The 120806-nt window shown below is 40.7% G+C and overlaps 10 protein-coding genes across 14 annotated transcripts in view; 8 read left to right on the top strand and 2 right to left on the bottom strand.

Annotated features, from left to right (window-relative positions):
• pglyrp5 (peptidoglycan recognition protein 5) overlaps positions 1-1029 on the top strand; it is a 2322-nt gene extending 1293 nt beyond the window's left edge. Inside the window, exon 4 of the mRNA XM_063494158.1 lies at positions 171-1029. Within this exon, the coding sequence (XP_063350228.1) occupies positions 171-346 (176 nt within the window). The 3' untranslated portion in view covers positions 347-1029. The remainder of the gene's footprint in view (positions 1-170) is intronic.
• A 4045-nt stretch (positions 1030-5074) lies between these two features.
• On the top strand, positions 5075-6271 carry foxg1c (forkhead box G1c). Its single transcript, XM_063494133.1, has one exon. The coding sequence runs from the start codon at positions 5075-5077 to the stop codon at positions 6269-6271; it is 1197 nt and encodes a 398-aa protein (XP_063350203.1).
• A 4234-nt stretch (positions 6272-10505) lies between these two features.
• Positions 10506-12796, top strand: snrpd2 (small nuclear ribonucleoprotein D2 polypeptide). The gene is made up of 3 exons (XM_063493567.1): positions 10506-10612; positions 11479-11658; positions 12383-12796. Coding segments are annotated over exons 1-3 (357 nt in total). The 5' UTR covers positions 10506-10610; the 3' UTR covers positions 12558-12796.
• Positions 12797-23084: 10288 nt separating this feature from the next.
• Positions 23085-56253, top strand: vaspb (vasodilator stimulated phosphoprotein b). Of its 2 annotated transcripts, XM_063493459.1 has the most exons (14): positions 23085-23549; positions 43240-43411; positions 46355-46535; positions 47993-48059; positions 49356-49468; positions 50533-50810; positions 51023-51159; positions 51328-51379; positions 51919-51946; positions 52053-52092; positions 52293-52349; positions 52956-53025; positions 54610-54667; positions 54754-56253. In XM_063493459.1, exons 1-14 carry the CDS (start codon positions 23545-23547, stop codon positions 54786-54788), a joined length of 1293 nt encoding a protein of 430 aa, XP_063349529.1. In that variant the 5' UTR covers positions 23085-23544; the 3' UTR covers positions 54789-56253. The 2 variants fall into 2 exon arrangements, with proteins under 2 accessions (XP_063349529.1, XP_063349530.1); XM_063493460.1 differs by lacking the exon at positions 52293-52349.
• Positions 56254-57082: 829 nt separating this feature from the next.
• On the top strand, positions 57083-83628 carry LOC134641260 (clathrin heavy chain 1-like). 4 transcript variants are annotated; one of them, XM_063493597.1, is made up of 34 exons: positions 57083-57439; positions 59696-59903; positions 65210-65478; positions 65718-65879; positions 66039-66152; positions 66271-66444; positions 68957-69154; positions 69375-69575; positions 69857-70009; positions 70147-70269; positions 70461-70598; positions 70809-70973; positions 71063-71243; positions 71330-71493; positions 71570-71695; positions 71834-71976; positions 72126-72360; positions 72467-72589; positions 72741-72886; positions 73068-73251; positions 73393-73585; positions 73744-73901; positions 74028-74192; positions 74317-74424; positions 74731-74898; positions 75281-75430; positions 75555-75686; positions 75782-75892; positions 76068-76238; positions 76378-76599; positions 79132-79152; positions 81794-81831; positions 81925-82000; positions 82116-82225. In XM_063493597.1, exons 1-33 carry the CDS (start codon positions 57398-57400, stop codon positions 81953-81955), a joined length of 4917 nt encoding a protein of 1638 aa, XP_063349667.1. In that variant the 5' UTR covers positions 57083-57397; the 3' UTR covers positions 81956-82000; positions 82116-82225. The 4 variants fall into 4 exon arrangements, 3 of the variants coding, with proteins under 3 accessions (XP_063349667.1, XP_063349665.1, XP_063349666.1); XR_010095517.1 differs by lacking the exon at positions 82116-82225 and having other exon boundaries at positions 80065-81831; XM_063493595.1 differs by lacking the exon at positions 81794-81831 and having other exon boundaries at positions 57084-57439; positions 82116-83628.
• Positions 83629-84216: 588 nt separating this feature from the next.
• LOC134641642 (cilia- and flagella-associated protein 45-like) lies at positions 84217-88310 on the bottom strand. Its single transcript, XM_063494132.1, has 12 exons — positions 88272-88310; positions 87791-87901; positions 87508-87614; positions 87181-87325; positions 86915-87085; positions 86098-86276; positions 85796-85925; positions 85563-85709; positions 85350-85463; positions 85054-85247; positions 84756-84980; positions 84217-84380 (listed from the first exon to the last, which is right to left on the bottom strand). The coding sequence occupies exons 1-12, from the start codon at positions 88308-88310 to the stop codon at positions 84314-84316; spliced, it is 1629 nt and encodes a 542-aa protein (XP_063350202.1). The 3' UTR covers positions 84217-84313.
• Positions 88311-89187: 877 nt separating this feature from the next.
• On the top strand, positions 89188-93134 carry slc37a4a (solute carrier family 37 member 4a). The gene is made up of 9 exons (XM_063493048.1): positions 89188-89301; positions 89499-90129; positions 90261-90493; positions 90974-91217; positions 91581-91739; positions 91820-91905; positions 92206-92319; positions 92417-92555; positions 92652-93134. The coding sequence occupies exons 2-9, from the start codon at positions 89982-89984 to the stop codon at positions 92816-92818; spliced, it is 1290 nt and encodes a 429-aa protein (XP_063349118.1). The 5' UTR covers positions 89188-89301; positions 89499-89981; the 3' UTR covers positions 92819-93134.
• Positions 93135-93228: 94 nt separating this feature from the next.
• trappc4 (trafficking protein particle complex subunit 4) lies at positions 93229-95318 on the bottom strand. The gene is made up of 5 exons (XM_063493049.1): positions 95109-95318; positions 94684-94858; positions 94091-94194; positions 93731-93857; positions 93229-93640 (listed from the first exon to the last, which is right to left on the bottom strand). The coding sequence occupies exons 1-5, from the start codon at positions 95281-95283 to the stop codon at positions 93562-93564; spliced, it is 660 nt and encodes a 219-aa protein (XP_063349119.1). The 5' UTR covers positions 95284-95318; the 3' UTR covers positions 93229-93561.
• A 189-nt stretch (positions 95319-95507) lies between these two features.
• On the top strand, positions 95508-97988 carry rps25 (ribosomal protein S25). Its single transcript, XM_063493419.1, has 5 exons — positions 95508-95581; positions 96142-96231; positions 96353-96536; positions 97740-97838; positions 97923-97988. The coding sequence occupies exons 1-4, from the start codon at positions 95579-95581 to the stop codon at positions 97832-97834; spliced, it is 372 nt and encodes a 123-aa protein (XP_063349489.1). The 5' UTR covers positions 95508-95578; the 3' UTR covers positions 97835-97838; positions 97923-97988.
• A 4885-nt stretch (positions 97989-102873) lies between these two features.
• On the top strand, positions 102874-120060 carry sgcg (sarcoglycan, gamma). The gene is made up of 8 exons (XM_063494199.1): positions 102874-103076; positions 110067-110268; positions 110724-110828; positions 114110-114197; positions 115022-115141; positions 117294-117366; positions 117538-117661; positions 118565-120060. The coding sequence occupies exons 2-8, from the start codon at positions 110074-110076 to the stop codon at positions 118730-118732; spliced, it is 873 nt and encodes a 290-aa protein (XP_063350269.1). The 5' UTR covers positions 102874-103076; positions 110067-110073; the 3' UTR covers positions 118733-120060.
• Positions 120061-120806: the final 746 nt, after the last annotated feature.

Genomic DNA, 120806 nt, shown 5'->3' with positions numbered 1-120806 from the left:
GCTGGGCCTGTGTGTGCAATACAAACAATCTTTATTTAGTAACCGCACCTTGTACGATAGGAAAAGATCATAAAAGCAGGGTAATTTTAATACAACAAGCACACACACACATTGGATATTGCACATTATTCTCCATATAATGATAAAGCTACTTCTTGTTTTCATTGCAGATGAGACGCCGAGTGAAAAAGCAGTCGTTGCGGTGAAACAGCTGCTGCAGTCTGGAGTTTCCGCAGGATTTCTACAGCCTGGGTTTGACCTGTATGGACACAGAGATCTGGGAAACACAGAGTGTCCAGGAGAAAAGCTTTACGCCGCACTGCCACGACTGAGGAGCACGTCATGAACCTCGCAGACGATTTGTCAGTGTTTTGAGGGGAAATTGCACCCCTTCCTGAAATTGCACACAGACCCCATCACCAGCTTCTGTGAAGTAAACAAGGTGTTAGGAGGAAGAAGCTTTCTAGATCCGACACTAATGCTCAGGTTTCTTTTTTCCTCGTCACATTATTTGCACATTATTATATTTTTTATCTGTTAGCAGGAAGCGTCTGTTTTCACAGCCTGTCAGAGCTGTCTTTTACAGCAGAGGGAGCCGTTGCATGGGATGAGAATAACGCAGGTTTTATCTGTTTAGAAGTGCAATTGGAAACCACGATACATGAATAAACAGTTGAATGTTGTGTGAAAGTTTACATTTTTATTTGAATATGTTGATTTAATGTATAATCTTTTTTTTTATTTCTTTAAAAAATACATTTGCTTGAATTAAACTGTTACCGTGTTGTGCTTAATGTTTTTAGAGAGGTGGAAAAAATATCACCAGTGATATTTAAGATCTTGGTAGCATTATCAAGCGTGCATGTCATTGTGTTTGTAATCGTGATAGCTCGAAATGTTTTGAATGAATTCTCATCAAACTTTGCATGGGTGTAGAGTAGGGTCATGTTAACAGTGCATTAAAATTTGGATTGCATCCACCGAAGTCTTCAAGGTCGACTCAAAGATTTATTGGTTAAGAATTGACAAAAAGCCTTATAATTTAAAAACTATGATTCTTATAATTGCTGTGTGTTGTCAACATATAGAAAGCACCGTAAAGATTTAAAATATTGTGTCACATTTGTTGCATCTTCTTCGAGATCAGCAGACTAATCTGAAGATCAAAGTAAAAGAAAATTCTATATAGAGCTATTTAAAACTGTGTTCTTACAGCCATTATTAGTGCTGACAACATATATGCATATAGGGAATAATATATGGGGATTCTAAGTTATTGTGGACCTCTGACCTCTTCTTCAAGGTCAAATTTTTATAAAATGTCTTGCATCTTTAAAATTGTACTTAAAATTCTGCTGCCTTTGTATTGGCAACAATCAGGAAATAATTCAGGTGTATGGGGATTCGAAATATCACATTATAGTTTGTACCCAAATGTCGTGTCACATTTGACCTCAGACTTTTAAATGTGTTTTATATTTAAAAAGAGAATCAAGACAAAGAGAATGAGCTTCCTAGTTAGTTAGAAATATATTGTAATTTCCTATTATATAATAAGTTATTCATGTCCAGTTATTTACAAATCAGTACCTATTATCCATTATCTACTGCTTCTACTTTGTTTCTATAATCAAAGTAAACATCTGTCATGTTTCTCTTGACTATTTTTTTCTTAAAGGATGTTTAAAAAGAACAAAGAAAATAAAAAGAATATATACGAAACACAATATTGTTCCCTTAAAAGTAAAAAAAAACACAAACTGAGCTGTCTTAGCAGAGGTTTGCAGTCTCAGAGTGCTTCTTTTTATTACTCGATTCATTGTTTGATTTTTTTACTTATGCGAGGCATTTTCTCTTTTTCTCTATCACAAACACAACACAGGGTTAAGGGGGGTTTTTTAGTATGTAGTTAGAAGAGTTAATGATAATGATGTTATCACAATATCTGTAAGAAATTCCAAGAAGTACCAATGCTACCCGTCTAAGCTATCTTTCAGTTTGCTTATTGAGTGTTTTGTTTCATTTTTGGCAAACAGATTAAAGTTAAAATAACAGTTGCAGAAGCCCGTGAGACTTTCTGTAGCCATAACTGTGCAAAAAGAACAGCTACACCTCAAGGTAATGTAAACTAAAGGTGAACAAGACCAAACATCTGCCACTCAGGTGAAATAATCCCTTGCAAGAGGCAGAAAAAAGACAGTTTGTGTGCGAAACCACCGGCTCACAAAAATAGAATATGTGTATTATTAAAATAACATAGTGTTTTGGCACAGTTAGCTATGCTGGCATATCGCAGCAACATTTATTAAACAGCAGAATAATTATTAAGTATATTATTGAACAACAAACAATCTTTACAAGTCCTGTTTTCTCATGCAAACGTCCTTCAAATATCTCTGCAAAAAACACTGTAAACAACACAAGATATGGAATGAAGGGCATTGTAAGTGTTGAAACAACAAGGCGTGCTTTCTGCAGTGCCAGAAACATTCCCAACAAGTGCTCACTTGTGCAGCACACAGATTATGGAGGAGGGCCCTATCAAACAGGCTAAATGGCAAAGGTATCAGACTGTATGACTAATCCCTGTCTTCATGACTAATATATAGTAGACTTTATTGTTGTGAATGATCAGTGTAACTGAACAAGATGCTAGGGCACAGCTACAGTGAAAGTTCAATGTGTTCAGACAGGGAAGGGAAGTGCTGTGTAAGTTCTAATAGATTCATCAAATTAAATGGATTTCTTTCTTCTGTGAGAAGAATTTGAAACAATAATCCAACCAAGAAGCATGTATATTATTCTTTTATTATTATTACCTTGTCATTGTCGGAACAGATATTAGATATCGCTGCACTGGCTATACATGAATCTTTTTAAACGTTTGTCGAGCAATAAACTTAATAAACTAAGTCAAAGTAAAGCAAAGGCATTGAGTTTGTGTGTCACCCCTTTCAAGTGGTGAAAAAACAGATATTAGATATTAAATCATAAAACCTGATATGAATTTACAATCTCTGTGTGTGTATGTGATGACCTTTTGTTCACTCCTGCTGCTGTTTGTAGAATAGAAAATAACACAAGGCTATAACTCATCGCCCCTTAGGCCCTGCTTCACTTTCTTGTGGTTGAAGGAGTGCCCACATCACTCAGGAACCTCACATGAACTTATCGTTTGTACCGGTGTGATATGGAGACGTGAAGGCCTTTCAGACAATAAAACAAGCAGCTTTGTTCACCTCAAGGAAAAACTCATATCCCTGTCTTACATTCATTTACACCAGATCTATTTCATCTCCTTTCTAATGGAAAGGCATCATAGCAGAAACAGTTATTGGCAGTATTTATTGACAGTCACATATTTAGAGTGATGAAAAGCAATCTGACTTCTGCTTGGAGAGCAGAGCACGATGTAAAATATAATGATGTGGTTTTCTTTAAATGATGTATTCCTCCTTAAGTAGTTAAAGCAACATGCAAGTAGGGCACGTGAACTTGATGTATTGTGCCAAAGTAAGCAGGCTCAGCTTAATTCCAACTTAAATGCATTTAAACCAGGATGGTGTAGGTGCCTTAAAAAGAAGTGAACTCTGAAAATGAGTTTATGAGCAGCCTAATGAATTTATATCATTAGGAGTGCTTGTACACACTATTAACATTACATGTTTCGTCATTTCCATACCCCACAGGCTTCATTGCTACAGGACACTGCTTTAATTAGGTGCTATTTCAACAACAGCCTAGGTCATTAACGGGGCTGGAACTCATTCGTTGCCACCGGAGTCTCAGTCATGGTGGCCTGTTGCTAGCTGAACTTTAACACTGTTCTCAGCGACATGAACACTCCAAAGCATGTCCACCAAAAAATCAAAGCCTGGACACGTCATGTCTGAAATGACCACTGCATTATTACTAAAATAATCATTTCAAGTGAAACCTTAACGTGTCGACAAATTTATTTGCTTTCTTCATCAGTGGACAACTGTCCAAACTAAGAAAAATCAAGGTTAGCATTAAGTAGCAAGTAACCTACGCAGAGAGAAAACTCACTGTGAGTAATTATTAGATTTAAGAGAAGCATAGATTAAGTTAAATACACTGTTTAATTTGAAGTAAGGAGGCAGCTTTCAGTTACAGAGAATCTCTAGCTACTGTTTGTTTAATTTTACCAAATTTTTGCCCAGAAATAATAAAAAATTTTGCATCATAAATGCATGCTGCTCAGACCTGGTTTAAATTACGAAATAACTTGTAAGTGTAATAATCTGGCCCTTCATTCTGCGTTTTAGCCTGCTCGTCTTTAGCCCGTTATATACAGGATCATTCCGGCTCTACAGCGTCTTCATTCTCTTGATCGGCATTTTGCCAAATTGGCTCCTATGATGTCGATTAAGGTGCGCAAAGAGAGAAAGCAGAGAAGAAGAAAAACGAGAGAGAAAGATGAGGCCAGCCCAGGGGGTGAAGCGCGTGTGAGAGTGTTGAATTTCATGAGTCACGGAAGTGTTATAATTGCACCCCAGAGTTCACTGATCAGTCACATAGATTGACAGCACATCCATGTCATCCCGGGTTCAAGTCAGCCTTGGCACAGTGTGTTTGGTATCATGGCACATCCTTTCATTCTCAAATTATTATAGATTTTTCTTTGGAGGGTTTTGATAGGTGCTTATGGGGGGGGGGGGGGGGGGGGGAAGCATCACACGAGTCATATTTTAGTGTGTTGATTTGATTTTATGGATAAAAGGCGTTTAAATCTTCACTGGAATAAATGAATTATCTTTTTACTAAAATAGACCCACTTGACTCAAAGTACGGACACATGCGCACAACACGTCCCAGGATGATTCTCTTTTATGCGCAGTTACAAAGTAAACACCAACTCGAGTCGTTTTGGAGGTAACGAGTCCTGAGCTGCTGTGATCATGCGCATTTGTTGTCACGCTGTCTGGCCCGTGCGTCTTTGGCTCTTTACCACTTTGAGTCGACGCATCTTTGCTCTGTGTGTTCAGCGGTGCGCTCTCCTGCGATCTCCGGACAGCTTCGAGAATTTCGAGAGTGTTTTTTAACCTTTGGGATGGAGATTGAGGATGTGAAAACTTCAAGCCGATTATTCCACAAGTCTTCATTCAGCATCAGCAGCCTGTTGTGGAGACGAGAAGGAGTGATGGGTGACCAGGAGTCTCCTTCTCAGTCCCAGAAAGTGCGCTCTAGCCAGCTTGCAAAAGCCAGCCATGATCAAAACTTTGAAAAGTCAAAAGAATGCGCCAAAGTGGAAACCAAAGCGGGGACTGTAACTGGGAGACGAGAAGGAAATAAGGAAGAATCGAGGAAAACCGGTGGGGCAGAAGAAAGCGTCAAACCTGAGAAACCTCCTTTTAGTTACAACGCGCTCATCATGATGGCGATCCGCCAAAGTCCCGAACGACGGCTCACGCTCAACGGCATCTATGAGTTCATCATGGAAAACTTTCCGTACTACCGGCAAAACAGACAAGGGTGGCAAAATTCAATCAGGCACAACCTGAGCCTAAACAAGTGTTTCGTGAAAGTGCCGCGCCACTACGACGATCCCGGCAAAGGCAACTACTGGATGCTGGACCCCTGCAGCGAGGACGTCTTCATAGGTGGCACATCGGGAAAACTACGGCGCAGAGCCGCAGCTGGCTCCAGGGCCAAGCTCGGGCTGAAGAGAGGAGGCGGTCGTGTGATGCCCTCGGGCGCTGCAACCAGCGTCACTCTGGCCGCAGCCAGTTCGTTTTACTGGCCGGTTCCGCCGTTTCTACCTCTCCAAGCGCCGGTGCGCACCCACCTTGGCGCGGGGACTTATCTGAGCGCGCACCCTCGCTTCTCCAACCACGCCACGTCGGTGGTCTCACAGCGGGCCCGACTGAGCGCAAACGCTGCGGACGCTGACCGGTTCGTGCAGACGCACCAGGAGATGTCTTACATCGGACTCAGTTGCGCGCAGTCCCGTCGCCACCAGATTGGCGCCGCGTGCACCGCCTTCTCCGCCTCCATCCCCGCGTGCACGCTGCCGCTGACAGACCCGTGCTCTTTTAACATGATCTCCGGACAAGCCAGCTACTTTTACTCTCACCACATACCGTGCGCCGCTACGTTTAGTCAAGAGGAGTGCGCCACCTCCAAGACACCAGCGGCGACGTTTTTACCTAAGAACGGTCACTCAGACCTCGGAGGATGCTGCGGTGACTTTTCAAATTACTGCCCTCAAGTCAGCCCGAGCCCGTCGTCTTGGAATATAGAGAAATAGATACAGTCCCGACATCCAGTGTGTGAGATTTGAAACATTGCTGTAGATAGTTTGCTAATTGTTGGAAACAAAAGGCAAAGCCAAAGAATCCCGATGAATGATAAAAATCCTGCAATATTTACCCAAATGTCTGCGTCACAGTGGATGTCTCTAAGTAAAAAAAAGCGTTAACAGACTTGGATTATTTCTCAGAGTTGCAAAGTTTAAATGACCAAAAAAATAAATGACGCGTGAACTTTAAGTCTTAAAATACTTCCTCTGACAAACACATTTCCGAAAATGAGCAAAAAAATTGTGTATTTGCGTATAATGTGAATCCTAGGTTATGCGCGGATATGCGCAGATCTTTCTTTTTTTATGCAATTAACGTCCACCGAGTTTGCATCTGTTTCTGAAATTGTACTAGAAAAATATTATCCTTTGTTAACTTTCCTCATCAATGATTTCCCACATGTGTGTTTATTGGTATCAAAAAGTGAAGGGTTTTTGGGCGCATGTCACCAGTTTGGGTTGAAGGGAGGTGAGAAGAAAACACGATTTTAAACATGAAATAAAATCGAAAAGTATAAAACTCTTGACGAAGGGATTTGCTTTCTCCAGCATGGTATCCAACACATTAAAATATTACTTTGGAAAGGTTCCAGCTTAGTTTTAAACGAACGGGTGGAACCGGGTTTTTTTGTTGTTGTTGTTGTTGTTTGTTTGTTTTGTTTTGGTTTGGTTTGGTTTTTTTGGTTTTTTAGTCCAGGGACTTTTTAAATTATGAGTTTTCAGATTGGGTGAAAATGCGATGTGAAAATTATACTTAAACTGCTCATTTGCTGCACTTATTGTCTTCGATTTCGTTAATGTTTCAACCATATATATATTACATTCCCATTTTAATGACCTTACATGTAATTAAACGATAAATAATGCATTTTTAATTGTGTTTTCTTTTTACCTCATTAAAAGCTACTGTTGTTGATTGTTCTTATTTGGCTGTGTTATTAAATGTTTCACCCTGGAGATTTGAGCCACACAATAAGAACTATATATAGACTGGATTGAGTGTTTTAAGGAAAGGTTGTGAGGCACAGGGGCCTCTGTGTGGGTATGCTCTGAGCCATTCTTTTTTTGTTTATGAACAGTCCCACTAAAAAGGTTTCTCGAGGAGATATCGTGTGGAAAAGGTTGTGATGTAACCTCAACAGGTAGACATGGCATTTCCAGTCGCGCAGATCTTATTGATCTGTCTTGTGTTTCAACCTGCGCTGACATCACTGCCTGTTAAACTTTCCCTCACCTCTCCTCGCCGCTGCCCCCTGGAGATATAAATTAATAGATGTATGTGGATGCAGATTAGAGCAGATGTCTCTTTTAAACAAAGGGTTCTTTATCAAAAACATAAAGAGAAAGAAAGAAAAAACCTCAGCCCGCCACCTTTCCAAAGCCAGTCACATCCACAGTCACCTGTGGTTAAAGCAGACCGGGCTGGATCAGGTAACTTCACTGTTGCCAAACTCACCGTCTAGATAGATACAAAAGATAATATTTACACTTTGGCATGAAGGACTGTGGTGTGCAGAGGAGCAAGGGGGGAGCTTAGCTGTGAAGCAACAAGCTTTTGGTGCAAAGTAGAGTTTTGTATCCTGAGGCAAGAGTAAGAAGATACTGTTTGCTGTTAGTGTAATAAATAACATGTTTAGTTTGACAGCTCTACTAATAACCATAGAGCTATAATTCACCCTGCTACAATAAGGTTTCGCTGGTTTTTGGTGTGCAGGAAGCTGCAGAAATGTAGAAATCAGGATGGCCTTTTCAAAATCAACCAAAAGTTTTTTTGTTGTTTTTTTTTAAAAAACCTCTTTAGTTATCATCTCTTTCTGCTAAAATTTCAGTTTTCAGATACATTTTTTTAAATGTACAACAAAATGTAAAGTGGGAACACCTCTGTTTGTTCTGTTTGATTTGAGTGAGGAGGAAAGGGTCTTTGAACACCTTCACATATCTGCATTTGTTCTTCCGTTAAAATTAGGTTGGAATTCAGTTGCTGAGCATGAAGCAGTCCATGCCAGACCTTTGACTTCTCCCTCCACATCATTTCTGTTTGGAGAAACAGAGCAGCTCTTTAAAGCCACTGAATATTCTGCATCAGTATGTCTCAAAGTGCACCTGTTTGACGATCAGCATCAGTATCATCCTTTGCCAGCTTGTTTCTCCCATGCTGCAAAAGTTTCAGGCTCTGTTTAAGCTCCAACATTTTCTGTCAAAAAGAAACCTTGTTACCACAAGCTACCACAAATTCTTCTTCTTATTATTATTATTATAAATCAAACAGATTTAACAGATTTTTGTTGTGCACTGAAAAAGAGCTTAAAAAACACTTATGGGTAAGGGTGGCTATCACTCTGTTCCTGGCATGTCCTTGTTCAGTGTAAGGTGTTGTATAGGTTCAGTTTCACTCACATTAGACACTCTAAATCCTTTCCAAATGTAGAGTCAATCTGTCATACCCACACCTCTTTGGCACACGCTTTCTGGAGGTGTCCTAACGTGTTCACATGTTTGAACTCAATCTACAAAGTGCTGTCAGATATTTTTTTCAGACTAGTAATTCAGTCTGACTCTTTCACCATATTTGGGATTTTGGGTGAGAATAATAACCTTCCTGTAAATGAAGTCAAAATAACAAAAGTTGCCACCTTGTGCTGCTTGAGGGAGGTGATATAAACTTGAGATATTAAGATTTACAGTATGTCCACAATATGTTTTAATAAATCTGAGGGAATTGTAAATCCTTTAAAATCCTGTTCACTTTCTTGTACGTCTATCGATCCATTTTCTTAGAAACACAATCCAATTAAATGAATCTTACAGTTACTTTGTGCATCTGCATGTCTGTTAAAGTGTATGTTTTGCTAATTTTTTGTTCTCACTGTTCTGTCTGTTTTGAAAGCCAATAAAATTTAGGTTAACAAAAAGGAAAGTTTACTTTTTCTACTTAGCTGTTTCACATATTTTCTTCTTGTCTTTTTGGTTAGTTACTGAGTATTTGCCTGCTCTCTTAACTGACCAAAGTCTTTCCAGGCTCCCACAGTTCTGTTTCATGTATATGAGCTCATTTTACACCACAGTTTAGGATGCAAGACTTTTGGCTGAGCTAGGTGTGCTCCATAAAGATGTACCCCAGCAGCGCTCGTAATCGATCCCAGTCAATCACACTCCCCTCCCTCAGCAGCACACAGGCTGCCATTATCTGCAGCAAGTGCTTTCGACAGGTAGATCTGCCACCACTGAAACAAGGTGGGTGGGTTGGACACCTATAGGCGTCTGTCTGTCTCTTGCCAGAAAGCCAATCTCCCTCTCTCAGACATAGACGTGCTCTTTTTACTCGTTCTTGTTGTACCGAAGAGCAAAACAATGACTTAACTGTTTGAGTCTGCATATCAGTTTGACTGCTCTCTGATTTATTTCCTTTATCCTATAACATCTTCTTAAGAACTCTGAGTTATATTGAGTCCCATGGCGTTAATATTATTTTTATTTTATTTTTAATTATTATTAGAGCATGTTGTTTCAGTATTCTTTGCAGAAAAAAACATAAAATTACCACAGTGTAAAATTGCTCTATTCCCTATAATAAGTAAAATAATAAGTAAAATTATGCTTTCAAACTGAAATACAATTTGAGCATGCTTACATAAGAATTTATCCTGTATTTAATATGTTAACAGCGATGTCAATTTTGTATGTATATACCATATTTTACTACGCATAATCTCATGGGCTTACCATAAAAGTTAAAACCATTGAAAGCTTTATCAACTAATAGAAAGATTTATAGTTTATCCTGTACTCAACTGGGAGCCAATGAAGCAACTTCGGCACTGGAGTAATATGTTTAAATCTTCATGTATGTGTGAGGACTCTTATCAAACTATATGATTACCAAACCTGATTATCCAAAAAAAATGTTCTGTCTCTGATTTTCTGGACTAACAACAAATATTTCTGTCTTACCTCTTAAAATTCAGCAATTAATGTGTCATTAGTTTGTGAACAGGATAGATCACCGGAGTAGAATAATAAAATCATATCTAGTCAGCTTTTAGAAGCAGTCTATTGAATAAAATGTAAAATATAATGCAATTGATGATGGAAACGGTTTGTTTCAGATGGACTTTTTTGTACCGTTCAGTGAGCCTGTCGTAACCCGGTAGTTGTAGCGGCGTTTTTGAAGCGCCTTCTAATAGACCCGGAAGTAGTTTGATCCACGCGAGCCCAACGGAATCGTTGCAGAGCGAGCTGAAAACGACCGAATTGTTGCAGAGTGAGCTGAAAAGGACCTAAAGAAACCATGTAAGTGTTTGTGATGATCAGCTGCTGTTGTGAGAGACCCGTTATTCTTTCAGACACTGAAATCCGCTAACAGCGAGCATTTAAAAGGCTAACATTGTTAGCCTTTCTGCTACCCGGGCCGGTTAGCTTGATGCTTTTTAGACGCTTTCGGAGCTCTGCCTTTTCATAACTACCTGTGTTACAGATTTGTTGTAGTTAAATCAAAAGTAGTTCGTACATCTGGTCTTCCTTGTTGTAAAGTTTCAAAATACTGATTTCGAAATCAGACTATAGCGTAAATGCTAGTTTGCTAAATGCTAACAAGAAACAAAGTGTGTGAGCGTGCGTTTTCATGCTGGTAACTAATTGCGACCTGTGGCAGTCTAGTGACGTAAAAATTATTTTTTTTAAATAGTTTAAAGCATAAAAGTCCCCAAACATGTCCCAAAATATGACTCACTGAAGCTTTTAAATGGCTAGGTTTAAGCTTCAGTGTGTTGCGTGTGCTGTCTGATAAATGCATCTCTGTCCCCAATACCTATTTTTTTTACAGGTGTAGTGAGGTACTTTACTTTGTGTACTGTGTACAGTTTAAGTTTTCCACATAACCTTTTTCAGTAAGTAGTCACACAACAAATAATGAATGAATATTTGCAAAATTCCATAATAAAAAAATATAACATCAAAATGTATATTCAGGCTATCTGTACCTGAGCTGTGAGCTGTGTCAATGCACAAATTTCCCTGTTGTGGGATCAATAACGTCTTGTCTTAATAACAGAAAAACCTCCAATAGTGCTACTTGACTACTTCATATATGCCATTGTCATTGTCACACTCATTTATTAGGATACTGTTATGATGTTGTCTCATTGTTTCATTTGCAGGAGCCTCTTAACAAAGCCCAAGTCAGAGATGACCCCTGAAGAGCTTCAGAAGCGAGAGGAGGAGGAGTTCAACACCGGCCCCCTCTCAGTCCTCACCCAGTCAGTGAAGAACAACACGCAGGTCCTCATAAACTGTCGCAACAATAAGAAGCTGCTCGGAAGAGTCAAGGCTTTTGACAGGTACTGAATCAGACACTTATTTAGTATTTAACATTCTTGAGGGTATAATGTGAGACTTACTTGTTTATATCAGTGTGTTTTTATCGTGTTTCTTTTGTCTGTTTTCTTACATTTAAGCCTTTATTTCATTATTATTGCTAGCCAATGGTGATAACATGCTATCGCGTCACTTTGGTCCCTTTTTAGTATTTACTCGTTTCTTATTTTTCTCCATTGGAGTCACATTTAGCACCTTTAATTTATTATTAAATATTGCCCTCTCTCAAAGGTAAAAATAACCAAACACATTTAGTTTGTTATTCTTGTATAATGTAGCTGGAACATCATAATCCTCAGGCACATTTGATCATTTTAATTAGCTGGTTTACACACCTAATGAGTGAAAGATGCGCCGGCTCAATCCCGGAGGAAATGCCAACTCCTATTGGCGTTGCGTTAGAAAGATCTGTTATAGAAATAGAAACAGGCAGAACTACCCACTGGGATAACCCATTGTGAATGAGGTAGCAGGTAAAAAGTACTTTTTGGTTAGTTTTTTCCATTATAGGTGTGATATTTATTTATTATTTCTTCTGATACTAACTGCAAAAGATTTTTTAAAAAAAATATCACAGAACATGTAAATGCATATGTATGAGTACCTGAGTAAAATCACAGGTATTTTATTTATGTATGCATTTATTTTCTCTAAATTACTAACATTACATCACCACCGGCATTTCAGGCATTGCAACATGGTCTTGGAGAACGTGAAGGAGATGTGGACAGAAGTTCCGAAGAGCGGAAAGGGAAAGAAGAAGTCGAAGCCCGTAAATAAGGACCGCTACATTTCTAAAATGTTCCTCAGGGGGGATTCTGTCATCGTGGTGCTGAGAAATCCTCTGATCACAGGAAAATGAACTCTCTGAACCGCTCATGTATTCTTTTTTTTTTTTTTTCTTACACTTCCTCAAGGCAGTCGATTGTAGTTGCTGTAACCTTATTTTTTTTGATTTTGCTGTTGGATCACTGAATTCACTATTAAGACAGAAAACGTGTCATCAAAAAGATGTTTCTCCCAATTTGACGGTCATTTAAAATGTTAGGCATGAAAGTGACCATTTTTTTTCTTTGTCTGTGGAGCTTTTCTGTCTTTTTCATTTTCATAATAAAAGTGATGAAGAGATGAAAACATTGTGCAGATATTTCTATAGCATTTAGACTGTATGTAGTTTACATTACACAAATGTAGACTAGTCTTTATATTATTAATTTCTCTGACAAAAAAATGGTTTTATGTTTTCAGATTGTCTGTTTATCCCATTCTCAAGAATTCAATATTTCAGCTTCATCACATTTGGTACATCTATTTATGTTCACTTGGGCTAAAAATCAACATCCCTGACCTCAAAAAACATTTTGGCTCCAACTAAAGAATTAATTTAATAATCACTGCATGGTTTCACACAAACATCTGACTTGGTCTTTAACTTTACCAGTAATTCAAATGATCATGCGATAAACTTGAATAACCATAACATTTAAAGTGACATAACGTCTCACCAAAAAAGAAAAGGAACTTTGCTTATTATTCAGGGCCAGAACTCACAAACAGACAGGATTTGTTCTGCCACAAAAAGGTGACTTTAATCTTTGCCTCCCACTTGAAGTCCCTAAAAGTCCTTTTTACGTATCAGTTTGGACAGATGTTACTATAAAGTTCAACTTCACTAATCGACGAGCGCATACACTCATGAGGTTGTACTTGGTGGTATTTTGTAGCGCTCATTCAGTTCAGTCATTGAAAAGTTATTTCTCCTTGCCAGTCTCCCCCTCCTCTTCTCCTCCTCATCCTCCTCCTTCCACTGTCACCCTTTCACTCTCCCCTGACAGCATCTAAGGTGTCGGGCTTGATTTCAGTCAGCAGCGCTCAATAAGCAACAAACTGCCGTTTAAAGGCCCACTGCATTATTGATGAGACCAGATGTGCTGACTGTCACTTCACACCCTCATCTCTCTCCATTTCGAGCCGTTCCCTCTCTGCCGCTCGGCCCCTCCTGACCACTTTGTTAATTGTCTTAATAGCTCGACAGCTAGTGTCGCCTTACTTCTCCCTACCAGTTGGCATCTAACCTCTGCTCTGTGGTGCTCTCATATTCAGTGGTTACGTAGATGAAATGCTTGTTTGTGTATTTTATAGTTTTCTGTGAAGGGTGGGCGGGCGGGTCGTTGAGAATTGCATGCCTCTGATTTCTGAATCATTCCTCTTGTTTTATCTGATGGAACCTCATGAAAAAATTGCTAAATATGTTTACAGAAGTATCCTGAATTTTCTGCTGTCATCCTAACATCTTGACCTCTGTTTTATAATTTATGTCACATTACACTCTCGCTGTTAACCCTGCGCCTATCAGCCCAGCACCTGTGGAGTATCTGTGTGAGGGCAACAAGTCGTCACTGATTTACAGCTCTCAGGTGAAGCCTGCTGGGTGAGTCAACGGGAGTCGGGCTTAGCACTTTATGTGAAATGTAGTGAACTTCTGTGACTGCTCTGATAGCTATTGCACTAATGCTTCTGGCAAATCCAAGTTTGAGATCATGTTGCGGAGGCCGGAAAATAGACGAGTTGTTTCATAGTCAGCCCAAGGGCACACAGCAGCTGTTCAGGGCCCCGCGGCAACCAGGAAGCCCCCAAAAGATCTGCTCCTTTTTCTGTAGTTCAGATTTACCCATGTTGTAGATCGAGTAGTAAGCCATCCAAAACATAGCTTATGATAGGGACACTTTCACTTAGAAATCAGTTTGATGTGAGAGTCGGTAATCCACGCATCAAACATGACAGATAATGCAAGTGGCAAGGGATTTTTTATTTTTCCCTTGTTGTTATCTTACCATATTTAAATCCACAAAAAAAAAGATGTTAAGCATGAAAATAAATAAATCAGCTCATTTTCATTCACCCTCATTTATTTTTTTGTGGGCCAAATCTAATGGTTAACAGGGTGAAACTGGAAGCATTATATCAATTTTTATTAACGTAATGAATAAAGGATTACTACGACGGTTACAGCAGCAACCCAGAACAGTGACCCTTCTGTTTAAGCTGAGAATCTGAGTGAAAGACCTCATTCATACAGACTAAATCCATGGCTCTGTGCTATATGCTTCACTTCCACCAGTTTAATTATGCTCCTTGTCAAATATACAAGGTTTTAAAATGTATATGCTTGACAACACCCTTGAAAACAAATATTTCAGCTCTATTTTAGCCTGGTGCTAGTAATGTGACGACAAATAGGGTCACGGCAAGAACAATCAGTGTTGCCCTTTTGCACAAAGCAATCTGATCACCTTTGTAGTGCGATCCAAAGAGCCGCCTCTTTACATTAAAATGAAATTTGACTGAATTTGACCAGGACTCCTGAGCAAGAAGATGACAAACAGTTATGAAATATGAGCTTTCCGGTGTTACCCGGGCATTCCAGTACAGGAGTCCAGTTTCACCTTCAAATTAAGGTGGTGTGATTACCTTCCCTGACAACTTAGCATTGCAAGATTATAATCAATTAGACAATATATTGAGCATTGGGCACTTTTTAAGTATCCCCACTGACCAAGAATGCCAATCATAACACTTAACGGCCGCTCCTTTCTAAATGTAAGTAGCATTCCTTAGGTCAGTTCTTCAGATGTAAGTGTTAATTTCAGACATGATACCATAACTAGAGACAACTTACAAGAGCCTTGAACTAAGGACTCCATGCACACTTACAATCTGTACCTCTACACTGAGATGTTAATTGTGTTGTATGTACTTTTTGTAATACCAACAGAAGCTAACAACAATAATGAGTGAAATCAATATTATAAACAGTTGAAAAGCCACAATCGCGAAATACATCATTCTTTTTTGGTAACTATTTTGAACTCTGTTCATTCTGTTCCACTAATTTCCTTTAGATATTATTTCCTTTATGACTTTCATGTAAAGGTGAGGGGTCAGTTTCAGCATCAAACAGAATGAAGCTTCGTTGCAGGGGCGCTCCCACTGAGGCAGCGGGCCCTGGATAGGAGCAGATCACCACTCGGTCTCCTTAGACTTAGTCTGTGATCGTTGTTGTTGGGGGTTTTTTAGGCACATTAAGAGATTGTCACTTTTGCTATAAAAAAGAAAACCCCTCACTTTATATATACATTTACCTCCCTTCCCAAGGGTGTTTCCAGGATTTTATCTTGAACTTTAAAGGTAAATGTTTTGCACAGTGGGAAAAAAGTACTTAGACTATTTCCTTACCTAAAAGTTAAAACCCTTAAGTAGATTAAACCTGCATTTGATTATATAATGTTCCAGCTGTTGATTTTAATAACTTACATATTGCCAGTCAGCTTGATCTAAAGTCATTTAACTTATCTGCAAAATAATTAGTGAATAAAGCTTTAAAATAAAAGGTACATGGTATTATATTTTCATCCAAAATATAATGGCGTAAAAGCGAAAAGTAGTATTGCATAGAAATACTAAAACTAATACTAATACTAAAGTTACTACAGTTACATTAAACTTGTACTTCAGTAAGTGTAAGTAAGTGTTCCTGGTCCTATCCATGATCTCATCCAATGGTATTGTGCATTGTAAGACATGTACCTGAGCCTTACCTGGGTTAGTGACACTCATAAAGTATTTTTTTTTTTAAAAATTTAAACATAAAGTAGAAAAAGACGAAGTGTCTTACTATGTCTTGTGTTCTTAGGTGAACATATAAAACACATGGTGACAACATATTTGCCTGCTATTGTATTCCAGGTATGAACACCAGTCTTAAATAATGTTTTGTTGATGGCCAGGACTAATGCTGTCTTTAAAGCTGGTATGGAAATTCTCTAAAGGTGAATTAGTGAGCTGTACGGTGGCCCTGAGCATTCAAGTGCACTTCAGCAAAAAGCACCATTTTTGCTACTGTAACTTTGCACTGTCCACTTTCTGCTGTAACAAAACAAATTTCGCACGTGTAGGACTAATAAAGTTTATCTTATCTTATCTCATCTTATGAGGGGCGCTGGCCACCCCACAAAATCTGAGAGACGACCAACTAGAAAGACAGTGTAATAACTTTAATGAACGCGAGCACAGGAGAGAGGAAGACACCCTACAATGAGTTGAAACATTATTATTTAAAACTGATTATTATAGATTTCAAAATCTTATTTGGTTTTCATATGTGCCCATTTTCTGTGATAACTTTATTAGCAAGAAATTACTTAGACATATAATTCTTTTCTTTCTCTAATTCTGGAGGCGCTCCTGACCCAAACAAAACACTTCAGTCACGTTCGTCGCTCTTGCGTCAAGGTAGTGTCCCCCTTAGTGAGGTTGAAAAGGTCAAAGTCTAAGGCACACATAATTTTTTTTATTAAAACCTTTATTGACCAGTTGAGCGTTCAGACACGGACAAATTTCATTTCACTTCATTTCATGCTATCGGTTAAGGTTAAAAGTACTATTTCAGTACCGGTTTGCGCTTATTTGGCTGTAGCTAAATGAGAAGTAAGCACCTGCCTGGGCGCCTTAGTGTCACCCCCGGAACCTGAAGGTAGTCTATAGATTATAGAAAACCAAGTTCAGAGTCTCCCTTTTATTTACTGTGACAAACACGGGCGACCTATCACAAAGTGTAAATCTAAAGCTTGTTTAGGATCAAATAGCATCTCTCAACAATGAAACTCAACTGCAGCATCGTGGGACAAAGCCCTGTCACATAGCCGGTGGGTCTATTTGGAGATACCTCGGATAAAGACAACTTTAGGGACCTGATTTGTCGGGTATCATCGTGCATTTGTCTCGGATTACTTACACTCGTGTCAAAGACACTTCAAGAAGTCTCTTTCCCTCCAGATTTTGGGGAGGGTGAGCGATCCGTGAGCAGGAAGGCAGATGTTTTATTCAGTAGGTAAGCGATAAGAGGGGGGAAGTGTGATTATGATAGCGATCGGCCAAGCATCGATAGGCAACCATCCGAGGAACGCGACACCCTGCAGCGCATCGATCGGGCTCCGGTAACCGGAGCCGCCGCCGCAGTTTGTTTTCAAGCAGAGCCACGATCCGGGTGTCATAGCCGCCAGGCCAGGTGGAGAGGGATAGGGAGGGAATGAGAAGGAGAGTATCAGCTCCGTAAATACATAAACACTGCCTTCACTCATCTCTTAAGTGAGGAATGACAGTAAGTGCTGGGACACATAGAGCGGCAGCCAAAACAGCGGGGATCAGGTGTATCTCTCTGCTGCATGTAGATCCGGAGCTGTTTACAAACATGCTCTACTGTACCTGAGTAAAGTTGGTATAGATATGTTAACCCTGCAACAGTGGACATCTGAACACAGTAATGCTATAAATGAAATATATATATAGGATTATAGTATTATTAAACACAATACTATAAATGAAAATACACTAAAAATACTGCAAATATAAATACAGTAAAATAAACTACAGTAACTTCCTGGCGTACAGTTGCCAGCAAAGTTACTGTAAATTTAATTCACAGTAGGTGCTGCAATTTTATTTATAAAACATTTAGGCTACTGTAAGTTTAATTACAGAAAAGTATTGTGCATTAAATTTACAGTAACTTTGCAGTTAACTTCATTAGCTTTTCTGTAAGTAAAATTACAGCAAATTACTATCAAATCGACTTACAGCAACTTTACTGTAAATGCAGTTACAAAAAAATGTTTACAGTCAAATTACTGTAAACACTTTTTATAGTAAATTACTGGCACCCAGCTGCCAGTAATTTACTGTAAATTCTGCAGCAACCTGTTTACATTCTGATCATGTTTTATAATGAAAGTACTATTTTCATTTTAATGAGACATTCATTCTGACAAAAAAGCACATTCATCCTTATTTTCCCTGCGGTCCAGCTATTTGTAGCTCTAAGTATTTTTTTTTTTTAAATAATTGTTATTAAATACATGCATATATATTTAAACGCACTAATTTTATTTTATATCACATTAAATGTTTAATTAAGTTTTACCTATAGTGTGAAACTTCACAACCCCAACAATCTAACATTTCCTCTACAAGTTTTGCTTGTGAATTCAAACTACTCTGATCTCCTGTCAGTGCCAAATATCTTTAGCTGTAGAAACACAACTCATGGTGTAATAGCTAGCTTGAATTGTACGTTCTTCATTTTTCTGAAGTTCCTACAATATGAAAACTAATCGGTTTGTTTGTTTTGGTCAAAATGTTTTGAATTAAATTAGGTTTGTGTATTTTTCTGCTTCAGATATGTGAGGATGTGGCAGTATAACCCAATAAACAGGATGTTCTCTGCACTCCTTTAGGTGGCGTTACCTGATGGTCATGTAGGAAGGTTTTCTTGACATTGCAGGAACATTCACTTTTGCTAAAAAATTACAGTTTGGAGGACTTTACAGAAATCTTTCCTGGACTTTCAGTGTCACCATTCGGGTTAATACTCACTGCTCTTGCCTGTTGCCATGTATTATTTCAGTTAGGCAGGCACGGCAGGCCGATACAGATGCATGATTATTTCAGATAACTTACAATTTGAAGGATGGACAATGTGGATATGTTATTTCTTCCAGGGTTCACAGTGGTGATTATCCATGTCCCCTCACAGATGGGTTTGAATTCACCAAACTGGCCAGCTGGGCCTCCCTGCAGGTTCTTCAGCTTCCTTCCACAGGCCAAAGACATGTAAGATTAGCTGGTGACTTTATATTGCCTAGAGGTATGAATGTGAGTGGTCTGTCTCTCCATGCCAGCCCTGTAATAGATGTTAGCTGGATGTTATTGTTGTTTATTTAACTGTTTATTTGACTACATTAAAGAATACCTAACTCTTTATAGTCTTGTAATTCTTCAACGCACATGTCTCAGGGCGTTTAATGGATGTGACACCATCTGTAGATGCAGATGTCATTCATCCCTGCTGTCTTTGAGTTCTTAGACTTTTTGTGATTCCTTTAAAGGAAGAATTGTCCAAGTTAAACTCTGGAGAGGGAAGACTAGCTTCACACTGATTGCACAATATGATAAAAAATACAGGGGCCCCACGCTGACAGTCTAGTTTTTCCAGCACACTGACTGTGAGATGGTTAATACAGACAGGCCAAACAGCTTTACCTGGATGTAATTTGTTAGGCTTGTATTGCCATCTAGTGGGTCGCAGAGATAATACACAGAGGCCTTGTTTGGATTGTTTTAAGTTCCCTTTCACTTACACTGCACCCTCAAGACTGACACATTCATGTGTGGTACAAATAACACAATGATACAAGCCAGAAATCCTTTTTGTTTTGACTCTTTCATTTTGATCTCCAGTATTTGCTGTCACGGTCCTCTTGAACTTTAATTAAATGTTGCACAATGCTCTGTTTTTAAGATTGCAAAACAAGTTCCAAATTAAGAACGGTTTCATTTTGTGTCCTTCGCTTTAAAGATTGTAGTCTGGCATTCATTACCATTGTATAATGCCTCCCACTTTGCCCTGTGAGGAGTACAGGGCCTACATTTCAGGACATGCCATTTGGACTCTCTTTAAAATCCTTCTGCTGCCCTTTGCTTAGCTGGCCTCCAGCCCAGACCTCTTAGTGAACACTTGTGTCTCACTCCCATTTGCAGATTTCACCCTCCTCCAGTCACATTCCCTGTCAGAGAGCGATGGAAGGAGATTTTAAGACACTTCAACAGCAACACTTACTCTCTGTACCACTGAATTTTCTTTATAATCCATTCAAACAGTGGGTCATCCCCTATGGTCCGTACTGTTAATCTTAATCCCTGTTAGGATAACTGTTGCCAACCTCAAGATCCAGGCTACCACTTTGTTTCCTTGCTCGAAGTTCAGTTGTGTAATTCTCTTTGTTTGTCTTCTATTCAACCAAGTGGGGAGGCTGAGGCTTTCAGACGCTGCCTCGGGACTGTATGCTTTACCAAGTCCTGGATCTCTGATGTAAGATGTAGTAGAAGTGCAGTCTGTTTACATAATAGCCTCACTCCAAACCCAGAGACAGTGAGATAAGTGAAATACAGCCAGGTTCACCATGCACACCCTCTTTTGTCTTCTGCTCTGTGTTTTTTCAGTAGCCTGTGACCCTTTTCTTCTTAAGCTTTCTCCAGCTCTGAACACCTATTGTTGCCCCTTTGCTCCAAGCCTTGGGGAGGCGTCTTTGCTGCTGTCCAGCAGGTTTTCTGTCAGACTGCCATCTGTGGGCTATGTTGACCAACTGACGTCAAGCTGTGGAAATAAAGCTGTGGTAAAGAGGAGGAGCAAATGAGAAACCCTAGAATTACAGCGTGACTGCTTCTGATTCTTTATGGGCTACTTTCTGGGAACACAAGCAGCTTTTTGAGTCTGAGAAACCGCAAATCACACAAACACTTTCACACATGTTGAAGCAGGAACTTGCACGGGAACTGTTAATATTTGTAAAATTCCACAAGATGCAGGGCGCTGTTTGAGCTTCAGAGAGCACGGTTAACAGAGGGCACGTGGCTAAGAAAGAAATCATACCAAAAAGTTGCTCAGAGCAGTCAGCTGGTATGCCTGAGCGCGTGCGTGTGTGTGCATAGTGAGACTAAAGGCATATTGACTTTCTGGATGTTTATACATACCATGCTGGCGTAATGCATTCCTTTCACATCCTCTCTTCCACTTCTGTTCCCATCAGGAAGTAGAAGAAGTGCTTTAACGATGTGTAATATCTCAGTGCTGAAAACTGGGCCACGTGAGCCATCAGACAGACATTTTTTTCCATTCATTGTGTTTTTTGACAACATAACGTAAGAGCGTTTAAAAGGTTAAGTGATTCAGCTTGGAATATTTATTTTAGCTTTGATTACTTTTTTAAATTCCAAAAGAATTACATATGAAATACCACAGAGAGACCCCAAAGCCACAGTAGCTATTTGAACTCTGAAGCCAGACAGCCAATAGGCTGAGGTGGAGAGCTTGGACATGATGCTGCCTTTATGTGGTATTGGAAAATAGAATTACATCGAATAATTTCTGCAAGACCCAGCTGGGGCTCAGGAGATAGAGCGTGTTGTCCAGTAATCTAATACTAATGCATCTGTCGAAGTGTGAATGTCAGGTTAAAGGTGCTTAAACATATAAAATAAATATGTTTTTGTAGTAAGAAACATGTGAGCATTCAAATAGAGAAAAAAAGCACTCTATAATGTATACCTGCCTATTTAGTTCACCTATGGTGCTGTGATGGTTCCTGCATGAGCCATATAACAACTGCCATTTATGAAAAAGTATTTATAATTAGTTAAGACCAGATAAGATCAAATCTTTGATTATGGACTTCACGAGCTAAAGGGAGTGGGCTCAAGTAGCTCTTGTTTTTCTTTAGATTTTTAATTCTTGAGCAATTTTTATATCTTTATGGCTTTCTGGGCATACAAGACAACAAGAAGAGCAAGAACTACTTGTGGAGTAAAATACATGCAGTCGTTCCTCAAGTTCTTATGTAAACATACTCACCCTTACCCTTTCTGTGATGTAAGTTGCAGGTGTGCTAAAAGACACAGCGTTAAAGGAAATGTTTGGTGTCATTATGAAAGAATACTAAACAGGTAAACGCTGGAAATAATTGTACTTAAGCAGAAAAAATATTGTCAGAAAAACATAGAGTAGCAAAAAGTAGTAGTAGTAAAGACTAGCATGCTGATACTGCTCATGGAGGTAAAGCTTGTGTAAAACAATGCTTGTCAAACAGTTCCAGTTTATATTACTTACTTTTATATATTTGTTACATTTCTTATAATATTTTTTTACATTTCAATCTCTATCTTTTGAGTGAGTAAACAACTAAAATTTTGAGATATATATAGTCAGTAATTTGAAAATTTCACATATGTAACTTGAAATGATGTGATAAAAACTGCAGATTTTGAGATGAAACGAACAATTTTTACTTATTTACATTGAAAATTTGAACGAATAAGTAGAAAATTCAAGTTAGGCTTCTCAACAAGTCAAGTTACTGAGAACATGAGTAACTTGACACATGTATTGTGATATGTTGAGCTAAACCCCCCAAATTTTAAGATGATAACTTGAACTTTCAAGTCACAATTTTGAATTTCAAAATTTCAAGTTGCTCACAAATAAGTCAAAACTTGTGAAGATAATAACCCCAAGTTTTGATACAATAGCTCAAATATATATATATATATATAGAGAGAGAGAGAGAGAGAGAGAGAGAGAGAGAGAGAGAGAGAGAGAGTTGGTTTTTTAGGTCGCAGAAACAAGAATAAAAGCTATTAAAAGCCAGGGAAAAACCCATCCTCCTAAATGTGAATTATACGGAGCGGACTTGAACGCACCATGGGATTGCAGCCTACTTTGAAGCCGGCGGGTTGGGCCACACTCCAATGAATTTACACAGTCCTACCGAGAGGGAACGAGAAAAGCCTGGCGCCTGCGTACGGCTTCGGTGTCCAGAAGCAGAGCGCTAAAGCAGCTGAAAGTGTGAGAGGAGAAGTTCAGTTTTTAGCATAGTCGCGCCGGTTCTCGTTTCACCTCTTTAAATGGTAGAAACCACTGTGGGATAGTGATTGGAGTTGACAAGCCCGCTTCACTACTGTATCCCCCCTCCTTCGTCTCCTTCTCCTCCTCCTCCCCTCCCGCTCAACACACACAACCAGGAAATCGTCGAGGTGTGCTTCTTTTATCCCGCTTGTGGCTACCCCATTCGCGGGTGTCGATGCGGTTTTCTTCCCCTCTTTTTTCCTAGGTTTTTTAAAAAAAATATATATATATATATATTATTTTTATTCCGCTGGTTTGACTCTTCAAGCCGGGCTTCACCTCTGAAGTCAGCCAAAGTTGCCTGCGAGGAGAGGATCTCCACTCTGGCCGAACAATGAGGTGGGTAAAGCGGCTCAAATCCCTTCATCTTCATTGTGTTTCCAGGCTACATTTTGTGTTTCGGCTAATACTTTTCCAAGTAGACGACCTTTATTCTGACGTGGTAGAGCATGCTCCACGGTGTTGTCCGCTCGCTTAATCGCTACAGCAGGTGTTCCCAACGCGTTCACTTCTATTTCTCATTCAGAAGCAACTCTTGCGTTTAGTTGTTTTGGTGTCCTTTCAACCACACATGATACTGTGTAGCAGAATTGCCTTAATGCTGAGAGTCCGGTCCCACCTGTTCAAGTGCTTTCAAGAAATACTGGCTGAGAGTTAACTTAGCAGGTCGGATGACAAGAAGATACTTTTTGTATCAGCTTTTTGAGACACTCATTAGTGACCATTTGTTTAGCTACCGTAAGATTTCCTCTGGCAGTGTCGTTTGTGTAATTAAAATCCCCAGAGCAATAAAACCTCCGCAGTGTAACCGAAGATCAGAGATCAGCTTAATATTTAGAGCATGAAAAGGGATTGCTCGCAGACAGCCACAGCAAGGTGTGTTTGTGCTCTTCCAGCTGCACAATAACCACCCTGGTCACCTTGCTGTTGTTTATTTCATGTCATGCAGTCCACAGACACACATTACACCAATTCTTGGTGGACACTTTTCCCCCCTCTGGCAGTTGAAGAGATATTTGCAGCAGGAACAAAATGGAAAGCTCATGTCCACAAATTCCACCGTCCTGTTACAGCCTGTGCAGTTGGCAATTACACGCTTTGAAGCCACCACTCCTGCCTGGCTGGAGCTTCTCTGGGCTCACCTTTTTTTTTTTTATATATACCCCCTTCTTCCTCTCCAACTCTTTCACATTTTAAACGGTTATGGAGCCCTTATGTCAACGAACACCTTTGGCACTTAGAAAGCCAAGGAGTTTAGAGTTAAATATGTGTGGTGGTGCAGGCTGATAACCTGAGTGACTAGTTTTTCTTTTCTTTTTTTTATCTCAAACCTATTGCGCTGCCCTTTCTGTAACAATATCTTTCAGCTCAGGCACATGGGTTGGTCCGGGTTTTGTATTTGTTGTGCACATATTTCTGCATGCTGACTTTGATTACAGCAGGAACGGGAGGTGACCGAGCTGCCTGAGATCCTGCCACAGGTTATGCATAAAACATACCCTTCTAATAAGGCCATTATTTAAGGTAACAGCAACAATAAGCAAAGATTACTGTTTACTTACTCGATGTAATGACATTCGGCCAACAAAGCATTACAAACTAGAACTTGCAAATCAACCAGCATTGGTGTGTCTCCTTTATATACCTACCTTGCTACTTTCTATGTGTAATATAATATTACCCCTCATATGATAAGATAATCACGCTGCTTTATTATCAGTAACCCCAGCCACACTTAAAAAAAAAAGTACTTCCCTATCCAAAAACCAGGTCAGCAAAGACGCAGTTAAAAACACACACACAGTGTGTAAGCAAAGAGCATTTTTTTGCCCATGTGCAGGTTGTGTCTTGCCCCTCAGAGAAGTTGGAAGGTTGCATGTGGCTTAATGAATGCAGTTGTCTAACTCTAAACAGATCATGCTTTGGCTAGCCCTCCATTGTGGCCCAAACAGTTCGCGTCACCTTGTATAATAGATAAAGGCTGGTATGCAGCCCCACTCATGTTCATTGTCACTTATCCCTGTGGAATGTAAATGTTGACACAGAAGTGCACCCCGTTGGTCAAAAGTTCAGGAACTGACCCAGTTGGTTAAGTAAAGCATCCCAACTTGGGGCTGCCTTTAAATGTGCAACCCGTAGAAACGCCCTGCTGTTCTTCTCATGAAGCATTAGCACCGTTTCCCGTTAGACCAGGGATGTTAAAGTCATTGTGGGCCACATACAGTCCAGTTTGATCTTATATGGGCTGGACCAGTGAAACTACATGATAAATGTGTGAAATTTAAAAACGGTTATAATGCACAGACTCTGCTGTAAGGATCAAATATAATTTGCTTTTACTGTGGACTCTCAGTAATAGGAACTTTCCTGGTATTTGTTTGCTTATCGCTTAGGTAATTATTTTGCTGTAGTATGAATGGTAATGGGTGTGGACAGTCTTTAATAGATAGGAAAAGCTGTAAAACCTATGAAAACAGAGTTAAGTTCAAAACATACGCGCGCCTTCACATTTCAAAAGCTTTCCAGTGGGCCAGATTTGAGTCTTTAGTGTTTGCCTAATGTCTGCACTCCAGTTGAGATTCAGTTGTCAACCCGTCACGGTGGACATGTTGCAGTCAAAGCACACTTTCATGGCGCCACTTCTACAGCACAAACAAAACAATACGGTGTTGTATGGCTCTAGATGTTTACTGGTAGCTTTGCCGTTGCTTTTTTAGCATGCAAGCCGCCTGTTTTGTTTGTTCCTGCACACGAACGCAAGTGTCAATGTGAAGCAGCAATTGGTCTTTAAATAAAATGACCTTAAAATGTCCTGACCTCTTAAACCCTGAGGGTTTTACTGAGGTTCCTTTCTCAAAGTGAGAAGTAAAATAAAGCTAACACTTGTGAGGCTTTTATCTGAGGTGTAAATATTATAGATGATGGTACTTTGTCAAAGTAAATGAGGATGGAACATAAATAAATTAGATTTTTTTCCTTGCTTTATTTTTTGTTGTTGTATTTTATAGCATATAACCCCTTTGAAAACATGCTGAGGTAGATAATTAACTCCAGAAATCCATGAATCAACATATGGATATTATCAGTGCAAAGACTGATGCTGCTGAAATGAAACTGAGCAAAGTTACAGAGGTTTTAGTGAAGACAGCGCCAGGCGTTTTGCAGTGTGACACATTTTGGCACAGTGGCTACTATGTTGTGCTTTTTAGATTAAATGTAGGGTTGCTGATGTCACTCCACATGATACAAGTTGCCTGTTTTGATTGGCAAGAACCTTTCCAAGAAGACAAGTCCTTGATGTAGATGTTGCAAACACATAGTTATGTGTTTCCAGTGGAAACGGTGTGACTGGTTGCACTGGTTTTTAATTTTTACATCAGTGGAAATGGGCCTTTTCTTCCTCTGAGCTCCACTGAACTGACTTTAAGGGTTGATCTGTTGGTGTGAATGCAAATTTCTTCAAGTTTTAAGTCACTATATTCAATGTTTCCTTATGTTTTTTGGGGGTTTTTTGTATCTGCACACAGTGAACAATCGCTGTACTGATTGCCCGCACTTGAAACTGTCTTAGGTTACTCAGAAAGTGCATCTATCTGCATGATGATTCACGTTATTATCGGAGAGGTGACTCCCGTCTCTCGCTGTGACTCACTGACTGAATCTTTAGCTAAAAAAACTTTGTCCCATGTGAGACTGGCAGTGTAGCTGCCTCAGGCTCAAGAAGTAACACACAAGGAGCGATCATAAACGCAGACAGGTGTAATGTGTCTGCTTAACACAATGTTTACAGTCTAATGGGTTTCCTGTGCCCTTTTTAGAAACGGTGCATGTGTGAAAGTGATGCCAAGCTCAATGTGTCTCTGTGCTCTTGCACAAGCTTATTATTGATCAGTCTTAAAAGCAGTGAACTGGCCTCCCTCCGCCAGCCCTTCTTCTGTGTCTCGAGAAATTTTCTTTTCCTTGTTCTGGCACTTACTTGGAAGGAATGCAGCTCTAACCGTGATTTATGTAGTTTTGCTGTTGTATCATCAGCCACAATTAAATGTTTAACCTCTTGACCCTCGTGTACTAAGAGGAGGCCAGTGGCTGTTATTTAGGCATTTAGCAACACGATTGCATACGGCCATGTAAGGATATCATGATGAAACTCTGGGGTTGCGACGTTATTGCCATGGCATTGTGTAATGTTCATGTAGGGATGCTAAATAGTTTTTTCTTTTTTTTTTCTCTTTTCATGTCTTCACTTGTTCTCCTAATTCCTTTGCGCAGTTGGATTTTTCTTTTCAAGGCTTATAACAGTGGCAGTTTACTTTTAACCCATGTGGAGTCTTTGCTGCACACAAACGCACAATTATAAGTGTGAGGTAAAGGATCAGTCTGCATTTTTATTTAGTTATTTATTTATTTTTGTTAGCTGACAGGAAAATTGCGATTTGCTTTCATTTGCAAACTGTGCTCAAATACTTCCTCCTTTCAAAAAAACCCCTGATTACACTTTCTTAATGTGAACATAAACGAAATGAGTTTTTTCCACCCGTAGACCTCCATGTATCCTCACTCAACCCTCCGCCCCAGAAGTAATTGGGGTGTGCTTGTGGGAATGGTTATCTGTAATAGATTAAGAATAATGTCTTTATTTCACACGTCATAAAGGCTCGCGCGTTGATCTGCGCGTTGAAAGACTTCTTGATGTGTTGCCGTATGGTCGGGGTGATGGTGTGTCGAAATGATCACAAAGCTTGCGTGCTTCGTCGCTGAGCTCCCTCCATTACTAAAACGGCCCCGTCTAGTCGCATTTTGTTTCCCAAAACACCCAATCACCGCTCACCCCCACCCTGAACCAATTTACCCCTCCTGCCACCTCTCGTACTCATAAATAGGCCATTATGCCGGCCAGCCTCTTGGATTAGGCACTTTGCTACAAGAGTTGCCCAACATACAAAATCCTCTATTGTATACTTGGTGACAGATCCAATTTCCTAGGTAGTAGTTCATATTGCTTGTCTATAATTATGCCTCTAGGTTATTGCTTTTTTTTTTTTTTAATTATTTTTAAACTCTATAATCACTTATCTGTAAGTTAACCATTGCTGGTGATTTTTCACCGTTATGAAATAGTTTTTCAGTGAGCTTTGTGTCATAAAACGTTATGAGTTCATACTTCTAAACCTGAGACTAAAGACAGCAAACAGAAACCCTAATGAGGCTGAGCTGTGTATCAACTTTTGATATATACAAAAATATACGTATAAGTCTAGGAATGTGGGATAGGTTGATAACCAGTTATACAAGCATATCTCATTAGTCGGTGTCGTTTGTAGGAGTCGTGTATCTGGACGTTATCTGTGTGATTTGTTAAGGTTTTATGTGGATTTGTTGGTTTACTCAGAGTTTAGTGGTTGGTCACATGATTAGGGGCTGTGTTACTGATTGTTAATATTAGGCAACCATTCACCTGGAGGGAAGTTGAATTATTTAATAACTCTGTGAGCCCTGTGATAAAATTTCACCAATAAGTTGGTTTATTAAGCATAAACATGGCTTGTTTTGCACAACCTCTTTCTTCTGTTTAGCCACAATCGAGATGCATCTTTCTTTCCTTCTACACAGCACTGGTACTACAATGAGTAATCCCTTGAGGTTATGCTTTAACTTTAGTTGATGAGGTTCACTGACTTGTTTTAAAAAAAAAAAAAAAAAGACTGAGAATGAAAGCGTTGGTATTCAAAGCCACAGGACTCGTTTTGAGATAAACAGTAATTTCACGTTGAGGAACGCAGAAACGTCTGTATGACACAAAGTCAGCGGTCAACACGGGAAAATGTTAACAATGAGGAAAATCTCAAATTTGTCCTAATGTTGTGTGCTTTGTGATGATAATTTGAGCTGTGTGTATTGGCTGCAGATGCCAACTGTTGAGAAGCGTATGCTCAACTAGAAGAAGGAAATGGGTGATTGCATGTGTGTTTTGCGACATTATTGTGCCTGTTTACATAACGATGACGAGGGAAATGCGAGTTAACAATTGCCACTACTAAGTATAAGTTCGTCTTTGAAGAAATCTGTATTACTGCCTCAGTGATGGGTAGTCTGGAGGTAAATAAACATAAACATAGCATCCTTGTAAATTTGTTTGGAGAAAGTGGATAAATCTTTTATTTTTATTTTTTTTATCAGTCTTTTTGAATAAAAATGCTCAGAATTTTTCTTGTGGCTTTGACGTTCACCTGACCGTTCAATCCAGTATGGAGAGACATACTCTCATTAATAACAGTGGCATGGTTGTTGGCCAAGTCACTCAGGTCTTACTGATAAAGCTATTGCTTTGTTTAATGTAAACAGGAAGTAGGAATTTTTTTTAGACCAAGTAAACATTAGGCATTGTGTCAGCCTGTATTGGTGTTTTGTAAGTTTTACGGTGTTTCGCTATAACTAATATAGACCTGCAACTGTCAGTTAGCCAGTGATCAGAAAACGCTGTTTGCCCTCCCGCAGCGTTTTTGTTCTCTCGTTACTTCTCCATAGGCCGGAGACTGTAAACACTAAGATGTTGCGTCTCCATCTACGACCTTGTTTAAGATAAGACATCTCAAAGCATTTTGAGCCGTTATGACCCTGGGGAGAAGTTTCTCTTCCAGGGCAGCAGGATTAGATTTCACATGTATGTAAATAATATCCTTAACTTAACTGTGTCAAGAATGAGGTCAGAATTGTGATGACAAACTTCCTGTGCGTTTGGATCTGTGCCATTTCTAACTGCAGATTTTAGCTTTTATCAGTATATACCTCTACTGCTTTGATACTTTCATTCTGTTTCCTAAATCTGTTCATGTAACTTTCCATGACAGGAAACAATTGTTAGGATTATTCCCTTTAGTTAATTTTCAGGAAAAAAAATTACAAATTGAAAAGTTCCTTGTTTTAGGAACTCAAAAAAGTGGAAATTAGACCTTGGAATGGAGGATCACTCTGATCACCACTTCTCTAAACTACAGAGCAGAACAACAACTGCAGTCCAGCTGATTTCACTGCCCTGCTTTTTATTCGTCACAAATTAAATATTTCCAGAGGAGAAACTCTAAACTGTAACGCGTGCTATAACACAGTATGTGCACAGTAGCTGTTGCACAGTGACTGAATGAAGCTAAAGACTCGACACAGCCTCTGGTCTCCTCTGCAGCGGCCCGGTCTAGTGACATCATACGAGCTGATGGAGAGCCTGCCGCTAACACTGGAGTGAAACCATAGATCACTTTGGGCAGAAAAGCTGCAGCGGTATATTGTATGGTCAGCAGTGCTAATGGGCATAAAGATGCAGTGGGTTCATCAGAGGGTCCACAGTTTAATGGAGCATAATGGACAACACTTGGTATAAAACAGCTTTATGTTGTCAGCCATTTTTAACATTCCCATCTTAGAGGTCCTCAGATTGTAAGTTCACTTATCAGGAATGATGGCGATTGCCGATTGACAGTTGTATTGGAAAGAACAGCCTCAGAGGAGACCCAGTTACATGCATCTGTTAAGCACTGGCTTATATAATTAGTAGGCACCATTTATACATTAACACTGGAGAGTTTGACCTGGGTTTGTCTGAAGCTTTGCAACAGAGAAGGTTTACTTAAAGTCAACTCATGTTTCACTTTTTCTGTTGAGGACTGAACTGCTTTCTGCATCGAACGTCTTTTCGCACATGACCGTGATGTGCATAATCTAGTCTAATGAGACAGTTTGTATTTTTTTTGTTGTGCTTGCTGTTCTGGTTGCACTGTGAAACTGAGTATTTCCCTTTCTGTATTTCTTCAGTGTGTTGAGTCCTGAATTGTAAAAGTTTGAGCTTTGCGTGTCTAAAAAGACTTTCCCTTAGTTAAAGGGTCACGTGTTAAAAATCTTTATTGCCTGGTGTTCAGGGCAATAAACATTCTGTTTTTTGTTTGTTTTGTGGTAACAGTGCAGAGGCAGAGCAATTGAAAACAACCGAAAAGAAAAAAGCTTGGCATGTCCAAAGTGAGGATAATCCAAGTAAGCATTTCTGGCAAGTAACATAAGGTCAAAAGCTATGGACGCAATGCCATTGAGAAGCAGGAAGTGTGACTTAGGTGTTGCCTCCTTCCTTTTTGCCCAAAGTTGACAAAAAGAGACATCTCCTCTTAATTTCAGAGGAAAGGAGCATTACAAGTCAGGGCGGCTGAGTAAAGAGTTTGGATCGGCAGGGGATTGTTCTCCTTCAGAGAGCGAGCCGTGCCTCCTTCTTGGCCTGAGTCGAGGAGGATATGCTCCAACCTGTAAAAGGAATTGAGCTCAGAGAGGAGGACAGAGGTGAGATGGTTCCAAATATGGGCATTAAAAGTGTGCCAGTCCTGTCCCCCACAGCGCACACGAACACACCACACGTGCAGGCCGCGCCACCTCTGAATCAGCGGGGATTCATATCCACTCTTGACGTCATTGGACAACAAAGTGAACGTTTTTGGCCAAAGAAGTTTTTCCACAGCGCCCGAGAGTGGATGCTCAGCAAAAGATGAGTCAGCAGGCAAAGAATGCTCAGGCGTTTGACTCCATTCAGACGAAGATACTGAGAAGAAGGATTTAAGAATAGTTTGATTCTAGATGTTTCTGTGTTGCTGATTCATGGAGGCGGAAAGCAGTAGCCTGCAGCATACCTGTATGTGTGTGTCTGTCTGTACCTTCAGCAGCATGCTAGGACTTGTGTGTGAAGAACCAGGCGTAAAAGGGTAAAAAACAGTGAAGCAAGAAGAGCAGTAGCAGAATAAGACTAAGAGGTTGCTTTCATTCTTCCCTATAAAAGCATTATCATAAACAAATGGGCAAATGAGTCTTTTAATCTTTTTAAAGGAGACTGATGGTAATGGCAGGACTTCGAAATGTAGCCGATTCCTTCCTTTAAAAGCGTAGTGCTATATTAAGTTTGTTCTGCTTTACTCTCCCTTTTTACAAACATGTCAAATAATCGTTGTTTCCTTCAAAATTCCTTCCCGTCTCTTACAAACGCAAAGATCATCACTCTAATCCTCAGAAACGGCCTCTCATTTTCGTTTGTGTTCCTCATCCACCCGATAAGCTGAAGATGCCACACCGGAGGGAAGTTTACTCGGACTGTGAACATCGAGCTACATATTAACATTTATGGCGCAGCTGTGTCTATCTCACGGCAGAAATTGGACTCTGCAGTTTGAAAGCTTATCTTGTAGGTCTGGGAGAGTCCCTAAGCACTTCTCACAGGATGTATCACATTAACTCAGAGGTTTGCTTCAGAGTCATGTGTGTCCAGCTGAACATCGCTGGCAGCCGCATATATGGGCCACGAGTGACGTGAGGTCAGTTTACGCTCAAATGGATAAGGCTGAGCATCAATGGTCTTTTGTGTGGGCTCGCCGTGTCCGAGTCAGCATCGGGGGTCAAGTCGTTGTGCGTAAGCCAAAAGCTCAGACTTCAGATTGCTTGAAAGTGGTTTTTTTGGGTTTTTTTTGTGTGTGTGTGTGTCTTCTAGTGCTCCCTCAATATATGATAATAACGCAAGCAAATGTCCTTAATTTGGACATCTCAGGCACATCTGTACAGCGTTACATTTTGCTTGTAAGATGTGGCCAATCAGAACTAAGTTGGCTTAAAACATAAGAGATACAAGGATTATTTTGACCTGGGAATCATGCAAAGTTAGTCTACAGTCCAAAACAAGAGGAACTTAATATGAGAGTAATAGTCTTTTTAAATCCCAGTTTTAGTAAAACTGGACTGTTTGTAATTGAGTGAGTTTAAAGAAACGATACAAGTTGCCCAGTTTCAGAATCTTTGATGCAGAAGGAGCATTCACGTGCCAACACATGATGGGTTTCCCCACGGTGCTCCTTCACCATTAACAGTTCCTCTTCTCACTTCTGTCTGCAGCTGTGTGCCCATCTGGGCCATGACTTTCCCACCGTTACCCATTGTAAAGCATTCAGGTGCTCTGGTGCGAAAGGGAAACTTTCACTCTTCATTTAGTAATGACTTCTCACCGTATATATACTGTACACGTAGCCATCCTACCACATTCTAATCTAATGAGATTTAGCGCACATGCTGGCTGTAAGTGGTGCTCTTCTGTTGCAAGCATTTAAATAGCTGCTTGCTTTTACAATATCATTTGTGAAACGCATTTTGTGTTCTTCTCAAAAAGGCCACAAGGAAGAAGGAGGAAGTGGGTTGGTTAAATGCAGACTTTATTTAGTGACTTAATGTCATCCTCTGTCTGGTTTCAATGTGACGTTTTATAGTGGGCAAAAAATAAAGAAGTGATGATTCACTGTTTACTCATCTAAGGTACAGCAAAGCCACCTGAGGGTTACTAATTTGTATGCGACACCTGTTTCTCATATATATTTTTTTGTGTGTGGGTTGTGTGTGAATCACCTCCCCAAAGCTGTACAAAAAAAGGTTTAAAAAAATGCAGCACAAAGTTGAATTAAAATTGTTGGTTCATATCTGGTCAAGTGTTCCGTGAGATACTCGGGCAATCTTGTCTTGTTTGCAGTCTGTACGCCACGGAGAAAGGCATTTATTCCTGAAGGCAAGCATGACTCAAAGATGAACATCATTAAAAAAGATTGTTGGCTGTAGTTGTTTGGGGAGGGAAATGAGCTTTTCATATTGTGGAATTATGAACTCCTGGAGGAGATGCCTGATGAATTAGAAGGGAATGTGTTCCAGGGATGGATGCAGAGACAGAAATGTGGTTCCCTACTTAGTGTCTAGACAAGACTATTTAATATATCCCCAAATCATGTACATATATAGCAAGAGATATTTCTGCAAGGATACCACCAAGTGGCATTAGCAGGCATATTTTATACCTACTGAAACAGTTGAAGGAATGACTGAGGAGCGTGGTAGGAGGGTCAGGTAAAGAGGAGGAGGAAGAGGGAAGAGAAGTTGCTACTGGGCCTGACTGTACTTGCTATTCGGAGAAAAGCTCTGAGAGCATAGCCTTATACAGATATTTCCAAGACGGCGTGTGCCCCAGCCGTGCACTGTGATTTCCTGTTAACCCCTAACTCACCAAGAAGACCAAACCACAGAGGGGATGAGGCACTCTCTCTGGATCCAACGAGAAGCGATGACGGACTCAGCCGTGTTGCAATAAATGAGCAATTTGCATATCAGTCGGGTGATCACTTCCTGTGGTGAAGTCCTTTCTTGCATTGAAGCTGTTGGCTCAAATCCTTCCCAGAGCAGCAGTCAGTGACCTATTTGCGCTTAAGAGAAAACCTCTTAAATCATCTGGTGACTTGGTTAGTTTGCCTACATTCAGTTTCACTAGATTGGTGGTCTTTGTTCAAGGAAGGACAGGAATAGGTTGTTTATGACCGCGCCTGTTGTGGTTTTATTCTAGTACTAAAAAGCAGTCCGATCAGACCCAGCTGCAAGCCGTCTGCACTGCAGCCTGTTATACTCAGCGGGCCGGGTCAGCACAGGTGGATGTGTTGGCAGCTTGACAGGTGGGGAGGGTGTGTGAAAGTCTGTCTTTATGCGCGTGTCTGCCACACATGCTTTTAGAGTCTCAGTGTCCGTAGTTCTATCAATAATGCAGCTGCTCACTCTCAGTCTCACTCTTGAGCCCTTGCTTTCTCTGCCATTAAATATGCATCAATTTCCCAGTCCTAAGTCTCTGTCCCCTCCCAGTTCCCATAAGCTGCCCTGCACTCCCAACAGCATGCTCACTGCTGATGAGTTGACTTAGTAAAACTAAAATGTTTGTAAAATCCATTCTTTGTCAACTGTTATTAAAACGTTATTTCCGTTATTAATTTGAGCTTTAAGCTGAAATTAAAACATGATACTGACGAGCTCAGAGTGATTGTCAGAGGTTTGCCAGCGTGTTGCCATCAGTCTGAATGAGGGGACTCGACTCCACTTGGCTCCCAGCTGTCAGCCAAGTGGAGTCGAGTCTGCCAACTTATTCCTATACAACAGGAAGGCTGCTGAGGACAAAAGTAATAATTAAATGGGAATTTGTCTATACTGACACCAACAGATGTCACCATATTTGAATTACTGTGCAAAGGTTTGGGGCAATACTTCCAAATGTTCACTTTAAAGTGCCATAACGATAATCCACAATACTGAAATCCACTGTTCCTGAAGTCACAACTATTAAAACTCACTGATGTTCTTTGTCATGCTGCACAAATTGCGTAAAAAGCAATAAGCGGCCTGCTTCCTGACAAAACACTACATTTCTTTTTTTTCTTTCTTTCTTTCTTTTTAAAGAGATGGAGGAGCCGGTTAAGCGGAGAATTCGATTTAAAACATCTGTGTTTGTACAATGCTAAAAAGTTTTTGCATGTCTGTATGTGGAGTGAGGTTGTGGAACAGATTGCTGAAGTTCATTACTCACTGTCTTCGACTTGGGTTTAAAATGTAGAACAAAATGATGGTTTTTGCAGGGTAGAAGGAGGAAGGACTTTGATTGGGTGCTCTTGTCCGCTATTCGCTCTTCACACACTGTGTGCATATAGCTGTATGTGTATGCACGTGTATGTATACATACTTTTTTTTTAATAATATCTCTTGGTCTGTTATTCGTGTTACCAAACTAAATATATGTAGAAAATTATAAGGAAGGATTTATGAAAGGATAAGACAGAAACGGGAAGTAAAAGTGATGATAAGTAGTTACTAAATAGTGGAGTATTTTGTTTGTTTGTTTTTTTCTCTTTGTGTTGTACTATCATGTTCAAAATAAGGTCTTATTTTCTTAGAATTATCTGTGAATTTGGCATTTTCATATGCATGTATTGTCTGAAATGCATAGCACACGCAGTTATCTTTTATTTATTCATTTTTTGTGCTTAAATTAAATTATTATAGTGGTGGGACAAAGATCACAATATTTGCCCCCTCTTAATTCATATGCTGGTTTCACATATCAGTGTTTAGATTAAAAATAGATTGGTGCTCTAAACGGAGAACAATCCTGCCATCATTTGGTTCCCCACCTTTTCAACTTGTGTCCCTACTCTTCATGGTAGTATCAAATGAAGCAACAGAAGAAGAAATACACAGAGGGGGGAGAAGAAATGCATTGAACACGATCTCTCTTCTTGGCCAGAAAAAAAACGCACACACATCACATATTTTGGTTATAATAACATAAATATGGTTTTTCTAATAAAGTTAATTTGAATTTGTTATATTGGGCCATACCAGGGACAAATGTCAGAATGGTGTTGGATAAAAATGTCTTTTTCCACTCATATAATATCTGTGAAAGTATTCACTAGATTTGAACAGCTTTAAATAATAATATGACTGTAATGTGAGAAAATAAATAAAATATCAGTCCTCTACCTGCAAACTTCTGGTTTCTACAGGCCTCCAGATCTGCTGTCAGAGGGATCAGACATCCAGATATTTTAGAGAAATGAGGCATCATTTTATGCTAACTTGAGTTACACTTGAGCCATAGTATGAGATATTTACCCTAAAAGAGCCGACGACCCTAGTGTAAGTAGTCTTCTGGATAATGGGATTTTAAAGTGGCCCATCAAAAACAATGCTGGAAAAATCAGGTGAGATGGGTTTTTTTTATGTTAATTTGATCAATTGTGATGGAGTAAGATGAAGATGAATATGTTTTCTTTATCGCCTACACATATGTCTTAATGTAACAGACGATTTAAATCAGAGACATGCTATATCACAGCATTGTTGTTATTGTAGTCAACATATTGTGAGTTACTCGGCCTGTAATGCATTATCAGTGCACTCCTGTTTCCATGTGGGTATTGTCCTTGCCAGCTTTACTTGCTGCAGTCACTACTTATGACCACACATGAGGGTGCTTAATATATGAGTATGTGAACAGAAGTAGACTAGTTTGCAGTGAGTTCATCTTGTGGTTTTGATGGATCCTAGATGCTTATCTGTATGTATCCCTGTATGAGAGTATCAGTGTTACCGTAGGTGACATATAATGACAGCATCTCATCGTAATTCCCGTGCCAACTTTGTGATTCCCACCCCCAGGCACTTCATGACCTATCTATGCCCCTCTAATGCACATCCTTGTTACTTAATGACTGATGTACATGCAGATATGATAGAACTGCATCTTTAGTCTCTGAAACACAAGACATGCTGCAAAAATGTCTTTTTAGAACTTTTAACCTGTTTCAAAATATCTGAAGTTGTTAACTGATGTTTGCAAACCTTAGAGGAAGAAAAATATGCACAGTTGCAGTGACTGACTTGAACCCAGTATTTTAAGAAGGGGTTTCTGTTGTTTTTTTTTTTTCCCAGACAGAGAACACCTACACAAATGTCTACAGGGCTACAGGTAGCACAGACAACAAAAAGTCACTCTGGAAAGAGTGACCCAACATTTAATATCAGCGCAGTTATTGTAAGACATGTGCCAAATAGCACAATAACAGGAAGGCATTTTGAAGTTTGACAGCAAACCTGAAGCTGCGTGGCTACGTCGTGAAGTCACTTATACACACGCAGCCTCATGTTTAACTTACACGCTGTTTGCACCAGACATCCTCCTGTTTCGGGATATTTGCAGGCCTAAAAATTCAAGTTGTTCCTGGTTGGAGTCCACAATCCCAGACACTTAATCACTCATGAAATCCTAATGCTTGGCTCCTTACTATCCTTTTTTTTCCTTTTTTGTTTTTGCCGTTCTTTAGTAAATATGGACTGAATTTTTATGAAGTTGTATAATGTATAATATATAATAAGGTATATAATATATATGGGCTTTTTTTTTTTTTTTTTTTTTTTTTCCTCCTCCGTGTGTGCATGCATGCATCCATTGTTCAGGCTGGATGAGTCCTTATTAGGCATTGCTGGCAACAGGAAGTGGGCTGGGCTTTGGTGCTGTGTCACAGGAAGTAGCAGATTGTATCACGGGTGGGACAGATGGAGGGAGAGGTGGAAGAGATGGATTAGGGGACTATAGGGAGACCATGCAGGGAAAATAAGGAGAGGAGGGGGAGGGATCGTAAAACCTTTGTTGTTCTGCATCTGCACAACGCCTCTACTCACCATTTACCGACACTTTGGTTTCTTCTGTTTTGCTGTGCTTCAAGCTGAGACACGCATGCGCATTAACATGCATATATTAAGATTTACAGTTAAATGAATGAATACAGACTTTACAGTGTTTAGTGGTATTTATTTAAATGTTACGCCATTACTGTGGTCCAATATTATCAGCATACACAAGGAAAAAGCAAATATGTGTGTAGAGAAGGAATATTTGTTTATTCTAAGATCTCTGTTTTAAACACGTCTGCCCTACCCGAGTGCTCTACCTGAGTAAACATTGTTTTCTTTTTTTGTTTGTTTGTTTGTTTGTTTTTCTGTCTGCATAAACCTATTAATACCACTGATGTCACACGTGGCTGTTTTCTTTCAAAGTGTGATGAGGTGGAGGCTGATGGAAAGCAGGTGGAAGATTCCAGTGCCTCGTCTGTTTGGCAGAGCACGGCACAACTTCCCGTCTTTGTCGGCTTCCATTGTTGCGTTTTGTTTGGGATCAAACTAATCTGTTTATCCAAGCAGTTATCAACACCATACTGCATTTTTAGTTTGTTTTTGTTTTTTTCTTCTTCCCACGTGTAGGCTACTGATTTCTTTATATGTCACTTTGAAGACGTTAGACTTTGTGGCTATCGTTAATGTGGAATATTCTCCGGGTTTTTCTTCTGACATTGGCGGCTTTTTCACTCATTTTCAGTCCATTCCTTGTTCTTATTTTTGTTCTTTGTTCAGCCACTTAAGACTGATCTATGAATCATTCCAGCATAGAAACACCAAACTCAAAACATGAACCAGTTTTGTGTCTACAGATAACAGAGAACAAAGAACCAGTTGTAAAATATATCTTTAAGGCTCTTTGTTGCTAGCAGCCTGTTGCGAAAACACATAATGTGTTTATAATTCTTTAGTTTAATGTTTGAAAAAAATGCCACAATAACACAAAATAGTAATTTTGCTCCAGAAAGGCCCAAAGAGTTATTCACTAAAAAGTTGCTCAGCATGGTGTGCAGTATGTCATTAAAAAAATCTGAGGAAACTGAACAGGTGGAAGAAAAAGTTTTTGAAGGCTTGCCACTTCTATCTAAACAGTATCTGAAAGTCATGTCCTTTAAGAAATAGTAGGAAATCTAGCAGAGGCTGGACACGAGACCTCACATAACCCTTCAGTTGATCAGTCTACTGCCTCATTAGAAATGGTTTTGGTCAAGAACTCATTTTTAAAGAAGAGAAACTGGGAGGAATGGGTGGGGTTTACCAAATGACCCAAAAAGTTCAAATTGCCATAGGTAGGCATGGAGGAGGTCACGAGAGAAGTACTAGAGCAGGGGAGGCCAACTCCAGGCCTCGAGGGCCGGTGTCCTGCAGGTTTTAGATATCACCCTGGGTCAATACACCTGAATCAAATGATTAGTTCATTACCAGGCTTCTGGGGAACTTCAAGACATGTTGGGCGTTTCTCAATATGCGTACTTGCGTTCTCGTGTACTCGTGATACGTCATCAGTCGGAGACCAAGTACTGTTCCAATTCGAAGTACGCATCAAGCCGAGAACGCGAAAAAGTCCTGGATGTGTTCTCGCTCCGCCCGTTTTATCGAGCATGCATCGGTGTGGACTTGGTACAGCTAAATATCCCAGAATGCATTTCGTCCAAAACTCAACAGCGGACTCCCGGCACATCGTTTTCAACCCCCCCCCCCCCCCCCCGCTCGCGGTCTTCTCACCACTCAGGTTAAAGAAACCCCAGCAGCTGTCTATAGCAGTGGTTCCCAACCCCCGGGCCTCGGACCGGTACCGACCCATGAGTCGTTTGGTACCGGGCCGCGAGAGTTGAGGCTCAGGTGTGAAATGTATGGTTTTCAGGGTTTTTATCGGTTTTCAGCATTATTTTGTTATCGTTTTTATCATTAACTCGGTTTTCCTGGGTCTTTTCACGTGTGTTATGAATAAATCTTCTTTTTATCGGTACCGGCACTAGTTTTATTTTGTTGTATTTATCCGCGACACCTTATTGCCAGTCCGTGAAAATATTGTCGGGCATAAACCGGTCCGTGGCGCAAAAAAGGTTGGGGACCACTGGTCTATAGTATTGAGTGTCCACTAAAATAAAAATAAAAGCGTTCTAACATCTCACCTGCTTGTTTTTATTAAGGTATGTACACGTATGTACACGTACACTATTTTTATTATTAGAGGTTTCACTACTGAGGTTAAACATGATATATAAGTCACTTAGATCACTTCTAAATGTTAATGTTTGGTTTATTTCAGTGTTTTATTTGTCCCTGAGTAAACCGGTTTGGCTGTGATTAAAGTTAGGCTTCATAACATGTTACTCACAGTTACATTAAGAGGGGACGGCAGTAAAAACTCCGGACCTGTGACATCATCACGTACGCTGGTGTTCCAATTGTACAAATCGCGAGTCCGTGCTCACGTTCTCGTCGAGTACGTACTCGCGTACTTGAGAATTGAGAAACGGCCGTTGAGGAGGTAATTTAGCCATTTAAATCAGCTGCGATGGATCAAGGACACATCTAAAACCTGCAGGACACCGGCTCTCAGGGCCTTGATTTGGCCACCCCTGCACTACAGGCAGGCTCTGTCATGGTTGGATGGTTATAAATGTAGAAAAGTATTTTCACTTCATTTCATTTTTTTTATCCACCATGTAGTACCATCTAGAAAACCTCTAATTAGCACAGCTTCATTTTTCAGCATGACAATGATCCCAAACACACTGCCAGTGCGGTAAAAGCATATGTAGATAGTGATACATTGTGTGTTTTTCAATCAGCCATAAATTGACCTCCCCAGAACCCCGACCGCAACATTACTGAAGCAGTGTGGGATCATCTTGACAGAGAACAGAACAAAAGTCAGCCAACATCCAAAGAAGAGCTTTGAATCTCCTTCAAGAAGCCTGGAGAACTATTCCTGAAGACTAGTTAAATGAACAAAAGCTGCCTAAGAGATTTCAGGCTGTGCTGAAAAATAAGGGTTGTCATACCAAATACTGACTTCAAGATTATTAGACTTGTACAAACTTTTTTTTTTTTTTCCATTTATGTTTGTACTTATTTCCCATTTTCTAACAAAATAAAAAGAGTTTTTTAGACAGGAATGTACACTTCAGCTTCTTTGCAAATAAAGGTTAAGACTTCAGTGAATAAAGGACATTGTCGTTCCAGTTTAGTGTGTTTTCTGACACGTATGAAGCTCAAACAAAGCTGGTTATATTAGTGTAGTGGGTTTTTTGAAACCTAGGACACACTGAAATGTTCTTAATCTGGCATTGTGGGTTAGTCAGTATGAGACTAGGTTTGTCTTGAAAGACTGGCCCTCGTGACTAAAAACTTTGTTCTTCATTCATTTGTCTGCAGTTCTTCCTCATCTTTTCTCATTGGCCTCTCCTGTTCCTCCCGCAGTTCACGCTGAATGCCACATAAAACACACAGCCTTTATATAATATAAATTAATATTGGTTCTTCTTTGTCCTTATACAAAAAATGCAATGTAACTGAAATTTTAGTAGTTTGCTTAATTGTCCTTGATTCTCAGCAGTAACACAAATGCATGTTTCCAAATTTTTATTTTATTTTTTCATTTTTGCAAACATTTCAGGTTATTAATAGAACACGTTGCTAACGTAAACAAAACAAATGAAACACTGTTGCTGTGGACTGAGTTTCCTTTCTCCTCTTAAGGCATCTAGAGTATGTTAGGTACCCAGCTGTACCTTTAGAAGAACAAGTACCTCCACATTTTCAGGATGTTGGTATCGATTTGGTACTGAAGTATCTGTTTTTGTGACATCTCTAAAAACAACAGTCTAGTGTGTTTCTCCGATGACACTCTATAGTACAAACATGTTTGCAGCAGAGCTCACAAAGACCGTTTCATGCTTTTGTCGGCTGAGGTTGTCGTCGCTACTATAAAGCCCTGTGGTTTAATTTTTGTGGCTGTACTTTAATTTGGCTTTTGGGTCTTTTTAATTCTTTCTCGTCTTTGTGGCGGCATGTAGTGGGTGTTTTTGTTCAGGCTTGGAAGAGCAGAAATCAACTCTTAGTTGCCAGATGTCTATATTACAAAACAGGATTTCAGCTTATCTAGGTAACCCGGGGTTAACCCTGAAGTTTTCTGTAGTGTGAAGGTGGATCACTTCTTACTGGGGTGCATCACCATGGTAACGCACTCTGACCCTAACCTGCTCCGGAGCAGATTATGTTCTGGATTAGAGATCAACAGATATGAAATCACTGTGTACATGACAGTGTGTATATAACATCACCATTCCTGCAAGACCCCAGAGACCTGTATACGAAATAGGAGGGTCTGAAGTCTTTGCGTTTCTCTGACTGTCAGTAGGTTAGATTCTCAGATCCAGCTTTATTACTTTTTTTCCTCTGTTGGCCTCAGATTAATTTACAACAGTTTCATTGTTCCATCAGCATTAATTAGAACTAATTACATTAGGAAATTTTGCTGGCTTTTCTTCTTACCCTCAAAGAGGCTAAACTTTATTCATATATGAGCTCTTTCTTGTCTTGCTGGCCAAAACTTGCATGCATTCATACAGCACTTTTAATACTGAACACTGCTTTTCCTCTGGCACACACTCACCCTGCAGCACCTGTGTTGCTTTGATTCTGTCTTGTGTTTTAAATTTTTCTAGCATTACACTTTGCTATTCCTATGCTGCCAATACACTCTGTGTTCGTGATTAGCCAGATGCTGCTAGCGCCACTCCTTCCTGTGAACCTATTTGTAACTAGAACCCTGGGTTACTGAGTCGATAACCAATTTTGTGTGGCTATAAGGGCAAATGAAGTTAACAGAAAGATCCCTTTGAAATGCTGAACTCGTGGTATTACAAGCCTGAGTACTAGACAGAGAAAAGTAGATTATTTAGACTTTAAAGAGTCAACTAAGCTATGCTGTAAACTAATGTTGATGATTTCTTCTTTGTGCTCTGTTTTTCAGTGAATCAAGTATTTGCCAGGCTCGGGCCACTGTGATGATCTATGACGATGGCAATAAGAAGTGGCTTCCTGCGGGCACCGGACCCCAAACCTTCAGCAGGGTGCAGATCTATCACAACCCAAGCAACAATGCCTTTAGGATAGTGGGACGCAAGATGCAGACAGATCAGCAGGTACATCTGCCAGCTTTGGGCAGGCTTAGCATAGTGTCTGGCTTTGTGAGATGTGTGTAGTGTCTGTCATGTGGCCTGTGGGCGTCTGTGTTGTTTAAAGGTGTCTGAGTAGCAAGGGTGAGAATGCTGGGTTTTGTAAGTGCCTATTCACTGACATCATTGCAAGTGATACCCTAAACTGTATCTGTTTGTTATATGGAGAGTATTTACTGTAAGTATAGTTTTATTAGAAGCACTTGAGAGCATTTTTACGTCATCTACCACTGTGCTGTTTATGTCCCTCCCCCTAAACCCTCTGCCCATCGAAGAAGCCACAGGAAGGATAATAAATCACAACCAAACCTATTTTCTGTCCCCTTGTTTGGTTGCAGAGTAGTTTTAGACTCTACCTTATGTTGCAGTTATTTACACTCACTGGCCCCTTTATTGGGTACACCTGGCTAGTATACAAACACACACCCACACTCTTTTGCCTTCAGAACTACCATAATTCTTCATGACACAGATTCAACAAAGTGCTGGAAACATTCTTCAGATTTTTTTGGTCCATGCTAACTTGATGTCATCACACAGTTGCTTCAGATTTGTTGGATGCACATCCATGATGGGATTCATCTGTTCCACCACATCCCAAAGGTGCTCTACAAGACGGGATGGATCCAGTCTTTCATGTTGTTTATGCCACTGAGACCTAAGATCGGATCAGATGACATTTTTCCAATTTTCTGTTGTCCAATTTTAGTGAGACTGTGTGAACTGTAGCCTCAGTTTCCTGTTCTTAGCTGACAGAGGTGGCACCTGGTGCAGTCATCTGCTCTAACCCATCTGCTTCAATGGTTCAGAGATGCTTCTCTGCATACCTTGGTTGTAATAAATGGCTCTTTAGACAGGCTTCCTATCAGTTCAAAGCACTCTGGCTCTGCTCCTCTGACCTCTGACATCTTCTTGTAGAGAACTGCCCCTCACTGGACATTTTCTCTTTCAGACCATGCTTTGTAAACCCCATAAATGGTTGTGTGGGGAAAATCCCAGCAGATGAGCTTTCTGAAATACTCAGGCCAGTCTGTGTGGCACCAACTATCATGCCACATTTATAATCAGTTAAATCACCTTTCTTCCTCATTGTGATGCTTGGTTTGAACTTCAGCAGGTCGTCTTGACCATGTGTACATGCCTTAATGCACTGAGTTGCTGCCATGAGATTGGCTGATTAGATATTAACATTAATGAGCAGTTGAACACGTGTACTTAGTGGTTGGTCAGTGTATGGTCTAACTAGTTTCCTCATAGTTTCTCTCTGATGTCTGTCTGTGTATGTGTGTGTGTGTGTGTGTGTGTGTGCCTGTGAGAGAGAGACAGAAAGGGGGAGGGGTGGAGCAAGCATACTGGCTTCTGTGGGGAGCCACTGTATTAGAAACACCCCTATGAATTTTCATGATTTTTATATACACTGATGCAAATATGATCGCGTGAACTCTGTACCTAGCAGACAGAAGAAGTATTTACTTTTAGGCACAGAATGAATTAATGAAACCTGATGAAAGGTGGAGCAGGGAATCCGTTAAGTTAGCGTGTGGAGCACGATCACTGCTTCACACCGTTTGCAGCCGTTTATCCAAACACTTGCTGCTCTTAACTACACTAATAAACAGGCCCTGGGTTATCTTAGTTATCTTTAAGCCTGTGTTTTAATTCCTTTCAGTCCTTTTAATCTTACAGATTTTGCTGAGCTGAGCTTTGAATCGACTGTTGTCTTAAGCAAGAGCACTTCCACCACATTCATGCTTTTGATTACTGTCAGTTTGCGAGAGGTGCACACGAACTGCAAAGCTGTTTTTTGTGCATTGTCAGCATGCCTTTGGCATAACATGTAGGAAAGTCCTCCTTCAGTTTTGAGTGCTCAAAGCAGAGGATAATGACGGCGTATCTTTGTGGTTATCACCAGATTATGACTCCCCAGCTGATAAAGGTGAGTCGATTCCATGTTACAAAGCAGGGCAGCCTGACTTTGGGTGGGTCTGTTCTTGATACGCCCGTCTTAGTGTCTCTCTCTCCCCTTCTTTAAACATTCAGCACTCTGAAGTGTTCCCCAGAGACGTGTCTTAAAGTGGAAGATGTTTCCTGTGAGATAGTTAGCCCGTTCAGCCATTTCCTGTGACAATTTAGGACGTAGTTTGATACCCAGTAAGGACTCTATATTTGTGTCTGACGGAAACATCCAAGTGAGTTTAGGCTTGTGGTTAATGAGAGCAGCAGGAAGAAAATGAGAATGCAGGGTGGCTGTGTATTCTCTCTCTCTCCTTTTCATGTTCTCCTCTTTCTTTTTCTTTTTTCTTGTGCCTGTGGTGTCTTTAGAAGTGTCTTTGTGGTGTCACGCTTGTTTTATGCATCCTGGTGTGATTTAAGATGAGTTAAAAAGCACAAGTGGAACCTGTGGCATTAAGGCTTTTCATCATGCCACAGGTTTTACTTGATTCCTTTTATCCTGATTCGTGATGCAATTCTCTTTGCATCTACACCCTACCTTGCTATTTTTAAACAGGAAGACTGAAGTTTTATTTGTTTATTTTTAATGATGTCTGCAGTGGCAGATGAACTTGCTACCCTTACATTCAGTGCATGCTGTCCCCCCCCCCTGACAGGGTCTCCTATCCTCCCCTCTCCTCTGTGGAATCCAGAGGCTGTTAAACAAATAGTGAAATGGCATGTCAGCACATTCAAGCAAACACTCAAACCCAGAACATTTTTTCCCCCAGCTTCATAAGCTTCACACCACCTGGTGGTTGGAATCTGTACCAGCATAGTCCACAAACATTTAAGCAGATACAGTCATGTTATGCATAAGCAGGAATATTAGATTGTGTAGATTTTAGAAGTTGTTTTGGATATATAATTTATTTTTAAACGACTTTGTAACTCCTCTGCTCTCTTTCTTCTCCTCAGGTTGTTATAAACTGTCCAATCGTTAGAGGCCTCAAGTATAATCAGGCCACACCTAATTTTCACCAGTGGCGGGATGCCCGACAAGTTTGGGGACTCAACTTTGGCAGCAAGGAGGATGCTGCTTTATTTGCCAATGGCATGAGCCACGCTCTGGAGGTCCTCAACTCCATGGCAGATGCAGGTAAATTAGCATCTGTAGCTACTCCATGGACTTTGCTTATGACTCCTGCACGAATAAAAACGTCCCAAACTTACAACTTCCTGTTTTGTGGTAACGTATCAGTCAGTACATGGTAAACATTATACTAACACCACACAGAGGTTACATATGTGTTTCTTGTCAATCAGTTAGAGAAAACAGGCATGTGATTGAGCTGATACTAACACCGCCCTGGACCGCGTGAAACACTTTGCTAACAAGCTCCCTTCAAGTGATGAGTATGATTCTCAGTGATGTACAACAAACAGGGTAGCAGGGTAGATATAAAAAGGTCGAATAATGTAGCCTGATTACTAGTCCTGATACTCAGTTACTGCAGATACATTTCTCTCAGAACATTAAAGGAAGAGATTTCCCGAGAAGTGAATTTAAAAAGAAAAAAAGAGTCATCAAGACAAACAAATTGATGGGAGAATGGAAAATGAGACGTGCTGGGAAGGTCTCTCCTGTTGTCTGAGTGAAAAAATTATTTGTTTGGCCTCGTGCTGCTGTGCTGGCTACAAGTGTGCACAGAGTTGGTGGAAATGCATGAAAATTACTCACTCAGATCACATTTTGTCATTTAGACATAGACTTTATTAATTCCACACTGGGGGAATTCACATGTTACGGCAGCACAACGGTCAGAAGAAAAAGGGAACTGGAGGTGTACTGGATTTATTTATTTATTTTTAAATGAGGAAAAATTAAAAAAAAAAATGATACAAGAGTAATTTCTACTATTTACAAATGGTTGCTATATACAGTAAATATTTGTCATTGTCATATTTTTCATATGTGCATAAAGTGCAGTGGGAGTAAACTTTTATTTTTGTAGGTATCTATTGTGTGTAATGTACAGTCTGACCGCTGTTGGGATGAAGGACCTGCGATAGAGCTGCATCCTACACTGTAGCTTTAACAGTTGAACACATTATTTCTTAGACATCAGTCTGCACGTATCCATCCAATCCTGTTAAATAGAAAATAGTTTGAATATTTCCTCAGAAGGAATCCTGGTATTCATCGAACAGTCACATAATTAGAACTTTTGTTGTTTGTTTTTTTTTTTAAAAAAATGTGTTCATTTTTAACAGTTTCAGCACTTATTCATAGTCAGTGTTGTTCTTACCTCTGCTTATTTACAACAGCTGGCTATGTAAATGAATACTCTGTATATCCTGTGTCGCTGAGCCATGAAAAATACTTGATAAAATGTAGCATTGTAAATGCTTGATTAGTGGGCACCACCCATTTGATGTCCCTGTGTGTCATATCGTGGCTGTCCACACTGTCTGCAGACTTTGTACAGTATCAACAGCACAGATATAAAAAAGTGTGTACGTCTGTAAAAGCACAGATTGGATCAACTTGAGCGTGTCAGTAGTTATTGCTTCATAGTAATCATCACAAATGTTTTCTATTTTCTGTTTTGGCAGGTTATGCTACCCTCCCCCGCCCCGTGTCAAATGGGCCTTCTCCTGAAGAGCTTGAACAACAGCGGAGGTACCTTGAAGACTTTCTGCTAAATGCAGTCCGCCTTCTTCACTTTGCTAGTTGTAATCCACCGCTGGTCGCATTTTACTGCTTCTCCGGTTGCATATCTTCTGGGCTTGGTTCAGCTGATAACTCTGATTACATTTCCAGGTTTCAGCTTGGTCGTAAATGACTGTTTGTTTAATAATCAGATATTTTTTTTCTGATTCTTTTTTGTTTACCTCTTATGTGAGCTTACTGTACTGTGCAGCCATGTGAAGTGTATGTTTTCTAACTGATGCAAACAATCTCCTGGGTTCAGTTGCATAACAATCAATAGCAAGTCGAGCTGTTTTGGCTCTGCAGTAGTCCACTTGGCAGGGTTAGGGCACACACGCATATGCAGAGGATTTGATGGCATTAGCTTGACGCTGACGCTGTTAAAGCCTTAGTCAGCTCGTGTAGTTTAAAGGTTAAAAAGACAGTAAAGTGGATGCTGCTTACATTTTCCCGCCTTGTCTCCATCAGCCTGTCCCATCAGCGAGACCCTTGGACTTGCTTGGACTAAGCATTAACCTTTTAATCTTATTTACACTAAAAGGTGATAAAGAGCACAGTCTAGGAGGATTTTATAATCGGCATTGCTGCTTGCCTGGCTGTCTCATTATCCAGTGGCGTGCTGAGGCTCAGGGAGCTTTTAAAACCTTAAAAGTCCAACAGAGATGCAGGTGATTGTGGGTAATATTTGCAGGCATTCTCAGCAGCTGTAAACATCGATGATGTTCAGCAGTTGTTAAAAGAGGCAGAATAACAGACATGAATGCGATCGCTCCTCACCCTTTCCTTGGCTCGCTGCTTGACATCATGTGTTATTACGGGCATGTGTGTGGCTCTGCACTTTAGTGTGTGTACACTGTGTACAGTGTATGTGTGGTGTTCTGTAATCAACTGTTATGAGTGGCAGATGTGTTGGGGGAGAGGAGGGAGATGTAGCCAACCGAGGCAACTCACATTGGATCATTTTGACCAGCTGTGGACTTTTTAGTGATAGACTAATTAAAAGTGAAATTCACCTCATGTCCTTTCACCAAATTCTCTAGATTTTATAAAACTCTTTTTGCGTGTTTGTTTGAAATGTTAGAAGTTGTCCTGAAACAGCGGTTGGCGCATAAATAATTCAGATATCTACAGGACACTTGCACATGATTCGAGGCTTTCTGACTCTCAGACTTTAATTTAATTGTGGGCCAGTTTATTGTAATTACACTCAGTTTATTTTAAATGTGTTCACATACAGATGTAACAGATTTGTCTGTTTGTGCACAGGTTGGAGCAGCAGAGGTTGGAACAGCAGGAACGGGAGCGTCAGGAGAGAGAAAGACAGGAGCGGGAGCGGCAGGAAAGAGAGAGGCTGGAAAGAGAAAGACAAGCTGCTGCAGGTCAGGAAACACCTGCGCTGGTCAACATAACACCACTTGACATTAATACACTTCAGTTTTTTTCTGTTTCAACGTTATTCTCAGATAAATGTGCAGCACATGATCGCCCTGAAAGGAAAGCTGGAATTCATGCTGCGTACCAAAAACAACATGGGATTTTAAGACTGATACAGGGTCGTGTCAGACTCCCCCCCCCCCCCCCCCCCCCTTTCAGATACACAAACAGATTTCCCTAACATTTATTTTGTATAGTCTCTGTTACTTTTTTAAAATGTACTTTTTAAGTTGTTATGAATGTCGACTTTGACAAATGCTGTTATATCAGCTCTGGTGATATATCAGTCAGGCTCTAATACTCCCCATTTTATGTGATGTCCAAACAGAGGTTGTGACTTTTTCTTTCACTGGCTGAATTTTTGTTTTTTTTGTTTTTAAACGTCGATGGAAAATCTGAAGGCTGTCCCTAATTCTGAACCGGAATAATAAATGATTCATGCACAACACCGTCGAGAACTGTGCTCTCAGCATCGGTGCCGCATCTTTCTTGACATCAGACATCATATATTAGAATTGTCGATCAAGGTCTTGGAGTGTCTCCACAAGCAGTCACAGAGGGGGTGCAGCTGCACCGGGTACAAAAGCATGCTCCTGGATGCCCTCCAGATAAACTACGTGCTTATAGGATTGGGAAGCAGATAAGATGCTGCTGGTAATTCCAGTGTCCAGCAGAGTGAAAATTCAGCATTCAAATCACAATTAAATCAGACATGAAAAGTGGTTTGTCCAAGGCAGAAAAATATAAAACCACTAGACATGGAGCATCAATCAAGCTGTTTAAGTTAAATTGGACTTTTTAGATGCAGGAGCTGTTTTAGTGCTTTAGGTGCTGCCTCTATGCTCTGTTTATGCTTTTGACAGTTTTAGATGGAGAAGATCAGTCATGCCCTCTGTATCATACAGAAGCCATCTAAGCATTGTTTTGAATTTTGTTTACCTGCGTCATGCTCTCATTGGTGTGAATCTTCTCTGAATACTTTTCAAACTGATGGTCCTTCTCTGTCCAGTTCCTCCAGCCCCTCCAGCCCCTCCAGCTCCTCCACTGGCCACTGGAGGCCCTGCTCCTCCACCAGCTCCTCCTCCACCCCCTGGCCCTCCTCCAGCTCCTGCTCCTCCTCCAGCAGGTGGCATCCCCCCGCCTCCGGGACCACCTCCCACAGGACCTCCCCCGGCCCCACCCCTGCCCACTTCGGGTGGCGGAAATGACATTGGCGGTGGGGGAGGAGGGGCAGGAGGGGGCTTGGCGGCTGCCCTTGCAGGAGCTAAACTCCGCAAAGTATCCAAGGTGTGTGTGTGTGTGCCAGATTTGACTGTTACTTTGCAGCTGCTGTTAAAGGCCACATTAGCATACAATTGACCAATCACTCAGTCTATCATGTGCTTCTCTCATTATTCTAATTGGATATTCCGCTGTTGTACTGACACAATACTAAGAGTTATTTAGAGATGCAGATCTGTGACACCACCATCCATGCTTTTGCTATTTGCTCCCCTCAGCAGGATGATGGCCCGTCTGCACCTCCAGCTCCAGCTCCAGTTTCCAGAACTGAGTCCACCCGCAGCAGCAACGCATCCATTGGAGGAGGAGGAGGAGGCGGTTTGATGGGTGAAATGAGTGCCATCTTGGCACGGAGGTGGGTGACACCACAAGTTTGAAGCCACATAAGATTTTATATTAAGTAGTTACAATCTTCACTTGTCTTTTGATCAATAATCATTTATTACATACGTTATATTCAGTCAGCTCTTGCAAGTTTTTCTGCTTGATTATTAAACTTAGTATTTTTATTTTCCTTTATCAGGAGAAAAGCGGCAGACACTGGGGAGAAGCCACCTGTGAAACCACAAGATAATGTAAGGGTCGGCTTTTTGTCAAATTGTTTTTGTAATAATAATTTTATTCTTGGACTTTATTAAAGTAGCTTTGCATCCTTTATAGTTCAAATAACCCTTATTTATCTTACACTGAGCCTTGACTCAGCCCCATTGTTCATTCAATATATAAAACAAGCCATTACTACTAGCTACTGATATCCACGCTCTCACCTGTAAGCCAGCTTTGTCCTGATTGGTTGCCCCTCGTAAATAAAACATTTAAACAGCAGATGGGTGGGGTTTCTGCTCACATTGGCAGGTTATTAAACATTGCCAAGAGTAGAATAAATGGTTGAAGCCTGAGCTTTCGACTCGCACTTACAGATACGATGTCATTATTTGACACCAGTATCGTCGTAACATAACACTATAGACATGCCAGAAAGTAAGGAGAAGCATAATCGGTTCTCTTTATGTAACACAACAAGTGTTTTTACATGTAACCAACCACTCAAGGCTGAGGATGACTCACTGTTAAGAGAAGTCTCCATGTTTTTTTTTTTCCCTCCTCTCTACAGGATGAGTCAGAGTCTCCAAGTCAAAGTGGTGAGAACTGAACAGTTTTGTCTGTAGCATGCCACCTACGTTCATTCTGATAAACTGATATGAGTGAAGATTAAAAACTCATGTTTTCATGTATTTTCATTTTCAGACACTGTCAGAAGACCTTGGGAGAAACCTTCTATGATCAGGTGAGCCAAGACGCAGTTATTTCCCTGCAGTAAATCTGTCACCTCCAGGTGTCCCATGTGTCGGTTCACCCCGTTCACCAGTGTGCGCACATTTTTGTGTCCACGCCTGCATCTTTGCACAAGCGTGAGTTTTTTGTGCGTGTGTGCGAATGTCGTCCATTTTCATTTTAAGAGCGAGAGTGTGTGTGTCTCACTAACAGGAATAACTCCATCCCCAAGAGCATGGACTCCACTTCCTCATTGTCCCAAGTTCCCAGGTATACATGTGCCCCATTAATTCATGACCTTTAGCACCCCTTCCTTTATTCTTCCCTCTCAAATCTTCATGCTGGGGTAGCATATTTTACAGTTGATAGCACCATCTAATGGATCGGAGAATGGCGTGCACCCAAGCTACCCGTAGATGTAGCAGCTGAGTGTGCCGTCTCTGAAAACTGACTAATAAGATGGGAGCCTGGGTCTATGATTCATGCTTATTTTCAAGTCACTTCTCTCAGCTGGGGTTGGCACTGTCCTCTCTGACATCTTTGATGGCTTTGTGTATCTCTATGTTGTAGTTCAAGAACGTAAACGTAGTTTTTGTGGTAAAAGGTCCTAACAGAGCCATACACTACTCTTAAACCTGTGCTAGCTAGATCAGTTAATATCAGGCATTTATTTGTACCTCGTCAGCATCCTTGAGCTTCAGAAAGGTAGGTTAATGAGTTTACATAGGTTAACCTTCATGTCATTTCTGCATTCTTCCATTCACTGGTCCTTCATTTGCTCTATACTGTGGCAATGCACTTGATTAATATGTTGCACCTGTTTTGTGGAAAGATAGACATGCAAATATTTCATGTTTGTTTCATGTTTTGTTACAGGGCAAAGGCTGCAAGCAATAATAATGAAGCAAGTGGAGCCGATGACTCCGATTTAGAGAAAATGAAACAGGTAAATATGCTCATCGACCCAGCAATCATCAGTTCTTGGCCAAAACAGCTACACTTGAATGTTTGGATCTGAATTTTTGTTATGTAAATGAGAAAGCTGATTTCTCTAAAGCTTCTGATACTCGTTTTGTTTTGCATGAATCTGACTCCATCTGAATATGCTGGCTTGAGGTCGCTTTTTGACAGCAGTTTGACAATGGCAGTCTCAGACTGTTGAACCTTGCTCTGACTTAGTAAGCTTAGGTAGCCTTTGATTAACAAAGATTAATGACACTGAAATTTATGGCGTTTAAAAACCCACTTTCATTCTGTCTCATCGTCTAACCAGCAGAAACTCCTGCTTCCTTCTTAGTGAAAAACTGAATTCAAAATCGATTCCTGTAGACTAAATGGACAAAGGTGCTGAGCCACTTCCACATTGCAGGAGCTGCTCAGCCATTGAAGTCCATGTCACGAAGCTCCCAGTGCACAGCTCTCTGTGCTGATGTTAAAGTCAGAGGTTTGGAACTCAGTAACTCTGTAGCTTCACATGGTCTGCTACTTCATTGCTGAGTTGCTGTGGGTTGCTTCCACTTTGCAATAATATCACTTGAACGTGGAATGTCTAGAAGAGAAGACATTTCACAAACTCACTTATTGCAATAGTGGCAGCCTTTTACATCACAACAGCTCTTTATAACGACTCATTCTTTCACAAATGTTTTTAAAGGCAGACTGTATGTTAATATGCTTCATTTTATACACGTGTGCCAATAGGACTAAAACACCTGAAACACACCTATTTTGTTTTTTTCCCCCTCTCACATTGTTCTGTTATAGATCCAAATAATTATAAAATACAAAGTCTGTGACGGGACAATGTAATGACATTCACCAGTAATCACGATAGGCATAGTTTTGACTATAGGAGATGAAGTTAGTTTGTAGCTTCCAGCTGTTTCCAGGAGTGTGTTTTTGAGTGTGTCACAAACCAGTTGGTGTGCATTTATGCAGCTGGCACAACAGCAATAATATTAACTACTGACAATAATTACATTCCCAGCTTGGGACAGGATCAGTCCGGATCTTATCACAGATGTGGTGTATATAATCATACTTCACAAGCTCCTGTTATTTCTAATCTGATGTGTGGGATGTTTGTTCCCATAGCTACACATAGGAAGTGGCCTCTCTAGTTATCAAAGCATCTATCAAAATAAAGCTGCCATGCAAAAAGACAGTCTGACCTCGTGCATTATGTCACTGTTGTACTGTTAAATCTTGCAAGCAAACTGCAGGTAATGTGGATCGTCATTATGTTTGCAGATTTCCATAAAAGTAACCCATGCCTAAATGACGGAATTCAGTCCAGTTGATAAAGCCAACAATGTTATAGGTTTCATGCATGAAAAGGTCCTAATCCTGACAGAGGTTTAGAGAAACCTAAATTTTTGTGTTTTGTTTCATTGTGTTCTGCCACAAGTCAGAAAAATATGTTGTATGTATATGGAGATTTCACATGTCACCTGGTTACTGCAAATAAACTTTTTTTTCCTAAATCACAAATGTATCGCCATGGCTAACGGTTTGTCCTATTTTTCTGCAGGAGATCTTGGAGGAAGTGCGGAAAGAACTACAAAAAGTCAAAGAGGAAATTATTGGAGGTTAGATTACACTTTAAAAAACCCTTTAATTTTGCTCCAGTATCAGCTACTTTGTGTACTTACTGTGTGTTTCTTTGCTTTCACAGCCTTTATTCAGGAGCTTCAGAAGAGAAGCACATAGTTCTGCTGAGCGTCAGGTGTAACGGAGGGATGCGATGGGTGGAGCTGATCGAGGTCCGCTGAGGCCTTTCCTCCATGTCACCCTCTCATGTAGCCCAGGGATTTCTCTTTATCTTCTACACATTTTCTCTTCTCTCTCTCTTACACAAACACATGAGCATATGTGCTTACTGTACAACATGCATATTCACTTCATCTTAATGGTAACCCAGGGAACCTCCTCAAGTCGCCATTTGGCACTTTTTGACCATCATTTGCTTTTATTGCAGCGGTGATGTCCCCATCTGTACCATCTCTTCCCGCTCCGCCGTCCCTTCCCGTCGTGCCCTCTTTGTGTCCCGTTCATCTGAATCATTTCAGAGCACTTAACTACCGCCAGAGTTGCTCTTGCAAGTTTGCCATCTCTAACCCCTCTTTGTTGCAGAACCCCTGCTGCTTGTGTCCTCTCCTTCTGCTATCAGATGCACCATTTTTCCTGGTAGAGAAGTCTTCAGTATTCAGGCACACTGTATTAGTCATATTTTTTACTGTAATAGCAAGAGGTTGGCATGCTGGGATCATTTTCTCCCTTTCTCAGTTGCCATGAAAATGTTGAGACTTCTGCTAGTCTGTGTGGCAGCTAGAGGTGGAGAGGAAAAAAAAATATCAAACGAAACAGTGAAGCCATCTTCTTTAATACTGCAGCATATCTCAGTCAAGTGGACTTTAAGCTCCCGCCAAAGACTAAGAACTAAAGCGGCACAAAGAAAGCCTTCACACTCCTGCTGCACAGAGATACTAGAGGAAGAGGAGACAAGCAAAGGGAAGCTAATGTTCAACCAGAGTGCTGTGAAAGAGGAGTGTGTTGTAGTTTTATGATGTGAGAAACTTATTCTCTTTGCATTGCACTTGTTCCAGAGGATGTGTGTGTGTGTGTGTGCCACACCGCCTTGATGGACTATTCCCTCTCACTTAAAATGAGACCTTATTCATTGGCCAGTGCGGCGCTCCTGCTGTCCACTGTGCTTCCGCTTGTTGTTATATTTTTTTTCTTTGTTTTGTTGTGTTTTTTCCCTTCTAGATCAGTTTTCTAATTTTGAAACATGAAAAATGGCCATGATGAGGTCAATTAATTTGGCCATGACCAACTGCCTTGAGAATAAATATATAAATATATATATATGGAAAAATATATATTTGTTTTGAGGGAAATGTTAGCAAAAAAAGGTGTTTCTATTTTAATTGAAATGACTGGTGAATGGGAATTTCATTATCTTTTTTTTTTTTTCAATGATTTGTTTTCTAATGAAATGTTGTTTTGTTGTTGTTTTTGTTTACTTTCTTTTTTCTAATAGAGTCTAGGCTTTTTACACTGAAATATAAAGAAAACAGCTTAGAGACACTGGATTAGAAATGCCTTTATAGTCGAATACAGCTGCTTCTTGAAACGCATCACTTTGTCTGGACTCATCTTTTCTATTGTATTTGAATTTTATGGAGTGTGGGCTGTGCTACACAAATTTTGCTATATTTAAAATCCCAAACTCCATTTATGCATAAAAATGTTTACTTAGAACTTGGGTAATTGTCATAGTCTTCTTTTGGCTGCTCCCTTTTAGGGTTCCTCATGACAGATCCTCATCCTCCATCTTGCCCTATATCTAGCATCCTCTTCTGTTACTCCATCAGTCTGTATATCCTCCATCACTACATCCACAAACCTTCTCTGTGGTCTTCCTCTTTTCCTCCTGCCTGGAAGCTCGATATTCAATATCCTTTCTCCAGTATATCCACTATCCCACTTCTCCACATGTCCAAACCATATCAGCCTTGCATCTCTGATTTCTGTCTCCAAACCGCTCAACCTGAGCTGTGTCTCTGATATACTGATTTGTAATCCTGCTTACTCCCAATGAAAATCTGAACATAGATCTTGGACAGTAGTGAAACAAAAATCAGCTTCTGAAATATTTTCCACATAAGGGACACATGCATTTGTGGCTTTAGTATTATCTAATTTGACATTTCCTGGTTTGTGTATTTTATTTTATTTTTTTATTCTAATAACGTCTGTGAAGGGTTAAAGTTTTACGTATATGCTGTCAGATTTGATAAAATAGCGTTATTATTTACGGAACTGACGTACATGTCCAAAAAACTAGTTGATTTTTATACAAAATTATAATGTATGCAACTTTATCGAGTAGAAACAGATTTTCATATTATTTCTCAGTTAAATTGGGGTGAACTTCTTGTCCATACGTTCAGGGCCAGAGCCAGTGCCCTTCCAGAGATCCCTAGATGCTTCCGGATTGGGAAGGCTGTGAGCCGTTTCCGCCGCCATTGCGGATTTTGGACAGAAGATCAGCCATAGCCACTGCTATCCATCGATGCAGTGCAGAAAGCATACACAAGAGGGGGGACGTATTTAACATTTTTCCACTGATATCTCACTTCGGAAACACGATTACCCACAGCATCTTGCCTATTTTAAAACCGTGCTATCGTTTTCACCGACTGGCTCCGACCTACACATTCAGTGAGGAGGTCGTAGCTAGCGCGGTGCTGCTGCTGCCTAGCTAGCTGTACGGCCAGAATTTCAGGACTCCGGAGAAGCTCAAGGAAACAACCATGGCTCAAATCCTGCCTATCCGCTTCCAGGAGCACCTGCAGGTAAGTGGTCGAATCTAGTAGCTATATCGTTTCCTTACATTCTCTTTGATCCCTTCATTTTCCGGCTTAACGGTCGTTTTGACAGCTTGCTAGTTCAGCTAGCGTTAAACGTCAATAACCGCAGCAAATGAATGACCTCCCATCCCCCGTTTAGCCAGCAGCTAATAACTAGCCTCTCAGGCTAGCTCCTCATTCATTGTACTGATGCTGTCACTCGCGGCCAGGAGGCGAAACTAGTTAACGACAATCACCTTTTCTGACCTTGAGTGACTATTTATTGGGTTGTAGCGTTTGACTGATGCACGGCCACGTTTTGGTCGGTTCAGCGTTATTTCAATATCGAATTAACGTTTGGACCTTGTGAGGCGAGACATTCCCGTCGCTGACCTGCATAACATGAACGCATAGTATAGCTGTTTAAAGCATGCTTTATGTTATTGTCATGTGCCCATTTAAGTTATGAGCCGTGAAACCGTGGTCAGTTGCAGTCTGACTAGACTCCGAGCTGCTTCACGTCATAGAGAAACGTTATGTCACGACAGGCCATTTTTACTGCTGAAGGGAGAGTCGGGTTATTCTTTAGGGTTTTTCTGACTGAAATATAACCCATTCATCGCGTTATCTGAAGTGGACCAGGTGGTCCATTCAGTCTGCCAAAAGAATACGATTTTGCTCTGCTGTCCACATTCATATCAGTCAGTCATCTGGTACATCCCAGCTTCTGGCTGTATTGGATATACCCAGGGTTCCCAACCATAAATCAAAGCTTGAACCCCTGTGGAGATTTTGTTTATACTGTGACCCTTGGATGACCTTTTGCCAAGCTTCAGTTTTTTTGTTAACTAAAGGCACAATTGAAATAAGCATACTTGACATCATTGGCTTTTTACAGTGAAGAATGTACTAGAGATACACCAGCTATGAATTTCTGGGCCAATAAAAATATATAAACAAACAATTTGCCCTGTGGTCACTGCCCTTGTTGCATTACTACAATAGTATTATCTCCCCCTGCTGGTAATGCAATTTCTGCATTCACGTTTTGGACGGGCAATGCGTGAAATGAACACGGTAGACCAACGTGTCTGTTACACGTTTTGCTGTGATACTGGGTTGCATAATTTGTGATTTATTTATTTATTTTAATTATTTTTTTTCAGTCTTTGTTTATCTCAGATACGTATTCCATATAAACAAAACATATCAAAAACACAAAGAGATAAAAACAAACCCACTCAATTCAACTTCCCATAACTATACCAGTGTCTGAACAATAAAGACTGATAACGTATGGTTCCATGTTATCAGTGTGTTAAGCCCACATTCTCAGAAGCATTGAGCCTGCAGATAAGTTAATTCACAATATTTTTAATAAAGCTTTCAATGTACTGAAACGAGTAATTATAAACACCTTGCTTGAGTCGTCTCTGTCTCTTCAATAATAACTTCATAGCATCTTTTTAAGCTACATTAGGTTTTCGTGAACTCACTTTCCTTTCCTTTGTACATATATTTGCATAAGAGGAAGTTCACTTGTGAATACATCAGTCAACATTTCCTACAGATATTATCATTACCTGTCATTTGATCTGTAATAAGATGAGCAAGATATTCGACCTTACTACCGACAGTAAGATTGTTATCAAGTTTCAACTCTGGAAATCTTTGTCCTCCTCGGTTCTGCAAATCATTACAGGTCACTTACGGGGATTGCATGTAATGTTATGTTCTACAGCATTGGCAGAACATATGTGAATGAGCTGCTGGAGATCAGCACTACTAGCACTATGACCACAAGATCATCTGCATACATAATATCAATCTCTAGAATATTACCAACCGCTTTGTCATAAATGTTAAGGATTTTATCAAAGTGTCTTTGAAATGTATCCAGCATAAACATAGATGACCGCTATTAGTAGATATGATCATATTTCCTGATATAAGTAAACAAACTGGGCCTTAGAGTGGGCCTTTGTGTTAGGAAGCCCTGTTAGCTACGATATAATTATAGTAATTATATAATTATAATTATAGTGTTAGCTTCTTTAACAGAGGTCTCTACAATTTTATGTTATTTCTGGACATTGGAAAAATATATTTTCTGATTGAGTATCACATATTGGTGATATTGCTCCGGTGAAAGTTCAGAACCTTTTTGGTTAAGGAAAAATCCTGCCAAAGGAAATTTTGTCTTCGATATTGTACTGTGTGCCAATGGCTGCCATTAAAACAGGTCTTCTCTTCATATGCCAGCTCCAGAACTTGGGGATCAACCCAGCCAACATTGGATTTAGCACGCTTACAATGGAGTCTGACAAGTTCATTTGTGTACGAGAGAAGGTTGGTGAACAGGCTCAGGTTGTCATCATTGATATGGCTGATCCCAACAACCCCATCCGCCGCCCCATCTCTGCCGACAGCGCCATCATGAACCCTGCCAGCAAAGTTATTGCCCTTAAAGGTAAGCCCCCATCTTAAATCCACCGTTGCGCTTTTATCACGTAGTAAGTGTGCTAGGATTTCAAAGCACATGGACTAAAAATTAAGCAGCTAAAATTGGTTTGTACCTTGCTATCTTGATATTTTTGTTTTGTTTTTGTAAAAAGTACACTGGTCCATTTGTGTAAAAAAACAAAAAAACAAAAAAAAAAAACAATTTTGTGTTGTCAGTTATGTAGCCGTCACAGTCTGCTTTTCATTTTGATGTTCATATGTAGATCACCCCATTTCTGTTTGTTGAAAACGACTAGTAGCTAAATAGTGTGTGTGTACGTAGAAATGTAATTGTGCTACATTTAGAATTTGCTGTTTTAGTTCACGAAGCAGTAGCACTAGCAAATTGTCATGCTGTCATGAATCCTTTGTCTATTTTGCTTGTTTTTGCTCTTTTTCATTTCTTACTGCTTTCTTATGTTTGCAGACGGTGAGTTGAATTTTATGTATCATGAGTTGTCAGAGTGATCCTGTATGCACTGTCTTGAAATGTTTGCACAGTAATGAAAGTAATTTAAACGAATGTCTGGATTTACAGTAATAACAGTAGGCGAGCACAACAAAATTAAGACAGTAGCTTAAAGGACCATATCTTTTTTTTTTTCCTTTGTTTTCTGTGTTCACATGTCTTTTCCATTAGCTACACCGGAAATATATTTTATGTCACAGTTGACCATTTCTAAACACTGTACCTTATTTTCATACTGTACTGGAGTTGATGACAAATTAAAAAAAATATATATAAACCTATGGGTTATACATTTGCATTGGAAAAGTAATAAATTAGACGTTATCCTCCCCATATTTTGTTATTATTTGATAACCAGAGTGTGTGCCTGTGTTGGTCATATAGTCGAATTAATGCACTGACATTGTGGTGAAAACACATGTAAATCTGTCTACGTCTTCATTACACAGCAACAATAAAAGCCTTCAGTAATACAGTTCCTGAGTTATTTTTAAACTGTCATTCACAACCTGAAGGCATCCACATAGCTGATGAACATCTGAGTCAGAAAGTTGTCTAAACTAAATCAAGATTTTCTGTGACTAACAGTCACCGTAATATACGGAAAGTCAGGTGATTATCTGGAAAAATTGAGATGCCTTGGAAAATAGTTCGTAATAAAGTGGAACGTGTGTGTAGTAAAAGGGGAAAAAACATGCAGAAAACAAAATGATATGGTCGTATTAAAAATGTGAAACTGTCAAAAAGGATACCGTGGCAATCACACTAGGATAACAGAATGGTTAATGAGATTTTCCCATTTTAAGGTCAGGCTTCAGGCTTAAGGGGTTTTTTTTGTTGTTTTTTTTGGTGAGTGTAGGAAAAACAGAGAATGCTTAAAACAACTGGACTGTGATGCCAGCCTCATATATCACAAAAATGTGCTGCTCAGTGTGCAGGTGCAATTTTGACTGGCTTGCCTCTGGGATATCGCAGATATTAACATCAAATGCTCATTGCCTCATTTTCACCTTGCAAATACTGACATTCACGACAGGTTTTCAAGAACTGTTCACGTTTTCACACTTTCAATGTGTGGTGTTACTCTGTTTTAAATAGCGACTAATTGTAATTTTTATTATACCAGAGGATTAGTCATATATATGTGTTAATTATTTAGGGTTTGGGCACACATTTATATTTTATATATTCTAGACTAATAATTTTGCACTTTATATCTTGCATTGTAGTTATGCAGGCAGTTTATTTTATTGTGCACTATACCCACAGTATTACCAAAAACTGTTCAGAAATGCCACTATACTGTCAGTCATGCACTTTGTTACCAGTGAAATATGTGGTTTATTTGGTTTGGGCCAGATTGAGACTAGAGCTTATACCTATAAGAATTGAAGTGTCTTTCCTCCAGTGCGACTGAACTGGAGGAAATGAACAGAATGGCTGTGAGTGCATCTGTCCAGCATCCTTCTCATCATCTCATCTGTTTTTGTGCTTTGTGGTCTTACTAATCTGCATTCAGACCCAAACCGCATCCCTTATTTTGGGATTAAATTTCAGCTTGAATCCCCTAAGACCTATGACAACATGACAGGAGTTTCATTTCTTTAGTAGGTTGTGTGGGTGGAAAGCTCAACACAGGTCATTTCGAGCATGCACTGTGGACCATGTCATACTAGTAGGTAGGCAGTAGTTCCTAACTGATCTGGTTTGGATTGAAATATTGGTGAAGAATTGAAATACTGAACCAAAACTGCATGAAAGGTCACTGTTGAGCCATCTGAGAAGCAAAGACACCATAGTATTGGTGCTAGTGCTGGGCGATATGGAAAAATATTTATCACGATATGAATTATTTTATATCACGATAATGATATATATCACGATATACCACCTGACCTGTGGTCATCTGGAAAGTACGCAGTCTGTAAACAGCGAGCGCAAAGGGTCCAGTCTTTGTTAATGAAATGGATGGTTACACTCATGTAGGGCTGCGTATCTTTGCTCGTCCATAGGTCACTCGTCAAGGCATAATGCACGACACTGCAAACATCCTTCTCTACTTTGGCCCGGTATGCATCATATAAGCGAGGCAACTCGACTTTACTGAAGTGCTTACGACCGGGCATAACGTACCTCGGATCAAGAACTTTGACGAAGTCACGAAAGCAGTCCTTCTCAACTACATAAGCAGGGGCGATGCCTTTATAAATGTAACGTGAGATGGCTCCTGTGATTTGTTTATGGCGCTGGGACGTTTTTTTTCATATGGCGTGCTTTGTGCAAAAGACTGCTGTATCTTCAGCTGGTATAGCTGAAGATACAGCAATTTTCCCAAATTGCTCCCGTCGTTCCACAACTTGGTTTAGCTCAGATTTTCTGCATTCTTGAGTATTCTTTTTCGTGGACCTTCTGTAGGTAGGTGATAGAAGAGATTTGTTGTCTTGCCACTGAGTGCAGGAATAGTTTTATAGCATAGCTTGCAAATGGGCATATTCTGCTCCATGTTGGTGCTGTTGAACCCAAAATGTAACCAAATCACAGACGTAACCCCTCTTTTCGGTAAAAGTGCTTCTTCTTGTGCTGCCTGTGTAGCTGTCTCTGCCTGTTGCATGTCCAGGCATGAAACTGCAACCTGTCACACGTCCATCGTTTTGAGTTACCGTAAAGCATGTCGCAAATCCGGGTGCACGCAAAGCAGCACCATGTCGCAAAACCACAAGATGGAGTTTCTTTATGAAAAATATCAATTTTTATACTTTAATTTCTCTTGCATAAAGTTAAGAGCATGTATAGTGAGAAGACAACACTAATTTATTTGCCACAGGCTATTTAACCCTTTAAGACCTACCATAGAACCAAGTCCGCCAGAGCTTATTTTTATATTTTTACATGCTGTAGTGCCATTTGTGGAGAATTTCAAGTTGCTATACATCAATACAACCGTTATAGCCCAAATTTTAATAATATGTATGCATTAAGTCCATAGTAACTACATAAATTGCAAAAAAGTGCAATAAACTACAAAAAAATTGAAAATCGTTTTTGTTTTGTTTTTTTTACATTTAGATACATTTAGAGAAATTTAAGAGGCTTATCCCTTTAAAACTGTAAATACAAAAAAGTTGCACAAAATAGTTTCCAACTACGAGAAATTTATTTTGAGTGTCTTCATAGTTTTATTTTTGGGATACACAAATTTCTATATACTGCAGGAAAAATGAAAAATAAATATTATAATGCAAATTTGCAAAAAAAAACCAAAAACCAGCATGTGCATCAAAATAAACAATTTCAAACAGTGTAATTTGAGATCTAAGCATCCCAGAAACGATACAGAAAAGCATAAAGTCAAACATGACTTTTAAAAACACCAGCAAAGGCTTATAAGGCCCTGAAGGTAAAGAACTACATTTTTCGCGAAAATGACGTCACTTCCGGTTTCGGGCAGGTAATGGCCGACATGCGATAGTTCGTGCTGACGTATTCCAACGTAGGAAGTGTTATGAACTTCCTATCGGATCGGCAAAGCCTGTTCCTGGAATATTATGTTTTTGTTGCTGCAAATGCTTTTTATGCAATTTTTGCAAAGCTATATGTGGAAGGAAACCGTGACCTAGGACAAGCTAATGGCATAACATGTAAGTACGACTCCGGTTTCATATGCAAAAACAATTATTGCGCTAGCTTACGTGTTTGCAGTTCTACAGGGATTTAAAAATAGTTAGGCAAAACGGAGTGTGCCTGCTCTGGTTTTAAAGGGTTAATGATATATTTTATGTAATAATTTATAAAATTAGATTAGAAAGGATAAAAGACAAATGGCACGATAGACACTTTTCTATCGTCCACACGATATATATCGTCATATCGCCCAGCACTAATTGGTGCTATTTCCAATCAAGCTCCAGTACTGCATTAAAAAATGCAACCACCTGCAACTGCATCAGAATGCTAATAAGAGTAACTGATAATGAAATTTGGGGGTCAGTACCAGTTTCAAGGGAATAGAAGAAAAATTGGGTATCAGTTTTCTTGCCAACAGATATTAAGCAACATACAGGCCTATACACTGGTTCTAGTCTAATTGGAAGAAGACCAACCTGACTGATAGATCTGTGAGTTTAAAGCTTTTTATGATAAGGGATTGGGTTATTCCAATCCTCCATTGCCACTGCAAATGAATCTGTTTGTTTCTATGGATATTTAGCCAACAGTGTGGCACACCTCATTTAGTTTCTTTGCAATCTTGGCTACCTCTCGCTGTGCCGACCTCACTGAAATGAATGTGGGAGCTGTATTTCTTTGATGCAGTGCTAAGCACAGTCTGAGTTTCTCTAATAAAAAGAAGAGTAATTAATTGGTGAATGATTTCATATTATCACAAGAGGGTTGTATAGTTAGATGCAGCTGAACACGTATCACATAAACAGTTTATTGCATCAGATGTTACTGAATGCAGATCCAACATTTTAAGTGGTTGCCCTTTTGTTGGTCTTGCCCCTTGTTTGTTGACACTGGTACTGGCTTTTTGTATGGTCTGTCGGTGTTACACACACAAAAACAAAAAAAAAACAAAACCCTCCCCGATTACCTGCATTTCCCCCGCAATTGGAAGAGGTATGCCCAATTGATTTCCTCCCAAACTCTGCTGTGGGTTGTGTGCCATAGCTTTAGTCAGTAGACTGATTCAAGTTTTCTTTCTTTCTTCCTCGTTTTAAATGTTACAATCTAAAAATTTTGGAGGGGGTGGGCTAGCAGCGTCCCAGCACGGCTAACGTGTTAACCTCAGCTCTAAATATTTTCAGCTGCAAAGACCCTGCAGATCTTTAACATTGAGATGAAGAGCAAGATGAAGGCTCACACGATGACAGATGACGTGACCTTCTGGAAGTGGATCTCCCTCAACACTGTCGCCCTGGTCACAGACAACGCGGTCTACCATTGGAGCATGGAGGGTGACTCTCAGCCAATCAAAGTATTCGACCGTCACTCCAGCCTGGCAGGCTGCCAGATCATCAACTACCGCACTGATGCCAAACAGAAGTGGTTGCTGCTCATTGGCATTTCTGCACAGGTGAATTAGCACGGTTTGCTTTAGCTTCGTAATATTACAATCAAAATAATATTTCAGACAAAATATTAAAATGATGTCAGTGTGTGTGAAATGCATTACATTTGTATTAGTCATTGCAGGGTAAGTTTATGATATAGCAGAATTTATCAGCCTTCAACAGTCTAAAAAACACACAAAAAAGCAATCACAGACTTTAGTCTGACTTGTGGGCGTTCTCTCCTCGCCTTCTTCCTCCTCAGCAAAACCGTGTCGTTGGAGCAATGCAGTTGTACTCGGTGGATAGAAAGGTTTCTCAGCCTATTGAAGGACATGCTGCTGGATTTGCACAGTTCAAGATGGAAGGCAACACCGAGGAATCGACTCTGTTCTGCTTTGCCGTGCGGGGACAGGCGGGAGGAAAAGTAAGATTTATACTTATTAAGAGAAGCTCAAAGCCTCGTAGCTGCAAAATAAAAAGATCGGGATGAAGTCATTTTAGTGGAAATTAATACTGATTAGAAAAAGGCATTTGGGGTCTTGCTTTGTCTTCTTTTTGTTTTAATTACTTTTTTCTCCCCTAGCTCCATATTATTGAAGTGGGGACTCCACCAACTGGGAACCAGCCGTTTCCAAAGAAAGCTGTGGATGTTTTCTTTCCTCCAGAAGCCCAGAATGACTTCCCTGTGGCCATGCAGGTACAAAACCTCCCTCTTCTTTAATCTGAGGCTTTATTTAGTATTTAGTTTGGTATCCTGCTAAAGAGTCTTCCTATCTATACATGTTATACTTCCCTTCCCCTTTCTGTACATCTAGATCAGTTCCAAACAAGATGTAGTCTTTCTCATCACCAAATATGGCTACATCCACCTATATGACTTGGAAACTGGAACCTGTATCTACATGAACAGAATCAGCGGAGAGACCATTTTTGTCACTGCCCCCCATGAGCCTACTGCTGGAATCATTGGAGTCAACAGGAAAGGACAGGTACTCAAATGTACACTTGTGGAATATATTTTGCAGTAGCAAGTCTAGAATGCAATGATGAATGAGCCGCTTATTAATTTCCAGTGGAGCACAGAGCCAAGCTTAGTATAGATATTTCATCTGGGCCTTTGTGCAAGTGAACAGGTTGAACTGTGTTTAATTTTGGATGCAAAATGAGTTGAATAATGTTTTTGGTAGATGTTTTAAATATGTGACAGATAAAATTAATATATTTCTTATCAGATTACAATTTTATTTTAATATCTGTGACTACATATTGTTTTTGAAAATAGCTTAAAGATATTTTCCAAACCTGATGTATATTTTTAAAGCAGTCTACACGCATGTGTAGTAGACTACTTTCCCTGTGGTGTGTTGGCCCTGGTATGTCAGCGTGGAGCCTTGGGTGTGACCTTGACTGAGGAAATCTCTGAAAATATCAGGCAGTGGCAGCATCTTCAGTGTCAGGCAGCATGTGACACTAACAGCAGGTGGCCTCAGCTCGGCCAGGCAGACTACGCAGTCTAATCCTGTTATTGCTCTTGGCTCTCACCTGCGGGTCTGCTGTACACAGGCCAGTGTGCTACACGCACACACATTTCATGTGCAACTGTGTGTGTAACACTGTACACGACAGCTTGGGTAATCCCTGCATGTAATTCAGGAACGTGACAAGTGCAGGTCTCATAATGCAGTTCTTTTAACTCAGATTTTTACAGTGAACTTAATTTGAAACCCAGGTTTGCCAGCAGTTATTCTCAGTTTAGTGTCGTTCAGGCAGTTTGTACTTAGCTGTATGGAGTAGAATATGTGCCTGTCTCCTTTTGTGTCTTTATATCACTGTACACCAAACTGCATTTACATTTTGGTGGACTTTTGTTGGAAGGTGTTGTAGCTGGATACAGTTTGACATGAACCAAGAACGTTTTAAAAAAAAAAAAATTCTGCCAGTTTTGCAGCATATCATAGTATTTATTATTTAGATTCTTTTGAATGTATGATGTGAATCTTTTATATAGGTTCATTAGTCTTTCAGGAGTGTACAGAATATAAAGACAATTTAATGTGATCCTAATGAAAGGAAAACGAAACATAAATAACACTGCCTGTTATGCTTTTAGCTTAAATATAATGGCACTTTTTGTTCCCGGTGTTTTAAAAACAAAGTCAACATGTGGCATGTTTCAGTTAATCCGTCACCAGGAATAACACCTGTTAGGCCAGAGTAATACATCATCTCAGGCTCACCTAGCTCCCTGAGCCCTGCTGCACTGAAAGTTGAAGAAGATGAATTTCAACTCAGTTTTATTTATATAACGCAAATCACAACAACAATCACCTCAAGGTGATTTATGTTATAATTCAGCAATCCCCAACCTTTTTTGCGCCACGGACCGGTTTAATGTCAGACAATATTTTCATGGACCGGCCTTTAAGGTGTCGTGGATAAACAACAAAATAAAATTATACTACCAAGACAAAAACTGTAGTATTTTGTAAATATAATAATAAACGCAAATTCACTGTGTAATTGTGTAACTTTATTAGCAGCGTCTTCCTGAAATGCGCCAACAACATTGAGAGTAACGTCCTCCTCTCTGCCCTTTAATGCTGTCTGGTCGCTATGGTAACGCGTAAATATTTCTTTCAAAATAAGACACAACTACAACACAGGAAAAGACCCAGGGAAACCAAGTTAACGATTAAAAACCCTGAAAACCATAAATTTCACACCCGAGCCTCAACTCTCACAGCCCGGTACCAAACGACTCACGGACCGGTATCGGTCCATGGCCCGGGGGTTGGGGAACGCTGTTGTAAGGTAACGATGCTTACAATAATAACTAGAGGGAACCCTTAATATCAGATGACCCTCTTATGATAAAGCAGTGTGAAGGGATATTAAGCAAAAGGAGTCTAATTTTCTAAAACCGAAAAGCATCCAAACACCAAACACAGCTTCTTTCTTGGTCTGAAGTTATTTTTGGAGCATCGCTGTTCGCGTCACCTCCATCTGTCTTTACTTTTCTCAGCCTCCAGCTGTAGGATTTCCCATCATGTTATGTGCCAGCTTAATTTTGTAAATGTGCAATTATTAGTTTTAGAAATAGTTAAGGCTTTACAAACTATTGAGTGCCGTGGTGTTTTCCCTGATTGAGAGAGAATTGATTGTGAATGAATAATTGTTGTCTTTGTATACATTTTTGCATCATGTGATTAGAACAGCAAGCACAGTGCGGTGAATACAGGTCCCCTGTCATTAGTGGCAGTCAGTAACATTAAAAACGCCTTTAAAAGTCACAGTGAATGTGTTTTGTCACGGTTCAGTTCTAATTCTGTCAGGCGGGCAATTACCACCAGTACAGCTAGCATACGCCACAGCACAAATATCAGTGTTAAATAGCTAGCAAAGACAACAGCTGTTTGAAAAGTATGAACAGCTTCTAACTAACTGTAAAGGAAGTTGGGTGTTATCAATTACACATGTTTATGTGCACATTTGATTTTCCAGGTGTTGTCAGTATGCGTGGAGGAGGAAAACATCATTCCATACATCACCAATGTGCTCCAGAACCCAGACCTTGCGCTCCGAATGGCTGTACGCAACAACCTCGCTGGTGCTGAGGAGCTGTTTGCTCGCAAGTTCAACACCCTCTTTGCAGCAGGAAATTACTCAGAAGCTGCCAAGGTGGCAGCGAATGCACCCAAGGTACTGCCATTGTGCTTCTGTGCACTGAGACTGTGAGTCTAAGATTTCAGTAGCTTATATAACTATGAAAACCAAAGAGAATTTGTAAAAACAAGTTTAGATATTGCTTCCAAAATTGTTTAAAGGGAATACAGCCTGCGTGCTGCTTTTATTTCTTTTTCACGTATTTTACCTTTATGTATTTTCAATGGGCTAAGAAGTTTCCATCCTACCTCTCCAGGGTATCCTGCGAACCCCAGACACCATCCGTAGGTTCCAAAGTGTTCCCGCCCAACCAGGCCAGACGTCTCCCTTGCTTCAGTACTTTGGCATCTTGCTGGATCAAGGCCAACTTAATAAGTTTGAGTCTCTGGAGCTCTGCAGGCCTGTCCTTCAGCAGGGCCGAAAGCAGCTGCTGGAGAAATGGCTAAAAGAGGATAAGGTATGTGTTTAGTGGTTGGTTTTAAAGTGGATAGTCTTTATCTTAAGTTTAAATATTTATATCTCAATTTCATCTATCATATCATAGAGTAAAAAAACAAACTGAGACCATGTAAAATCAGAGTGCTACTCTGACTCACTGAATCACATAAATCATTTAGTATAAAGCAGAAGATCATGTAGGCCAGTGAAACCCAGATTCCCTTTTTTTGTTTTTGTTTTTTCCACTGTACCATGGCAGATCACTGTTATAGTTTCTAACCCTTCTGTTTGTGTTTACAGCTGGAATGTTCTGAGGAGCTCGGAGACTTGGTGAAGTCTGTAGATCCAACTCTCGCCCTCAGTGTCTACCTCAGAGCCAATGTTCCCAATAAGGTCATTCAGTGCTTTGCAGAGACTGGCCAATTCCAGAAGATTGTTCTCTATGCTAAGAAGGTTTGTGATGATTGACTTGGTAAATAAAATATCTTGGGCTGTAATATGGTTCACAGTGTTTTGTTTTGTTTTTTAATACACCTACATCACAGATGGGGAGCATCTCATACATCCTTACATGTCTGTCATCCTTGTAGGTGGGCTACACTCCAGACTGGATCTTCTTGCTAAGGAACGTAATGCGAATCAGTCCAGAGCAAGGTCTTCAGTTCTCTCAGATGCTGGTTCAGGATGAAGAGCCACTTGCTGACATTACACAGGTAAAAACAAAGATTTTTGGGGGGTAACGTGGCTAAAAGATACTATGACTATGATCTGAATCGTAGTTATTCTCACAGTTGTAGCTGAGCACATGATTGCAAAAATACCCCACACCTCTGCGATGTGTAGCAACACAACCAAGATTTTGAGAGTTTAACTTCTGCGGTTTCTCTATTATTTAATTTTCCAGATTGTTGACGTATTCATGGAGTACAACCTGATCCAGCAGTGCACGTCCTTCCTACTAGATGCCCTGAAGAACAACAGACCCATGGAGGGACCACTGCAGACGCGCCTGCTGGAAATGAATTTGGTCCATGCACCACAGGTACATAAACATGTAGATACATCAGGTCCAGACAGGCCAGATTATTTCATTTACCAGTGACCGGTAGGTCTCACCTAAACTAAAACGGCGCTCTAGCTTTCTTTCCCCAACTTTTCTTTCACAACAGATCAAATCTTTTGCTGTTTACAGACATGTTTGGATTTGAGTATCTGTGTGTGACAGGGCCTGTCTGTGTGCCATTTGTTGCAGGTTGCAGATGCCATTCTGGGTAACCAGATGTTCACCCACTATGATCGCGCTCACGTGGCGCAACTGTGTGAGAAAGCAGGCCTCCTGCAGAGGGCGCTGGAGCATTACACTGACTTGTATGATATTAAACGAGCAGTGGTGCATACACACCTTCTCAACCCAGAGGTACGACACAGATCGAGAATATAAAATTGGCGTTGTGGTTTGCGGTGATTGTCTTTGTTTTGCTGATGATTTTCTATTTATCTCTTCAGTGGTTGGTGAATTTCTTTGGCTCCCTGTCTGTGGAGGATTCTTTGGAGTGTCTGAGGGCCATGTTATCTGCCAACATCCGGCAGAACCTGCAGATCTGCGTGCAGGTCGCCTCCAAGTACCACGAGCAGCTCAGTACTCAATCCCTCACTGAACTGTTTGAGTCATTCAAGAGCTTTGAGGGTTAGTGGGGAAGGTGCAAAAAAACAAAACCCAACGTGTCTTTTATTTTACTACTTTTGCTAATTCTGAGTTTTTTTGCTTTGAAGGTTTGTTCTATTTCTTGGGCTCAATTGTGAACTTCAGCCAGGATCCTGAAGTCCACTTCAAATACATTCAGGCTGCGTGCAAAACAGGCCAAATCAAAGAGGTGGAGAGAATCTGCAGAGAAAGCAATTGCTACGACCCCGAACGTGTGAAGAACTTCCTCAAGGTCCGTGCAGAAAACCGTTATCTGCAAAATAAACCTGTGATTTTTCTGTCTGTCAACATTTTATTGTTTTTTCCAGGAAGCCAAGCTTACCGACCAGCTGCCATTAATCATCGTGTGTGACCGCTTTGATTTCGTCCACGATCTGGTCCTGTACCTGTACCGCAACAGCCTACAGAAATACATTGAGATCTATGTGCAGAAGGTACATTAATAAAACTCCATCCTTTTACTCGTTTATTCTGTCTCGGTATTGGTCTACCTCTCTCTGCTCAAACTGTGGTTGTGCATTTGTTTTTACCTTGGTGGAAATGTGTCATAATTCTGTTGTCATTTATTCCAGGTGAACCCGAGCCGTCTGCCAGTAGTCATTGGTGGATTATTGGATGTGGACTGTGCCGAAGATGTAATTAAGAACCTGATCATGGTGGTGAGGGGACAGTTCTCCACAGATGAATTGGTCGCTGAAGTGGAGAAAAGAAATCGGTGAGAACCAAAAGAACTGTTAAAAGCGCACCGCAAAAGAGGAATCGCTCGCTCAGTGGTCTAACTCAACCCGTAGTGTTAAACTGCTCCTCTCCCTTCATGATATTCTGTCAAAGCCTGTGACACGTTTACTGTGCCTCCTTCTCCAGCTTGAAGTTGTTGCTGCCTTGGTTGGAGGCTCGTATTCATGAAGGTTGTGAGGAGCCTGCAACCCACAACGCCTTGGCCAAGATCTACATCGACAGCAACAACAACCCCGAGCGTTTCTTGAGGGAGAACCCTTACTATGATAGCCGCGTGGTGGGCAAGTACTGTGAAAAGAGAGACCCCCACCTGGCCTGCGTGGCTTATGAAAGAGGACAGTGTGACCAGGAACTCATTAACGTGAGTTTAAAAACAAATCATTTTAACTGGAAGGCGAAATTCCGGGTCGTTAGTAATACGAGGTGTTTATTGGCCTTTAATTTCAAATATTTTCATTCTGCGTCAGGTGTGCAATGAGAACTCGCTGTTCAAGAGTCTGTCCCGCTACCTTGTACGCCGCAAGAACCCAGAGCTGTGGGCAAGTGTGCTGTTGGAGACCAACCATTACAGAAGACCACTCATTGACCAGGTGTGACTTTTTACTATCTCTGATACTAAATCATGCCACTTAAACTAGTGTATTGTTAAAAGTTCCCAGGCTGTAACGCTTCGTTAGCTTGCATACTGTAAACCAATCATCAGCTGTTATGTATCATGTTTGTCGTTGGTCTCTGCTGCAGGTCGTCCAGACAGCCTTATCAGAGACCCAGGATCCAGAGGAGGTGTCTGTCACAGTCAAGGCCTTCATGACCGCCGACCTTCCTAACGAGCTCATCGAGCTTCTGGAAAAGATTGTGCTGGATAATTCTGTCTTTAGCGAGCACAGGTAAGAGTCTTACCTGTATTTAATGTTGTTCTTCTTTCATTTAACCCTGCATACCCAAGATTTCGACATCACTGAGTCCCCTTCTCATAGTTGTTGTTCCAGTGACGAACACTGAGCTTGCAAAGCATTCGATATATTCAATAATGCATTTAGTGAAAAGCTTGTATCTTGTTGATTTCAGAAACCTTCAGAATCTCCTCATTCTGACTGCCATTAAAGCTGATCGGACACGCGTCATGGAGTACATTAACCGTCTGGACAACTACGACGCCCCAGACATTGCAAACATTGCCATCAGCAATGAGCTGTTTGAGGAGGCCTTTGCTATATTTAGAAAATTTGATGTCAACACTTCTGCTGTGCAGGTGCGCGCTTTCGTTATTAACTATAACTTGTTTAAAGTTTTTAAACACCTAGATTTGTCTTAATTCAGAGCGTGCTAACAGCCCTCAGAGTTTTGCAGTTCATTTTGATATTCAGCGATCTGAATGTTTGCTGCTGTCCAGGTCCTGATCGAACACATCGGCAACCTGGACAGAGCTTATGAATTCGCTGAACGCTGCAATGAGCCCCCAGTTTGGAGTCAGCTGGCAAAGGCGCAACTTCAGAAGGACTTGGTGAAAGAAGCCATCGACTCTTACATTAAGGCTGATGATCCCTCGGCCTACATGGAGGTGGGACAAGCTGCAGCCCAAAGCGGTAAGATGATCTCTTTCAGTTTTTTAAAACTAAGATCTAAGGAACTTTATCACTTACCTTATTGTTTTATTTAATCAAGATACTTAGATGGCGTAATGTTAAATATGCAATAGATAAGTGTGTCCATGATTCTTATGGTGGTTAATTTTTGTGTGCAGGAAACTGGGAGGACCTGGTGAAGTTCCTGCAGATGGCTCGAAAGAAAGCCCGCGAGTCATATGTTGAGACAGAGTTGATCTTTGCCCTGGCCAAGACCAACCGCTTGGCCGAGCTGGAAGAGTTCATCAACGGACCCAATAATGCTCACATTCAGCAAGTAGGTCCTGGGACACACACACACACACATACACTTACATACGGCAGTTCCCAGTTAATTCTTTACACCCTGTTTACAATTACAGCTGCTTCGCTGGTCTAACTTAATTTGTTCATCTTCCATTAGGTGGGTGATCGATGCTATGATGACAAGATGTACGAGGCAGCCAAACTGCTTTACAATAATGTGTCAAACTTTGGCCGTCTGGCCTCAACTCTGGTTCACCTGGGAGAATACCAGGCAGCTGTGGACGGTGCCCGCAAGGCTAACAGCACCCGCACCTGGAAGGAGGTGAAGGAGATCAGTTTCATTTTTGAAAGTATAAAGAGTGAGATCAACTTCAAGCCTTATGTTCAAAACACAAACTCACTCGACTGACTAATTTTAACACCTGTTTTTTCCTCTGCTCTGTCAGGTGTGTTTTGCTTGTGTAGATGGGAAGGAGTTCCGTCTTGCCCAGATGTGTGGCCTGCATATTGTTGTCCACGCTGATGAGCTGGAGGAGCTCATCAACTACTACCAGGTATGTGGGGTACCTGTTGGCCAAACACCATGGTCTTTCAATGAATGATAAGTAGGTGAGCATGTATACTATCACTAATCTGGCATAAATAACAGTCAACAGTCATATAAGCCTGAGGATCGCAGGGTTTTCAGTTTTCTCCAGCTTACAGATGGTATATTGTTTTCCTGCGCCTCAGCACACTGTATCTACAGACTTGAGTTTTGTTTATGATGGTTCAAGGGCCTCAAAATAACTTCCCAGATTGTGTAGGGGAGCGAGATTAAGGGTTATAGTTGTGTCACTAAGTCTGTCTGTATCCTCCAGGACCGTGGTTACTTCGAGGAGCTGATCACCATGCTAGAGGCTGCCCTTGGGTTGGAGCGTGCTCACATGGGCATGTTCACTGAGCTGGCTATCCTCTACTCCAAATTCAAACCCCAGAAGATGAGGGAACACCTGGAGCTCTTCTGGTCCCGTGTTAACATTCCAAAGGTGGGTGTGAGAAACAGATTTAATATGAGCTTTACAGCCAAGCAGATTTTTGCAGGAGTCTGACGATATGCATCACAATACAGGGACTGCAACTGCAGTTCAGTATAATGTGATTGTTTTAAACATTTTAACAAAACTGTATCTAAAGAATTAGGATTAAAAAAGAAGTCAAGTATATAAACTCCTCAGAGGAACAGCATCTACAACTTTGACAGCTTCAGTTACGTCCATGAACCCACATTTGTTTTTGTAGTTCCTGTTAATTGTTAAAACTGTTAATTCCCAAGTGTATTTTTCTTTCACACCACTACTGCACCACATGAGCTGTAAAAGGCAAAGTTTTAAAATGTTAAATTTGACTTGATGTCTGTGTGTGTGTCAGGTTCTCAGGGCAGCTGAGCAGGCCCACCTCTGGGGAGAACTTGTGTTCCTCTATGACAAGTATGAGGAATATGACAATGCCATCATCACCATGATGAATCACCCAGCTGATGCCTGGAAGGAAAGCCAGTTCAAAGACATTGTCACTAAGGTACAAAACATAATTTCAAAACATATGGTAGTGCTAACAAGTTCTTCTCTTGACAGGAATACAGCACAGAGCTGCCTTTCCCCCCCCAAAAAAAACCTGTTTAACTTGATAATGTTTGTCATAGGTGGCTAACGTTGAGCTGTACTACAAGGCCGTCCAGTTTTATCTCGAGTTTAAACCACTGCTGCTGAATGACCTCCTTATTGTCCTCTCTCCAAGACTGGATCACACACGTGCTGTCAACTTCTTCAGCAAGGTCAGTATCATTTTCTTTGACTGTTTCTTTGGTTCAAATCAAAAGATCAAGACTTTTGCCGGACTGAAAACTGATAAACATTTCTGTTTGTTCAGGTGAAACAGCTGCCTCTGGTTAAGCCTTACCTAAGGTCTGTCCAGAATCACAACAACAAGTCAGTGAATGAAGCACTTAACAATCTCTTCATCAATGAAGAAGACTATGCGGTATGAATTAATTTTGTCAGTTGGGTCTTATAACATGTGCTGTGCTCTGATGTTTGATTACAAGAGCAACTCTTTGTTATTGTTAATTCCAGCAAGCACACATTTAAAACGTTGCAGTTGTTCCGCAGCTTGCTTTCTCAGCCTAATCTCACAATTGTTTTTCTGTGTTACTCAGGCGCTGCGCACTTCCATCGATGCTTACGACAACTTTGACAACATCTCGCTCGCCCAGAGCCTGGAGAAGCACGAGCTGATTGAATTCAGGAGGATTGCAGCCTATCTTTTTAAAGGCAACAACCGCTGGAAACAGAGTGTCGAGCTCTGCAAGAAGGACAAGCTCTACAAGGTGCGTGGGTACAAAATTAACAAATGTGTTGCAGGAGAAATCTACCTTCCTCAAAGCAATGTAAATCGAAATTTTACATTTGAGCGTGGAAACTAACGATTAGGTGTGTCAGTTTGTTGACCTGGCTTTTTTTCTGCAGGATGCCATGCAGTACGCATCAGAGTCCAAAGACACTGAGCTGGCAGAAGAGCTCCTGGCTTGGTTCTTGAAGGAAGACAAGAAAGAGTGTTTTGCTGCCTGCCTATTCACCTGCTACGACCTGCTGCGGCCCGACGTAGTACTGGAGACTGCCTGGCGACACAACATCATGGACTTCTCCATGCCGTACTTCATCCAGGTCATGAGGGAATATCTCACTAAGGTGGGTTGGCCAGAGGTAATGAGGATTAGGACAAAGTAAATGACTTTATGATAAGGTCTCTAAAGAGAGAAAAGCATCTCATGTTAGAGACCCAATTTACAATTGTAAGGTCAAAAGTTTACATACACTCATCATGGGTATGAATGTCATTGCAGCTAAGTGATTTCTTTGAGCTGTTCACTTTCCAGGGTTGAATGATTGTACAGCATACATCTTTAATATTTTTAAAAACAAGAATTGGGTGCATACGTTTGAATTTATTTTGTATTTTCTCTAATCCACACAGGCACAAAAATAAATACAGGGTACCATATATACATAGATCCCCACTAATATTTAGTTAAATGTCCCTTAGCAAGCATCGAGCAGATGCTTTTGGTAGCCATCAATAAGCTTTCATTATAATTCTGGCTGGATATTTGACCACTCTTCTTAACAGAATTGGTAGAATTCATTTAAATTAGTTGGCTTTTATGTGTATTCCACAAATTATAAATGGGATTGAGGTCGGGGCTTTGGAAAGGCCATTCCAGAAACTTATTTTAAGTCTGCTTTATTCATTCCAAAAACAGTTCTGATGTGTTTTTAGGATCATTTTCCTGTTAGAACATGAAATTCTGTCCAAGTTTCAATTGTGTGGCTGATTTAAGATGAAGTTGAAGAACATGGGGATAATCCTCCTCCTACATTATTCCATACACGTTGTGCAATGTACCAGTACTACTGGCATCAAAACAGCCCCAGAGCATGATGCCACCAGCACCATGGTTGACAGCTGGTACATTGGTCTTATGTTTAAAACCCTGACCTTTACTTCTCCAAACATACTCCTCGTCATTATAGCCAAAAGGCTTTGTCTTGTCTGACCATAAAGCTTTTAATCAGTAAGGAATTTGTCTTGTTTATGTGTGAAGCTGTAAATTTTACTTAAGCTTGAAGGTGTTGATTTTGGAGCAGGGGCTTCTTTCTTGGTCAGCACCCTCTGTCCATGCTGATGTTAAACTTGCTTCACAGTAACAAGTGTTACTCGTGTTCCAGCAGTTTCCAGCTCATGACAGGCTTAAGCCTCGTGGTGGTTCCTGGGTTGTTCCTGAACATCCTAACCCATTTCCTCTCATCTGAGAGTGACAGCTTGGGTCTTCCAGACTATAATATAATATAAAAATAATAATAATAATATATATATATATATATATATATATATAAATGTAATAATTTAGAAATGGGAACCTTCCCAAATTGTCTTCACTGAGTTATTTGGACTTTCCAATTGTTCTATTGGTAAACCCAATGAGTGCTGTCAAACAAATCCTTTTCATGCTGGTAAAGAGAAACGACCAATGGTAGTCAATTATGATCACTAATAAGAAGTTAATAGGTCTTGGTCTTGTCAAGTTAAAAGACACTGTGGATCAGATTTAAGTTAGTGTATGTGCATTTTTGACTCTGTCTAAATAACAGAAGATCCAAAATAAATTCAAACTTGTGCACCAGACCCTTGTTTTTTAAAATCATTAAAGATGTATGCTGTACAATCATTCCACTCTAGAAAAAGAACATTATAAGCCCAAAGTAATCATGACATTCATGGCCATGATGAGTGTCTGTGTGTGTCCAAACCTCTGACCACAACTGTATAAGGAGATGCAGAGATGTTTCTTCCGCTGTTACATTCAAAGACTTGTGAAATAGTTAATTAGTCCCATCGTCTCTTCAGCCATCTGTGGAAGACCAAGAAAAATCTTAAGAAATCTTTACTCCGATCAGTGCCCAGGATTTCCATCCATCTGTTACAAGAAACAGTAGCAGCAGCTAAAATTTGTTTGCAAATACTGTTGGACTCTCAACAGTATTGCACAGTTAAAGCCCCCACCTCCCAGTACTGCCAGTTCTTTCCTTCATTCATGTTCATCTTCCTTTGCATCTGTCAGTCACCATGTGTCATCACTGGTGTTTTCCTTTTTCCTTTTTTCATTTGGGTTTCCATCTATTTAAGCTGCTTTTCCATACAAATGTGTTACGGAGGAGATTCATAACTGCTGTGTGACTCATTACGCCATTTATCTCTGTTACATGGCAAGCAAAGCCCACACGAAAGAGAAACACCTGATTCTTTCATAACAGCGCGCAGAACCGAGTGAAGCATTTACACATTTATGTTCCAGTTTTTGATGATAAATTCAAAATACTTCAGTCTCTTATTTAAGTTGTCAAAGAAACAAAGTGATTGTGTCAAGTTAAATGAAGGGATTGTGTATATCTGGGTCTTTTTTAGCGACATAGAGTAGCCATGTTGTTTATACTAGTCTAAACAGCGAGGCGCAAGTTCACAGTAGCAGGTTTGATCTCAAGTGTGCATTTGTATCAAAAGTGGCATTAATTACCCGCATCACTCGTAGGATTTTTATATTTCTTCTTTAAGTGACAAGTCCTCTGTTTGCTCTCTCTCTCTTTCTCTCTGTCACTTTCTATTTTGGGAGACTCCCATTTGTTTTTTCCTCCCTAAGTTGCCTCTCTGAATTTCCTTTCCAGGTTGATGCGATAAAGGAAAAGGTGAAAGTCCAATCCATTTTCTAATCATTCTTTTTGACCCTGTCCCCTGTCCTGTAGCCTGTAGTTTGGAGCAGTAAAACTAGTACAAACTGCATGTTCCCTCCCCTCCCGTCCCCTCTCCCATGTCACTCTCTGCTGCTTCTGACTGTAAATTCCACATCGCCACTAGACCACCTACCAACCCACGAGACTCCAGAGCGGGGCTCTTCACACCCATCAAGAGCCCTGATCGGCTTGCTGGTGTGTCCGTGACGGCTTGAGTTTTGCCTCAGGCCAGGAATCACAGAACTGATTGGTGAATTGGACATGTATCTGACAGCTAAACTCAGATTAATTGCTGATTCAGCTCCTGAGACTTTGTGACACTTCCACAGTCATTTTTTGAAGATCTGTTATAGCAGTGCAACGGTAACGGCCACCTCCCGCAGCTGAAAGTAGCTTCAGAGTCTCTCAGTTGGTCTTTGTAAGTCTGCCTCTTAGAGAAAGCCCTTTCACATATTTGTGTCAGACGTGCAACCGAGCCCTCGACTGAAGCCAGCATGCTTATCAGCTCTCCTCGGCCGTGGGTGAACAGTGCCACTCTGCTTAGCCTCCCCTCACCTGCTGTGGGTCAGGTCCTTTTTCTGAGATTTGTAGATTAATTCATGTTTTACTGTCTCGTACCTCTGCTCAGCTGCGCTCTACTGCTAACAACTTTATTTCAGGAAGCAGATGTGTTTATACTATCGATGTTCTAGGTTTGCCTTTTTTTGGTTTTAATCAAATAGTGGGAGGATATTGTACTGTTTAAACAGTGGTGCATTAGCATAGACTGCAGCTGAGTGTAATATTAGCATTAGAGGAGCCACAGAGGCTCCATTTTAACAAAGTATTTATTTTCTGTTGTTTTCTGTCTGCCTGTACTTATTTCAGTGCTTATAGTCACAATACTGGCATTAGAAACCATAAATGTTAGCCTGTTACATGCATTTTTAGAGGGGTGTATTTTTCTCTCTGTTTCTTTGAGTATTCTTGCAAAGTGAACTCTCTTCAAGCGACAAATTGCTTTTGTGGGTCAGGGAATAAAATCTGTAGTCCGGGTGTATCCACTGGGGAGAAAAAAAATTCAGAACTTGTAGAAAACGACCAGCATGCATTTCCCTCCTCCTCCCTTGGTAGCATCAGCTGCACTCAGGCCAGGCTAAGAGACATGTTGTTGGCTGTGCCTGCTTCTTGGAAACGTTGAACTGGCTGTACAGTACCATCCCCTCCACCCTGTCGTTCACACTCCCTCCACTTTGGCTCTCTGCTTCTCTGTCTTTCTCTCATGCACTCCTCAAGAAATAAATGACTAAACTGCTGCTTCAGCATGTCTCTAATAAATCGACACACTTTTCTTAAAACGGCCTCTTAACTAGATCGACTGATGTTTTTCTTTTTCACTAGTAAACCAGACAGTATGTAGAGAACTGAACCCAAAACCACCGTGAGAGGAAATCCAACCCCCTTTTTTGGGTTTAATTTTTTCTTTTCTTTTTTTTTAATTTTTACATCATTTAGCACAGTTATCTTATCTCAACTGCAATGCACGCTGGCGTAGCCGAGAGCACTGAGGGTAATATCTGAAGCTTCCTGCTGGCTGCTTAATTCTCTGAATTGTTTCAACTCTATCTTTATCCTTCGACTGTCATTGTCTGCTTCTGAGCTGAGGCTAAAACACCAAAGAAGAAATAATGGGAAGTTTGAGAATGTTTATTCTCAAGGCTTTTACATGTTTTACAGAGCTGTTTACACCCAGGCAGGGAGTTAAAGATACGATATGTAGCATGTTAGCTGCACAATAAATAATATTAAAGTGACAAAAGTGAACGTCTGATTTTCAGGCTTTAGGAAATGTAGTTTAAAGCCTGAAAAGTCTGAGAGGCTTCATCCAATCACACCTCTTTTCTGGTAAAGGTCAGGTGAGTAGTAAAAAAAAAAGGAATTAAAACACTTCATTGCATGATTGGAAGGAGGAAGCAAGGGGTTATCAATCTATATATATTTACCTTTTCATTTTATTTGACCTTATTTTACATTTATTTAATTTTGCCTGTTTATAATGGCCACTTTCGCCCGTAAAAGTATTAAATCCTGGAAACGCCCAGTTCTTACTGGTGTGGATTGGCATTTGTGTTTTCAGAACACACTGGATGCTAAGCTAGGAAACAAAGATGACGACAGATCCAAGCAGGTTGGTTAGTATACGACAGTGATTTTTAAAAAAAGACATAAAAATGAGGTTAAGTTAAAGGTAAAAGGTGATAGTGAGATGGTTGAAATTACATAGTTGTAGTGTTCTGGAAGAAAAGCCTGATGTGAGGGTGTTTGCACTGGTGCAGGGTGGGTTCTCTACATACTCACACTTGTTCAACATGTTAGAGTAGATGTTTTTGGGTGGCTGGATGGTGGGACCATTATTACCCAGTAGCTGTTTGTCTTTGTCTCCCCTCCTTACTCCCTAATTTGTTTCACAGTAAGTGGATGTCCATAAGGTAGAGTGCTGTATAGAGTAGCCAGTAGCTCTGTAGTTGTAGTTATTCCTCTTAGGCTCCTTAGCGAGGCCTGCTTCCCGCAGCCTGTTTTTATTTAAATCTGGACTGTAATCGTCTTCGCCTGTCAGGAATGGTCCCATCCGTCAGCCAGTGAAATAACCCAGAGGTCAGTTTTTACAAACCCTTGCTCTTCAAGAGCCCCGTCGTCTTCACTTTAACTGAAGTGTGACACATCCGCTGTCGTCGTGTGCCCCCACAGGTGGACAAACTCGAAGCCTCCGAGTCTCTGAGGAAACAGGAAGAGCAGGCTACAGAGTCTCAACCCATTGTTTACGGTAAAAAAGGCGTCATGTTCAAAACTGGATCACCGTACTGCCTTTTGAGGATAGATTTAATAGTTTGATCGCAGCTGTGGTGTTTTTAAGTACTCATCTTGGCGTTGTTTTGCAGGCACACCCCAGCTTATGCTCACAGCAGGGCCCAACGTGCCCGTTCCTCCTCAGCAGCCCTACGGCTACGGCTACACAGCAGCACCCAACTACGGCCAGCCACCACAGACCACCTTCGGTTACGGCATGTGAACAGCCAACTACCCACATCCTCCCCCACCCACAACTCAACCCAACACCTTCCTTCCATCTGTCCTCCCTCCTTTGTGTTCCTCACCAGCTTCCCATGGTCTTCTACTCACAACAGGGGCCACAAGCAAGCAACAGCCCACTCTCGTTTCTGGCACTATTTTTTTATTCTGTCGTCCTGTTCAAAGAGAAAACATTTAACTGCATCGAAGGACTTTTATTTGTATTGTTTGAAAGAAATTGGACCACACGTTTGTTTTTTTCCACATTCCATATTTATGACTACTTATTAAGATATTTTTGTGTGGTTTTGTTTTGTTTTTGGGGTTTTTTGTTAATGTCAAAAATTTTTATTGGTTTATGGAGAAGTGGACTTGCTCAAGCTCAGCAATGAGCCTTTGAAGTAGGTGGAGGAGCATTGGATTTTGCACTCATGAAGAAATTAATGTAGAAGAGCTCTTACTTTTGATGTACTGAACATGTGGACAGCTTACATTGTCTCGTTTGTCTGTATAATGCATTTCATCATTGTATATTCTGAGGAAAAAAGGTTACATATAATATTGAACATATATTGCCATTTCAGTGGCTATAGCTAGCAACACTAAGTAATGATAGTATATTCTGCACAGGCGTGTAGCTTTATGGAGTTTTAAATGCATACAGACGTATGTCACTGTGTGACTGGGAGTGTGAGTGTGTGTGTGTGTGTGTGTGTGTGTGTGTGTGTTTGTGTGTGTGTGTGTGTGTGTGTGTGTGTGTGTGTGTGACCTAAAGGTCTGAATAAGAATTTTAACCCCCCTCTCTCTAAGCCTGTACTGGGCTTCTTCACTCCACCCATCTAGATATTAGCTCTCCCTCATTAGCTCCATGTATTAAGGTGACCTCTTGTGCTGTGTACAGTGCTTGTGTGAGACTGTATCTGTGTATGTGCAAGGACGGGACCACGGCCACTAAACCCCAGGGCCCTTAACCGTACCGTGTGTATGTATTTACTCTGAACCCTTTTCGTGCTGAGGTCCGTGTATGCCAGGTGTTGTGGTGTTCCCCTCGGTCACCGTTACTTTTTTTCTCTTTTTCTTTTTCCTCCTCGCGTGTACAGATGTGAAGAATTGAAAACTTTTAGATGGAGACCCCCACCTCTCTGTCGTCCATCCCCTCCCCTGTCTTGTTACCTCCTTTGTTAATGCTTAGTGGCAAGAACAAAGAAAGAGGCAGAGGAAGACAGGCTGGTGGAACGTTTAGTGTTTTACTGACAGCTCGATTAGCTCCATAAACACTCCTGTAGGTTGTGTGTTTAGATGGTTACGATGAAGAAATTTACTAAGTCTCCGTACATCCAGTTCTCTGTCAAGAATGGTTTGAAATAAAAGCCTGTTACTTACCTTGATGTACTTAACTTCCTTACATGCTTTAAGCTGTGTGTGTAAAGTGTCATCCTAACCCTGACATAAGTTGAATTCCTTTCTGTTGTCATGCATATTATTAATAAAGGGGATCTGTCACTGATAAGTGGAAGAATATGACTTAATTGAAAGGGAACTACTAGCCTAAATAAAAACTAAAAATTGTACCCTGTCTCTATGTGTGAGATGAATTCATAATATGGCAAAAAAGTTAATTCTTTTTTCAATATACATGAAACAGACTACATCAGTTTAAATAGGCAGTAACTCTTTACCCGTTGAAAGCCTACAAAGAAAACCCTTGAGGCTCTTTTCTGAAGTGAGAGGGTTCTGTCATATTTGGGGTCTGCTTATAGCGACGAATAACTGGGTGTGCCTCAGAAGTTAGTGAGGAGATTTGAAGACTTGGAAAAACCCAGAAGCTATTCTAATGGTTGCTGAATCACCTCTTGAGGTGTCAAAACTTGCCTTTATAGAGTTAACAGCTCAAATACATGAATGCCAGTGTTTTCCATACTAGTAAACTATTAGTCTTTATTGTTACATTCCTTTACATTTTAACCGACATTTGTGATCGAAACATGTTAAATTAGACTGTAAATACAATGGTGGGACCAGATGAGAACTTGTTGCTTGTTCTCGTTTGAATCCAGTAGTCAGATGATCAGCTCCTCACGGTCTGGACCTTTCTTTCCACCTGATTGCAGTACTTTTCACAGAGTCCTGTAGCCCTGTAGTGGATTAACAAGCACAATTCAATGTATTTGTATGGCAGTAATTCATAACAACAGCCTCAATGCGCTCTACATTGTTAGGTAAGGACCCTACAATCACACAGCTCCCTATGAGCAACCACTTGGCAACAGTGGGAGGAAAAACTCTATTTTATCAGGAAGAATCCTCCAGCAGAACCAGACTCAGGGAGGGGCAACTGTCTGCTGCAACCCGCTGGGGGTGAGGGGAAAAAGAAGACACACTATAGGAGAAAGAGCCAGAGTTTTAAAATAACTATTGATTAAATGCAGAGTGGTTTACAAACACACAGCGAGGTGAGAAAAGAGGAAACACTTTGCATTATGTGAAGGCCCCCCCCCCCCCGTGCTTACTTGAGCTCCTGAAGCTTCTTCTGTTTGAGCTCATCAAGGCGCAGACGTCTCTGCCGGGTTTCCTCCATCAACCGTTCGGCCTCCTTGAAGGTCTCTTTGCGCTTAGCTGTGGCTAAGATCTCTCGTTCCTTCATCTGCTGGCGGATGGCCTGCGCGTGCTGCTGCACTTTGTGATGCTGCCTGTCGTTTTGTACTTGCTCTTTGACCATCTCTTCCTGCTGCACTCTGCGTGGAGAGAGCACTTTTAACGGAGCGTATTAAGATTATTTGAAAATCGGTTTCGAACGGACTTTCTTACTTTAGCAGCCTCTCAAACTCTGCCTTCTCCCGACTCGCCTCCACTGACAGATTGCGCACTTTGTAGTGAACCTGCTCCATGTGAGCGGCCCTCAGCGTCGCCTCCAGCTGCGCTTTCTTTGCAGCCCGCTCCCTCTCTTTTCTCCTCCACTCTCTCTCTGCAGCGTCCTGGTTCCTGCGAGCACGGAGCTCATCCTTCCAGACAAACATATACACAAGCACAAGTAGCTAGGAACATCTGTAAATCTTCTGCCAGGTTTCAAATCTTCATATATTGCACATCTGTTAGATCCTGACCTGCTCAGCCTTGTAGTCTTTTTCTTTTTCTTGCTGGGCCCTCAATCGAGCAATCTCCAATTCTTTCTCCTTCTTGATTCGACTTTGCTCTGCTTCGTATTCTGCCTGCTGCTCCTGCAGGTTTAATGAATTGCTAACGTTAAAAACGTCAGAATCAAATGTGTGTGTCACATGATGTAGCTTGCTCATCCGCAAAGAACAGTGGGCTATGACCTGCTTTTTTAGGAGATACTCCTTCACTCTCATGTCAGCCAGCTTCTCCTCCTCTATCCTCCGCTCCTTTGCCCGCATGGTCTCTGCGTTGATGCGCTTGATCTCCTCCTGCAGAAGCTGTTGCTCCATCCTCTTCTTCTCCAGCACCTGGAGGAAGACATGGGTCAGAGCAGAAACTGAGCGCGTTGTACGTTAACTGCATGTGTGGATGTGTCTCCCGCCTCCGCGTGCACCTCGAGATCCTCCAGGTTCATTCTCTCCTGGTCCTCTCGTGTCTGCTGACTCGCTTTCTCTTTCTTGCCTTCCTCCAATTCTTGGTTCTCCAGGCGTTTCTGGATCTGATCGTAAATTTCCTGCCTTCCCCTGAAATATAAAGCACACACACACGTGTTGACAGTGCTCCTAGTTGACCTCCACTGCTCATTATTAGGATTTCTACGATCTCCCAAACAGAAGAAGATGAAGAATGACGTTAATTGCAAAAAATCAATCCGCGAATAGAGGGTGACTGTGTTTCTGATAGGGCTCCATTTACTTGACTCTCTGCTGCCTGCGTAGCTCTTCAATCTTGTCCAGAGTCTCCAGAGCCTTGCGGCGCTCCACCTCCATCATGTTGTCCAGACGCCTTTCCTCCTCTGTCAACTCCATCTGGATCTGCTTCTTCTCCTGGATCTGGTAGTCACGTTTTGCTTGGCACTGAGCACCTAAAATCAGCTGAGACGACCACACAAACACAGGTTGATTATTGTGTACTGGTATGTGTTGGGTCTGTGTTTCCACAGGCCCCGCTAGTTTAGAGACTTATTCCTCATGAAGAACACAAGACAAAACAGAACATCTTCAACCGGTCTTTACCTCGCTAACGAGGGAAGCCTTGGTCAGAACCAGGCGGTGGAGCTTAATGCTCATCACCTGTCACTAGCCCAAATCCTTCAAAGAGCAGCTCTCCTCGTAGCCTTTTATTCCCATGACAATTACAGTTTACACAATACAACACAAGCACCTCCCACCGTAAAACCCCCCAATGGTTCTAAGACAAGGCACTATGTGTGTGTGTGTGTGTCATGGGGGTGTGTTTGTGTGACCTCCTGCTCACCAAAAGGATCATAAAAGCAGGAAGCTTACAACACAAGAAACAGATCTTTCAGATAAGATGTATCTACAATAAAACCTCCCCCAGCACAGAGTGGCTGGAGAGGTGGTCAGGATCAAAGGAATGTCTTTGATCTTATAGTTTGAACTAAGACTTTACAAATTTAAGAAACACAATGACAACATTCAACAATTTGACTTAACAGTATGTTTATATTTTTTAAAGGTTGGTCATTCACACATCTGCACCTTCTTCCTACCTGGTTGAGCTGTTTGATCTCATCTTCCTGTTCCATCCTTAAAGCATTACTCCGCTCCACCAGGCGCTGTGCACGTTCCCGGGCTTCAATCTCCAGCTCAGTCAGTGGCTGGTTCTGCTTACGGGACAGGTCTGCCTCATGGATCCTATGCTTTCTTTCCTCTGCAGCTTTCTGAATAAAAAGTACATAAAAAAGAACTAATTAAATCAGTGGACTTCTTTGTTGTTGTTATTTTAAAATGTTATTTTTGCAGTCAGCTTTCCTACAAGTTCCTCTTCTTTCTTCGTCTGGTAAGCCTGCCTCAGGGCCTCTCTGTCCTCCTTGAGGAGCAGCCAGGATGTTGAGGTGAGCCTCTTAAACTCAGCTGGTGGAAGTAAGACGGACTCTCTTGAAGGATCTCTCTGGGGGATCCTGGCATGATGACATGTGGTATAATGTTTCAAAAACTTGGTATTCTGTATTAACAACAGCAATAGCAATCTGATTAGCCTGAATCACACAAAATAAGTCAGAGGGTTATCACAGAGCAGCACACACACTTTACAGACTCTCTTCATGTTTTATTTAAATGAGCCCGTTTCATGCTGGCCTACCGCAGATTTCGGATGAGGTCTTTGGTGATGATTTGAAGAGTCTCTCCCTCCTTGTTCTTCCATGAACAATCCTTTGCTACACCTGCTGATTTTACCCGTTTGTCAAACTGCAATGACATCCACACAGAGATTTAGCTGTAATCAGCTCCCAAACTCATCCACGACCTCTGTTCTCACTGCAGCTACGTGCAGTTTCTGAAGATATCTAGGGATATCATTGTGAATAATAAGAGTTGAGCATTTCCTTCCATTTCCCGCTGAGTGTGCAGGGACCCACACTCACCGATTTCTGGTTCTCAAACAGATCTTCATCCACCCGAGAGCCGGGAGCCAGTATGCGGTACCGGCCGAGGTAAATTTTGCCCCTGGAAGACGTGGAGCTCGAGGCAAGTCTCTGCGGGGCAGTAATTACAACGCTCAGGTGTTATCAGCAGATAACGGTCATGCATTTGAACACTGGGATTTAGCATAGAATAGCTTTTTTTATTTTTAACGTAACACTTACCATAGTTCTCGGTTACTGTGTACTCTTTGATAATTTCCACCTAGCTCAAATAATTAATGCGGTTTTTAGCATACTACTTATATTGGCTCCAGCTCACGGGACACCGACTTTGAAATGTTTGGTTACCCGTTACCATGGGAACAGGAGGAAGGGCAGACCTCACGTGACCGCAAAGTAGTGCTGTGCAAAACTTGGTATCGATCCGATACCATGAAAATACGGGGCCAGTACTGCTGATACCGATACTGACACGTCTAACCTGTAAAGGCAGCTTATGCAGGGGAGAGCAGATCGCCATGATATTTGAGATGAATCGTCATCAATCTGAAACTTCTGACCACATTTTAATGAACACTAAATCACTTCGATTTCTACTTTCCACAACACTTTAACACAACAAAAAAGGCTTTTCATGTTTTCATGTCTCGTTGGGTCAGCTTCTTTGTTTAAATATGTTCGATCTTTTATCTAAATAAAATAGATGTCATAGACGTGACAGCACGAAAAGGTCAAACATCTTTCATCGTGCCTTTTTGAGGTATGTTACACATATACGCAAATATTAGATAAAAAAATAATACTAATAATATTTAATTTAATTTATTTTAGTGCAAAGATGGAGCTAGGAATAATAAAAAAAAAACACTAACCGGGAAAAGACGCTTTTTAAAACCTTATTTTCAGGCAAAGCCGCCAAGCAGCAAATAGGTTTTTAAGATTTAACTGGCGCTTCTAAATATGTATGCTGTAATGTTCTGTAAATTTAGCTAATGTTTCAAAATATCTGCCCAACGGCGTTACCAACATGGCTGCAAAGTAACAAAACTTACTCAAACAATGTTATTGGCTTATTAAACTGTGGTTTAGTCACACAGCTAGCTGGTAAAATGCTACACTGTAGAAATATGAGTGTTTACTTGAATACAGGGGGAAAGTGCTAACACTAAAAACAGCGCTAACAAGCTAGCTCATTCTGTGGAAATACTCGTAGTTAGTTAGATTTAAATTACAATTTATGTCGTTATGTGTTATTTCATTTCATACACTCATTGCCCCAGTTATATAGAGCATTGTCCGGCCACAGTGTTGTTCCGTACCACCATCATCGGCTTTCGTGGCTGGGCGGTGCTAGTTAGCCCACATGATGCGGAAATTTTGCACAAAAAATCCTTCAGCCCCGAAACGAGCTGAACTTCAGAGAGAACTCACTCCAAACTCAGGGAAAGTTAATCTGCGGGATTTTACGCGTACACGGAAAAGCTGAAGTGGACACACCGAGGTTTCTGCAGGTATATTTATAAAGTCTTTAATGTAATTAAAGACTTTGGTTTTGTAGATTACACTTATATACTAAGATTTTGGTCTGACGTGTTGTGCACAATGGAACTGCATTACCCACAACTCTCATGTGCAACAGCAGATTTGTGGACAGCCACAAATACCGTGGTCTCCCTCCTGAATTTGTGAATGTGTGTATGTGTCTCAGGTCTTTTTGCTGATGAGGATCACTACAATCACACACCCCTCCATTTGAATAGGAGCCTCCCCCTGGTGTACAGCAGCTATTGGACTCCTCAGTAAATCATTAAACGCATCAGTCCAAGGGCTCCTGTCATGACATTATCAGATAGATAAACAGCAACAAGAAAATAACACTTGATAAAACAGAAGGACTTCTGCCTGAAGGACACAGAAGATCACTCTCAGGGGTTAGTGTCACAAACTGATGGTCACCTCCTCCGGCCCTCGTGAAGCCAGCCTGCAGCGCGGGGTAGCCGCCATGATTCAATCAGCTTCAGGGTGTAGAAGTTGACCATTAACCTCCGGCGCTGATTGCAAACACTTCTTTGCTTGTAAGCAGCTGCCTGTGTACAGTGGATCCTGAAGCAAAGTTCACTGCTACAGGCTGCAAAAGGCAGGAGCTCCTCTGGAAGCTGCTTTGCGAGTGTTTTAGGACTGAGCTGCAACCATGGCTACCTCAAGTTATGGATACTACAGAAGTACAATATTTCTGGCCATGTTTGTGGGCTACACATTGTACTACTTCAACAGAAAGACGTTCTCCTTCGTGATGCCTTCTGTAATGCAAGAGATCAAGCTGGATAAGGACGATCTGGGTATGTCAGTACTATAGACTTGAACCCTGTGTACCTTCTATAAATGTGATAACACTGATGTGCCTTTACAACAATTTTGCAGCAAGTTGTTGGGATTTTTTTCCTCTGCATGAGTGCTCCTCTTTTCTCAGGTATGATCACCAGCAGTCAGTCTTTGGCCTACGCTATTAGTAAGTTCATCAGCGGTGTCCTGTCAGACCAAATCAGCGCCCGCTGGCTCTTCTCCATTGGCCTGTTCATGGTGGGAGGCATCAACATTATCTTCTCTTGGTCCTCCACTGTCGCTGTCTTCTCTGCCCTCTGGTTTCTCAACGGTCTGGGCCAAGGCCTGGGCTGGCCTCCCTGTGGCAGGGTGCTGCGCAAGGTATATGAGCCGGTACCCTCTAATTCAAATTGAGTTTAAAATTTAAGTTTCTTCTGAGTGTTACAAAGAACAAACCGACACTGCAGTAGGAAAATACAGAATGAGTGAATAAAGTAAAGCAAGTAAACAGGATGAAATAATGAAATGGACCTAAAACTGTTTGTATTCTCTATAAGATCTTGAATGAACTGGAAACTGATGTTAGATCCCAACTATTTTATCAGCAGGCTCAGGCAGAGTTAGAGCGTAAACAGCTAATCCAAGACAATAAAACAAGTTTATTTTTAAATTGCATTTTCATAGTGTCTTAAACAGGACTCATAAATCTGTAACTGTTTTGTGTGTCTGAAAGAAAGAAAGAATATCTGACTTTTAAACTACCAAGTGTGGGGATCGGTCTTAAAAATCCTATGTGGGTATCAAGGAACTTCCTGCCAGGGCTGTCTTGACTTAATGTTTTTCCCTCTTTTCCTCCATCAGTGGTTTGAGCCCTCTCAGTTCGGGACGTGGTGGGCGGTTCTGTCCTGCAGCATGAATCTGGCCGGCAGCTTGGGCCCCATCGTTGCCACCGTGCTGTCACAAAGTTACAGCTGGAGGGCGATACTGTCCGCCTCTGGAATGATTTGCATCGTTGCCTCATTTGTTTGCCTGCTGGTAATCAAGAACGAGCCCAAGGATGTGGGGCTGCCCAACATAGAGGTGTCAACCAAAAAGAGCAAAGGTGGTGAGTCTGACTCTTAGTCAGGCACAATCAGAAACTGGTGCGGTTCAACTGGTTTGAACCGCTGCTTTTCTCAGAATCTTGTTAACACATAGACAGTGCTCTGATAACACAAATTTGAACACACACACATGCACGTGTGTCTGTTGTCTAACGGCATGGGCCTTGAGTGCTGTGACTAAAGATCAGTAACTCAGTGGACTCTGCACTCAGTGTGTCCCTCACGTGAAACCAGCTCATGCAAAGTGCGAACACAGGATGTGATGCATGATTCTTTTTCAAACTGAGGAGTGCTCCCATCACCACATCACTCACATCTGTGCTCGTGGTGTCCAAAAAAGGGTCTTCTGTCTGCTTCCTCTTCAGGAGCCTCAAGCCATGAAAGCACCCTGTCTGAGTTTCTCCTGTCCCCCTACCTGTGGCTGCTGTCCATCTCCTACCTGGTGGTGTTTGGGGTGAAGACCGCCTGCACCGACTGGGGCCAGCTGTTTCTCATTCAGGACAAGGGCCAGTCTACACTCATGGGTACGGACGAGGGGAAGAGCAGTCGCCTCTGGAGTCTGCTTTGAAATAAAGAGTTAAACTCACTGTGTTCCTTTTCTTAGGTAGCTCATACATGAGCGCCCTGGAGGTTGGCGGGCTGGTGGGCAGTCTGGCTGCAGGTTACCTCTCTGACAAAGCTGTGGCCAGAGTGAGTTTGTTTTTTAAATATGAGTCATTATTTGATCCAAGATTGTGGTCAATAACAGCCTGTTTAATATAGAGAGAACTGGACTAGAAAGTGTTTTAACCTTTGAATATTTCAATGTTATCTTTTGGAAATCGTCTTCTGTTTAACATTGCTTTCTCCCTGTCTGCACTTTCTTCATCATTTCATAAGTTAAAGGGATAAAACACAATAGAAACACACCCCTAAGTGGGCAATCAGTGTTATTTTATTCAGCTTATAGCCAGGAAATGCAACATCTCATAGTCTTTTCTTTGTGTGCAGCAAGGGATGAGGCTCTATGGTAATCCCCGCCACTTCATCCTGATCTGCATGATGGCAGGAATGTTTGTGTCCATGTACCTGTTCAGACTCACCGTTACTCCTGACAGCTCAAAGGTAACACAGACACATTAATTCCTGTGACTCTTTCACACTGCACAGCAAATGCCAGACTTCAGTACCTCATTTTTTTATCTCTTCTCTGTACATCAAGGTGTGGATACTCGGCTTGGGTGCCGCCTTCGGTTTCTCCTCTTATGGACCAATAGCTTTGTTTGGAGTTATAGCCAATGAGAGCGCTCCATCCAACTACTGCGGGACATCACATGCTATCGTTGCCCTGATGGCAAACAGTAGGTTTTCATTAATTGAAAGTTAAATTCTAAAGTTGTGTTTTGTTTGTGTTGCGCTCCTTCCATTGAAATAATCTGTGTGAATTCCCATTGTAGTTGGTGGCTTCCTTTCTGGACTCCCATTCAGCACCATTGCCAAGCACCATGGCTGGGAAAAGGCCTTCTGGGTAGCAGAGGTCACCTGCCTTGTCACTACTATCGGATTCTTCCTCCTGCGCAACATTCAAACCAAGATGGGATATGTGCCCAAGAAGGCGGACTGAGCTCATTCTGTGCAAGCCAGTCATTTTTCCTTTTTTGTTTTTAATTAGTCATATGTGAAATAAAGTTCATAGAAATGTGCAGAGGCGCTTCTCAACATGTTGTATAAATAGTGCGTGAACTTGAAGAAATTACTGCAAATTGCTAGAGAATGTTTTTTCTGATAATGCCTCTGCAGGACTGCAATAGTAAGAGTGCAAAATAGGAGGCTACAACACACTGAAATGAGCAATCTTAGGTCAACGATACTTTTTCTTAGTTAACCCTATAACACTAATATCAGGTGACTTTCACAAATTCCAGTCCTGTGACTTTGTTTTTTAATTTATTTTTAAAAAAGCAACATGATCAGAGTACCCCATTATACCTTATTTTATCAGACATTGTACAGGATAAAAGAAGAGTACTTCAATTTGCCATGTATTGTTGCACTTTAATGTATTTTGATGGGAGGTATATTGAGTAAAATATACCCACCGTTAGCGATACTGTTACAGAAACTACACATTAGTGTTCTAGGCTTATTTTTTCAATGTTACACTTCATGCTCCAGAGTCTTCACTCACTGATTCAGTAAGATGGATTCAGAACATTTAAATACAGTATGGATTTTAATCTCTGAATTATTTACAAAACAATGTATTTACAAAGTGTTAATGAGCAAATGTGGGAAAAAACACAAAAAACAGTCCAAGACAAGAAAAAGGAGTCCACTTATTTCTTTTCAGTCTGTGAATGCGCTGATTTAAGATCCAGCTCCAAAGTTGCCGGCTTTCTCTGCTACCTCCAGTGCACTCTTCAGATTCTGATCAAAGAGCTCACACCTGAAAAGCAAGAGTAAATGTGTGGGTGTTAAACAGTGGGGACAGTAATAAATTATTTCAGGACAATGTGATCCTAATTCTCTTTAATACCTGATTGGCATTTCCAGAGAATAGAACGGATTCTTGAGGGCGAAATCTGAATAGACCTCATAAATCTTCCTCAACAACGCATCAATTCCAGACTGTCGCGGGTCCGCCAGCACGATAAACTTTATCCCTGAGAGAACAAAATGAGAAAGATGTCATTTTATAATAGTAACTATCAACAAGCTGGGAAGGAAGGAATTTATACACCAGGAAGATTTATTACTGGAGCTGCAAGCTGTTCACAGCTAAAATTAAATGAAATCGTTACATATGGAAGTGCTTTGGTTTTTAAATCTACAGCCAACTAAGAAATTACTTCTTTGGTATTTTTAACCTAAAATGACACTTAATTGCACCACTGACCTGTGAGAGTCTGGAAGCAGTGAAGTTTGAAGACGTCAGTTTCTAACATTTCGATCCCTGAACTGCCAACTTCAGGGGATAGCTGTGAACCTATTGCAAACAACCTGAGGGAGGGATCACAAAAATAGGTGTGTTTATTTAGCTTCATTCATAAAGTGAGAGTACATACAGTTTTGGTCTGAAGTTTAGCTACTGGGCGCGTTAATTTCTGGATTTTAATGAGTTCTTTGAACTAAAGAATTAAGTGTACAAGTTTGATTTTGTCTGATCCACGCAGGGTTAAAAAAGGCTCAAAGGTCTCAATATTTAGTTAAATTAATGTTTGCAAGTTGCATGTCCTTAGTAGTACCACTTATTAAAATATTAATAATAAAATAAAATATTAATAAGTGTATGCATACTTTCGATCCTGTGTGGAGTAGAAAAAAAAAATCAAACAACAGTACATACTATAAAAATGTATTGATCACTCAGGTAAGTTTTCACTTCCTTTGCTCCCATTCAGAAAAAAAACATAAATAACACTAGTAAGCACCTGGCCCCGCTGTCCACTGTGCAGCTCGGGTTTAATCCACACACACGAAATTACTTACGAGTGGAACATGGACGCCAGCATCAGCTTCTCATTGGAGCTCAGGCGCGCTCGTCCAAAGCGAATAGAGACGGGATAGTTTGAAGGATCTTTCAGGTATTCAAGGATGTCCTTCCCATCTGATGTGTTCTTCCCGATCACATCAACTCCATTGATGGACAGCACTGCATGGCCCACTGACGAATGACAAGAAGTTTCAGTCCAGTCATACAGTCAAGCTAGTGACACCGCAGTATTTTTAAATGAAGAACAGTGAACATTTCAGTTAACTTGGACTGTAAAAAACGATACAAATAAGTACACTATAGATAATAAACCGACAAAGACTGCATGCGAGTATTTTAGCTTGGGCATAGGGCAGGTTTCGTTAGAGATTGCCCATATAGCTAGCTAATAAATAAGCTAACGATGTGCCCGTGAGGTTACCTCTGATTCCGTCCCGCTGTCCAAACGATACGACCACCTTCTCGTCGTGGTGCTTCAGCACCAAGTCCAAAGGGTAGCTGAATGTTTTCTCCACCTCTGCTCGCGGGACATAGTTATCATATTGATAAATTAACCCTCCAGCCTTGTTCACCACATACACACTGTATATCACCATCTTTGCAACGTCCTGCCCAGCTGACAGCGGCTGTCACATGACCTCGACGGGTGGGTAAAAATCAAATGAATAAATTAGATTTTACTTGTATGAGTTTTTGGTCTCAAACCTGCAGCTGTAATGACTGTGAGAATGATCGCCAATCTCATAAGTCAAATAAAGTCAATAAAAGCGACGAAACATGAGAAAACTCAAGTTCCCATAATGCCCCAATCTCACTTCCGCAAAAACAGGTTGTCTAAGGGGCTCTTGCACGGGCGAACTTCCTTTCGCTCCGACATCTTGACGAGGAAACATGGTGAGGACAGTTATTACACGTTTGTTGAAATAAATTATACTTTTTTTTGGCTTATCGTTAATCATTCAGGAGTCTTAGTAGCTCGGAACATTTTGATAGCACTGCGCTTCCCCGCACCGGGACGAGAGTGTGTGGATGAAGCAGTCATTCTTAAGATTTCACGCATTTAGCTTATGGCTAGCAAAGTAGCAGTTTGCTAAACGCACCATGCTTCCAACTACACTGTGCTCACAGAAAGGACCTTAATAAAGTTGTCCCTCATGTGACCGCTAAATATACTAGCACGTGCACAGATAACACAAACACCAAATACTAAAGTATCGTAGTGGTGCAAATGTTAAAAATTAATGAAGACTGCGAGATTAGAAACGTTTTGAGGACGAGGCCTCCCCATGCCGATCATCCGAATTCGGCATTAGCCCCTAGTTCATTTCTTTCTTTCTTTTTTCCTTTAAAAAAATTAATGGAGTACCGATGCGAACTTGCTCTTGTGTATATTACAACACATGTTAAACATGTAGCTCCAGAGTGAAAGTTTAACGGATGTCTTCTTTTTACAGCCTCCTAAACAGGATAAGAAGAAGGATGCTGGGAAGTCCAAAAAGGACAAGGACCCAGTCAACAAGTCTGGAGGCAAAGCCAAGAAGAAGGTATGTTTTTGTTCATATTTGTCCATATTGGATGGATTTTATATTATGTGGCTGCTGAATAAATGTTGAGGCTAGAGGTTTCCTGGTCTTTAAAACAACATGTGTCTGTGTTTCTGAGCAGAAGTGGTCCAAGGGAAAAGTGAGGGATAAGCTCAACAACCTGGTCCTCTTCGACAAGGCGACCTACGACAAGCTGTACAAAGAAGTTCCCAACTACAAGCTCATCACCCCCGCTGTTGTGTCTGAGAGGCTGAAGATCCGTGGCTCCCTGGCAAGGAACGCCCTCCAGGAGCTGCTCGCCAAAGGTGAACTTCACTTTCTCTGCTCAGAGCTCTTGAAGGTCCATGTTGGATCTTTGACACAAGGAAGGGCATCAGAGTTAATCACACGTCTGTCATGGTAGCGAGCTTTGCTCACTTGGTCAGCACCATTCCCAAGCATTAGATTTTAGTCCCAGCCAAAAAAGCAGTGTTTGCTTATGTTACCAGCAAAGGATTTATTTACTGCCCTGAAGAAGTCAATTGAGAGTTTGGCAGGGTGTTTTCCAACTTCAGAGAAAACTCAGTTACACGATGGTACATCTTTTGCATTAAGGGCTGATCGGGAGATGGTTCTTGCTCCAGCTTTAAAAAATGGAAACTGTAACATCTCTTGTCATCTACTTTTTTGTGATGCAACATTAAACTCAGCCGATGAATATGCCTGTAGTCATCAGCACTGCTCGCTGGCTGTGTCTAATGTTTATAAATGCTTACACTGTATGAACCCAGGCCAGAGTGGTTTGGCAGCAAGTTCATCATTTGTTTTTAAATGACAGTGATGTGCATGCAGCGTGACTACTTATCTCCTCTTTTGACATCCTTCAACTTCTTTTCGAAATGCTACATGAAAACAAATGATATATTGCAGCCTGTCTGCTGTTTCATGTGATGTGAAATGCTGAACATATTTCAAACGGGTGCATTATGCTTTATTCATTTGATTTATTTATTTTTCCTCCCTACAATAGTTTAACTGAAGTGTGTGTGGTGTTACTCATTGTGTTTCAGAGATATTGTCATCTAGACTCTGTATAGCATTCTTTTTATGAATGAAAGCCCATCTTCAGCAGGCTGTGCACTGTGCTTCTGATTAAAGAACGCAGATTTGTTCTTGTCCCATACAGTGAAGCTTCATATGCAGCAGGAGGGACACACGAAGGAATTCTGTATTAATTCCTTATGCCTAATTTAATTTGAGAATTAGCTGTCAAACTGATTTGAGATATAATGGCTACATTGGCGTCCTAGCTAGATTGCCTTTCCTGACTTGTAATACATTTACTTGTCAGTGTTTGGACACCTGGGAGAAGTGATCTGTTGCACATATCTGCTTTACCTGCTGTATATCACGTTCGTCCCTGTGCAGGCCGACTAGGGCAAATGTATCACAACAATTGACATAAGGGTGCGAATTAAAAACACAAAAAAAATGCTGACGGAGAACTTGGGTCCATTTTTGTCTTGCAGGCATGATCAAACTGGTGTCCAAACACAGAGCACAGCTGATTTACACACGTAACACCAAGGGTGGAGATGAGGAGGCAGCAGCAGAGAAGGCATAATCAGGTACTACAGCAGCATCTCTACACGTCTCTATTTTATTATTGTGTTTGTTTTCAATTTTACTAACCTGCAGTCTTTTTCTTGCAGGTTCCCCTGTTTGTTTCCTGTGATGGGCTGTTTGTAATGAAAGGTGGAATAAATATGTAAAGACAACCTTTGCACTTGTTTTGCTTTAACTGTTCGTCTGTCTTTAACCAGCTAAGAAGTGGATAAAAATTCCTAGTGTATTCATGATATGGTCGAGTGGTCACTGGATATCAGATAAGCATTATGTTGGATTTAAAAATATGTCAGTTAAGCAGAAATGTTAAGATTGGCTAAAGCAAAGAGTAAAAAGATGAGGATAGTGACTGGTAACTAGACTATTCATCTATGTGATACTTATAATAACGTTAAGACCTTTTGTGTCTGTGTGCAGTTGTTTCCTGGTGCCTGATAATAAGGTGCAAATACTGGTCCCTCTGCATCAAAGTGTGGTTTTGTTTTTTACATCCGCTGCCTCATCCTCCCTGAAGTTGACTGAGTTAAGTGGATTAAAATCAGTTAGGGGCAATAAATTTGTTTCATTCTGTTCTGGTACTAAAAGAAAAGCGTGTCATACGAAGTGTTACTTAGATCTGATGGCTTTGCTAACAAACACGAGGTGAATCATAAATGAATAAACACTGCAGCAGGTTATTATGGCAACATTATTCACCGTCTTCTTCTTAAACTCTGATAAGGTTATTTTTTCTAATTGGTTTTACATAACGCAGCGGCATGAAGCCTTTCTAATCTAAGTGTAGAGAGATTAAGAGCTTTCCAGATATCTGTTCAAAACTGCACACAAGGGGAGAATTTTACAGATTCAAGAGCCTCTGCTGCTGAGGTGCTTTCACACCCCATTTACTGTGGTGCGTTCAGTTTGTCACCCAGTAAATTTAAAGAGGCATTCTGACTCAGTTGTCCCACGTTTTCAGTGTTAGATGGATCATTTCTAATTTGGCCGGGTAGATTTGCACTTTGTCTTCAGCTTGTCTGTTACCAGCCACCGGCAGCGAAAGGTTATGAGATATTGATAGGAGTGAAATGAAGAAGCTATCTTCACTGTCACCGTTTGCTCGGGGCATAAGATAGCGCAGGAGTCCTGTGATGGATGCTGTCAGGTGCTCCTTTGTCACTGCACAGCACCACCTCCAGCACCAGCCACAAAAACCTGCTGCAGGTTTAACGCCACTGACAGATGCAGTCCTCCAACATGAGCTCAGAACACAAACAGAGCCGCCTCTCAGTACACATGATGAAACAGCAGTGTCTGTTTAACACCTGCTATTGCTGGAGTTTTCCACCAACAAACTGAAATCCCATCATTTCTATTTATGAGGTTTGCAGCTTGATTAACTAGAATAAAGCATTTACTTGTTTTGCAAGGCTGTGTGTTGAAACATTTTCATAATCAAGAGTGTGCTGCTCAACACTTTGATAGTGTTCTCGGTTATGTAGTGAAACAGCCTTTGATTCCCGTATAATTTCAGGTCATGCAATCAGTGTTTGACTTTTTCTAAATTTATGAAAGTGACAGTAATCAGTGATTTAATCGTTCCCCCACTGTGCTGCGTACAATTACTGTGCCAGCTCAGTGAATTCCTATTTTTGTTTGCTTAAAAATATGCCTGCACTGGGCCTGATTGAATGCTCTGGACAGGTTAAAGTGGCTGTAAATGACGTTTACATAAGGGCCCCCATTCTTTCACATTCAAAGTCACATTAAATTAAATTAAATTGCCCCGAAGCTTAAAATACAATGTGATGTTACATTTTTTAAGGAATGTGTTAAGTCAAGGAATAATTATTAATTGTTTCTATTGGATAACCGTGTCATATGTCCCGCCCCCGCTTCTTAGCTTGCGCATGCCCAGACAAGATGTATAGGGCCCTTCGCCTCAGCTACGTCGAACCTGTACGTTGGTTGGGCTTTGACAAAATAGATGGTAATAAACTGTTACTGTTTAATAATGACAACAACAACAGTAATAATAATAATTTTATGTATAATTTCTCTTCGTTATTCAAGCTTGTTTCCCCCACTAAAAAAATGACCAAAAAAAGTCAAATTATTTTTATTATCTAAAAAAAAATCGACGTAAAAAATCGAAATGTCATTTTTTTAAAAGTTATTTTCTCAACATTTCGAGTTAGTAAGGCTAAGACTTAACCTAACCGTAACACTTACCATAAGATCGAGCTCGAGTAAATCGAAACATCCAGATAATAACCCGAGATTTTAGGGACAGATTTAAATGGCGGCGGAAACAAGTTTCTTCATTAAGTCATTATTAACATCTTCCAACTGTAAAAGCGTGTAGATTATATACCGAATTACGACAAAAAACGTTTTAATATTTCCTCAACTGCTGTAAAGTTCATAGCTAATGCTATGTGGACAAATCTGTTTGTTGTCAATGTCAGCACTGCTTTCTTGCAGGTTTGCCTGTTTTTCAGCATTTCCTGCATTTCACCATTTTTCTGTTTTGATGGTAGTAAAAATAAGAAAGAAACCAGTAAATATTTTTTGTGCAATAATTTTTGAAAAACTAGATAAAACATTAGTATTATGGTGAAAATATAAAGTTAAAGTTACAAATAATCATAAATAGTCCACTGCAGAGTGATTATGTTGTGAAAGGTTTTAATTACACTTTCAATTACACTTATTATTATTTATACTCAATAGTAATGCTATACTAAACAGGCTGTGCCTCCTTCATTACCTAGGTTTAAATAACTGGTCAAAAATTGTTTAAAAGTGGCTCGTTTGATAGTAAAAGTTGCCAATCCCTGACCTAGCCAAAAATAATGTGCTTTTAAGCTTTGGGTAGGCATTATAAACTCATGCAGGGGCTTCCTTATTTATGCCTGAATTTCAAACATATTATATTTACCTTACCCATCCTACATCCTGTACACCTGTTTGCAGCCTCACCCTGTGGAAACATTTTGTCAGGTGAATTCTGGTCTGACTGAAGCTTCAGGAAAGATGATCACAGATCACATCAATGCATCTGGAAGCTTCTTTAGCACGTGCTAATGTGGAACAACTCACACCTTCATCCATGGTAAGTAGGGAGCTTACTGGCAGGTAGGTCAGTTTATGAAACAAAGTTTGAGACGTCACAATGAGAAGAACACAGGTGTAACCTTTTAAAAAGCACCTTCCTTTTCCTTGGTTTTGTGGCATGGACACTTATCTGTAAAGAACAGAAACTTAATCCCATTGTTAAGTGGTCTAACATGCTTATTGGTGAACAGTATTGCTGTGTGATACTGCAAATTCTCATATTGATATGATACAGAGTATATACAGGGCCACTATTGCAGATACTGACACTTTTTCAGCAGCTTATTTTGGGGAGGGCAGTGTTTCATGATTTATAAGATGTATCATCAGCAGTTTTTAAATTCTTTCAGCTTTTCATGTATTTGGAAACTGTATTTTTTGGAGGGATGTAAATGTACCCGTCAGAGACGTCAGCATCTATTGTTTAAATGTGTTATAGGTTATAAATAAAATAGACATTACAGTCAACAAGATTTCGGGTATTTTTCATAATGAATGTTTGAGGTATATTCTTTTCATTTTCAAAAAAAAGAATGTATTTAAGACTATTCAGTGGGCTACATACTGAACTTAAATTATAGGAAAACGCATCGATCCTATCACACTAGTATTGATTTGATACCAATACCAGCATTGGCATCGATACTATTAATCCGCCCACCTCTAGCGAACGCCATCCCTGTACAACAGACAGTTACAGAGGTTGTCTGGTTCAGTTTTTCTTGATGACTTGCAGCCTTTAGTGAGTTTCAGTTTCTTTTGTCTGGATGAAAATTTATGATTCCAAAGTGCAGAACAGCAAGGTTTAAAAACACCTTTATTCTGGCACCCATCACTCAGTAACAAATTGTAGCTTTTTTACATATGTGAGCTAAATGATTCCCCAAATTAATTATTAGTTGTTTTTTTTTCAGTAGTTTGTACTTTGTGTGTGTTGTGTCTGTATTGAAGTGTGCATGTGAGCTTGGATGACTTGCCTGCAGAACAAACCTACCTACAGGTACAAATAAATGAACCTGAACCTGAATGTATAAATCGCTATTCTATAGAGCCACACTAATGCTGTTAGTTTGATATGTTTCTACATCTGTTAGAAGCCTCTAAATCTATTTTTTCCTGTTTTTATTCAGGCACAGACATCTCTCCTGCGCCCTCCTTAGACTACAATATTAGCATTTAGCTCCAAGGCTGGTTCTTTAAACCTATCACTATAGATAAGTTTTAGTTTAACAGCAACATCAAGTGGCTGTCCCTGTTTAATCGAGGTTGTCTTAACAGTGTTCTCACTCAGCGTGCCACTTCCTATCATCAAATGTTGGCACTTACACAAACAGACTATATGTAAATATTTCATAATGAAATGTGTTATCCTCAATTTAAAAACATTTTGCACTTTTGATACTCACTATATCGCTGTCATATTAATGGATGACCTTGAGTTATTGAAATGTATTTACATACATAGCTAAAGTTTAAAAAAAAAACCCTCACTGATATATTCAAGGACCATAAAACAATTTCCACATCAGGAACCACAGCTTTGCTGCGTTTGCTGAACGTCCGCCTCTCTCACTTACTGACTGCCCTCTTCAAGGTCCACCCTTCCTGCTGTCACCCAGCAGAGCTACAGTATCTGAAAGACCAGCTTCAGTTTATACTGAGAGGCATGACTGAAGTCTCAAATTAGACACCGCTGCTTCAAGCCCTGGGTTGGGCAGTGAAAGTGACTCAGTGGATTGCATGACAAACAAATGCTCTGTTCATTATGTGATGGTTCTGTGTGTGTGTGTGTGTGTGTGTGTGAGAGAGAGAGAGAGAGAGAGTGAGCCTTTCTACTCATGGTTAATACTCCTCTCTCACTCTCTCTCTCACACATACTCTGATGATATTCAAATATCTGTACGGCTAAAAAGGCAGAGGGAGTCAGAGCTCAGAGTCGGAGTGGGAATGCAGGCGAGTGGGAGCGCCGTCTCGTGGTGATTATTCAGGGCACTTCCAGAGCTGGATTTATGGCACGCAGCTGTTGAGTGGCTGACAGACGCGTGAGGAGCTCAAGCGCTGCTGCTTCTCAAGCTGCTTGTACCAGCCCGAGCTCTGCTTACTGTTGCATAGGAAAGAGGACTGCTGTGCCCCCACACAGATCGGTGAGTACTCTGCCCCCGATTCGACATTTACCCATTTGGTTATTATTATAAATTTTTACTGTCTTTTACAGCCTTCTCTTTGTATAAAGTTAAAGTGTTTTATGAAGGTAACCTTTCACCTACTGCACATATTTTTCAGTTTTTGCCCTTCTGTACTTCTCACATTTTGCTCAGTTTACTTTTCAGTCCTCACAGAGGCAGTTTTGGATTTGAAAACAGTGTTTTTAGTCAGCTTTCAGTCTGCCAGTTCCCCTGTATTTTAACCATACATGGCTAACAATGCTGAAATGCTAAACTAACTGTGCAAAAGAGCGACTCACTAATGTTTTCCGTGTGTTCTGAGACATCCTCCAGTCTCTTTGTAATATTCATTAGATATACCTGGGTGGTTTGTGTCTCTGTGCATTTCCTCTGGTGCTTTTTTATATTTAGTTCACAATGCTGTGTCCTATTTATAGAAGTTAAGGCATCACAGCGAAGTGGAGACATGACGCCAGCCTCCTTACTACACACAGCCAGGCAGAAACCCTCAGCACTGTTGTCAGTTTCTAATCGCCCTTCGCTCCACACAAATGGTGTTACTCCGCAGTCCTTCCTCCACCTTAAAGCTTTTTGAGCTTTTCTAAGTTGGTGCAACTTGTGATGTTTTGTCAGGTCAAGCCTCGGCTCAGAGAAGAGCCTGGATTTTCAATTACAGCCGGACCCCGCAGACTGAAAGGTAGAAGTTAGCCTGTCTGACCCGACCCTCTAACTCTGATTCAGAGGTCAGAGACAGAGCCAGGGAGTGAGCATCATATGCTTAAGGTTAATTGAGAGGATGCCCTAGGATAAATGGACCTGCCTGGAGCAGAAGATTGTATTAGAGCTCTGTGCTACTTTATAATTTTTTGTAGTTGTTTCCACTGTAGAGTATTTGTGACAATTTATATTTAGAAGCAATCAAAAGGACACTTAGGAAATAAAGACCTGACAAAAGCATTTTTCTCTCTAAGTCAGATTGAATTTCCGACCATAAATTGAGCATTCCTGGCCTTCCAGCGAAGCTGTTCGGGGACTGTTTATTTGGGTTGCTATGGAAGTCTGTGGTGGTGGTAAGCACAGAAACTGGAAGCTGGAAGACGCCCTTTAAAGATCTGGCCTCAAAGCTGCTTTCTCCTCGTGCTGCTGACAGTCTCTTAATGCTTTCATTTAAAGTAATTAGACCGAACTAGATCAAATTCATTAATGTGATAATGAACAGAGCCAGAGCTCTTTCACTCTCACTGCTCATTTGCCCAAAAAGTATAAAAGAGTTGAGCCGATCAACATGTTAACACACAATAGATCCGAGGATCTGAGGCTGTTAATAGATACAGTGTGGAGATATTGGAATCAGTCAATTAAACCGTGTCTGGCTGTTATGGCTCCCTTTTTTTATTTTTTCAAGCCTCACTGGAGATCTCCCTTCAAAGAGAGGGACTCCCAACTACCGCTAAAAGTTGCTGTGCCTCTGCTGCATTGCTGACATTCAATTTATTATGATGATTTATTCTCACAGTTGTGATTAATACATAAAAATGAAGTGATATAGGAGAAAAAAATGAGTATTTGACACAAGTTTTCCTTATAAAGTCTTATTTTTCCTTCTTTTTGCTGGCAGTGTTTTTTTGTTTCATTGTGAAATAAACGCTATTCATCACAGCTAGGCTTGCAGGCCATGTGACAGGACCTGTGGTCATAGAAATACTATCAGCCTTTTGTGCTTTCTCCCTGTGTTTACAGCACACAGCAAGGAACAACCCGTTTTGCTTTATTATCAGTGTCTGTGAAACACGTCCTCCTGGACCTCAGAGAGCTCAGACCGCTTGCAGAGAGCGTGTTTGCTTTCATTCATCACTCCTTGGTGTGAGGGTGGAACAATGTTTACCTTCATTATTTACAGCAGCACAACTCCTCTGCTTGTACAGTTTGTCACTGTATGCTCAGCTCATCTTCCCCTGCCTGCATCATCATCATCATCTTCGGGCCTGGGGGAGTTACAGCAGGATAATGTGCTCGGCTGAACATCTGGTAACGTCAGGAAGAATTGCTTTCGGGCTTGAAAAGTGTCTCTTTTAACATGATGGAAAATGTTTTTGCTGTGACAGTAAGATGTAACATCTGTCTTGTATGTAAATCAGCCGGGTTTCTTTCATCTGGACCCTGTCGAGTTCAGAAAGCACAGCTGAGACAATCCAGATACATCTGTGTTCAGATAACTTTTTTCCCATTAAGCTGAAATGTGGTGGCTCTGAAGATCTGATGAAGATTAAGAGCAGTTTGTAGCACAGAAATCTTCATTCTTTGTGTTACTGCTTCTTTCACGTGTTTCATTGACTCATAATAATCCTTAACTGACAGCATTTTCTTCAGGCTCACTCCTCAATGAAAGCAGCGTTCTCCACAGCCTGCCCCTGGTTATTAATGCAGATTAATCAATAGAAAGTAACACCACTCCTCTCTCTGCAGCCCTCTCAGGCTGTGCGCTCTTTGGCTCCGCTGTACTCGAACCGCTGTGAAATCTCCCCCTGAGGTTCTCTCTTGTCACTGTGTCAGATGGTCCAAATGTGCTGACTGGGGGGCTCGCTCGCAGGTTCTGCAGTCCTGCAGTTCGGAAGGCTATCACGTGAACTGAATACAGAAAACGACCGTTGTGTCATAACTTATAGTACCGGCTGTGGTTTGAAATATGCTGACTTTCATCGACTTGGTTTTTGTCACTGTTAGTCTGCTGCTGTGTAGCCAGAAAACACAGCCTCAGCTCTGTAATAAATACCATTTTTCCTTTGCCTTTTTAAAAAACTGCTGGAAATTCTGTCAAGTTTTCCACCGGTGCAAAGAGCCAGCTATCCAGTAGCTGTGTGTGTGTGAGCTTTGGGCTCATGAATCATACTGTAGACTGTTAGACAAGGCGTTACATACTGCTGTATGTACATTGTATGCATGTAGTGAAGCATAAAAACTGGAAAAGTATTGAAATAGACCTTGAGAACTTGGATGCTGCAGAATTTGTCACACAGAAGCAAAGCTAAAGTTTCAATTCAGTAATCAGAAAGAGACCAATTGCCATATAAAACATGTTTTTAACATGCTTTGGTATATAACAATATCATAATGATTTGAGGGTTTCACATCTCTTGGGTGTCTGAATTCATTTTCTAACTCTTTTGTGTGGAAGCATTCATGGGAATAATATGCAGCCTTGTTAAAAAGAGTTTTCACAGGAGTCTGTGAAGTCCTGTGAAAAACTGAGCACCCCTATTGATTCATTAGCTTGTAGAATCACCTTTAGCACCAATAACTTGAAGTAATTGTTTTCTGTATGACTTTATTAGTCCCTCACATCATTGTGTCCAGATTTCTTCTTATCAGGGTTAGCAGCGAAGACACCTGGATGAGTCCCCTCAACCACAAGCTGAACTTTTCATACCTACTGGGTAAGACCCATAGGATCAGGGATTAGGACTTCAGGCTTCCTGTATAGGAGTTGTGGGCCCTGCAGATTGACCGTCTTTTGCAACATTGCTTCAGTTCATTGAGGTTTCTTTATGCACAGCCCTCTTAAAGTCCCACCACAGCATTTCAGTCAGGTTGAAATTTGGCCTTTGACTGGATCATTGCAGCACCTTGATTCTTTTTTCTGTCATTCTGTGAATTTTTTGCTGTGCTTGGGATCATTGTCCTGCTGCATGACCCAATTTGGGCAAAGCTTTAGCTGTCTGTCAGACAGACTCACATTTGAAAATACTTTGGTATGGGCAGTTGAGATGGACTAGAGACCTGCCCAGGGTGTACCCTGCCGCTCACCCTAATGACAGCTATAATAGGCTCCAGCCCCTCCACATATTGGAAAAGTGGAAGAAGATGGATGGATGTCTGCAAGGTGCTCAGGTCCCGTGGATGCAAAACAAGCCCACATCACCAGCCTTCCAGCACCATGATTGAAAGTTGTGATGAGGTGTGTTCAGTTTTCTCCAAGTCTGGTGCTGTGCATTATGGCCAAAAATCTTGACTTCGATCTCCTCTGTCCAAAATATTGTTCCAGATGTTTTGTGGTTTCTTCAGATGAAACTTTGTAATCTTAAGCCATCCTGCTATATTCCTTTTGGAGAAAAGAGGATTTCCTTGGCAGCCCTCCCAAAACAACCCATACTCGATCAGTATCTTTCTAATTGCACCTTTATCAACTTGAACATTTATCATGCTGAGGTGTGTAGAGTTTGAACTATAGTTTTTAGATTTCTTGGAGTTTCTCTGAGAAATTGCACTTTTTGATCTTGGGTTGAATTTGCTGGAACATCCATTCCTGGGAAGATTGGCAGCTGCCTTGAATGTTTTCCAGTTGTGAAGATTTTCTCTTACTGTAGAATGATGGACTATATATTGTTCAGACATGGCCTTTATAACCCTTTCCAGATTGATGGGCAGCAGCAGTTCCTTTTTTAAACTAAGAATAAGAAAACAAAATAAAGCTCTATTTTCTGTTGCCCACATTGTAGAGGGTGTAATTTCAATTGAGAGCTCCTGTTGATTTTTCTTAATGCATAGGCTGTGATCAGCTGACCTGCTGCTCTTTGTGTATGTTCACAACTGAATTCAACAAGATGTCAGCAGCTGGTCATGAGTTGTCCTTTGTGTCAATCCTCTACACTGATAGTCTACTGTTTATGCTGTCTTTTTTCCAAACAGGATAAAGTTGATATGAAGGTTTATTTCTGTGAATGAATCTAAGCACCATCACCTTAGCTTATAATTATATATAACTGAACTCTGACCATGAGCACCACAGCCACTGTGCACCAGCCACACACACTTTAAATCCATCACAGTACAGCAAACTAACCAGTTTATCCTGCAGTAACCTGCAGAGTATTTTCATGCAGCCTTTAAATAACACAGTTAGTCAACCTCAGTTTGTTTTGCAGTACATTTCGCAATATGAAAAAAAAAACAATGTCAGACGGAAAACCTGATTTAAAAACATGAAGACTTGTATGTAAGCTTTACATTTACAGTTTATCACATACCAGTGAGCAGTCCTTACCTTTAAATCTAACCTCTTTTCTTCCTTTCCTTTCCTGTCCTGCCTTTCTTATCTTTCTCCATCTCTGAGTGGAGTTAGCTCTTTCTTTTTTCTTCCTGTGAAATACTGCAGTTGGACCTTTAGCTAGCAACACACTCTGCTACAAAATGCACGCAAGCAATTTGTGCGTTTGCTGATTTTTGTTGAGCTGATAGAAACGTTGCATTTGTAATTACTTAGTTAGTTACCAATACAACTCCAAGTCCTCTGCACACTGCAGTACCAGAAAATGTTGTCAAGGTGTGCTTTGTGGTAGGTGGAGAGTAGACCCAAAATGCAGGAACCCTTATACTCCAAGTGCAGCTTTATTAGCTAGCACCAGCAAGCTTAACAAAAACATAAGGAGTACGACACGATGAAGACCAGAGGGAAACTGAGGGCTTTAATACACACACAAGGTAATTAGGAAGATGCAACACAGCTGGGGAAAACAAGGCACAGGTGAACTCAGTCAGACAAATGACAGGGGAAGCAAAACTGAACATAACACAAGCAGGACAAGAGACTATCAAAATAAAACAGGAAACTACCATTGAGACTGAGACATACAGACATGACAAACACAAAGGGAGAATAAACAGACAGGGGACTGGGGAAACAAACAAAGAATACACCGAAAACAAACGATTAAAACCACTATGAGAAAACTATAGGACTTCAACCATAAATCCTAACAAATACACAAAAACTAGAATACAAAACTAATAATACTCTTAAGAACTGAACACACAAGAACTCTAACTTTCTTTTTCGTATTAGTCTAGATGGTGAGAAAAAGGTCCTTTTCTAATAGGAAAGCAAAAGAAAGGAAAAATACATATTAAAGACAAACATCTTATATTTTAAGAGTGCAAAAGAAAATAAATGTTTGGTCATTTGCTTGAAATAATAGAAAGTGTGTGCAGCAAATACATATAGATGTGTTATACATCAGCCTAACGACGAGTAGAGTCTGAACCCTGTCTCTCACTCTGTTTGAGCTGGGATAGGCTTCGGCTCCCGACCTGTCCCTCTGGACCTCCAGTTGGATTACTGGTTGACAAAACGGATGGATGGATGTTATTAATTACTATAGCTGCAGACTTGAAACTGCTTTAAATTAACAGCAAAAACCAATTAGTTGCACACCGAGACGCTTCTTAGTCACTTGATTTGCTTAGAGACTTTTGTAAAGTGATTCTGATGAAGGCTCCTGACAGCACCATTTCACTTGTAAATCCATGAAGTGATGAAGAAAGCAAAAGGCTCTGAGTGTACGAAACTTAATATAGCGTTTTTATTTTTTCTTCTTCTTTTTGGGGGGAGGGGAGCTGTTTTGTGCTGCTTTTCTTGGTGCTCCTGTTGTCAGAATGCTTTAAGCAATGTTCGCTCACTTCTGCAATCAATATTTTTATATTAACTTTATTTTAATTAAGAGCAAAACAGAGACGCAGATTTTAATGAATTTTCACAGTTCCCCTTAGTCAAAGATTTATAGCAAGTTTCGGGATTTGAGCAAACTTTACTGCTTTAAGCAAATATTACCTCTATCATAGCATTGTTTGTGATCCACAAAGGAGGATTTTTATTCCAAGAAAGCCCTCAAACTTACTCTTTACCAACTACCCAGCTCCAAATGCAAGATAGACACAGAGTGATAACAACATATTTAGCAGGTAAAGACTGTGATATGTCCTTTGGGTGCTGGTGAAGACCAAATACAGAACTTTACAGGACACTGTTTGCTTTCTTAAGAGGTTCACTAGATATTATCAACATTATGTTCACAGGTTGTTTTAATAATTCTCTCTGGTCTGCCAAATTTATTTCAAATTTATCTTCGATATCTTTACTATTATCTTTGATTTTACCCCATTGCCTGTGTACCTGTCTTCAACTGTGGCGGCCAGGCGACAGATGGTGCGGGAACAGTATGTCACCACCACCGAGGGCAGCAGCACGCCCAGGCCGGTGCCCGACGAACTCTACAAGATTGGCATCTATGGCTGGAGGAAGCGCTGTCTCTACCTGTTTGTGCTGCTGCTCATTGTCATCCTGGTGGTCAACTTTGCCCTCACCATCTGGATCCTCAGGGTGATGTGGTTCAACACGGTATGCACAGCTCACATTTGGACACCATGTTTTCAGTTGGGATTGTTTTTCCTTTCTCCTTTCAAATGGTATGTTTAAATGTTTAGTATTTAGCTTTTGTTGATCAGCACATCATTTGACTATTACCTGCTTATTATTGTAATGTCAGGCAGCAATAGTATTATCCATCATTAAGTCCTACTTGGCTGTCTAAACAGGAGAGTAAATGTGTTTGTTATTTCATGGAGACTTGTCAGCTTTCTGTCTCAACTCCAGATGGCAACTGTGGATTTATGAACAAAGCTGCAAGCCAACACACACTCTTGCATGCACATGTACACACTATGGTGGAGACCTTAGACAAAGACCTAAGTGATAGAGGGAACGCTGTTAGCTGGAAAGCCAAAGCACATTCCTCGCCTTCTTGGCATGCCTTTGTCTAAATATGTAACCTCTTGATTTTATTTTGATCATAGGAAGGGATGGGACTACTACAAGTACATGGAGATGGGGTTAAGCTGGAGGACGGCGAGTCTGAGTTCCTCTTCCCTCTCTATGCTCAGGAGATCCACAGCAGAGAAGTAAGCCAATCAGGAATGCAAACTTTTTTTTTTCTGCTCTTCTTCACCACATTCTTCTGATATAAGCCTCCTCTCTCCCCCTCTACCCTCTCCTTCTCTCCCTTTTTCGTCTTCTACCCCATTCATTTTCAAACCTCTGTTTGCTCAGTTAAGTAGCCTGACAGCCTGGCCATTATTTCTCACTGTTTACTAAACTTAAACTTGAGTGTGTGTTGGATCTTTGGAGACTGCACGTCATCTTATCATCTAAATCTAATTCCTCGCAGACACTCAGGCATTTTTTATCCAGCTGTAGTGAGAGAGCTGCATATTTCTGACAGTACTTTTTTTAGGAGATGTGTCAGAACAAACTGGATTTGGCAGTAGCACACAGTGCACGTGGTGGTGTGCTGAGCTCTCCATTAACCTCAGGGATATTTGTGGTGGAAAGTAGTTTATGGCCCGCCTGCTAGCAGCAGATGGGAACACTTTGCTGCAGTTGTTTACATGTTATGGCTTTTCTTGCTCATAGCAGCAATATTTTTTTTCTTGCTTCATGGGCCTCATTAAAAAGGCAATGTATTCCTCATTTATGGATGGACACATTTTCTAATGTGTTCTATGGGTTTCTAAAGTGATTCAGTGCTTAGAGAGACATCCTGCTGCCCTCTACATGAAAACTTGCTTTCCTAGACCATTTTTAGAAGCATGTCTTCCCCTCAGCTACAAAGGAGCAGAAGAGATTTATTGCTAAGCTTCTTCATTTAAACATTTTATGACAGTTTATATTTGTGTGTGTGTGTGTGTGTGTGTGTGTGTGTGTGTGTGTGTGTGTGTGTGTGTGTGTGTGTTTGCCATGTCTCTTATACAGACCTAATTACTTGCTGTCACATCCTGTACAAATATTTAGGTAAAATAATAAATAGCCTGATAATAATGCATTCTTTGTCAGCCTTAATAAACAGTAGTCCATAGCACTTTTTCTGGTCAGTAATGCTTCAGCCTGGCTGGTGAATATCCTCCCCCATCAGGATGCTCAGTGCCTCCTAATGGCTGCCTGATCATAATAATAATTGTCAATAATATATCAGTAAAGTGTTTGTAGAATAATCCAAGTCGACAGCTGTAAATGCTAATGTGTTAGCAGATAAATGATTGAGAGGAAACATCTTGATAAACAAAAAAACAAAATAAATGGCAGTATTAATATTTGTTATGATCTTAATACGTAGCTAAGATACAATAAAAAGCTGTTAATCAGAAAATGACACCAAGTTTCTTGAGTTTACCGCCATGCTAGCTACTTTATGGTGCTTTGGGCTAAATGCTGTTGTTAGCATGCTAGCTTGCTCACAGGAATAGAATCATGTGCAGAAGCTTATGGGAATGTGTTATGAAAAGCTCCAACACTGGTGGGGCAGCCATGTAACACAGTTTCTGTTGGTGACCACCTCCTCTGACCACATGTGGAGTCCCACAGGGTTCTATACTAGGACCTATCCTTTTTCAGTATGTTCTGCCTTTTGGCCACATTGTACAGAAACATATTATCATGCTGCTCTTTCAGCAACATTCAGTGTTATCTCCCAGTTAAGACCATCTAACCAAAATGAATATCTGAAAATCTTCTAAAATGAACATTTTAAATAAAATAAAAGTTTAATACATTTAAACATTTAAAAAATCCTGTTATCCAGTTCTTTGTCCTTCCAAAATTAAATAGGCTGTCAGAAATCTGTGTTTGCTATTGATGCAAACCTAACTTTTGAGAAATATATCAGCAAGCTAATCCAGCCCTCCTGTATCCATTTGAGGAGTGCTAGAATACAATCGATATTGAGTTTTAGCCACATACTCTCTATTATTCTTACTGTTATTAACTTTGCCACGGAGGTTATGTTTTTGGTAGTGTTTCTGTGCCTTCATGTCATTCTTTCTGTCTGTAAACACTATAGCTCAAAGTTTTGAATGAATGTAGAGTGGAGTCATGCTAACAATCCATTCAAATTTTGCTTACATCCGCTGAGGTCATCAAGGTGAACTTTATGATTTATTGGTAGAAAATTGACAAAAAGCCTAGCCATATCTTAGAAACTGATTCTCACAAGTGTTGTGTGTATTGCCAACATATAGAAAATAATCTAATATAATATGACTGTAATATACAGATTTCAAATGTCATATTTGACCTCTGACCTCTCCTTGATTGTTAATAGATTGATCTGAAGGTCAAAGCAATAATAATGCTATTTAGGGCTATTTAAAACTGTGTTTCTTATAGTCATCATTTGTATTGAGAACATATAGGCATATAAGGAATGATATATGAAGATTCTAAATATCACATTACTTTGGACCTCTGACAGATAAACCTCATAGCATACCCTCATGATCCTCATGCTGTTTATTTTACAGCATAGCAAAATAAAGTCACCACCACAAAGTTAAAATGCTTTATTGACCGAAGTGAAATACAAAGTATTTCAGAAAAGCCAAAACGTAATGTCCCCACATTAGGACACAGGGTGTCAGGAGTGAATGCCCTTCATGACCTGGCTCCAGAAGAGATGCTGGAATAGACCAGTGAGCAGCCTGAGATCCTGAGGCAGGAACCTGCCAACTGTTCCCACCTCATGCTTAAAAACTGAAGGCGACTGAGCATTTGCTGTTTGGGCTCCTCTGCTGTGGAAAAACCTGCCTGAGCAAGTCTGACTTTTATATCGCAAGCGTTAAGCTTTACTCATTTTATTTATTTTTTTAAATAAAATATTCTTATAATGTTTACTTTTTTTATTTGTATTGTATTTCATTCTCGACAATGCACTAGCTTATCTCTAGAGTGTAATACTTTGGTTTTAAATCTTCTGATAACTTTGACTTTTTTGTATTTTGTTGCATGTATTATGTTTTTGTAAAGCAGTTTTGTAATGCTGATTTTAATGGGCACTATTCAAATAAACGTCCTGTTTTTTTATGGATGCCAATTTTGCAGAGCTGTCTTGATAGCCTAATAAACCTCACATTATCAACCTCATGGTAGCGTTAGAGTCAGGCAATGAAAGTCAGTAGGAGTTATCCTCGGGGAATCATGAATGCTTTTACAATCCATTAGTTAGTGTGGACTAAAGGGTCTGACCAGTGAACGAGTGCTACCTGCAGAGCCAGCGTGCCTAAAAACCTCACATAAAACCTGTTTGTCCAAGTTCATATATGCAAATATTCTAATTTTTATCATTTTTCTGTTGTAGATTGATGTTATTTCCACAGGCTGTTAATATGGCAATATTTCTTCATCTCCACAGGACTCTTCACTTCTATTACACTCATCGGAAAATGTTTCCCTTAACGCCCGCAATGAAAATGGTGACGTTATAGAGAGGATATCTGTGGGTGAGAGGACACATGTACACACAGAAACATGCGGCACACACACATCACATCCCACTGATGAGTGACACTGAGAGTGACAGTTAAGACACTGGTGCACTGCAGGGATTTCTCATCCAGCATTAGCAGAGACAAGAGGCCATATTTCAATTTATAGTCTCTTAGATTTCCATTTAAAATCCATTAAATTCAGCATTCCTTTTCTCCATCCATTGCTTCTGGATCGTTCTGTATTACACACGAGGGCCTGAGGCCGGTGGAGGATCATATTTGTGCGTCTCTTTATGGCTCACCGACTGCCACGTTGGGGGATTTTGTCATAATTAAAAGGCCAGCAAATTGTTGTGTTCCACAGTGCCGTTATGTGTCCTTGATCATTAAGCCATAAAATGCATAGCCTGCATACTCTTGGGCCTCTGTGAATAAAACTGAAATGCTTGTTAGGGAACACTGCATGTCTGTTCACAGTTGTGAGCCCTGACAGAGGTTAAATATCTCACTGAGTGATCTACGTGTTTTAGATCAGCTTCTCTCAGGGCTGATGGAGTGAAGGGCAAAGTGAAGTAACCTCAGATAAGTTACGTGTCAGACCAAAGCAGTAATATGGTTACACATTTTTAATCAGTGCGTTTCTCATCAGCAGGTGGCCGCTGTCTCTCCCCTTTCCACCTCTACGCTGATCTAAATTGGGAATGTGTCTCTTACGCTCTCTGAGCACATCGAACTGAATCACAGGAAGAGAATGATGATAGATTTTCATGGTTACACGTTACTCATGTCTTATTGCCAAACCCCTTCAGGTGTTGTTGTTGTTGTTGTTGTTCCAGGTCCAAAAGAGGCTCAGGGACACACTCGAAATCTGCTCATTAACTCGCACAATGACAACATGCTGTTCACTGCAGATGGCGACAAGGCTGAGATTGGGCCAGACAAACTACGAGTCACAGGTACACCAATGGCCGCGACGTGCTGTGTTTCCTTGGATGTAGCACACACCTGTTGGTGGAAGGGTTTTGGGGAAAAAAATTGAAAAAATGATAACACTGACAACAGATGTAGACTCAACAGGACCAATTTGGTTTGATGGCAAATATCAGCTCAACAATCCAGCACCCAAGGGCAGAGACAGCCCAGTCATTTTCACAGTCATTCGTGTCATACAGTGCGTGGATATCTTTGAAGTGCACAGAGAGAACAGAAAAATGAGATACCAGAGCACAATGTACAGTTTATCATATTACTGAACAAAGGGTTGATGGGATATTTCTGTGCTTTTATTCTGAATCTTAGTCTCCGGTGTGTTGCGTTAATGGTTATGTGTGCCGCTGGTCACACGCTGTGATGACTGATTAATGTTGAACAGAGTGTCAGCCGATAGCTTCGTATCGCCCGGGGTCAGTTTGATCCGCAGAGAGCAGCAGGCAGCGGGAGCTGTTTTTCCAGGAATCCTCAAAACAAAGCTTCTGTACTCTCTGTGTTTGTGGAGTGTTTACATCTTTCACAGTTGGCTCCAAGTGTTGCAGCATTTGGATCCAGTTTTACTTCTCTGCTCCAGCATTGCCTGAATTTTTCTGAAGTTGAAGTAGGCAGACAGCCAGCCTCTATTTTAAAAAAACAAAACAATGTTTACACTACGACGCAATCCACAATATATACTGCACTGCAGTGCTTTGAGATAAATATTAGAGGATTACAGTCAGCAGCCCCTCATCCTCTGAGCACAGGTGGCGTCTACAAAACTTTAGTTACACTCACCTGGCACTTTATTAGGTACACCTTCAGAGCTACCTTAATTCTTCAAAGGATACCTCAGAGATTTTGGTCGACAGTGACATGACGGCATCACACTGTTGCTGCAGATTTGTCAGCTGCACATCCGTCATCAGAATCTCCCGTTCCACCACAGACCCAAAGGTCCTCTATTGGACTGAGATCTGATGACTGTGGAGGTCATGTGAGTTCTTTGATCTCACTGTCATTTTCAAGAAACCAGTTTGAGTTTTGTGACATGGTGTGTTTTCCTACTGGAAGCAGCCAGGGATGAGTACACTGCGGTTATAAAGGGATGGATGCGATCAGCTGCAATATTCAGGTAGGCTGTGGTGTTTAAATAATGCTCAGTTGCTCTAAGGAGTCCAAAGTGTGCTAAGAAAATATTGCTCACCACCAGCAGCCTGAACCAAAGCAGGCTGGAACTATGCTTCCAGAGCATGCCTTTTGTCCCATCTTCCTCCTCTCACCTCCAACTGGTGGCAAGAGATGGCTGGCCCTCCCTGAGCCTGGCTCTGCTGGAGGTTCCTTCCTGTTAAAAGGGAGTTTTTCCTTCCCACTGTTACCAAAGCACTTGCTCATGGGGGTCATATGATTTTGGGGGTTTTGTCTGTTTTCTCTGTATTATTTTAAGGTCATTACCTAAAAATAGAAAGCGCCTTGAGGCAACTGTTCCTGTGATTTGGGATTATAAAAATAAAATTGAAATGAAATAAATTCAATACCTTGGTTGTAATGAGTAATGAGTTACTGTTGCCTTCCTATCAGCTCGGAGCAGTCTGACCATTCTCCTCTGACCTCTGGCATCAAAAAGGCATTTTCAGCTAGAAATCTGCTGCTCACCGGATATTTATCAGACCTTTGTCTGTAAACACTAGTGATGCTTGTGTGGGAAAATCCCAGTAGATCAGCAGTTTGTGAAATTCCCAGAGCAACCCGTCTGACAGCAACAGTCAGTCTACATTCAAAATAATTCAAATCACCTTTCTTCCCCATTCTGTTGCTCAGTTTGAACTTCAGCAGGTCATCCTGAGCATGCCTACATGTCTAAATATGCCGAGTTGCTGCCATGTGATTGGCTGATTAGATGTTTGCATTAACAAGCAGTTGAACAGGGGTGCTTAATGAAGTGGCTGGTGAGTGCAGTGTTAAAATACTTCAGTCTGGGACAAAGGGATGAACTGGCCAACACACCATGAATGCCACTGTCAGCAAAGCTACTCATGTTGTTTTATTAAAAATGTTTGGTGTGTGTTGTGACCATATCAGGCTCCTGGACTCTATTAAATTCTGTAACAGATCTTGATGTTCGTGTATCTTTGTTTGCAGGTCCTGAAGGAGCGCTGTTCCAGCATTCAGTGGAGGTGCCTCAGCTGAGATCAGAAATTTTGAAAGAGCTGAGGTGAGCATTTCAGACTTTGTGTATTATTGGATTTTTCAAAACAATCTGCTAAAGAAATACAAAACTATAAGATGTAAAAGTTTAGGTTCAGTCTCACTAGTGTTGCTCAGGCGAAATAAACAAGCGAACAGATAAAATGGTGGTATTTTTAAAGTCGAGATGTTTCTTTAGGTTGGAGTCCCCGACTCGCTCGCTCAGTATGGATGCACCGAAAGGAGTTTTTATGAAAGCTCTGGCTGGCAACATTGAAGCTGCTTCCAACATGGATGTCATTCTGCAGTCTAAAGAAGGGCTGGTACGAATTCCACTTTTCACTTCCTGCTGATTGCTACAAAGCCGTCTTCAGGCATGCTTTTTCCTTTAGCTCACAGAGGGAATATAGAGAGCATGTTTTTCCATCAAACATGCTGCGCTACGCTTTTACGCTCTCTCGGGTCACACCTGGGAGCTCGAGTGCAGTTTGAAAGGCGCTCTGCTTTTTCCATTTACTGAACATTTTTGTCTAGAAACACCTTACAGACAGCTGGCACTTAAAAAGCCTCTTTATCTTTCTTATCAATAGAACATAGTGTAACATATTAAAGAAAATCTTTTTCTAAAGCAGTGAGAATCTCGTCTAACCCTAACCCTTTCTTTTGAACTTTGGAAACATCTGTTTGTGCTCCGTAGGTTTGTTGTGGGTAGTGGTTTGCTGTTTCCATGTTAGTGTTTAGAGTGAGTTTTGGTAATTGGTGGCTGAATCGGATCTGACTAATGGCTGTGGTGCATCGAGCTGACTGAAGCACGTTAGAGGCATTTGTATCACGAGCACTTATTTGACCTTTTTTGAATTCATTCTCAGTAGATCAGCGCATTTATATGACAGAGTAGTTGTGTGCTGTATCACTTCATCATCTTTCTTTCCTTGCTGTGAGGATGATAACTGCATGTTAATCTGCACTTAACTTTAATGCTCACGTTCTCTCATTTTAAGCTGATTTACTGTCAGACCTTTTTTCTTTTTTTAAATAATTATCATCATGTCGTCATGCACTGGTTAGGTATTAAATAGATAATTCTTTAGCTCGCTGCACACTGTGTCTTATTGTGCGTGCATGACGTAAAAGGACTGAAACAGAGTGATATTTCCTTGCTCTTTCGCTGGATCTTTGTTGTTCTCCTTTAATCGTCCTTGCTCTCCGTGCTGTCTGCTGTACAGCTGGTGCTGGATGCTGAGACGGTGCGCATGCCGCGCCTGCCCAAGAGCGAGGACGGGGTTTCTGGAAATGCTCAGATTCTCTACGAGGTCTGCGTCTGTCCCAGCGGAAAGCTCTTCCTGTCCAAGGCTGGAAGAACTTCCACTTGCAGCGATAATCAGGACTGCTAGATAGAGTCTGACAAGGTCATCGATTTTTCATCTCTCAGAAGAGGCACCTTCTGGGAGGCAACAAGCACAACAGTTTTTTTTTTTATCTTTATACCACAGTGGGTCTACCAGGATCCCAGTGGCACATCGAGGCCTGTGAAAATACAAATGCCTGCTGGCATAAATGAAATGAGTTCTTTTAGTTGCATTTATGAACTTCTGACCATTCAACCGAAACAAATTGGCTCTCACTACCAGATTTGTCTGCATCAGAGCTTTATGGATCTTTTTTTTTTACACACACAGTGTCATGGCTGGGCAACGAGGAGCTGGTAACAGCTTACATCCTATGCAATATTATCTTGTGGTGCAATAAATGAAAGTGACGCATATCAAGGGCTTGAAAATTTGAAAAATAAATCCCTGAAACAGCGCCAGAGTGTTATTGAAAATATTTGTTTTGCTTTATACAATCTCCTCTTGGCCCTTGGTATGCTGTGTTTTGGTGTTTAGCATGTATTTATTTAAAGGGAGACAAACACAAATGCTGTATATTTGTTTTATTTTTTGTCTTTTTTCTTTTTTAAAACTCAAATTCAGATAATGAGGTTTTGATATTAATGAGGTTTCACATGTGTATCTACAAAGGGCACTTGGAGAGCATACTCTCTGATAAGGCCAACGCCAGTGCACTATTTTGCAATTTTAAAGTAAGTGACCTGAATCTGCAAAAAAAGGTCATGGGCTCTTCCTTTGCCAGTGCTCCAGCTCTCCACCAAAATTGATGAAATCTGTTTTATGTGTAGTCCTGATGTCGGACACACAGAGAGCAGCGATCACATGCTACATGTTTTTAAAGTCACTCATGTTTGGCATGTGGTAAGCATGTAATTACGCAGCAATTTCCTGCTGGTAAGCTGAGCTGGTCTGTTTGTTCAGTAATCTCACTTACGGCCAAAGGACTAATATATCATCACTGCTGACCTCAGAAACAAGAACGCAAAAACAAAATATGTGGAGAATAAAAACTTGGATCTCATACTTTCAGTATAACCATTGCCTTTATGATTAAATTTGCCTTTGTTTATTTTTAACACTGTTGTAGGATAAATAGGTTGAAAATATTCGTATGTTGTAGTGATAGTCGCACCGAGTTTGGCACCAGTTCGTCTGTACATCACTGTTTTAGAACATTTCACACCTCGTGCCATTGTGTTTTTGTCATCAGTCTTTTTTAAGTAGTTCATTTGGAGTCCTGAGATATTTTAATAGTGTGCAATGTGTATGTTTTATTTTTGAATAAACTTTGTGCTATTCTTCTACCTGCCTGTCAGCAGCTGTAATCTTCACATGCTTGCTTTTCTAAAAAGTGTTCTCATGTTTTATAATTTAATCTATCTAAGAAAGAAAGGGGGGGAAAAACAGAAAATGAAAGCATTGACAGACTGATGTGAACGTAAGCTGCATGCTGGTGGACTCAGTGTAATTAATGGCTCTGTGATACACTCTAGTGGTAAAACTCTGCAGTAACACCACAGTGACTGACACAAGCAGCCCAAGAGAAGCAACTTTGTGCTTATTCAGTGGATCACACAGTGTGTGCTGCAGCAGGGTCATGACCTTTGCACACATCCATGTGTGGGGATACTATTAATGTCAGCTCTCCTGGTCACCACATCAGCTGTATGCTCTTTATTTTTAGGATGGTTCAAACTGCAGTAATGTGATGTCAGCGTAGAAAATCAATTTGTTTTGGCAAGTGTAAATTTAACCCTTCAAATAACTCTAGAAATCAGCTTCATTAAAAAAGAAAAATTGTTCTACTGGTACCAGCTATGGCTAGCTAATAAACATACTACATTGTAACTGTATTCTATGAAAATATTTATAAATCTTATAACTTTGAGGTTTTAATGCAAATGGAAATGCAGGACTGTAGGACACTAGGAACATTTGTGCTTAAAACATGACTGTCACTATATCACATTTCCACATCACGATTGTCTTATACACATATCATAATTTTGATATCGCAACTTTAAATACATATAAAAATATACAATCCTGTGAAAAAGTAATTATCCCTTTTAGCTTC

The sequence above is a fragment of the Pelmatolapia mariae genome, linkage group LG14 (assembly GCF_036321145.2).
Source record: "Pelmatolapia mariae isolate MD_Pm_ZW linkage group LG14, Pm_UMD_F_2, whole genome shotgun sequence".
NCBI classification, from domain to species: domain Eukaryota; kingdom Metazoa; phylum Chordata; class Actinopteri; order Cichliformes; family Cichlidae; genus Pelmatolapia; species Pelmatolapia mariae.
The sequence above is the reverse complement of the archived record's forward strand: the minus strand, read 5'-3'. Positions and strand labels throughout refer to the sequence as shown.

Bases quoted from the DNA above. Each gene is read 5' to 3' on its own strand.
- foxg1c (XM_063494133.1), top strand. From the start codon at position 5,075: ATGGAGATTGAGGATGTGAAAACTTCAAGCCGATTATTCCACAAGTCT.
- snrpd2 (XM_063493567.1), top strand. The intron at 11,659-12,382 runs GTACTGAATCAG...CCGGCATTTCAG, and splicing joins AGAGTCAAGGCTTTTGACAG to GCATTGCAACATGGTCTTGG.
- vaspb (XM_063493459.1), top strand. The intron at 51,160-51,327 runs GTGGGTGACACC...TTCCTTTATCAG, and splicing joins AGTGCCATCTTGGCACGGAG to GAGAAAAGCGGCAGACACTG. The intron at 53,026-54,609 runs GTAAATATGCTC...ATTTTTCTGCAG, and splicing joins ATTTAGAGAAAATGAAACAG to GAGATCTTGGAGGAAGTGCG.
- LOC134641260 (XM_063493595.1), top strand. From the start codon at position 57,398: ATGGCTCAAATCCTGCCTATCCGCTTCCAGGAGCACCTGCAG. The intron at 57,440-59,695 runs GTAAGTGGTCGA...TTCATATGCCAG, and splicing joins GCTTCCAGGAGCACCTGCAG to CTCCAGAACTTGGGGATCAA. The intron at 71,494-71,569 runs GTCCGTGCAGAA...TGTTTTTTCCAG, and splicing joins GTGTGAAGAACTTCCTCAAG to GAAGCCAAGCTTACCGACCA.
- LOC134641642 (XM_063494132.1), bottom strand. From the start codon at position 88,310: ATGGCGATCTGCTCTCCCCTGCATAAGCTGCCTTTACAG. The intron at 87,615-87,790 runs GTGAGTGTGGGT...ATGTCATTGCAG, and splicing joins TGTTTGAGAACCAGAAATCG to TTTGACAAACGGGTAAAATC. The intron at 84,381-84,755 runs GTAAGCACGGGG...AATCCACTACAG, and splicing joins AAGAAGCTTCAGGAGCTCAA to GGCTACAGGACTCTGTGAAA.
- slc37a4a (XM_063493048.1), top strand. From the start codon at position 89,982: ATGGCTACCTCAAGTTATGGATACTACAGAAGTACAATATTTCTGGCC. The intron at 90,130-90,260 runs GTATGTCAGTAC...CTCTTTTCTCAG, and splicing joins GCTGGATAAGGACGATCTGG to GTATGATCACCAGCAGTCAG. The intron at 92,320-92,416 runs GTAACACAGACA...CTGTACATCAAG, and splicing joins TTACTCCTGACAGCTCAAAG to GTGTGGATACTCGGCTTGGG.
- trappc4 (XM_063493049.1), bottom strand. From the start codon at position 95,283: ATGGTGATATACAGTGTGTATGTGGTGAACAAGGCTGGAGGGTTAATT. The intron at 94,859-95,108 runs GTAACCTCACGG...GTCATTCGTCAG, and splicing joins ACAGCGGGACGGAATCAGAG to TGGGCCATGCAGTGCTGTCC. The intron at 93,641-93,730 runs GTATTAAAGAGA...CTTGCTTTTCAG, and splicing joins TCTCTGGAAATGCCAATCAG to GTGTGAGCTCTTTGATCAGA.
- rps25 (XM_063493419.1), top strand. The intron at 96,232-96,352 runs GTATGTTTTTGT...GTTTCTGAGCAG, and splicing joins GAGGCAAAGCCAAGAAGAAG to AAGTGGTCCAAGGGAAAAGT. The intron at 96,537-97,739 runs GTGAACTTCACT...TTTGTCTTGCAG, and splicing joins CCAGGAGCTGCTCGCCAAAG to GCATGATCAAACTGGTGTCC.
- sgcg (XM_063494199.1), top strand. From the start codon at position 110,074: ATGGTGCGGGAACAGTATGTCACCACCACCGAGGGCAGCAGCACGCCC. The intron at 114,198-115,021 runs GTGAGAGGACAC...TTGTTGTTCCAG, and splicing joins TATAGAGAGGATATCTGTGG to GTCCAAAAGAGGCTCAGGGA. The intron at 117,662-118,564 runs GTACGAATTCCA...TCTGCTGTACAG, and splicing joins TGCAGTCTAAAGAAGGGCTG to CTGGTGCTGGATGCTGAGAC.